At 35.5% G+C, this 144,179-nt stretch overlaps 8 protein-coding genes across 14 annotated transcripts; 3 read left to right on the forward strand and 5 right to left on the reverse strand.

Moving 5' to 3' along the window:
- The first annotated feature begins 3,903 nt into the window (after positions 1–3,903).
- Positions 3,904–7,546, forward strand: LOC133868470 (uncharacterized). Its single transcript, XM_062305370.1, has 2 exons — positions 3,904–5,084; positions 7,091–7,546. Exons 1-2 carry the CDS (start codon positions 4,444–4,446, stop codon positions 7,311–7,313), a joined length of 864 nt encoding a protein of 287 aa, XP_062161354.1. The 5' UTR covers positions 3,904–4,443; the 3' UTR covers positions 7,314–7,546.
- A 2,398-nt stretch (positions 7,547–9,944) lies between these two features.
- Positions 9,945–12,982, forward strand: LOC133868539 (large ribosomal subunit protein uL5z-like). Its single transcript, XM_062305459.1, has 5 exons — positions 9,945–10,091; positions 10,191–10,298; positions 10,455–10,497; positions 10,586–10,781; positions 12,666–12,982. Exons 1-5 carry the CDS (start codon positions 10,089–10,091, stop codon positions 12,859–12,861), a joined length of 546 nt encoding a protein of 181 aa, XP_062161443.1. The 5' UTR covers positions 9,945–10,088; the 3' UTR covers positions 12,862–12,982.
- Positions 12,983–13,463: 481 nt separating this feature from the next.
- LOC133868538 (SAP-like protein BP-73) lies at positions 13,464–16,465 on the reverse strand. Of its 4 annotated transcripts, none has more exons than XR_009900350.1 (3): positions 16,321–16,465; positions 14,218–14,604; positions 13,464–14,116 (listed from the first exon to the last, which is right to left on the reverse strand). XR_009900350.1 is itself a non-coding variant. In XM_062305458.1 (3 exons), exons 1-3 carry the CDS (start codon positions 16,424–16,426, stop codon positions 13,749–13,751), a joined length of 819 nt encoding a protein of 272 aa, XP_062161442.1. In that variant the 5' UTR covers positions 16,427–16,465; the 3' UTR covers positions 13,464–13,748. The 4 variants fall into 4 exon arrangements, 2 of the variants coding, with proteins under 2 accessions (XP_062161442.1, XP_062161441.1); XR_009900351.1 differs by lacking the exon at positions 16,321–16,465 and adding an exon at positions 15,028–15,224 and having other exon boundaries at positions 14,218–14,579; XM_062305458.1 differs by having other exon boundaries at positions 14,218–14,562.
- Positions 16,466–42,320: 25,855 nt separating this feature from the next.
- Positions 42,321–48,092, forward strand: LOC133867914 (pentatricopeptide repeat-containing protein DOT4, chloroplastic). Of its 4 annotated transcripts, none has more exons than XM_062304694.1 (3): positions 42,321–45,287; positions 45,477–45,646; positions 46,093–46,501. In XM_062304694.1, the coding sequence occupies exon 1, from the start codon at positions 42,401–42,403 to the stop codon at positions 45,041–45,043; it is 2,643 nt and encodes an 880-aa protein (XP_062160678.1). In that variant the 5' UTR covers positions 42,321–42,400; the 3' UTR covers positions 45,044–45,287; positions 45,477–45,646; positions 46,093–46,501. The 4 variants fall into 4 exon arrangements, with proteins under 4 accessions (XP_062160678.1, XP_062160680.1, XP_062160679.1 ...); XM_062304696.1 differs by having other exon boundaries at positions 42,321–45,146; XM_062304695.1 differs by lacking the exon at positions 46,093–46,501 and adding an exon at positions 47,347–48,092 and having other exon boundaries at positions 42,321–45,646.
- Positions 48,093–51,095: 3,003 nt separating this feature from the next.
- Positions 51,096–52,867, reverse strand: LOC133867644 (receptor-like protein 51). Its single transcript, XM_062304394.1, has one exon. It carries the CDS (start codon positions 52,747–52,749, stop codon positions 51,415–51,417), a length of 1,335 nt encoding a protein of 444 aa, XP_062160378.1. The 5' UTR covers positions 52,750–52,867; the 3' UTR covers positions 51,096–51,414.
- Positions 52,868–64,041: 11,174 nt separating this feature from the next.
- Positions 64,042–71,921, reverse strand: LOC133867578 (cellulose synthase A catalytic subunit 8 [UDP-forming]). Its single transcript, XM_062304322.1, has 13 exons — positions 71,173–71,921; positions 70,354–70,430; positions 70,115–70,166; positions 69,872–70,025; positions 69,230–69,496; positions 68,397–68,742; positions 68,098–68,235; positions 67,644–67,769; positions 67,344–67,556; positions 66,526–66,775; positions 66,213–66,412; positions 65,368–65,721; positions 64,042–64,862 (listed from the first exon to the last, which is right to left on the reverse strand). Exons 1-13 carry the CDS (start codon positions 71,348–71,350, stop codon positions 64,245–64,247), a joined length of 2,973 nt encoding a protein of 990 aa, XP_062160306.1. The 5' UTR covers positions 71,351–71,921; the 3' UTR covers positions 64,042–64,244.
- A 120-nt stretch (positions 71,922–72,041) lies between these two features.
- On the reverse strand, positions 72,042–91,009 carry LOC133868978 (cellulose synthase A catalytic subunit 8 [UDP-forming]-like). Its single transcript, XM_062305964.1, is given in 25 exon segments — positions 72,042–72,855; positions 73,387–73,740; positions 73,925–74,124; positions 74,214–74,475; positions 75,206–75,418; positions 75,501–75,626; positions 75,733–75,870; positions 76,774–77,119; positions 78,874–79,140; positions 79,222–79,384; positions 79,477–79,528; positions 79,687–79,766; positions 80,156–80,357; positions 82,159–82,247; positions 82,404–82,509; positions 82,633–82,783; positions 82,856–83,186; positions 86,386–86,463; positions 88,056–88,098; positions 88,314–88,370; positions 89,172–89,231; positions 89,980–90,036; positions 90,205–90,266; positions 90,458–90,554; positions 90,852–91,009. Coding segments are annotated over 25 exon segments (4,218 nt in total). The 5' UTR covers positions 90,954–91,009; the 3' UTR covers positions 72,042–72,273.
- A 10,962-nt stretch (positions 91,010–101,971) lies between these two features.
- Positions 101,972–102,661, reverse strand: LOC133868979 (uncharacterized). The gene has a single exon (XM_062305965.1). The coding sequence runs from the start codon at positions 102,659–102,661 to the stop codon at positions 101,972–101,974; it is 690 nt and encodes a 229-aa protein (XP_062161949.1).
- Positions 102,662–144,179: the final 41,518 nt, after the last annotated feature.

Raw genomic sequence — 144,179 nt, forward strand, 5'->3', positions numbered from 1 at the left:
GATTGAGATTCCTGCAGTACCTAAGCTAAGCTAAATCATTCATCTGAAATGAATAAACCTAAATGCATGATATTATATTGCACAGAATTTCAATCCGTAGGTGTTATCTATTAATACCCAAAATTTGGAAAACATTTAAAATTGGAACATGAATATCCCACGTGTAGTTTTTGTGAAAAAAGACGGGTCTTATTGGGTATCAGATAATGAAATTACAAAAAAAAAAAAAAAAAAAAAAAAAAAAAAAAAAAAAAGAATTTGCATATAATTTCAAGACCCAGCCAATTCTTATCCCAAATTTGAGTCAAAATTACCGTTTACTAATTCCAATGTTAGACTAGGAAATTATCAATTTTAGTTTGAATTGTCTTCTTTAGAGATTAGGACATATATTACTTGGTGTTTCCTTTTTAAAAGGATTCATTGTCGTTTTAAATCTTAGTTTTCCAACTTTTAAGAGATTTTCCATAATTGAGAGAATGCTCAGGTTTAGATCGGTTCTAGTATGAGTAGTGTTACACGTACTCGTAAGTACTCAGTTCCTGACGATGTAGTGAAAATTACTATTGAATAAAATAACAAATGAAAAAGTATAGATAACATCTGATGATGATTTTTACTGCATGTTAAGAAGTGAGCACTTGAGAGTAGAGAGTATTTATAGCATATATCTTTTAGTATTTATTTTCTTCTTTTTGCAGTTATGTATTCTCTACTTTTCTGTTTGTTTTGTTTTCTAAGCTACGTGTATAGGGATGTAAATAAACCAGTCCGTTCGACAACCTGCTTCGTTTAGCTTGATCTGAATTCGAGCTCGATACTGTAGCAACTCACTCGTTACTGTAGAAATTCGCTAAATTAGTAAGTGATATATGCCCGACTCGCTCGACAAAACTTGATAGGAGCTTGTGAGCTCAGCTTGACCGGATCGCTCGCCTGGCTCGTTAGTCCGACTTATTAGCTCGTTCATATCTCTTATATATTATTAAAAATGAGTTATATAGATTTAAGTATGTATATTAGTAATTAAGTAATATATGTTATATATGTTATTTAATATTTATATGTGTGTGTATTAGTTAACATACTAACTAGTTAGTTCATAATCTAACATATTATCTAGTTTATTAACATATATACTAAGTGAATGTAATTAACTATGTGTTACTCAATTTTTTTTTTTTTTTTGTATATTACATATATATATATATATACACACGCACACTAAATAAGCATATAGTATACTAGCTAAGTAAATATTGTATTACATATTAATTATAATACTTTGACAATAGTATTTAGTATGTTAAACTGACATATTAAGTTATTAATAGTTAGTGTAGAGGTTGTTTGAGCCAAGCTTGTCGAGTAACCCGGCTCGGCTCGGCTTGGTTCAAATGTCATTCTCAACGAGCTCGAGTTTGGGCTGAAGCTCATCCGAGTTTTAAACGAGCCGAGCTTGAATACAAATTTTATAGCTTGACTCGAATTTGAGTTCGACTCATAAACAAGTCAATCTTGAAATCTTAAAATTTGACTCAGTTCGACTCGATTACATCCCTATATGTACCTTTTCCTTTATTTTACGAGACATGTTACTTCTTCGACTTCTGTCCAACTCTCTTTCAATCTTTTTTTCAAATAAATAAGTAATTGAATCTGTTTTCATAGACCGAGTCCTAAATGTCTATTTGTTGGAGTTGGATAGAAATTGAACACAAGTCATAAAAATAGCATTTCTTATTTGTATAAGTCGCAGTCTTCTTCATTTTATCCACGCTTCCCGTACGTGCTGCGTCTCTTGTGCCATTGGATGAGGTGATGGGGATCATCATCATCCCATCCTTGCAGTCCTTTTATTGGTTCAAAAGAGTGTTTCTAGGGCAAAAGAAAAAAACCCTTCTCCAAGACAGCCATCTAGTTTGAAGATTGACGACAATTTAGCAAACACCTTATTGGATATGGACTCACCATATATATATATATATATATAAGCTTTGCCGTGTCTAAGAAAGCTAATGTGGAGTGGAAAATAAACAATTGTGGGGTCATTTTCATCATACTATTTTTTGGATTCACTCTTCTCAAAGATATTCTTCACTTTCATGAACAAGCAAGGTTAATATCAAAGTAAGTAAAGCCATCATCATATCAAGTTGACTTGGTAATTTTAATTTAAATCAAAATCTATTTTTATTGTTTGGAACAATGACAGCTTATTATGAGGTTGCTTTCTAATCTTAAACAACAACCTAGAGAACCCTCTTATTAGGGGAATTAAGAATAATTCTATACAAAAACAATGAAAAATTACATTTATCACTCTCTAATTACCAAACAATTTGTCATGTCCCCTCCAATTTTTTTTTTTTTTTTTTTTTTTTTTATTTATTTTATAATGGCCCCTTCTAATTTTTAATTTGTGCAACGATTCTCCCAAAATATAATTAGGGTTGCAAGGTTGACCTTTTGCTAAAAATTAAATAACAAAAGTACTCGTAATAAAAAATAATATTGCAACCCCAATAATAATTTGAAAAGGTCGTTGCACAAATTAAAAATTGTTAGAGTATAGAGTACATCAGGAGTTTGAGAATTCAATCTACAGTTGAAGGCTATCACCTAGTCACAGTTAAAGATTGTGACATAACTACAGTTAAAGTATATCATCTAGTCAGAGTTGAAGACTATTATTTATCTTGTTGTAGCTGAAGTCTATTTGTATTACCTAATTCTCGTAGAAATAGGACCTTGATATATTGTAAACATTACTTAAAAGAAATAAGAACAAAATGTAGTTTTTTAAATTTTATCTTATCAACGTAAGTCATAGACCGAACTATATAAATTTTCAATAGGTGAAAAAAAAAGTCCTAAAGTTTTAATTATTATTTGTAATTAAATAATTCACATTTATAACGTTAATATAATTAATAAAGATGTAATAAACCAAAATATTAAAAAATCTTAATATATATATATATATATATATATATATTTTAATTTGTAACGAAAAACTCGAACAATCTTTTATTAGTTATTTTAATTTTTCAAGTAAAAGGTTTACCTTGGAAACACAAACCCATCCACATGACGCAATAAGTCAACGAAATCTCGGACAAAAGAAACACGTCGGCCGAAAATCCAAGAGAAATTAGTAGGCTGTAGCTGTGGGCGAGTTACTCTAGAAATGTCTCGTCTACTATTTTTATGGCTCTCTCATTCATTTATTTATTTATTTTAATAAGTAATTGCATCGATCATCATCGTTGGGGTTGAAGTTGGTTTAAATTATGAACCATTTCACGTGGTATAAAAAATTTATAAAATATTATTGAGATAAATTATAATTACAAATCACTTATTGAATCTATTTTTCGTCCACTTTTTCGTCTACCAAATTAATAGAGTCCGTTAATAAATTACAATACAAATTATATTTAAAGGTTGTCTCACTATTTATATGACGTGACAAACTAACAGATTCTATTAACTCGATGGACGGAAAACAAGTTTAGAAAGTGATTCATAATTATAGTTTATCACAAGGACCTTCCATGAACTTTTTGTACCATAAAAAGTAATTCATAATTTAGACCAATCTCAGAAATCAATGGTACAATTATTTATTTTTTTAAAATTATTATTCAATTAAAATTTATTAATAATTAATTACAAGTCTAGAGACATAGAATGAGTCCCACGTAATATTCATACGGTGGGTTCGACCACTTGAAACCACCCACCTCATGTCTCTAAAACTTTCAACAACAGCTTGCAGTTGTGTCATTTTCTTAATTTTAAAAATCATCTCAATTTAGGAGAATATAATAATGACACAAGACGGATTAGGCCAAATGCGCGTTACAGTAATCCTGTGCTTTCTCCCCCACAGGCTATTTAAGCAACGCATCCAATGAAAGTCGTCCCTCACTCAACCTCGTTTTCCTACTATTTTCCAGTTCCTTTCTTCACCTAACCCACCACTCTTTCCTCTTATTTATGAATCCCCCAATTCCCAGAAATTGAAATCCTTATTCCTTCTCAGATTGCAACAGTTGGGGCTGTTCTCCAACTTTTATTTGTTTATTATTTATTTTTTTTCTTTCAGATTTTGGCAACCGAAAGAAAAACGCATATCTTGGGGGCTGATTGGAGCTCTTTTCCATAAACTAGGATCAAAGGTTTGGTATTTCTTAGATTTCGGTTTGTATACGTTTTGGGTTTGGGAGATTATAATATGTTCAATAGCATGGAGTGGCTTATTACAAGAGTAGGTTTGAACATGTCGTTGGGTTTGGTTGCATTGTTTATTCTCTGTTGTTCGGATAAATAAATGTTGGTTATGTAATTGGGTGCTATCTATACGAAAAATATTGGTGGTGGGTTTTGTAAGAAAGTTGGGAAATTTGATGCAGTGGTTACGAAATTTGTTGTTTGGTGATGGATCGGGAGGAGCCTAAGGTATTACCGGGTCGGTTTTGTGAGAGTTCGAGCAGTTCGGTTAATGGGGTGGTGTCTGAGGATGTGATTTTGGTTAATTCAAAAGAGAGGGATACTGTGTGTGTTAGTGAAGAAAATGGGGGTTCGGAAGTTTTGGGTACAATAGAAGGACAAGAAAATGCGGTCAATCAAGAGGAGATTGATCGAGGAATGAGTGAGAATTCGAGCAATTTGGTTGGTGAGGTTGTGTCTGAGACTCTGGTTGTTATTATTGCGGATGAGGCTCTGTGTATTGGGAGAGAAGATAGGGGCTCGGGAGCAAGAAGTGATGAATTCGGGTCAAGTAAGGTATCTACGAAAGAGGCGAAGAAAAGGGTGTCTGAATTGGAGAGCAATGCGTGTGTGATTGATGTGAAGTGTGGCAGTGGTAAAGGGTTTGGTGAGAATTGGGAGGGGGAAAGGGTTTGTAGGATTTGCCATTTGAGTTCTGAGCAGTCATCGGACGCGGCAACAATAGTTACTAGTAATGCTAATATGACTTCAACAACGGAATTAATTGAGCTTGGTTGTGGGTGTAAAGATGAGCTAGGCATTGCACATAGTTTCTGTGCCGAGACATGGTTCAAGCTAAAAGGGAACAGGTAATTGTATCTTGTTTCTGATTTACCTTATGTTTTGTGGGCAAAAATATATGTGTTAGTGTTGAATTTGGAGTTGAAGCTTTGCACCCTTGACTGTCTTCTTATGTCATTAATCTAATTGATTTTGGTTCTTTTGAGGATTAATGTTTGGCTTCTTCATCTTGATTTAATTTTTTTTTTTTTTTTTTTCCCTCTGGTAAATCTGGACTGCCAGAAAGGTCCAAAAGCAGCCACCTTGAGCAAGATGTTGACCTTAAAGTTCCGATGACATGCCACTAACAATACTTGAATTTTTTCTTTCTTTTCTTTCCCTAATTGATTAAATTTAAGAATTTAGTGTTCGGTTGTTTCATTACCCATGACAAAAATGGCATTAAATGTGAACAAAATGTGATCAACCAGTGAATTAATTTAAGAAGAGCATTTGAGGGTGTTGGGATTGCACTTCATAAGCTTAGACTGGGTTTTTTATTTCAATTCACTTGGCCTTCTGTTCATTCATGATTCAGTTTCTTACTTTCTTTCTTGAGTTTATTATGCTCTTAATGTTAGACATTGATCTTTAATTTCTGTTATTTTTCTATTCTTCTGAGTTGGACTTTTCTCATTTATCACCTGTTCAGTTGGTGATTTGCCTTTCTATCTATCTATCTATATATATATATATATATATATATATATATTTTAAAACAAAAAAGAACCAGAGGTCTATGCTCACCTGTTCTGATGGGGTTGAAGTTCTAAATTGTACGGCATAATACTTTCTTGGAAAAACCATGAACCATTGAGTTATGAAGATGCAAGCGGAATGAAATATATTATGTTGATCGTAGCATTATACTTATTTGTTACTCTATCATTGGTAGAAAGGCACTTGCTTTCTAGCAGAATCATTTATACAAGAGGTCTATGCCCTATTCCTCTAACATTAGAGGCCACTTGGGAAGGCCTTAAAATGTAATTTATGCACTGCTTCTGTTAGTGTTTAATTGTTGCAATTGTTCAATTTTGGCTTTAAATTGCTATTTTCTTTTCTATGCCAGGAGTTCACGTACACTCATAAATATACGTAGTGTTTTTTTTTTTTTTTTTTTGAACTCTTCAATCACTTATTACAAATATGTATATCGGTTGAAACAGCGTTTTGCATAATCAAAGCAGGTTTGTTCTCATACCATTCTTGCAAACCATGCAATGCTCTTTCTGTATGCATTCTCCTCTCTGGTACTTAAATATATTTTAGGAAAAATTGCACTATCGGTCTCTGTGGTTGACCTGAATTACAAATCGCTTCCTCTGATATCAAAATTATTTCAGAGATCCTTATGGTTAGCTTAATTTACAAATAGCTCCCTGAAGTCAATTTCCGTTAAAAATTTTGACAGATTCCATTAGACGCCATGTCAGCGACAATAAGATGGCGACAATAAGTAGCGCGTAACGGAATCTGTCAAAATTTTTAACAGAATTTAACTTTAATCAACAATTTGTAATTTAGGTTAATTACTGGGACCAATGGTGTACTTTTCCCTATATTTTAACAAATAGAAATAAATAATGGTGATTTTTAGCCCCCCCCCCCCCCCCAACAAATGGTCAAATTAAAATGTAGAAGATGAATAGTGTGATACAATAACCTAATAATAATGTAAAACCGTATGTCACAAAAAATAGGCTGCTCTCCCTCTGTGCGGCAAGGGAATTAGTCATCTAGTAAAATAAAGACAAGGGAATTAGTCATCTAGTAAAATAACTATCTGCTTGTTAGATTATGGAATCATGAATAGTAGCACACGCACATGCACCCAAATGTGGATATAGGGAGCAGTTAAAATTATATGTTACGGATTCTAGGGAAAATGGTTTCCTGACGAATGTGAGTCCACAGGTTCCTGAGTTTTCATCTAGTTTCATGGTTAGCTGAAGTATGCTGAAAAAGTTGCACACTTACAGTTGATTCTTATCAAAGTACTTATGCAGATTTCTTTCTTTCTTTATACCTGCAGATTGTGTGAAATTTGCGGTCAAACAGCCAACAATATTACTGGTGTTGGGGGCAACAGATTAATGGAGGAATGGAATGAAAGGAGATTTACAGCTGGCAGAAGTAATAATTCCTCAGACAGGAGTAGAGGGTGTTGGCGGGGACAGCCATTTTGTAACTTCCTGATGGCGTGCCTGGTAATAGCTTTCGTGCTGCCATGGTTTTTTCGTGTAAATATGTTCTAATATTGGTGTGAATAAAAATCCCAATTGTTCTTCCTGGCATACTTTTGGTTTGACAAATAGACACACCACCTAGTTAGTCTTCATACATTAGGCCCTGAAAGATTTGAGGCTTCAGATTATAGAAGTTGCCACCTTGACAATTTAGCCCCAGATGGAGTTCTTTACTGCTTGCTTTTAGCATGGTTGATAAACACTCGAAGGTTGTTTTCTCTTATTTATTGCTCCCTTTCTTTTGATTTTGATTTTGATTTTGATTTCTTTGTTAGGATTTCACTGCCCTACCCACTGGGGCTACATTTGGCATGTTATTTTTCTTGGAGAGCCTCCATTGTAGACATGAAACACTAAATTTATGGATCATATTTACATAAAAAGGGCAATCTGTTCGCATGCGTAGATTCTCCTAGTTGTTATTCCCAGATTGGCAGATGTAATTTCCAGGATTCACAAACAGGGTGATCTTGGTAGTATAGCAGCCTTCTAAGTGCGACGTTCCCTTTGAATCTAGACGGCTTCATCTTCGGTGCATTGTTTGTATTGGTATTAACAATACAAATATTTTCACTTGGACGTGAAAATCACATATTTTAAAGATAAAATAACATTTTAATAAATTGGATTGGAGCAAATTTGCACCTGAAAGGGTATTTTTTATTTATTTATTTATTTTTCGAGATGAATGATAGACCCAGAATAGGTCTAGTATGGACCAGACCTAAGACCCTTCGGACAAGACAACCTCAACTGAGGCCCAAGATAGCCTAAAACAAGGCTAATTCCAGCCGAAGCCCAAGAGGGGCCCAAATTAGCATAATGAAAGGGTCGATTTGTTGCTAAGGCCCAATGAGAGGCCCAGAAAGACCTGGTCTTCTTTCTCTCTTCATTACAGGGGTAAGCCTTTTTTACGTAATTTTTTCTTCTCCCCTCAAGGGAGAGCTATCTTTCTCCCTCTCTTCATCTCTTCTTCCCCTCACAATTAGAACACTGACTTAAGCGTCAAAGTGCCTTTAATCTCATAACCGAAGGCCTACTGACGACCACTTCCTTGTTTTGCAAGGAACGATCGGCCGGTCCGGACACAAGAAGATTTTATGATCTAACAATGAATAACCAGAGTGATGTTGTTATGATGGGTTCATCACATTAGCTAGGGAATTTGAATTTGATAAGAAGAATACCGCAAACGATTTTCCAAATAAGGAGCAAAGTCTCACTAACTTTTAATTTTCGTAAGGAATTTTCTTAAGAAACCAAAAACTGTAAAGATCAGCATCCTCTCTTGATCTTGCTATTTTACTTTGCCTTAAAGCATATTAAATTGACTTTTTATTATTATTATTATTATTATTATTATTATTTTATTTTTTTAGCCATATCTATGAACACTAAATGAATGGCGAGAATGAGCAGATCCAAATGGATGGAATAATCAAACATAGATCCACTTTTAGGACCACCAGCCTCGACCCTAATATACCATAATTTCAAAACTAATGTTTTGTTTGTTTTTGTGTAAAATATTTTTTAGAAACTATCTAAAAACATTTTTGGTGTTTGGTGGGGCGAAAATAATATTCAACTTGAAAATGATTTCCGTTTGACAAAAAATGTTTAGTAAATTTCGGAAAATGATTTAGTCTTTTTCATTTTTCACAGACAGCAGATGCAGTCGACTTTCACGCTGAACATGGGTGGTCCTACATTGGGACTAGCGGGGGCCCTGGCCCCCCCAAGCCCCAAAATTTTCCTCTAAATTTTACCCCCTAATTTTTTTTTTTTTTAGTTTTGCCCTCAAATTATTTTTTTTTTTCGATTTGACCCCTCCATCTTTTAAAGCCTGGGTCCGCCATTGACGCTGAAGCAGTTGACCATTGCCGGAATCCGGCAACAGTCGCCAGATTTTGACAAACCAAATTTCGGCTGGAATATGACGATGTCAGGCCACCATCGACGGATTCCGGCTAAACTGGTCGGAATCTGGCAACGGATTCCGACAATACTGTGCCAGATTTAGGCCATCTAGCCAAAATTTTGCTAGAACGGTCGGAATCCGGCACAAATTGCTAGATTCCGGCCTCCTTCATCGAAATCTGGCACAAATGGCCAGATTCTAGCCACCTTCGCCAGAATCTGGCCAATCCGGATTTTGGCCTTCATCGCCAAAATTCGATCAGCAGTAGTTAGAATCCTACTGGTCAGTGACGAAATCTTGTCACCGGTAATTTTTCACTGTTGATGATTTTTTCGTATGAGTCAAACGCCGAAATGTATTTTCAGAGATTATTTTTTTTTTTTAAAATGATTTCGTTGAAAATATTTTACGACAAAAACTATTTTACGTTGAAATAAACAGAGCATAAACACAAGATATTCAACTTATAATCACCATTAGATTATATAAGAGAAAAACTCGGTGCACAACCTATTGTGTAAGAATCAAATCCCATTATATAATACAAGTTTTCTGTTAATATGATGTGAATCCTATTAAAAAAAAACCCTAGCAGAATTACATGATAATATGATAGGGTTCAACTTTATATTATTATTATTATTTTTTGGATTTGATGGGCTTGAACTTGAAATCCAACAGGGTCAAGAGATTGTAATTTAAAAAAAAAAAAAAAAAAACTTTTGAGGGGGGCATTATCGTCATTTAGGGCAACGGCGACAAACCCTAGCACACATGTCGTTCCGCTCCTATTATACCCTCCAATCTCCCACGGCGTTCCACTCCAGTGACCAGTCTCTCTGCCTCCGCTCCTCCACACCACAATGGTCCCTCTCATTCTCTCTCTGATCCAATATGATTTTTGTTTCATCAATCTGTTTTGTTTCTCACGATGTTGTAGTTGTATTTGATTATGAACAAAGCAGGCTTCGGAGAGGAAACTAAGCAACCCAATGAGGGAGATCAAGGTCCAGAAGCTCGTCCTCAACATCTCCGTCGGCGAGAGCGGTGACCGTCTCACCAGAGCCTCCAAGGTTTCCTCTCTCTCTCTCTCTCTCTCTCTCTCTCTCTCTCTCTCTCTCTCTCTCTCTCTCTCTCTCTCTCTCTCTCTCTCTCTCGTTTGTTTCCCGAGAAAAAAAACACTCTAAATCAAATCACATTTCGGTTTTTTTTTTTCTTTCCCCCCCTAGGTGTTGGAGCAACTGAGTGGCCAGACCCCAGTCTTCTCCAAGGGTACGATCCGAGTAACTGGCTATCGAAATTTTAATTCTTTTGTGATTTGCGATTTGTTTATCGGTCTGACCGAACGAACGGAAAACAGCTAGGTACACGGTGAGATCGTTCGGGATCAGGCGTAACGAGAAGATAGCGTGCTACGTGACTGTGAGAGGGGAGAAGGCGATGCAGCTTCTGGAGAGTGGCTTGAAGGTGAAGGAGTACGAGCTTCTGCGTAGGAACTTCAGCGATACCGGCTGCTTCGGCTTTGGTATTCAGGAGCACATCGATCTCGGAATCAAGTAATTAGCATCTTTCTTTTCCTACAAGTACTTGTTTGCGGCATTGTATGGTAGTAGCTAATGAATTCGTGTTTATTGGGATAAAATCTTTTGCCAGATATGACAATGGTTTGTGAATACCTGCATTCATCTTGCTAATAAAGTTATTTATTTATTTATTTTAATAAGTAAATTGCTAATAAAGTTATGTTTGTGATACATAGTATGTTGTTTATTTGAGCCAGAAAGCTATTGAAATTTGTAGTAGTCATGATAAGAAAGAATCTTTTGATGGGTTGGGTTGGGTGTGTTTAATGAGAGAGTGGCATGTATAAACTAGTTAGGTTACGTTTGGTACGCAGAATGTCTATTCCATTAGGAAAAATGAATCATTTTTATTGAAAATAGAAGAATGTGGAATAAAATACCCTTGGAATAGCCATTCTCATGGCCAGAAGGACTATTCCAAGTGCTAGATCATTATCATATACTATAACACCATAACTATTTTATTCCACCTTCATCCATTCCTAATAACAACTATTCATTTTTTTTCTAATGGAATAGCCATCGGCGTACCAAATGTAACCTTAGTTTTGTGCTTGAGGAACCATGAGGACTGCACAAGGGGAGGGTGGTTATATATTTACTTCTTAGGTGGCTTAGGTAAAATACTTTTCTTTCTTCTTCCATGTGTCCTCTCTCTAAAACATGTACTTGTTTTATAGGCTGTGCTAAAATTCATTCCCTGAAAAGTATGGTCCCAATCCACTGTTCCAGTAATAAAATTGTAATCGTATATTATCTAGTAGATTATGGGCTTTCTTAAAACGTGCATGCTATCATGAGATGGTTTTGATATTCATATAAGGGTTGATAAGAGAGCAGGAAGAAGCAAGATGAAAGAGACTTTTTTCTTGCTTCCCCTCATCATTCAATATGCACAATTTGATTGTCTCTAGACCACCCCATCAACAAAGACCTAAACCCAACCTTCAGATTAATGAACATCTTGACCTGTGGTCACTTAAGCTAATTGCAATGTCTTTGATCATAACAAGCTTAAGCAGGAATGATGTGTTTTCTTTTTCTTTTTTCTTTTTTCTTTTTTCTTTTTTTTTTTAGGTTATGAAACACTGAAGCTACCATTCCACTTCAAGCCACAGTTTTTTTTCCCTTATTTTTTCACTTTTTATTTATGAAAATGCTAGGCCTATAACTCTTTTTACAACTTGTTGACACATGTCAACATGTGATTGGAGGGTGTTAAAAAAAATTAGTGGTTGAAGTGGCTCCAATTATATGATGACACGTGTTGGCAAGTTTTAAAAGTTGGAAAATAGTTGTAGGTGTTGCTCTTTATTTATCGACTTCTCTTTGTTCATATGAGTAACCTTTTTATTGACTTGATAAATGCACGAGTGCAACTTTAGGACGTTGTGCCTTCTTATTGGGTTTGCGTCTTATGTTGATATGAGCACAAGGCTTTATGTCTGGCGTAATATAACTGTAGATATCCGCAAAGAGGTTACTACTTCAATATGGTATTAGATTATTCCAAGGAATTTGATTTCCTTGGAAAAATACTAGTTTGGAAGTGATGGGTACCCAAGCTTGGTTCATGTTAGTTCTGAGAATTCTATAATGCATTCAAGCCAGTTGGGTTTCCTGCTTTTTGTAGTTTGTTTGGTTCTGATGGTTTCCTTTTATATTGTTAATATGGTTTGTGATATATTTATTTACCTATGGTATTTCCTACATATTGCTATAACAGTGTGCTAATAGATAGAAGATATGGTTGAATATGCTGGGGATTTCAAGTTCTGGCCAACCTCATCAATATTATTTATGAAAAAAGAGTTGGAATTGGTATGTTAAGCTAACTGTTGTTTTTTCTTGCTTCAGGTATGACCCTTCGACTGGTATCTATGGTATGGACTTTTTCGTTGTTTTGGAGAGAGCAGGATACCGTGTGGGTCGTCGTCGTAGATGCAAGTCGCGTGTTGGAATTCAGCACAGAGTTACTAAAGAGGATGCAATGAAGTGGTTCCAGATGAAATATGAAGGAGTTATCCTCAACAAGTCCCAAAATACAACTTAGAGAGATCTCCTATATAAAGTTGGAGTTGTTCTAGTTTTGGCGAGCTGTTATCACTCATGTATTTGTTTACCAGTATTAATATTTTGCTTGAATGAGATTTTATGAGTTACTTTGGTTTTAAGTACCTTCTGGTGATTTCATTTTATGAGTTGCCAGGATTATTCTCTCTCCCTTTTACTCTTGATGCCAGAGTATGACATTGACATCATGTACACTACTACCATTTAGATGCAGCAATTTTAAATCCCGACTATTAAATCCATTTCATTCAAAACGTCGAGGAATTTTCAGAAAGCTTCAAGCCTTCAACCTCCAATTGGGGAGTAAAGGCTTCTAGCTTTTACATCCCAACAGCTTTATGATCTCTCTCCCCAATCTCGTACTGTCACAACAAGGACTTGATTATCCATTGCATGATTGCTGACAATCTTGGCATTATTTTCTCATGTTTAATCCCCATTAACGTTTATGGTGGAATTTTCAACTAGTCTATGTGATCGCAGCTACTATAAATATCTGAGCCATTTCTCAACTAGTCTATGTGATCGCTTTTTGAGCGACGCAGAAAGCAATAGCAGAAGTTAGACCATTGCTTGAGGCCATACAAAGAAAAGGAACCATACGATAGATAAAACTAGCAAAATAGACATTTGAAGTTCCGAGAGGGAGAAAAAAGGACCGTTGGCAGCTTGCACATGATGCCATTAAACTACAGGAAATTCGGTACAGTAGAATATGTTCATGTAGCTAAATTTAAAAGTCATGATAATTAGAGCTGTTAACCAACGAGACACTAAAAACCAAAAACAGAGGACCTCCAAGAAAGATCACCTTCTTTTGTCAGTGCTTTATAACTTCAAGCTTTTGGATTCTATGTTTCTCTCATCTCAGGAAAACTTCCCATTGTTTTCGGACCTCAGTAATTCTACGAGCTCGCTCTTCTTCAGTTTTGAGTACCCCTTCATTCCTCTAGACTTTGCCAGTTCTTTAAGCTCTGTTAGTTTCATTTCCTCTATTCTCGGCAAATTCAACTCCTTGCTTCCAGCTCTAGCCGCCAATGCTTCATCATTCAACTCAAGTATGTTTCCTCCTGGGGTTGATGAAGATGGTATTGGGGATCTCTTCACAAATTTAGACGGCGGCCGGGTTGACTTTAACTCTGCCACCTGTGGACTGTTCTGTTCTGCCTGTTCTTTCTTGGGCACACCTCTTCTTCTTGTCAATAACCTATCACCTTCCTTGTTTGAAGTTTTGTCTGTCATAATAAGAAAATCCGAATTATATATATCATAAACAAGTAGATAAAACTCAACAAATTCCACAACAGCACCAGATGGTGACATCCACCTGCATCACCTTTCACTTGCTTCCTTGAATTGCGAAGAACGTCCAGAATTGATTCAGGGGAGGACTTATCCTCAGACAAGTTGGAATTTCTCTTCTTCGTACTTAGAGGCTCTCCCTTTGAGATTGAAGACTGAATTCGTCGGAACAGAGCAATTATCTCTTCCTGGTTAGATGAGTTGGACTTTTTACTATCGGATGATTGAGGTGTCTCATTTTCATCCTCCTTTCTTCTTCTTGAGGCAGAACTTCTCCCGGGAGGTCCATGTCTTCTATGTCCATCAGATCTTATGCTTAAAGCAGTTAAGCGAGGAAAATCCTTTTGGGAGTCAAAGAGTAAAGGCCCATCTGCAATCTCTGCCAAATTTAACAAGCTGCATCAAAAAATGGTCTCTCAGTCTGCAGTTCACAAAACAAACATAAGCTCCAAACAAACATATAAATAACAACGACATCCAATTTTTGGCAGAAGCTAATAAAGAGGGAATGATAGACTCAATATAGCTAAATCAGAAACAAACAGACAAATAGTAAAGACGACTTTCAAGCTCCTTATTTATTTACTTATTCTAGTAAATAAGTGACTGTGTTAAGGAAAAAAAAACCATAGCTATACAATAGCATGGGCAATATCCCAGACTAAACATCGCCGAAAACTCCCAGGTTGGAAAAGAGACTAAAACCCCTTGAAGAGTCCCCCAACCAACTCATAAACCAAAATATAAAGGAAGATACTGACCAGGCCTAAAAGACCATGGAAGGTATTAATTCTTTCCTTTACACAATACATAACCTCATAGGACATATTACAAGTATTTCTACCTCTATCACCAAAGGTTCTTGATTTCCTTTCTCTCCAAGTTCAATAGAATGTTGTAACTAGCATGAGTTTACAATTCATACTCAGAAGGGATTTCCCTTTAAAGCATTGGGCCGTCCAGCAAATTGTATCCTCCCAGCTTCTGTAAACTCATTGCAGGTTGAACTTATCAGATAAGAAATGCCACATTCTCTCTGAAAAAGGACAAGAGAAGAAGAGGTGGTTGAAATCTTCAGCATCTTGCTCACAATAGACATAACAAATTTCCTGAATGATGCCAACTAAGTTTTTCCTTTATCAATCCATTAAAGATGGTCTGCCAGATCTCACACATGAAGATCCCTAAGCCTTGGTATGGTCCGACTCACACTTGTATTACGTGGTTTGTGTTAGAATATTTGATTAAATGATTAAATTTCTCATTTCCTATGAGCTTAAACTTTTGGGACACGTGATGATTTAACATAGTATCAAAGGAATGGTCTTGAATTCGAACCTTATTTCCGTCATTTACCTTCCAATTTAATTCAACATTTCACGTGTTGGCATCACTTTTTAAGTGGAAGTTTGAGCCCGTATGTGAGAGAAAGTATAAAAATACTAATTAAATAATTAAATTCACTATTTCCTATCGGGATGACAAAGTAGCTGACCATAAACATGATTTGCAGGAAGGGGACTCCACTCCAAGCCAAAAGAAATTTAGAAAATCAAAACTATAGATAAATCGTGGGTGAGAACATACAAACACCAAAAATAACAGGTAAAAGTTAGGGACTGCTCATTTGTAAGTCTCAATTTAATTAATATTACCTCATAATATGAAGGTAAAATTTCATATGAACATAAATTACAAGTTCTAACCACAAAGAAGTTCAAGCATCAACTGAGAAGCCATCCATCAATCAAAAGAATTTATCTTTCCGCAAACAGCAGAGTGCAAAAACAAAGTTATTGCCGCACGCACGAGTTGCAGACTCAAAACATCAAAACCCAACAAAGACTCCCTACAATTACTACAATCCAATCGCAAAATTCGACGACCAAGCATGATAACAGCAATACAGTACAGCAAATCTCAACCACAGTACAAAGACAACAATACCCACAGCACATCTGATGCATGTTAAATCAGAGTTATCCAAAGCTATAAAAATAGTGAATTTAATCACTTAATTTATATTTTAACATAGAATAAATTATTTAAATAGATGGCATCCATAACTCTTGACAGAAAGAAAAAGAAAACTATAGGAACATAGGATATGGGTTTTGAAAGTTGAAAGCTTTGGTACCTTTCAGTGTGCTGGGTTTTCCTCCCAGATTGGGCTGCCTGCTGAATGAGAGGAAAGAGGGAAATTGAAGGGCAGAATGGGAACGTAAAACTCCTACTGCATTCATACTTTTTTCTAGGAAATCTGAGATTCCTGAATATGCAAATGGATTAGCACGATTGTATTCACATGTTCTCATATATGTCGGACTATACACCCGGCATTGAGTGGTGAAGTACACGTGGCGTCGTAGTCGCGACAGTGTGCGGTTGATATGGGTCAAAGTCAAAAGGTTTAGAAATGCATCATTTCACAACTTTCGTACAACTCAAACAATTTATTAATTTATTTAATTTTTTTATTGGATGATCTACCCCAACGACATAATATTGTTCGCTTTTGGCTCTGTCGAACTAGACTTCCCAATATGTCACCCATCCTGGTACTACTCTCGCAGAAGTACTATTACCTGCAGAGTTGTGATAGGTTTATAGCCATTACGGTTTTAAAACACGTTGTGTTAAAAATTATGCGTTTTTACATATAAGTATATCCCCATTCTCAGGCTATGTGGGACGTCATATCTATTTTCCTACATGTGAGTGGATTTGCTTTCTTATATATGGGCATTAAATATTTAATGGTTGATCTTAAAAAAAAAGTTGTTAGAGTTGTACAAAAGCTATGCAAGAAATATTACTCAAAGGTTTAAGCCCTAGCAGTTGATAATTGTAGTGACAATTCGTTTTCTGTGCCAAGTTAGAGTCGTGTTAAAATATGAATATAAAATTATATAAATCAACTTTAATTCGATTCATTTAATTAATTTGGTCGGACCTCTCAACTTTAATCCGCTAATTTCATGTTGGATTTATATCAGATTTACGGGTCGTGTAAAAAAAATATATATATATATCCATCCTAAATGTCGCGTGTCGAATTCAAGTCTTGTCGAAACATGGGTATAAGAGCATTTACAACAACTACCTTATAACTGCTTCACTTCCCTAAATATAAGTAAAAAAAATCACTTCCACTAGCTTCTTTATAGGTTTCTTATACACTGAGAATGCTACTCAAATGGTACCCAATGTATACAGAAGCTAAAGGTTTTCCTATTCATTATTTTAACACAAAATATTTTTCTCTTTCTATTTTTTCTCTCCTTGCCTTTTATCGTTGAAAGTTTGTAAAAAATATGAAAGTAAAGAAACTTATATTTTGTGAAAAAAAGAAAACTATTTTATTGATATAAGTAAAGATACGGAGCTAAATGATTCCTACATTCATTTCTCACAACAGCCCCACAACAAGCTGACAAAATAATAAAATATTATCAGCCACATCAGCTTGTTGTGGGGCTATTGTGAGAAATTAGTGTAGGAATCATTTTTCATTGTTTTACCTGCATGATTTTCTTGACATTTTCATTAATCATTAACTGATATTATTATTTTTCATTATTCATCTAAATTATAAAATAATCACATTTTCTTATTCACTTAAATACTTAATCGACCATCTTACGACAACTAATTACCATTTCTTATTCATGTTGTCATTTAACCTCGAGTGGCACCTTCTTTCTTTCCAAAGAATTTTCTATCGAACTTTTACATATTGAGGATTGGTTGAGAGTGACCAAGAGATCGTTTGGGTGTGTAATTTTTTTGTATTATATTATATTATTTTGTATTATATTTAAAATTGTGAACACTGAGACAACTTGTTTTTTAAAATTATGTTTAGATGGTTTGAAAAACCTGAGATAAAATTAGAAAAAATTAGATAAAATCTGAGTAAATTCTAAAAAAACCCAAACATGTTTTTGAAAAATAATGAAAAATAATTGTTACCCAAACATATCCTAAGTTTTCCTTTAACCTCGAGTTTCACCTTTTAGGATGAGTAGAGATAAAATGAGAATATAATTAAATAATAAGAAATGTTTGGTTTTTATCTTTTGTTCATCTCCATGCGGAGATATGGGCAAATCCATCATTGAATATATAGGACAACATGTTGGTTATAATGAGAAATATTTGGTTTTTAACTTTTGCACATCTCATGTCCATCTCCATACGAAAAATAGACAAATTCACTACTGAATATGTAAGACCACACGAAACCAACATATGGTTCCACTAATTCAATGATGAATTTGTAAAAAAGACAGATGAAAAAGAAAGACAATAAATAGATGTAAATAATCTCTCTTATATAATAGGTTGTGAGCTAAAATCCATAAGAGATGATGGTGATGACTTAAGTGAGTTAAAAAAAAAAAATAGAGAAAGAGTGGTTATTGTGTTACTTAATTTTATCTAACAAAAATTTAATTTGGATTAGAATTCTTTTAAAAAAAATTAAATTCTCTACCATGTAGATTTTCTAAGACCTTACCAATTATTTTTTAAAATAAATAATTAGAATTTTTTTCATATAAACATTATACCTTTACTAACACAACATTTTTTATCTCAAAATATTTACTATATTTTTTTGTACTTTTTAAAATAGTAAACATTATTATAACAAAGTTATAATTATTTTAAAATCTATACAGGATACTCTTAACTAGTTAACCATCCAAAAACACCTCCACCCCATTCAACGTCGGAGTAAATTGTGAAGAGTTATTATTTGTAAATTTTATTTTATTATTATTTTTTTGGGTTAAATACCCCATTGGTACTTGAGTTTTAACTGTTTTTAAATTTATTACCTAAGTTTTGTTTTGTATCATAGGTGGTACCTGAATTATGGGTAAAAACCTATTTGGTACCTCTGTTAGATTTTCCGTCCAAATTTTAACATCCGGTCACGTCATTGCCACATGGTGCCTTATTAACACGACACCTGTCCACCTGGCCACATCATATATGTCCAGTGTAAGTCATGCCACATATATGTCCGATTATTTCCTAATTAAAACCTATTTTAATTAAACAACGTTTTGTTTCGAAATTTTTTTACCGTGGATTAAACTTATTGAACGATAGAGAACGAACATAACTTGAACATTGCGAAAATCGACCAAAACTAGAGTTCATCAGCCATTCCCCCAAATTGCAGAACCAATACTAACCAGATCTGGTGCTCTGGTTGACCGTTCTTCCCTAACCCCAAATCTGAATCTTCGCAAGATCCTGCCGAATTTAGCTTCCCATGGACAACATTCCCTAAAAATGCCGAAAGTCGTCGATTCCTAACCAGCTCGGGAACGACTATTTCTTCCCAAACGAAACGCCGAATCTGTAGCAGATCAGACCGATTTTTAGCTCCCCGTGGATGATACCAGCTGTTCCGGACAAGATGGTATCAAGTCGCCTACGGGATTGGTAAGGGAAGGAAGATTCCCGTGGTATAGAGAAGGTTGGTTATTTAAATTTGTTTCGTTTGGATTTAGATAATGTAGATAATTTTTTTATTTTTTTATTTTTTTATTTTTTTTTAAAAAAACACATGTTTTCATTTTGGATTTAGATTAATGTTTGGTTTGTTCTTTGGATTTAGTCATCTTCTGGATCTTCGTTGGTGACCCGCACCATTGAAGACTGAAAAATTTAAATTGACTTCTAAGTGTGTGTGTGCACAAAGTGTTAACAAAATAACAACGCGGAAAATAAATAACACAAGAATTTTTGTTAACGAAGTGGAAAACTCAATATGAGAAAAACCACTCCGGGGTAGCCAAACCCAGGATATCCACTATTCAGAAGACAAGACTAGATACAAAGTAGTAACACTCACATACCCCTGATGCAGTGGTCATACCTTGCTCTCTAACGTGTAACCTAACACGAACGCCTCCCAATTAGGTCTCCTACTTGAAGAGGTCTTCAATGGAATCCTTTACCTTAGGGCCAACCCCTAAGATAGACTTCAGTTTAAGTGCAGCAACAGCACACACATCAACGGCTTTAGAGAGATCGACTCAACTCAATAACCTCACAATATATCTCTCTAAGCACTAGTGGAATTCAATACCGAATTCTTGCTGTTCTCAAGCCTAGGAGCCTCTATTTATAGGCTGACAGTTTAAATGAGCTGGGCGCCGTCCGGAAGGTGGTCATAGGCCGTCCGGACGGACAACTGTGCGACCGAAATTCCAAATATTTCGCTGAAGATCTTTCCTGTTTGAGAGCCATGTCCGGACGGTGATGCCTTGTCGTCTGGACGGTTGCACGTTCGCTGCAAATAATTTCCATATAGAGGCTTCGCGCGTCCTGACCGGGAGGATGGTCGTCCAGACGGCTGATCTGATGCATGCAATTTTCATATCTGATGCACGAGCGTCCGGACCATGCTGATTGGAGTCCGGACGTCTGGATTTGAATTGTGATACTTGCCTTATGGATGAGCGCGTCCGGATGGGAAAATCCACGTTGTCCGGACGGTTGCAGCAATCTTCCCATATCTGTGTTTTGGAAAGAAATCCTAAGGCTTGATCGAATATTGAGGATCGTCCGGACGAGCTACTGAATCGTCCGGACGGAGGCAAGCTGGAGCAGTTCAAAGCTTCTCGACACAGAGGAAGGTCCAAACGGGAATCCACGTCGTTCGGACGGATGATGCTTTAGTCTAATGTGTGTCCGGACGCTATGGCACGTCGTCCGGACGGCTAGTGCTATGGACAGCTGGGTGTCCAGACAGTATGACACATTGTCCGGACAGTTGGTAGGGAACCAAATTTTCTGGCTTGCAAACTGTGCAGAATCTTCTGGAAACACTTCTAAATAGCGGAATCCCTGTTAAAAAGCATAATTATAATGAAGTGATTTTGTCGAATAGAATGCGGCCAATTACAAACCAACAAACTCCCCCTTTGGTCATTCTGGGACAAAAATCACTTGACCGGTTAAAAATACAATCCCGGTTCAAAAACAAAAATTACTCTCCCTTTTTGTCACAAAGGGATAAAGGATAAAATAGAGTAATAAAAATCAAACACAAAAATTACTCCCCCTAAAGGTCTCAAAAGGACCAGGGTAAACAGAGTAATAATATCCACAGACAAAAACATTCTAAAATCCTAATCAATAGGAAACTAGAGAAGAGTCTGCAAGTGGCCCAAAAGAGAGGAACATAAATCCTCCAAGCATAAAATCCTGTTGATCCTCTAAAATCAAGTAACGGAGAGAAATCCGTATAAAAAGCTGGATTTGTACTACTTCGGCTTCTAACTCATGAAGCCGGGAACCATGGACCGAAAACCTTCAATCTCTTGATTTTGCAAAGCTTGAAACTGATTATCCGCAGATTGACATCCTCTAAGCAACTGGTCTGCTAGATAAATGAGGAGATTCACCACTGAATCTCTAATGATACAGATCTGAGGGAATGTTACGGAAGGCTTTGCATGAGCTAGGGAAAAAAGCTCATCTTAATCCTAAGACCTTTGGAATTTGAACATCCGACTTCAACAACTGTCAGTTTTCCAAAGGATCCATCTGTCAGATATTGTGCTGGGAGCCGCTGGATGACATATTCCTGAAAAGATTTAAACAGAAATATTTCCAAAAATAACACCACAAAGAAATATTAGATCCTGTTAGTCCCAAAAAGAAAGTGGTATTATGACAGCTGTCAATTGGATGCCCAAGTATTACAAAAGCAAAGATCGCAATCCAAATAACCGATATATATTAATATCAACCCAACACACAGACATAATAGGATTTTCATGCACACTATCTCAAGAAAATATCCCAACAAATATTTCAATATTCTAAAAGCATAAACACTTGAAAGAATAACGGAAGACACAATGAAGATCATGGGATGAGAAGAGATGTGCAAAGAATGCCAAAATCTCGGGAGAAATCCACAAGAAAAACACACAACATGCCATGATAAATCAATAAAAATATAAAGATGTGCGTATGGCAGAGAAAGAGACGCAAGTCTTAAACCTATAGAGATCCCGTCCGGACATGTCACTTAACCATCCGGATGGTAACTGCTAGGTCAGCATATGACAAGACTGCTTTCGTCTGGCGTAAGAATAGGTCCGTCTGAACACTTCACACTAAAGAATAGGTCCTTCTGAACACTTCACACTAAAAATCTGAAACTTGAGGAAAAATTTGCAGAATTTTTTTTTTTCCCAAAAGTTAGCTTCAAAACACGCATGTATAATCAACTGATAAAACAGTCAAATAGCATTGCAAAAATATGCAAAGATATAAATGAGAGTTAAGTATTCAATAAGCACAAATTTCCCTGTAGATAGAAATTTTGAATAGATTACTCAACTCATGCAATGCGTGTGTGTGTGAAGACTTTCTCAATAAGGTATGAAATTCACTTATATGACAAAAAGCAACCATATTTTCCAAACAAGAGAGAAAATCAATAAAAGATCAGCCAAAAGTCAAACCTTATCTTACTAGGGCCTAGCTACCCTCATCTGATACACTCCCCCTAAGATGCAGCACCTAATTATTTTACTTGTACCGTGAAGGACAAGGTAAAATTTTACTTGCACCATGAAGGACAAGGCTTATTTTAGCACAGAAGCAGTGAATGTAAGCATATAGCACAGAAAACTGAAGAATTACTGCTTGATTCTAGTGATGCTGCAACCTAGAGAGTGCCATAATTTTTAGGCTCTAGGTTCAACTAGCATGTGGTCAATTTGACCATCTTAATCAAAGACACATCTCTCATTAGAATTTCTAGAAGCAAGAAGTCAAAGAGGAATATGATGTACCTTAGGGGAGCCTTGGATAGTGCACATTTTCATCGCATGAGAAAAGTAACTATCTATCATTAAGATGCCACAGGAAAACTTAGCAGATATCATGCATAAACTCTCAATCATATATATAAGCATATTTAATCAATGCACAATGAACTGAAATATCAGGAAAAAACACATGCAATATTTGAAAAGCTATCAAAAGATAAAAAAAAAATAAAGTTCCGCATCTTCTCCCCCAATTTTTTTTTTTTTTTTTTTTTTTTTTAATTGAAAACCAGAAAAATAACAAAAAAGACATTCTTATAGAAAAGGAAATGACATCTAGTCCCAGCATGTAAGGTAAAACCAAACCTGTCCTCAGGGAGAGGTTTAAAAATACCAAGACAGAAAAGTAGTCGCCCGGCGTGCTTTAACTGTCATCCCCAAAAGAATATCTGCAAATGTTTCTCAAGACAACAAGAGAAAATATGGTGGATAAAATAAACGGTTCCTTAAACAGAATGCAACGCATGAATAAGATATGACATGAAAAACAATGCAATGCAAACATACCTGATATGCACTAGGATTTAGGAACCAAAATCCTAGGCATGGTGAGACTTCACCTTTACTAAGTGAGTCCACTCTCCCTCAAGGGGTGAATGGTCTCATCATTCTTGACCAATACCTGCTTGACCCGTGGCGGTGGCTTGCAGGTCTTGTTCATGTTGTCCATTCTCCTTAGCATACCTTGCATCAGACTCAAAAATCCTTCATAGTCATGGTAGCTAATGGGCTTCTGCGGCTTTCTCTTGTAGCGCCTTGATTTGTTCTTCTTTGGTTTGCCACTTTGATTGGCAGGAATAAACTGCTGCTGATGCTGTGGAGCCTGATGTGCTGTTGGAGGTAGAATGCCTGATGTAGCTCTTGCTGGAAGCTCCCTCTGAACCTTCGACTTCTGAGCCTGGAGTTGTGAACATTTGGGTCGGATGTGACCAGTGATGCCGCAATGATGACAGGTGGGCTGGTTTCTTCTGTTAGAATGCTGCTTGACTTTTTCTGCAGAAATATGGTTAGCATTCTTACACCCAATATTGCCCTTACTTTTATATGTCTCCTATGAGGAGGGACATATTTGGATGAGGAAGAATCTTCAACTTTACCTTTCCTCAGAGCATCCTGCTTAATCCAAGGCCTGTGAGATTTCAACAAATAACAATTTGGCCTAATATGACCAATTTTCCCACAATTATGACAAGTAGGAACAAACTTACCTCTTGTTCCTGATTCCTTAGATTTTGGCATCACATGATTAATTAAGCAAGAATTTTCAGAACAAGCTGCATCTACTATCACAGGCTTAATATCAACAGAAACTAATTCAGAATCAGAAGCATGTGAAGTAGAGGTACTTAAATCAGCAGTCAAACCAGGCTTATTCGAAGTATCTGAATGAATACACAACATGCTTTTCAAATTATCACTTGAGAATTTTTTCAAGAAATTTTCAGATTCCTTTAATTTATTCTCAAGTGTATCAATAATGTCAAATAGCATGGTATTCTCAGATTTCAAAAAGTCAATCAAAGCATGTGATTTAGATAACTGAACAATCAAAGACTTTTTTTCTTACTTCACATTTTTTAGCTCTTTTGGAGAAACAATTTTATCTATTTTAGCAAAAACTTTAGAAAGCTCAATATCATAATTTTCTTCAGATAACTGAGAGAAATCCATGATAAAAGGTGTAATCAAAAAATAGAAGTCATAAGAGATGAGGATCACACTCAGTAAATAAATCCTAAACAGAGTGTACCTGCTCTGATACCAATTGAAAAATATGGGACTTCTAATTTTAACAAATGTGTGTGAATAGTGTGCAACAAAATATTAAATGTGGAAATTAAAGGAGACAAATATTTTGTTGACGAAGTGAAAAACTCAATATGAGAAAAACCACTCTGGGGCAGCCAAACCCAGGATATCCACTATTCAGAAGACAAGACTAGATACAAAGTAGTAACACTCACATATCCTTGATGCTGTAGTCGTACCTTGATCTCTAACGTGTAACCCAACACGAACGCCTCCCAACCAGGTCTCTACCTGAAGGGGTCTTTAATGGAATTCTTTACCTTAGGGTCAACCCCTAAGATAGACTTTAGTTTAAGCGCAGCAACAGCACACACAATAACGGCTTTAGAGAGATCAACTTAGCTTAATAACCTCACAATATAGCTCTCTAAGCACTAGTGGAATTCAATGCCGAATTCTTGCTGCTCTTAAGCCTAGGGGCCTCTATTTATAGGCTGACAGTTCAAATGAGCGTCTGGCTTGATAAAACTGGGCACCGTCCGGACGGTGGTCATAAGCCGTTCGGACGGACAACTGTGCGACCAAAATTCCAAAAATTTCCCTGAAGATCTTTCATGTTTGAGAGCCGCGTCCGGACGGTGATGCCCTGTCGTTCGTACGGTCGCACGTTCGCTATAAGTAATTTCCATATAGAGGCTTCGCGCGTCCGGACCGGGAGGATTGTCGTCCAGACTGCTAATCTGATGCACGCGCGTCCGGACCATGCTGACTGGCGTCCGGACATCTGGATTTGAATTGCGATACTTGCCTTATGGATGAGTGCGTCCGGACTGGAATCCACGTTGTCCGGACGGTTGCAGCAATCTTCCCTTATCTGTGTTTTGGAAAGAAATCCTGAGGCTTGATCGAACACTAAGGATCTTCCGAATGAGCTGCTAAATCGTCCGGACAGATACAAGTTGGAGCAGTTCGAAGCTTCTCGACACAGAGGAAGGTCCGGACGGGAATCCACGTCGTCCGGACGAATGATGCTTTAGTCTGATGTGTGTCTAGACGGTATGACACGTTGTCCGGACGCCTGGCAGGGAATTGAATTTTCTGACTTGCAAACTGTGCAGAATCTTCTGGAAACACTTTTGAATATCAGAATTCCTGTTAAAAAGCATCATTACAATGAAGTGATTTTGTCCAACAGAATGCGGCCAATTACAAACCAACAAAGACTTCCTGGACTACGGATAACCATGGAAGAAGATTTTGGGATTGGGCCACCAACAATTCAAGAGTAAGCATTTTTTATGATTGAAGTACTTCCTGTAAGGTTGAGTTATTAATATACTTCAACATACAAACAAAAGCTGCATGCAAATTTTTTAAATGGAAGGACAACCCAACTTGTGCAAGGGGTGATGAGGTCTTAGAAGAGATTATGAAGAATGTTAATGTGCTGGAGGATGAAAATGGTAACTTGGTGGTAATAATGAAAGACTTGGAGAATGAAAGGGACAGTTGTATGGAAAGGGTTAGGCAATTGCAGAAGGGGGATGATAAATGCATGGAAATCATTAATTGTCTATAGAAGGAAAATGTCAACTATAGGGCAAGAGATAAATTTCTGATGTTTGCTTTGTTCTTGTCATAGGTTACCATGCTGCTGATTGGTTGTGTTGCACTTATGAAATGAATTGTAAAAGATATTTGTATATGTATGGGAATTATATAACTTTGGTACCTAAGTTGTGCACTAATTTATTCAATGTGGTTTATCTAAATTGTATCACAAATAATACTTATGATTTATCAAGGTACCACTTTTGGTACCTAAGTTTTAATGTAGTTTCACAAATGGTACCCCATCAATATTTGACGCTGTATGTCCAAACAATGTCCAAAAGTTTAGTTTAGGTCTTGTGCACTACTTTTATTCAATGTGGTTTATCAATGTCCAAAAGTTGCGGTTTTGGTATCGATGTGAATAAAAAAGTATCACTATTGGTACCTAGGTTTTAGACTTGTATCACAAATAGTACTTAAGTTTTATCATTGTATCGTTTTTGGTACCTAAGTTTTATCATTAGGGTTGGTACAAAGAGCATCGGTTGAAGTCACGGTCGGTTGAAGTCACGATCGACCGATAAGTTGTTGTATGAGCTCATTGCTACTTCTACTCTATGAATAGGACTTGCACTTTAGTTTAGGTCTTGTGCACTAATTTTATTCAATGTGGTTTATCAATGTCCAAAAGTTACAGTTTTGGTACCGGTTTGAATAAAATAAGTATCATTATTAGTACCTAGTTTTTAGAATTGTATCACACATAGTACTTAGGTTTTATCATTGTAACGTTTTTGGTATCTAAGTTTTACAATATTTTCACAAATAACCCTGAATGTGTGCACAACAAAAATGGTATCACAACAAAATGTGTTAATGAACACAACAAAAATAAGTAATCCAAATTATCAACACAACAATAAAATGATATCACAATAAGATTGTTAGCACAATAAAATTGGTATCACACAACAAAATGTGTTCATCAACAAAGTGACTTGTTCATCAACAAAAAGTTACCTGTCCATCAACAAAATGGTATCACAATAACTAATCCAGAAATGTTGAAAAGTTAGGGTCTTCTACACCAAACAGTAACTAACCCAGATTGTTTACCCCATCATAAAAACATATTACACCGACGGTGTGTTAATGTATCCAAAAAATTACAAATGGACAGAATTTAGAACTGGATCCCTACTGAGTTGTACTCAGTTGTTGTGGTTGTGACTGTGTATCAACTTCAACTGGTTGTGACCCCCCAGACTGCGACACCTCTTAATTCCTCCGGTATATCGAAGAGACTCACCTTTGTCTCCGTCTTATTGGTTGGCTTTCAGTTTGTGGGATGTCATCCGGTTGTTGACCAACCGTATTTGTAGCTTCGGTTGTCCTAGAGAGTCTCCGTCTTATAGGTTGGCTTTTGGTTTGTGGGATGTCTTCTAGTGTCCTAGTAGGTGACACTATCCCTGATGGTCCTCCCTGCCACAAATTTAACAAACACATCAATATATCAAAAGGTGTCAAGCAGATTTAAATTATGGTTATTCCACAAGTAAGAAACAAACTCACAACATTTGCCTTCGACTTCTTAACCTTTTTCAGATACTTCTTTATATTGGGATTTTCTGGTTCGCGACAACCTCTAGCATTGTGGCCTTTTTTACCATAGTTTCCACAGTGTACATCGTATCCCTTGAGACATATTTTAATGCTTTCATCTGGTTTTTGCTCATCAGGTTCTCTTTTTCTCTGTTTTTTGGGCCTCCTGAGTTGTTTCCTTGGCTCAGGAGGATCTATGGGATCCACATCACGGTCAGCCGGCTAGTCATTTGGTCCAGGCATAGGATTAACCCCACCAGCATAGGCTTGTCTAAATGTGTCCATAATGTACCATTTACTGACATATTGCTCGGGTTTCTGATATTTAGGTATATGGCAGCAATTGCATGTGGGCATGGAATTTCATTTAGTTGCCACCTCCCACAACCACATGTACGTTGCTTAAGATTTACCACCATGCGAGCCTCATAGGTACTGTTGACCTCAAACTACAGTTTGTTGCTCCAATGACATATAGTTCATTGCATCTGACTTGTTTCTTTCTAATTTTTTCGTAATCTTAGAGCAAATAACATTTGTTGCAGTTGCTGCTCCAACCATTTTCTAATTGAAGCGGTTCATAATTTGTCGACTTATAGCCTCAAAACAAGTCAGTATTGGTTGCTCTCTTGCTTCCAGTATCCATGCATTGAAGCTCTCCACAATATTATTTAACAAAATATCACTATAGCTGGTGGTTCGGAATGCATGTCTTGACAACATTTTTGGGTCAATTTTATCAATGTAATCGTTTGCTACACCATGCATACCTCTGATCACGGAGAGGTAGTACTTGAACTGAAATTCATTCGATACTCTAACTGCATCTCACAATGCGTCTTTGAACTCCTTCCCCTTAAATCCCTTGCCCTTGAAATTAGCATGCAAGTGCGTGACACAAAATCGATGCTCGAGACCAAGCATTAGATCCTCCAAAGCATCGAGGAGTCCCTGTATTGACAAAAAAAGACATGCTAAATAAAAGGTTAATATGTAAATGCACATATGACAGAGGTAGTTCATGCAAATATTACCTTCTGTCGATCTGACATAAATGACAGAGGTAGTTCATGCAGATAACCAACATCTTCCAATAGATTTCGCAAGAATCATGTCCATGTATCTTTGGTCTCCGTCACGCATATCGCATATGCGATAGGGTAAATATCATCGTTACCGTCCCTGGCAATGGCTGCATGCAATTGACCATCCCATTTTCCTTTCAACAAACAAGCGTCCACACATATCATAGGCCTACATGCTGCCAAGAAGCCTTGTTTACATGCTTCCAACGAAACATACATTCGTTGGAAGAATCATCTATCCCTCTGAATGAAGGTCGAGCTACTCGAATTCCACTTTATTATTGTACTCGCATACTCCTTGGTGTGCCTATACTGCTCACCATCTTTTCCATCAAGAATACTTAATGCCATCTTCTTGGCACGATGACAACTCAACCTTGATAGCTCCACATTGTAGTCCCTCCGTATCATTTCCTTCAACGCTTTTGCCTTCAAGTCTCTCTGGTCCGGATAAGATCCAGATATCGAGCTGCAACGCACTTACTTGTTGCCCTCTTGTTATGATAATGGCTGCCACAATTATGTTCTGAAAAGAAAGTCTTGATCTGAAAATATTTTTGGCAAGGAGACCAAGACGAATGAATTTTCCCTCCACATTTCTTCTTGCAGTAGGCAGAAACCCGTTTTCTCTCGTTGTGCAGATATTTGTAATCAAATGAATTCTGGACCGCATATAATTGTAAAGCTCCCTTAAACTCAGTCAAGTTGGCAAATCGCAACCCTACAGCTAACTCCACTTTCTCACTAATATCTCGCTTTTTCTTCCATTCCGGGTATCTCCTCCTCCTCCTAGGTTGTCCACGTGACCCTTTGCCCTTTTCTTCCCCGCTATCTAAACTGTCGAAGTTATCACTGTCATATGACTCGTCATCCGAGTCATTTGTATCATCAACTCCATTGTTCACTTGTGAATTTGTATCCAACATGTGAATCCATTTACGCAAATCATCCATCACTTCGCGCACAACATCATTAGGGTTACCAACAAATATATCTTCCTCCTCACTGTCAGTCACTTCAAAATCACTCAACTCGCAGTTTTCCTCCACTTAAAATTGCTATGGTGGCTCCTAATTTTGCTAATGAGGGGGTTGGTGGGGTTGCTGCTGAGGTAGTGGATCAGCTATTGCTTCTTGCCCTTGCTACTGTGACAAATTCTCCTTATAACTTATCTAAACTTCAGAAGGAGACTATAACAGCAACACTGGCTTCACCACCTCAATGGGAATTGGCTCAATCGGCACATCTGGTTCATGATCTACAAAGACATGCAGCTTCTTTTTGCCTTAAAAGCCCTATCAGCATAGTCTTGAAATCATTATCTAATAGAAGACCATGTATCTGCTTATTGCTCTTTTCATCATACTTGTAAAACAAATTAGGATAATTGTTGTATGTATAGTCCAAGTATGTTTCCAATACAATGTTCAAGTGCCAAATGTTGAACTGGTCTGCATCCAAATCGGGTACTGTAAAAATATCTCCACCAACATATGCCATCCGGTGGCCAGACAATGACCCATGGTGGTAGATAATCAGATCAAAAATTGGTTCATTCATCCCTACATCAATTGAATTAAAGAAAGAGTTAGGGTCATACTCACATTCATAATATAATGCACAAAGTGTTGATAATTGTTGAATAGTGTTGATAAGTGTTGAATAGTGTTCATAAGTGTTGAATATTGTTGATAAGTGTTTACAAGTGTTGATGAGTGTTGAAAGTGTTGATAAGTGTTTAAAGTGTTGATAAGTGTTGAATAGTATTCATTAAGTGTTGATAAGTGTTTAAAGTGTTGATAAGTGTTGAATAGTATTCATAAGTGTTGACAAAGTGTTGAATATTGTTGATAAGTGTTGGTAAGTGTTTACAAGTGTTGATAAGTGTTCACAAGTGTAGAATAGTATCGATAAGTGTTATATGTAACTTGCCAACACCAACTCCAATGTACCAAACAGCAATTATATAACTTTCCAACACCAACTCCAATGTACCAAACAACAATTACTTTATTTAAAGCATGGCAAGTAACAAGAGAGAAGTTCCAATGAGCCAGAGAAAGCAACTACGCAGCTACTTCATTTTTTTTTTTTTTTTTTTTTTTTTTTTTTTTTTTATGGATATTGTGTGGTAATTAAAGTAGAAATTGTGCTAAGTGTGTTTATTACTTTATCAAAATTCATAGGCGTTGTTTGGCAACGTCCGGAGAAGTGCGGATTCGTGATCCCCGAGTCCCACACGTCATTGTTGAGTTTAGATTGGCAGGCAAAATTGTAGAAGCCACGTGATGTGCCGAACCTTTTGAGAAATGTTTAATAGTGTTCATCAAATGTTGGCAAAGTGTTCAAAAGTGTTCATAAGTGTTGAATATTGTTGATAAGTGTTGAATAGTGTTCATTAAGTGTTGACAAAGTGTTCATAAGTGTTGAATATTGTTGATAAGTGTTTAATAGTGTTGATAAGTGTTTACAAGTGTTGATGAGTGTTGAAAGTGTTGATAAGTGTTCATTAAGTGTTGACAAAGTGTTGAATATTGTTGATAAGCATTGATAAGTGTTCACAAGTATAGAATAATGTTGATAAGTGTTATATGTAACTTTCCAACACCAACTCCAATGTACCAAACAACAATTATATAACTTTCCAACACCAACTCCAATGTACCAAACGACAATTATATAACTTTCCAACACCAATTTCAATGTATTAAACAACAACTACTTTATTTAAAGCATGGCAAGTGGCAAGAGAGAGGTTTCAATGAGTCAGAGAAAGCAACTACGCAGCAGCTTCATATGTTTCTGTATGGATATTGTGTGGCAATTAAAGTGAAAATTGTGCTAAGTGTGTTTATTACTTTATCAAAAATCATAGGCGTTGTTTGGCAACATCCGGAGTAATGCGGAGTCGTGATCCTCGGGTCCCACACGTCATTGTCAAGTTCGGACTGGCAGGCGAAATTGCAGAAGCCACGTGATGTGTTGAACCTTTTGAGAAGAGCTGCAACGGGCAGAGGTTATTAAATCTCGATTTTGCCATCACATCAAAATCTTTCCTCTTCTCTTCTCAAGCTTTACCCCTAAGCCACGAACAAAAGCTTTCCTCTGCCATTTTTATTTTCCTTCGTCTCAATCTCCTCTATTTTTTCCTCCTTAAGCTCATCTCTGAAACTGAGCTCGTTTCTTCTCACTTTTGGCCGAACTCATCACACTTCTGTTGAGTATTTTTGAACCTCTGCCCGGTGATGGCTTCATCACCATCTCCTAGAAGTTTCCTTTCTAGTCTACTGTGTGATATTTCTGTTGATTAACCCTCTCAGGAATCTCTGCAGGTTTAGACTGAAAAGGGCTTTTTCTCCTCGACTGATGGAAGGTGATTAAACCCAAGGGAGATCTTCTGTATCTGGTAGACGTGATCGATCTGGTGGAAAAACAAGATAGAAGCCTTGATGCCCCAACTACCAAGCCTTGTTTCCTCTATAAAATGCCTTACCCAGGTGGTGAAGAGAGCAGACAAGAGGGAAGGCTGTTGGGGCGGTTTCAAACCTTTTAGGAAATGAGAGGACGAGGCAGCTGCCCGCTCATGCCTCCTACAGGCTCGGCTACTAAAATAGCACCACACATACAGGTGTCGTGATGATTTACAATACATGGGTTTTCTATTTGTTGTATACACTACGAGTGCCACTTGTTTTTAGTTTTCATATTGTTTCCTTTTTCCTTTTTTGTACCAAGCGACATTGTTACTGGGTATCATTTTAGTATAATAAACACTGGTACAAATTGTTTGCTTATGAGAAACCTAAACTTTACAGGGTCAAATTTGTTTGTATATTGTTGGTATGTGATGAAACTTTGCATGGTAGAAGTTTTTTTTTTTTGGAATTGATTTTAAAAGATTTTGGTCATAATTGGGGCTTATTTCATTTTGTTTTCCGAATCTTCAAATCAGTTGTAGCATGTTGCATCGCATTGAAAGAACTTTTAGAATTAAAATTGTAAATTAAGCGATCATAGGCCTTTTATGTATATATATATTGTTGAAGAATCTTGTATTGATTGAAATAATGGATAGAATTGGAAAAAAAAAAAAAAAGATTGAAACTGTTAAATATTTATGTTTGGAAAATTTTGTGCATCAGTAAAAAAAGATCGTATACTTAGCATGCCCATTGTTCTTTGTCTTTAAAGCATTTGATTATGTATGTCCTTCATGAGGCATCAGTGTACTTTAAATCTTGTGCTTCACTTTTACAGGCACTTGAGCTAAAAATTCTTTGCCTTTAAGTCTAGATTTTAGTTGTTGCTCTTCGTGATTGTCATTTTAATCAGTCTAAAACCATATGAGTTGAATGTATTTGAAAGAATTGTAACAAACCTTTTTATGTGGTGACTCATTCACCAAGAGCATGCTTAATTGTCACTAAAAGAGAGTGATTATAGGGGTCTCAATGTTGTGAAGAATGACAACCACATTGCATGATGAGTGAAGTGGATATGCGTTTTATTTAATTCGAAAGATGAACCAAAAGTTGATAACCATTTAGTGATTATTGTTGAGATTGCTCTTATAATTGAAGCCAACTCATTAATGACAGCTTCTATGTACAGTGAGATGGCAAAATGTGAAATCATAATGAAGTTGCTTTTGCCTTTCTTTCCCATTCTTTTTGGAAAACCTATATTTCAAGAAAAGGTCCTGCAAATGTGTATATAAATGTTATACATTACTTCTTTATATCATGCAAATGTGTATATAAATTAAATATTATACATCACATACCAACAATATATGCTAACGAATATACTGTATATCACTTTGCCAACGCTCTCACCCATATAACTTGCGTTCTCGAACTGCAATTCAAAATGTATGTTGTTATGTCAAATAACGTCACATACATACATACACACACACATACATACATATGTGTGTGTGTGTGTGTATCAAATAATTTGTTACCTTTTTTTTTTTTTTTTGACATGAAATAATTTGTTACCTTATGGCTTCTAACACATCCCCCCCCCCCCCCAAAAAAAAAGAAAGAAAAAAGAATCACAACGTTATATAAGTAATTTTAGAAACTGATGAGTGGGTGAAGTTGTCAAGTAATGTGATGAAAAAAGGTCACACCTGTTTCGAGTACAAAGAAAAAAAAAAAAAAACTAAAGTTTCACCCATAACTTCTTAGCCATTCGAAAGAATATATATGCTAGTTCATGATCAAGTTACTGCATAAATGTTTTTCAAATGCATATACCAATCTATATGTATTTTAGTAGTGTTTTTTAAGGACATTGGATGCTATTTGTACAAAATAAAGTGCAAATGTGAATGGATTCATTGCAATAGTTATTACCTTCATAATCTTTTTTTCTACATACCAACAGCATATGCTAATAATAAAAACTAATTGGATGTCACTTTGCAAGCGTCGTAACCCATACAACCTTCGACCCCAAACTGCGAAGTGAGAGGTATATTGCTATCTCAACTAACGCTGAATATATATATATATATATATATATATATATATATATATATATATAGTTATTCATGTTGCTCTTACATAGTATAACTTACCTTCTATGTTGTTTTATAACCTCGGGTTACCTTAAAAAAAATAAATAAATAAATACTATTACAATACATACCTGTTACTAAATACATATTACGTATTTATATATGTAGTTATTCATGTTGCTCTTTCATAGTATAACTTACCTTCTATGTTGTTTTATAACCTCGGGTTACCTTAAAAAAAAAAATAAATAAATAACAATATGTATGCATATGTGGCATAAACTTATAATTGTTCTCATAGATGTCAGCATCTAATCTTCCAAGAAGGTCTCCAAGTAAGAATCCCCAACAACCACCATTGGTTGTGCAACCAGCGACCCAAAATGCTCAGACGCATTGAGAGGCTGCACATGAGAGAGTGTTAATAGATATTCTCATGGACCTGGTCAAGAAAGGTGTACAAGATGCATTTAGGCAACACCTCCATGAAATTACCGAGACTTTCAATGGTCTTATTGACGACAACATAGTTTATCGAAAAGACCAAGTTAGAAGAAAGATCGGTTACCTCAAGACGATGTACAAAGAGTACACTGACCTTATCAGCAGGGCGGTAACTACTGGATCGGGGTGGGATGCTGAGAGAAATACGCACTGACCGCCGAGCAATGGATACAGTTGAGAGATGTAAGAATTTTATCCCCATTTTTTGACACGCATGCAATGTTACAATCTCACATGCTTACGAAATGTACTATTCTTTTATAGGTTCATGGCCCCAACAAGTACTATAGATTCCAAGGTGGGCCGCCCGCACACTACGACGACTTGATCTACATATTCAAGGGAACACAGGCAATGGGGCAACTACTATACACTAGTACACAGTCCCCACCGGACATTGTTGAGGAGTAGTGTGGCGTCGACCTCAATCTCCCACCGGGTATCATTGATTTAACGAAGTAGGAACGCAATCCACCACAGAGGAAGATTGGTAAGTCAAAGAGGGCTGGTACTCCAATACAAAGCCAGCCAGCAAGCAAATGTTTCGTAGAAGATGCCGCTCTTGTGGACAAGATCACCAGCAGATTAGACTGCATGTGTGAGCATTTCGAGTCCTTCTATGTCAATTCAGCAGGCGGTTCAAACCCTAGCAACTCTGGATCCAGTCGCCCTTCGCCTCGGTAGAACCCACCCACCCCCCTTCCAGTTGCACAGGACCCTATAGCTGTGACCATGCCAATTCTTAACAGAATGAGGAATCAACTTGGATTGGACGCGGTCTCATATGTAAGACCGTACAAATTCATTGTAGCCCAACCAGCAATGGCTACCATGTTCCTTCACATGGAGGAAGACGGACAACGGCAATGGCTACTCGAATTTAGGGACTGAGGGGATGCATGAGTTCCATTACTGTGATTTATTATGCAATTATTACGTAGTATTGTTATATTTTCCTCCCGTTATTTAGTTGTGGATCTCTTTCATGGACATCGTATTACTATTAACTGAGCTTCCTAGTATATTTATTATTTGCATGATAAAATACTTGATTGTCCTCATATTAAAAACCTCGTATGTCTAGAATTATGTTTGTAATTTTGTTACGGCCTATTGTGTGTATACCATTTAATGAACTATTTTCTCTAACCAAAAATGTTTGCTACAGCTCTTTGCAACGATGGAATTAGGTGGACCATCAGGTGAAGAGGATCAATGGGTACACTGGGAGGATATCGTAGATGGCCTACCTGATTCAGACTCTGATGAGACAGACTCAGCATGCGGAGAAAATAATGTAAGGACCAATTATGTTCGTAACTATTTAGATTCTGTTCTACAACAAATGTTAGAGATGGTGCAACACTGTGAGCTTGTTATGGACCGATTACCACCAGTGATGCGTATTCCTCAACGGACCTCAATTTTGAGGGCCCAATGTGGATACACTGGGTTTTAACGAATCTAAATCTGATAACGTGCAAGGAGCAATTCCGAATGTCGCCTACGACGTTCTGTCGTCTCTGTAACACTCTGAACAAGTGGCTACATTTTTACTTATCATCTGTCAAGGTCACACGATGAAGGTGGTGGCTAATAGGTTGCAAAGATCACTTCAAATAATTCATAAATACTGTCATCAGACATGCAGAGCAATTTGCAGACTTGGGAAGACAATCATATAGCCCACGACAAAAGATACACCTCACCCATATGTCTCCAGCAATGGCAAATTCTACCCATGGTTTGGGGTAAGCCAAAATGTTGTTCTTGTTCATTAGATATTTTAAAAAATAAGTTTATTCCTTTAATGTTCGGTTGTATTGTGAATTAATTAATTATTTTTTACAGAACTGCATTGGTGCAATTGACGGCACGCAGATTGACGCTGCTGTCAGGGGTATGAGCGACGTGACATACCGAAGTAGGAAGAGAAAAGCCACGCAAAATCTCATGTGCGTGGTCGACATGGACCTCTACTTTACATATGTGTATGCTGGGTGGGAACGAAGCGCACATGACTCGCGTATTTTTTCGGAGTGCGTAAATGATCCTGTTGTTCGCTTCCCTACGCCGGCTGACGGTATTTTCCTATGATTTGTATATTATGTCAAATAATGTGGATTGATGGCATTATAAATTATTTATTCCAACGTGGCATGAATATTGACTGGGTGATCGTTAATTTGGTAGGCTACTTTTACTTGTTGGATTCAAGACACGGCTGCTATATGGGGTTCATGCCACCATATCGCAACGAGAGATATCATTTGGCCAGTTTTCGTGGCAGACGTGGCGGTCCCAGGGGTAAGCTAGAGACATTTATCTATAAACACTCCTCGCTACGATCAATTGTGGAGCGAGCGTTCGGAATTATCAAGAGATGATTGTGTATTTTGGACAAAATGAACCCTTACTCAACTGACTTCCAACGACTTATTATAGTTGCATGTTGTACAATTCATAATTTTATACGCAAGGATTGCAGAGAGTCGAATGAGTTATTTAGAGAAGCTTTACAACAAATCATCTACCATCCGTGCAGACTGTGATATTGGGACATCAACCGTATTGATCTGCTGGGAGTAAATGACATATGGAGCTTTACTGAGATGCCATGTGCAAGAGCATATGGAGCTCGATGCACAAGGATTGAGAAAAAGGAAACTCCCAGACTTTCTTTGTTTAAAGTGAATGGGGCTTTATAAATGCCTATTACAATTTCTTTTTTTCCCATGTGAAACTATCTTCATTTAATGCTCTTTAGTACCTTCAGTAGCCAAACATTTGAGAATGCTACATTCTCGACATGCTTTAAGTAACTATTATGTTGACATATTTGGTTAACCTATTTAATTTTCCCCTTTTGTCGAGTCACGTCACATGTTCTCTATTATGTTCTATTGGGTCGAAATTAAACTTGAGTTATCCAAATTGCATAAAAAAAAATAAAAAATTAGAACTAATGTAAAGTTGATTTCCTTTTAAAGATTGATTCAAAATCAGACTAATTAAACTAGTTTTTATTTGATCAAATATCCTCAGACGGCCCCAAGGCATTGTGCAAATTTTCTTTTATTTGTTTTTGAGTGTGCTTAGTAAAAATAGCATCTTTTTGAGAGAGAGAGAGAGAGAGCAAACAAGTACTCAAAGAGGCAGCCCTTGGGCACAGTAGCTGAGACAGACAATGACTGCAAGGAGCCACCTCCAGCTCCTCTGTTTGAGCCAAGTGAGCTCTCCTCATGGTCCTTCTACAGGGCTGGGATTGCAGAGTTCGTGGCCACCTTCTTGTTCCTCTACATCACCATCTTGACTGTGATGGGTGTTAAGCGCTCTGGCAATGTGTGTGCTTCTGTGGGTATCCAAGGGATTGCTTGGGCTTTTGGTGGTATGATCTTTGCTCTTGTCTATTGCACTGCTGGTATTTCAGGTTAGCTTCCCCCACTTCTCTTCCTTTTATGGTTTTTCTAGTTTTATACGTTAAATCATCATTTATTTCGAGTTTAAATTCAATTTATATTTTTAATACTATTTTTGCCTCAAAGTTTTGCTGATACTTTTTCTTATCAACTAAAATTATTTTAAGTTTTCGGCTCAAGAGATTTAATACAAAAAATATTTAAGATATGCGAAGTTAAATCACTGCTTGTTTAAACTTTTGATGAGACTTTCAATTTTTTATTTTTTTTTCCTCTGGAATTGATTTCTTCTTGTAAAAAGGCTATGATGCTAAAAAGATCAAATATTTGTGCTTTCTTGAAACAAGGGGACACAGCAACCCAACTGTGACCTTTGGACTCCTAGCAAGGAAGCTTTCCCTCATAAGAGTTGTATTCTACATGGTCATGCAGTGCCTTGGAGCCATATGTGGTGCTGGTGTCGTGAAGGGCTTTGAGCTTTTCCTAGCAATATATGTGCTTGCACAAAAATATACATGCAATGGATGCATGCATGTGCATATCGATGTCATGCATGTATAAACATGTAAGGTGTTTATACATGCACGGTAAAATTGATGCTCGTGTAAGTTCTGTAACAAAACAAAAGATCTCTCAGCTAGCTTCTTAGAATTATTTTCATAATAGACCTTGTATTATGGTTAAAAACTTAATTAATCCTTGAATTTTCTCAAAGGAGATCATTAATGAATCTGAAGTGCTGAAGAAATTGAATTCAAAAAAGGCAGTTCAATATTCAACTCTTTTTTTTTTTTTTTTTTAAATTTTTTTAAATTTTTAAATTTTTAAATTTTTTATCTTTGAATAATATTTGTTCGCTTGATACTATGCAGTTTCATGTGAAGAATATAATGGTGCTACCTTTGTCCTTTTATACCATTAATACAGCCAAGAGAGTATCCTACATTTCGCTTATGTCACAAACTTACAATTCTCATGCCCGTAATCACAATCAAAGTGAAACAAAGTCCAATATTTACATCCAAAGTAGACAGACACATAAAAGAAACCGCCACATGCCAAAAAAAGTCCCAAGTATACGATACAAGTAATCTGTTCCTATAAGCTTATTCTAACATCAAGGATGAGGGACCTTTAGATCCACTATAACCAATACAATAGAAGACTAACAACAAAATGAATTGTAGTGTCGTAGCCCGAAAAGGAGTAATGTTTTTTTGACCTAACCCTAACTCCCGCCGTATGAAGTCATAATGGTCCTTGCATTTTCTTTCAACTTGTTCCTCAACTCTGTCATTAAAAGCATTCATTCTCTTCTCCAATTCCTCGAGATGTTCCATTAAGATCTTTTTGGTAGTGAACATATTATCAGCCCACACAAAATAATCACAATCACCGGATTTTTGCATGCAAGAATAATAGGTAAAGGGGTCCTACAACACTAACGACGAATTATATAATACACTGTCATAAGAAATTACCTTGTAATGTATACATCCATATCACTTTCTACCGGGGTTTTTTTGACGTCTTGGAGTTCCTCAGCTGTGCTGGAACTCCACAGTGACACAGCGGCGAACCACTTGACACATCACTAGCTGTAGACATTTACTATGGATACATTGTATATAACATGAACAATTTAGGAATACAAATATGTAACATTTTTATCTTTGGGTAGACTAACAAAAGGAATATCAATCTCTAATGTTGTAATTTACTCTCACAATACACTTTTTACATTTTAGTTTAAAATCACGCTTTATCCCCAACAAAATGACTCTCCCAAACAAACTTTAAATTGTATCGTGCAATCTGGTTTAGCAAATAGCAAATAGGAATCACCAATAGGAATAAACAAAGGCCCCAACTAAACCAACATGCATTTTAATTATGAAATCAACTCACAACAAGTTATGACCATTCTCAAATACAACGATATCAAATAAACAAAAAAGAAAAAAGAAAAAAAAGAAAAGAAAAGGGAATTCATTCCATGACAAAAAAGAAAAAAATAAAAAATAAAAAATGCTTGAAAGTGGAAGCTTTTACCTGATGAGAAATCCCACAAGAAAGCTCCTTCAAAAGTTTAAAATTGCACATTCAAACCCTACGTTCCACCCCAACATAAAAACACCTAGAAAGTACAAGCTAATAAAACATCAAACACAACAAATCAGAATTATTATTATTATTATTTTATTTTTATTTTTTTAAAAAAATCATAAAACAGAGATAAGGGAATGAAACAGATCAACTATGCTTCGATATAGCATATTGGAACGTTCCAAAAATGTAGCCCTAAAATTATTGTAAAATACACACGATTTTCCACAAAAAAAAAAAAAAATGACGTGCCTTTTTATTCATAAATGATAGCCTGTTTGGATGCTAAGAAAAGTAGACAAATAGAAAGAATTTCAAAGAAAGTGGAGAAACAAACTCAGTTTTAGAGATGAGTTTACGGAGGAAACAAGAGAGGAGATTGAGATGAAGGAAAATGAAAATGGAAGAGGAAAGCTTTTGTTCGTGGCTTAGGGATAAAGCTTGATAAGAGAAGAGGAAAGATTTTGAAGTGAGGGCAAAATCGAGATTTAACAACCTCTGCCCGTTGCAGCTCTTCTCAAAAGGTTCAACACATCACGTGGCTTCTGCAATATCGCATGCCAGTCCGAACTCGACAATGACGTGTGGGACCCGGGGATCATGACTCCGCACTGCTCCGGATGTTGCCAAACAACTCCAAAGGCTTTTGTGGACGGGAACACATTTTTCCTGTCTGGACCTAGAACACAAATGCAATAAATAAACAAAGATAAAGACATACACATGTGCAATAAACAAATACAGAGACAATGACATGTGCTGGACAACAACCAAACCGAACTGGTTTTGAAACACACAAAAAAAGACAAGAACACGTGCTAGGAGGCCCTACCCACACTTTGCCCAACAACCGATAATCAAACAAAACCTATATTTACCACAAACAAACTTCAACCAAGTACTTTTTCAAAAGATGGTGCAACTGAAACTACCTCTGATTTAGAGTTCGATGTAGTGTCGCGGGTTCCACTGAAACTACCTCTGTTCCGGAAAATCACCTTCCAAACCACAATATAGACCTTGCGGAACTAATATCCGGCCGATTTGGTGTGGGAAATCGGCAAGTATGCAGATTTCGAACCCGAGAGTGTAGATTTGGGAGACTAGCCAATGAACCCTATAGTGGAGACTTCGGAGACTGTTTGAGAGATTTGGGAGAGTGGCCGATGAAAATAGTGGAGATTTCGAAGAGTATTTGAGGCATTTGGGAGAGTGGCCGATGGTTCTGCAATTTGGGGGGAAATGGCCGATGAACCCTAGTTTTGGCCGATTTTTGCAATGTTCAAACTATGTTCGTTTTCTATCGTTCAATAAGTTTAATCCACGAAAATTTTTTTTTGAAACAAAACGTTGTTTAATTAAAACAGGTTTTAATTAGGAAATAATCGGGCATATATGTGGCATGACTTACACTGAGATGATAGTCATGTAGCATCTGATGTGGCTAGGAGGACAGGTGTCGGGTTAATAAGGCACCATGTGGCAATGATGTGGCCGGAGGTTAAAATTTGGATAGAAAATCCAATAGAGGTACTAAATGTATTTTTATCCCTAATTTAAGTACTACCTATACTACAAAATAAAACTGAGGTACTAAATTTAAAAACAGTTAAAACTCAGATACCAATGGGGTGTTTAACCCTTTTTTTTTTTTTTTTTTTTTTTTTTTTTTTAACTATAATGGCTGGTCCACAACCTATAGCATTTGATTATACCATAAGCCCGTGCTTCGTTCGCTCAAAATTGCTAGTTTTTCTTTCTCGTTGATTACAAATTTCCCGCGCTCTTCAAATTGCAGGGAAGAACCATGTTGATCACGCCCCAAACCGCACCAATCTTCTGGGTCTCTCTCCCTTTTCACCACAATAATCCTAATCCTAACTGTGTCAAATCCCAAAATGCTTTCATTTCCTACAGACCATCTTCAACGGCCTCTCTGTTACCCACCAATTCGTACTGTTCTTCCACCACAACCCGTGCCTCGACCTCGGCCTCGCCCGCCCAAACATCCATTCACGAAACTACGGATGTTAACACCGAGATTTGCAGTTTCTGCGAAGTGGGTAATCTTAGAAACGCCGTGCAATTGCTTTGCACGGCTCAGAAATCCGAGCTTGAGACGAAGACTTACTGTTCGGTGTTGCAGCTATGTGCTGAACGTAAATCGCTTGAAGATGGTAAAAAGGTTCACTCCATTATATGTTCTAATGGCTTAGTGATTGATGGAATTTTGGGTGCAAAGCTTGTTTTCATGTATGTCAATTGTGGGGATTTGAGAGAAGGGAAGCGGGTTTTCGATAAGGTTGCGAATGAAAAGGTCTTTCTTTGGAATCTTATGATAAATGAGTACGCAAAGATGGGTGATTTTGGGGAAAGTATATGTTTATTTATGAAGATGCAGGGGTTGGGGATTGAAGCAAATTCTCATACGTTTTCTGGTGTTTTGAAGTGTCTCGCCGCCTTAGGAAATGTAGAAGGCGGCAATCAGGTTCATGGGTATTTGTTGAGATTGGGTTTTGGTTGTTACAACTCAGTTGTGAATTCTCTCATTTCTTTCTACTTCAAATGTGGAAGAGTTGAAAGTGCGGAGAAGTTGTTCGATGAATTGGGTGATCGAGATGTTATATCGTGGAATTCAATGATAAGTGGGTATGCTTCGAATGGTCTTGCAGAGAAGGGACTTCAGATTTTTAAAGAGATGCTAGTTTTGGGGGTTGACGTAGATTTGGCGACAATAGTGAATGTTCTTGTATCTTGTGCAAGTGTTGGGCCTTTATTGTTGGGTAGAGCACTTCATGGTTATGCAATAAAAGCTTCTTTGGACAGAGAAATCATGTTCAACAATACTTTGCTGGACATGTATTCAAAATGTGGCAATTTGGACGCTGCAATTCGAGTTTTCGAGAAGATGGGCAAAAGAAGTGTCGTGTCATGGACTTCAATGATAGCAGGTTATGTCCGAGAAGGTCTATCTGATGGGGCAATTGGATTATTCCGTGAAATGGAGAGGAGTGGTGTTAGGCCTGATCTTTTTACTATCACAAGCGTCCTTCATGCTTGTGCTTGTAATGGCTCTTTGGATAGTGGCAGGGATATACACACTTATATAAAGGAAAAGAAAATGGACTCGAGTTTGTTTGTCTCTAACGCTCTCATGGATATGTATGCAAAATGTGGGAGCATGGAAGATGCTCACTCAGTTTTTTCTCAGATGCCTGTAAAGGATAGTATCTCATGGAACACAATGATAGGGGGTTACTCAAAGAACTGTCTTCCCAATGAAGCTCTTACTTTGTTTCTTGAGATGCAAGGAGTGATAAAACCCAACAGCATAACAATATCTTGTATCCTTCCAGCTTGTGCCAGCCTAGCAGCTCTAGAAAGAGGCCAAGAGATTCATGGTCACATATTGAGAAATGGATATTTTTCAGATCAATATGTTGCCAATGCACTTGTTGACATGTATGTAAAGTGTGGGGTACTAGTGCTTGCACGGTTACTTTTTGACAAGATTCCTTCAAAGGACCTGATCTCATGGACAGTTATGATTGCTGGATATGGAATGCATGGGTTTGGAAGAGAAGCAGTTGCTACCTTTAATCAGATGAGAAATGCCGGCATTGAGCCTGATGAAGTTTCCTTTATTTCAGTACTTTATGCGTGCAGTCATTCTGGATTATCTGATGAAGGATGGAGATTTTTTGATATTATGAGAAATGAATGCAATATTGAACCCAAGTTGGGACATTATGCTTGTATGGTGGATCTTCTTGCCCGCACGGGGAATTTATCCAAGGCATATAGATTTATTGAAACGATGCCAATTGAACCAGATGCCACAATTTGGGGTGCCTTGCTCTGTGGGTGCAGGATCCACCATGATGTAAAACTAGCAGAGAAAGTTGCAGAACGTGTTTTTGAACTGGAGCCAGAGAACACAGGGTATTATGTGCTTCTAGCGAATATCTATGCAGAGGCAGAAAAGTGGGAAGAAGTGAAAAAATTGCGGGAGAGAATTGGTCGGCGAGGATTGAGAAAGAACCCAGGTGCTAGTTGGATAGAGATCAAAGGCAAAGTTAATATCTTTGTGGCTGGAGATAGTTCACACCCACAAGCCAAAAGGATAGGGTCACTGTTAAAGAGGTTAAGAACGAAGATGAAGGAAGAAGGTTACTTTCCGAAAACAAGGTATGCTTTAATTAATGCAGATGAGATGGAGAAGGAAGTGGCTCTCTGTGGGCACAGTGAAAAGTTAGCAATGGCTTTTGGAATATTGAGCCTATCTCCTGGCAAAACCATACGAGTGACGAAGAATCTAAGAGTATGCGGTGACTGTCATGAGATGGCCAAGTTCATGTCAAAGTCAGCTAGCAGGGAGATTGTTTTGAGAGATTCCAATCGCTTTCACCATTTTAAGGATGGTTATTGTTCTTGTAGAGGTTTCTGGTGAATCTAGGGGAGCAGGAATTTGAATCATTGATTCTCAAGTAATGTCTAAGTTCTAAATTATGGTTTGATGACTGACACAAACATACCTGGGATGAGGACTTAAGGTTAGGATCTCTTGTATATGTTGGGTTAAATGAAATCATACTTAATCCACAGGTCAAACTTTGTGATTGCACTTCTATTGAGGAGCTCCCTCTATGTCTCATTTACAACTTGCAGGAGTTCACGGATCATTTATTTCTCATGTAAATGGCATTTTCTTGAAGAATCCTTCCATTTCATGGCTTTTTATATGGTTTACATTCAGGTTTTGTTTGCTTTGGAAGTAGCAGTATTTTCCTGTCGAAGTAGAGCTTCCGAGACTGAATATTTTGCTCATATGAAAAGAAACTGTTCCTGATGGAATGGTGATCTCTTTTGTTTTGTATTCACAGATATTTTCCACAGGGGTAGCAAAGCTAGGATGTCTCCCTAGAAGACAGTAAATTTGTGTCCCTGGGAATGCTGTTTCGCTTCTGGGACTTGAAAAAATCGACTTCCACACCGTTGTAGATGGAAGAATGGGAATTATAAAATGTGGAACAGCATAAAAGATGGCAAGCAGGTACTATTAAATTATTACTTATTTTTAAAAGTTTAAGCGGATAGGAAAGACTAAATTTAATTATTTAATTAATATTCTAACACTGCTCCTTTACATGTAGACTTAAATTTTTCTCCAACATGTGAAATATTAAATTAAAAGGATATGAATGATAGAGATAAGATTCGAACTCAAAACTTTTGTTATGATATTATGTTAACGGATAGAAATCAAATGTTGTTAAGTTCTGAAAAATCCTGTAAGTTGTGTCAATTATGTTTTAACACTGATAAACGTTAAAACTAGTATTTTCTGATTTTATTATATTAGGATGGCCCATAAGACAGTTACATTGGGAATCATTGTGCTCACCATTAGAGCTATTCTGCTTCAAAAGGCATGTTTTAATAATTTTTTGTCTTCCTTTTCTTTTTTTCACGTTTCTTGCTGCCCTTTTCCATGAGAAGCCTTGTGGAACTGTTCGCACTGCAGGCCCACCAACGCAGACACCAGCCCTTGCGTGTGGTGCCAGAAGGTTCAACCTTGCAAGATTCAGACAATTTGTTGTGTACGGCTATTTTTGTTGTTTAGGGACAGTATTGGGTTTGGGGACCACTATGACATGTTTGATTGTTGCCCAGCTGGCCATGGTCTTGTATTCTTCCTAGTGTTAAAAGAATGACTCATTTATAGGTTTATGGGTTAGACTTCCCCTTCACGTCAACAAGGGAAACCTTCAAGTGTGATAGAAAAACACACTTGAAGTCTAAGCAATTTGAGAATGTTTTTCCATAAACTTTATAGTAATGCTACTCTAATACTCTTCACATTTATTTATTATACTAATTTTATATTGATTGATGTGGTATATTTTAAGTGGCTTTTCATATCGATCACTTAAAAAGAAAGAAAAAAATGTACTCAAAATACGTTACATTAGTCGGTATGAAATATGTGTGATAAATGAGTGTAAAGAGTAGCGTTACTTTAAACTTTTTTTTATGCTGGATTTGGCTTAGGTGTAGAGTAAAAGAACTACTAGTTTTTTCAAAAGTTGAGATTTAATTTCTCTTTTTCTCATGGGTAACTTGGAATTAAGTCTGGATGATAAAAAAAAATTACAGCACATTTGCTGTAGTTTTTTAACAGCATCTAAGTCAAATCCTATGCTCTTGTCATGGTAGTCTAGACTCCAGAAATCCACTTTACTACGGAGGTAATGACAGTGCATGAACTATTTCTCTTCCAAGTTTTCCCATTCCCAGCATCCACTCCTATTATTCTATTTTCCTCCGTGCTCTACACCCATATCTTCCTCTTGGTTATTTTTTCTTTGCTACAATTACTCCCTCATCTTGATAAAGTTACCATCAATCCTTCTCCATGATCTCCACACACACACACAGAATTTGTTGAGTATTATTTTACCTGCAATATTAATGCCATAAGCTCTGTTTATATGTTTTGGGAAGTGTTTTTTATTTTTTGTTTGAAAAAGTGTTTTGAGGGGACGAGTTAAAAACTGTTTCTATATTTCTAGAATCGTTTTGTATTCAAATTGTTTGTTAATATTTTTGTTTTAAGAAAGAGAAAACAAGTATTTTAACAAACGGCATCAACAGCACTCATCTTTCCTTGGTATAGTTTAATAATATGTGGATAGACTATTTGTCAATCAGCTTCAGCCTCTTTACTTCTTGCCCTTACATTTTGCACATGAGAGGCACATCCATGAAAATGCACTGCATCAATGCTGGGTCCAAGTAGCAAAAGGCAGAGTACAAAAGCAGGTGCCTGCAATTATGGGCGACGAGTTTGCCAGGTTGGTAGACTCCAATCAAAAGGGTGCTGACTGCTGAGAAGCCATTCATGTCTTACCTTTTAAGTTTGCTGAAGATTATGTACATTTCGGCATCATTTCATTTCCAGATCTCAGCAGCTTTAAGAAGCTCAGATCCAAAAACAAACAGGTTTAAAGACTTCTGGGGACTAATTTTCTTAGCTTCTGTCCCAAGAATTTGTACGACCGTGTCATTCATACGACACATTTTCTTTTATTTTTTGTTTATCTGCACCAAATAAATTGTTTCGAGGCTTATTGTTTGGTTGCACTTTTAGTCACCTCCCCCGTTTCATGTTGTATCTCAGGAAAATAAGAAAAGGTGGGAAGATTTGTTTGGTTTTATGCCAAATCGTGAGATTAGAATCTTCTCAGATTGTACATATTATGTTGATGGTGGCCACAGAGAAAAAGTGAATCCTCATAACAATCGATTGTACAAACACTGAGCTGGTTAGGACATCTTTCTTTTCTTACAAACAGAAAGCAGGGGCTATAAAGGTTGCACAGATATGTAAGTCCTTTCAGATTTCAGTGATGGCACTGAGATTCACCACCCAGCTGGATGACAACACCCAGGAGAGTATAAGGAAAAAGAAAGCCCCTACCTTCCCTTTGTTGCCACTTCTCTTAACCAAACAATGAAAACTATTTCAAAACATGTATAGTTAGTTACCAAATAGCTCTGTTTCGTTTGATTCAACGTAAAATGTTTTTTTGTCGAAAAGTATTTTTAACAAAATTATTTTTCAACATTTGGCTCATACGTAAAATGAGCAATGGAGGAAAACAGCTGGCAACTTCCGACAACTTCCAATGGTGGTCTAGCAATTTGAGAATGATAAGTTCAAACTCGAAAATGATTTACGAAATTTAAAAACAGAAACCATTTTTCGAAACTAAATAAGATTTTTTGGTCAAATTGAAAATATTTTTAGTTTGACTATCATTTTTTGTCACACTAAACACAAAAAAATATATAAAATATTTTTCAAAAAATATTGGGTTAAATATTTTTTAGCTCCTTCAACTAACAACTATCTTTTAAAAAGCACCACGAACTGACAAGTGTCATGATTTGACCCTTCAAGCTATCAATATGTTATTATTTAGCCACATCTATCAATTTTGACCGTTATGCTGGATAAAAAATAAAATTTGACTAAAGTGTTCCAAAAACACCCCTGTTTTGGCCATTGAAAATCAAAATTACCCCTGTATTTATTAATTAGCAAAAATTGACTTTTAAAAAAAGAAAAGAAAAGAAAAATAGGGATGAATGTAAAATTTGTCTATGCGGTTTGTCTAAGACTCTAAATTACAAATAATGTTTTCTACTAATTAATAAATATAATGGTTTTTTGGAAGTTTTTTTTAATGGTCAAAATAAAGACATTTTCAAAACACTTTGGTCAACTTTGATTTTTCATCCAACATAACAGTCAAAGTTGACATATGTGATTATATAGTAACAGATTGACAGTTTAAAGGGCCAAACCATAACACTAATCAGTCCGTAGTGCTTCATAAAAAATTGCTGCTATTATTTAGCCACATACCCAATGCTATGGAAAATTAACCAACAATGACCTAGGTTTTTAAATTTTGAGGTTGTGAGAATAGAGGCAGATACCCAATGCTATGGAAAATTAACTAACAATGTAAAGCCAAAAAGAAAATCAGTAAAAAATACAGAATAAACAGCTAAAACAAGCTGGCAGGTCTTTAGAAGTAATTCTAAATGTACATTAACCGTCCATCAAGTGCCTATCAAAAAATGAGGCGACTTTTAAAATCACAATTTGATCAATCATAAGCCTAATAGTAATTTTAAAAGTCATAACATTTTTTGATGGACAGTTAATGTACATTTAGAATTATTCAATTGATTCAGATGGTCCAGTCCAATATGTAGGCTAATTACTACAAAACCTCATTCCTCACTTGAGAGTTTCAACAAGCAAGGAGACAGCTCTCGAATCAACTATCTACATTTGCATTGACCACATTGTTGGATTGAACATCCCTTGCCATTCTCCATAATTATCCAGGCTACCTCATTGTCTCTTCCCTATTCATGGCCGTTGATACAAGGAGTAGTTGTTTTAGTGGTGTGGCACACAAAAATCATCACATCCTATCGAATCACTACTTTTGGGGATATAAATTATAGGTAGACCCACTCATTCAACCTTTACATGGAAGTCATCAAAGGAAAACAATCTCAACATCTTCTCCGCATGAAAACTATACACCCATATGGTCATTAACTCTATCCACAAGAAAAATCACACCTTAAAGGGCATTCTTGGTAACCTCACCAAAATAACTTTTCGACTATTTTGGTAAGCCAATTTGATGAAATTATCTAAAATAACTCCCCAGCACCAGCCGCCTCAAGGCTATCATATTGGATAAGGAGCCTTTTATGGGTACAGTCCTAGACTCCCAAGTACGGAAGACACATTCTCTCTTTTTTCACGTTCTTTATTTTTTATTGACTTGAGTATCAGAGTGTTTCTGGTCCTCTAGAGAACCGACGGACTTTTGATGACTATTTTCTCTATTTCAGAGATGGGTGGCCCGTCACTGGTCTGACGGTCAAAAAATATGCTTCAACTACTTATTAAAAAAAATTTGTGATTGGCTTAATTTACAAATCGCTTCCTGAAGTCAAATTCTATTAAAAAGTTTGATAGATTCTGTTAAGTGCTATGTCAATATCAATAAGATGGCGACACATGTCGATCATAATTAAAAAAATATAAATATATTAAAAATATAAATGAGTAAAACTTCAAAAATAATTTTTTTTAAAAAAAAAATTAAAAATTAAAAATAGAAAAGAGGTGATCATGCACCACTCCTAGAGGTGGCTGAGCAGGCAATCCCCAAAGGCATCTAGGGTGGCGTGCCGCTTTTCTCTTTTCAATTTTTTTTTTAAATAATTTTTTAAGTATTATTTATTTCTATTTTTTAAATTATGATCGACACGTGTTGCTATTTTATTGGCGCTGACATGATGTCTAATAGAATTTATCAAAATTTTTAACGAAATTTGACTTCAGGGAGCAATTTGTAAACTAAATCAACCACAAGGATTTCTGAATTAATTTTGATACCAGAATGAACGATTTTTAATTTAGCCAAATCACATGTATCAATGTACAATTTCTCAAAAAAAAAAAAAAAAATTATCATCATCTCCGTCACTATCACCTAAAATAATTGGGATTGTGTTAACATTTTTTGCTCTCCAAAAAGACACAAAGGTGATGAGTCAAAAGGAGTATGCAGCCAGCCATGAATACTCAAAAGATATAAAAGCTGCATACGGAAAACAGGGGAAATTCATTCATAGCATAATAGCCACACAGCAGGGACAATTCTTCATGGACTTTTCTTTGATTATTACAGATCGAGCAAAGATCAAAATTACTTGAATACCCTCATTCAAATCATAGTAAACGAACAGGGAATAGAATCCTATGGTAAGTTTTTTTCAAAAAAGATACAATTAAATACACAAACTTTAAATCTCCATAGAAAAAAAAAATAATCCTATTCCAACGGCGAGATAGACAAGGAACGGAGTGGCTGGGTAAACCAAAAGTGTAGAAAGGCAAAGGCTTGTTGATCAAGAAAAAGTAGTATTCATGAACAATAGATGAACCACTTTTCCCCCATTGCAGCCAATTTTAATACACACCAAAACAGAATAAAATGATAACCCACTGCTCTTTTCTCCATAGAATGATCAAAGCAGCAAAAAAAATAACACACCAATTCAATGATTCCTCTCTCTTTTTCTCTCCTTTTTCTTTTTTTTTCGTGGCACCTACTCTTCTTCATCATTAACTGTATAATAAATGAACAAAAAGCTCATCTCTAATGATCAATTCCTCCTAATCTAAAAAGTTACACAAAGAAAGCAATGGATTGTTTTCCCTTAACCACACCATTTTGAGAGAAGAACTAGGAAAACAATAAGAAAAACTATAGAAGAAAGGCCAATTGACACACCAAGAACAACCTTACTTGGCCCATGATGATGCTCACTCTTGCCACTGGAATCATCCCCATTATTCTCGTCATAATCCGAATCATTGCTATTGTCATCCGCTGAAGAATCCGCCTTAGACGCCGGCGGCGACACCGGCAATCCATGCTTATCACAGGGTGCAATCCCAAGCTTCAACTTTGATGACAAAACTGAATGGTTATAGCACAGATTGCTATTCCCACCCACCTTAAACACAGCCAGCCTCTTAATGAAACTCCCATTGAATGGCATAACCCCGTGAAAGTCATTGCTTGCCAGATTCAAGTACTTCAAGCTCTTCATCTCCGAGATGAAACTCGGAATCGTACCATTCAACTGGTTCGAGCTCAGATCAATGTGAACCAAACCCGGTATCGCCGACATCGACGCCGGTATGGACCCGGACAACGAATTCGACGCCAAAGACAGGTTCCTTAGCGAAATCAAGTCTCCAAACGAAGTGGGTATTTCACCAACGAGCGCATTCGACGAAAGATTCAAGAAATCGAGATCTTCAAGAAGCGTAATGGAGTTGGGTATCTTTCCCCTGAGCTTATTACCGGAAAGATCGATGTGGGTAAGGTTGAGATTCAAGTGTTTAGTAATATAACCGGTAAGATTGGCGTGGGAGATGGTTATGGAATTAAGCTTCTTCATGTTGCCGAGAATGACATAAAGGCCAGAGGCATTGACGGGAGTGGCAGAGACAGTGAGGTCGGTGAGGTTATGGAAGTGAGAGAGCCAGAAGCCGGTGAGTGTTTTGAGGGAGTGGATGCAGGTGAACGATCGGAGAGAGGAGGAGAGTTCGGGAGGGAAGCGAATGGGGGAGATGGGGCAGTTGAGGAAGGAGAGGGAGTGGAGGGAGGAGAGGGACTTGAGGGCAGTGAAGGAGAGAGCGACGTCGTTTGGGGAGCAGTTGGTGAGGGAAAGGGAGAGGAGGTGGCGGAAGGGCTTGGAGGAGTCGCAGAGGGTGGCGTTGTTCTTGCTCTGGCAGGGGTCCTTGGCGGTTGGGATGTTGAGGGACTGAAGGGCTCTCAGCTGCTTTGGGTCAAGCGTGGAGGGCGAAGAAGAAGACGGCGTCGTTGGAGTTGGAGTTGGAGTTGGTGTTGTTGGAGTTGGAGAGGAAGTGGGAGAGGGGGTGGGGGAGAGGGAGATTGTTTTGTTGCTGCTGGTGGCGGCGGTGGAGAGGAGGAGGAGGAGGAGGAGGAGAGTGAAGCAGAATGGTGATGCTGCTGCTGCCATTTTTTTGATAGGTGTGTAGGCAGTGGAGTTGTGGAGTGAGCTTTACAGCTCATGAGAGTTTGAGGGATTTGAATATGTAATTTATGAATGTGTTGGACACTCAATTGGGAAGTGAGAAGTAAGAAGTGAGAAGTGAGAGCTTTTAGGATGTCAGAGGATTAGATTTAGGGGGGTGTGTGTGGCAATTGTGAGTCTACTTCTCTGCCCTAAGAATTGGATATATTTACAATGATGCAATATTATTATTATTATTATTATTATTATTATTTCTTAAGTAAAAGAACTGCAACTAAACAATACAAACAAACATAATTCCCTTCAAAAAAAAAAAAAAACAAACATAATTACATAAACTAAATCAAAGAGCAACAAAATAATATTATCTATGCATCTATCTATTTCACAGCCTTGGAGAGGATATAAAGTATGGAAGGAAGATGCGGGAATGCTGCCTCTACTGCTGGTTGTAATGACTTATAGTGAAAATTTATGAGAGTTATAGATGACACTTGAAAAGTTTTTAGTTTCAGACCAATTGCAGAATGAGCTGTGAAGACTAAGAGATATATCTACAAATAGATAATGAGTTCTTACCTTCGATTGTGAAACAAATGACAACGAAACCAGTGTATCTTGAGGTTTAGATCTGGATCTAAAGTCTTCTCTGCAGCAAAAGGCTCCACTAGAAAAGAGCTGGAGGAATGGATAAAGATCTGTCAATTCTACTCGAAGATACAAATTAAAGGAGGGTGGTAGCGTGTGTAGCCCTCACGATGTAATGAAGGACATCGAATGAAGGAGAGGTAGCTGGAGATGGATACAAAACTGGGCATTTTGGACATTTTAACAAAAAATTGGTGAAATTTAAAGGAAAAAACTCGTGGGATACCGACATTGAAAATTTTTAAACTTTGAAGGCATGATTGCAAAAGCCTTGAAACATCAAGAGGGTAAGTGAAGTTTCCCCCTTTCTCTTTTTTTTTTTTTTTTTTTTTTTTTTTTTTTCAATGAATTAGTAAGACATTTAGATTTAGGGGTGTGTATGCAATATAACTTGATTTCCCTTTCATATTTTGATCTTAGTCAAACAGCCTAAGAGTTTGTTTGAGATTATGTTGAGAAATAGAGTTTTTGTTTATAGGGCTTTTGTTTGTAAGCTTTTGTCAAAAAGTGCTTACTGAAAATCTGTTTACTTGTTTGTTAACTACATGTCATAGAGCCTTCACATCGGTCTCAACAAAAAAGCTATTTTGGCTAGCCTTGTAGCAAAAAATGCTCAACATCCTGCTTAACAAATCCTTAGCTATATTAATAATAATAAAAAAAAAATATTGTTCTCGCACTTCCTTAAGAATAAGGAAAGTTGATAAAGAAACAATAATTTTAATGTAAAAATGAAAGTGTATAACTAAAATGTTTAGCTAAATGTAGGTGTTAAAAAAATGAGTAGCTAAAATAGAACAAATGTATGTTTTAGCTAAATATTTGTTGAGCCGGATGTGAGTGCTCTTTAACTTCTTTTTGGATGTTCCTGTAATACCCCTCGTAATTAACTAGTTAGTTATCTTGAAATAACTACCAAAACTTTTGGGCTCTTTTAAAACAATGAAGTACTGTAGAAACTTCCTTTCAAAATAAATGCATGTGCACCCATTCCCCAAATGTGTTAAACAGGGGGCCCTTTAAATATTAGGGACCATCAACAATTGATCGTTCGAAGTTGGAACCGATCGTTTGATTGCGTCATACCTGTTTTGTTTTGTGTTTTTTTCTTTTCTTTTCTTTTTTTTTTTTCTTTTTTTTTTTTTTTTTGTTGTCATTTTAGAACCTTGTTCATAGGGGGGGACCTTATATAAAGGGCTTAGGACAAACCCATTACCTATTTTTGCCCATTTTTCAGAAATCCTAGATCTAGAGAGAGAGAAAGGAGGAGAGAGAGAGATGGCTACTCGATCTTTTGGGTTTTGCCTCTCAATTAAGTTTAGAGGGCTTCTACATTGGGGTAATTCAATCTCTAACCCTTCCTTTTTCATACACATTTTACTGTTTAAATTCGTATTTGGACATGCTTAATTATTTTCCCAAAAGTCAAGAACGTAATTGATGGGTTGTTTTAATAAAGTTAATCCTTTAAGGGGACATGTGATTTATACTATAGATTACGTTTGAAAGTTAAAACAGTAGGTAGATAACTATATTACAGTATTTTAAAAAGTACTCTTGCATGATGGGTTTTGATAATGGCCAACAAAAGCCACTACCTTTGACATTTTTAAAACTAGTATAGACTCGATTGATATGTGTATGAATGTTTTAAGGTTTCTGTAATGATAGGGAGATGGGTTATTACATGATTAGGGTTTTTTGGATTAATTTTTAGGTTTATAGTTGTTGTCACAAAGGGTCAAACGTTTGAAGATGACAATACATCATTATTAGGGTTTTTTAGAGTTCTATGTATAAGATTAGGTTTCTAGTATAAGTGGTACTTAATATTAGTATGTGATTTGTAGTGAAGAGAAGGTTGAGATGTCCGATAATGAGGATAAACGACCAAGTTAAGTAGATGCTTATGGATTGGCTTATATTTTACTATGCGATCTGTTTGTTGAATTGAGCATACTTTAATTCATGTTTCAATTAAGAAATTATGTTATGAGCCAGAGCCTAATGATTTTATCAAATGTTTCAAAAAGAATATTAGTTTTTAAATGATTTATAATAACTAAACACATGGTGTTGATCGTCATGTACGGATTATAGGCACATATATATATATATATATATATATATATATATATATATATATGGGCATGACCTATGATCCAAAGATGATATTTATGTTTATGTAAGGAATTGAATCCATGGCATAATGATGGAGGCAACACGTATCATTTTGCAAAGCACATGACTTTTTTTGTTACCAAAGTTTGAGAAATGCAAATTTTTACCTAAGGCTCATTGCATAACAAGTTTCATGATAATTTATTTAATAAGTTGTGGACTTAGGCAATTATTACTTTTCCACATGTAAAATACCTTAGTGTTTTGCAATTTAGCAAGTTTGACGAACTATTGGCTGAGCATTTCGCTAGGGTAAAGATGCTGAGCGAATGACCCATTACACAGGTTTGCATAATATAGATAGTTAGATGATGTTTGATACTGTAATTGTATCTCTTAGAGGCTCTATGTTTGCATTGATGATAATTAATGACACTGATGGTACTTTAGTTTGTCTTTGATAACTTTTTTCTGCTCTTAACTATATTGTACTCTGATAGTTAGAATTTAAGATAGTAGATCCAGTTAATTACTAGTTAGTTAGTTAGTGTAGAAATATTATGAGTAACGCTCCAAATTAAATATTTTAATTATTTAATTTTAAGGGCATTACAATTTACTTATGTTTGGTAACAAAATTAGGAAGAAAAAAAAATGCTTTTAGTTGCAAAAATATATAATAAAAAAATAATAATAAAAAAAAAAGAAAAGAAAAAGAAAAGAAAAGAAAAAAGGGACATATATGCGGAAACAACATATTTTACCGCCGCCCTCACTTTAGGAACATAGAAGCATGTTCAAACAGAATCTGCAAAGACTAAAGAGCAGTACTATTTCTTATTTTAAGACCAAATCTTAAAAATTAAATAATATAATATTACAACTAATATAAAAGATGATTAAATACAATTTGCCTGATATTGTTTTATAAATACTATAAAAATTTTGTTTTCATTATAAATTGAAAAACGTCATAAATTCTTTTATTTTTATTTTTTTTTGTTCACCTTTTTCTTTGATTGGCAATATTCAATCTTGAGAAGGGAAAAAACGTAAATAAGAAGTAAGCCAAGGGTATTAATGCAACTAATAATCAGAACATGTCAAACAATCAAGATATAAATGGCGAATTTGAAAATGAGAATATAATAGGAGATGGATTGTATAATTTTCCTATGCATAAAAACAATTTCTAATTCTAATTTTTGTATATTGTTAAAACAAACAATATCCATATATAAAAGGGGTTAACGAAATGTAATGATTTTATATGTTTGAGCTGGATTTGCGTTGTGTCCAGCTCGATCTTCTTCTTTACTTAATTCCCCCTCCTTCCATTATTTCTTTTGGGACCGACCTTCGATGTCTGTCGTCTCCCTGCCTTTTGTTCTCTTTTTGGGACGTCGGAGAATGACTTTTAAACTTGCATAACCTTTTGGGAATCCTGGAAATGGTCAAAATTGCTAGATTTACATTAAATGCTAGGAGTTTTATTTATTTATTTTTATTATTATTTTTTTAAAGGTAAATATATAATAAATCTCTGAGTCGATGCTCGATTTGAAAATGGTCTCTCACTTTTTAATTTTAAATATTTACTCATTAATTTTTTTCGCGTTTTTGAATTTGGTCATTCCGTTCATTTTTCATCCAATTTTGTTAATTCCGTTTGTTAAAGTTGTGCAAGAAACATTATTCTAGAAATTTATCAAAGGCACTGTTCCAACTTCACTTTATGATAAAATTATCTAATACTCTTAACCTGTACAAGAAAAAACAAATTTCTATAATAATTAGTTATCACTCATCATATATGAAAATATAACCATTCATAATAATTAAATAAATAAAAAAATTAATACAAGTAGAGTAGTTTTTGGTAATTAGGGAGTATTGACTGTTTGTTTTTATTCAGTACTATTTAGATATGGAATGGTTGTTCACTAATTCAAGGATCCGACTGTCAATTATTAGAAAATCATGAAAGTTGAAACTCTAGAAAATGAGAAGAATTCAATTTTTGAATGAGACTTAAAGGGAGAAATATAGAAATTTATGAAAAGAGTGATATGATTGAAGAAGATGGAGTATTGAATTCTTTTTATTTTTTCTATTTTGAATAATGCAACTTGCAAATGTAGAGAGTAATTCATGGATGTTGAAGACTTTATGTGAACAGTGCGACTTGAATGCTATTGATTATTTCTTTTTTGTTTATTGGTTAATGCTATCGAATTGAACACCTATGTTGAATTTTGTGTTAATGTTAAGAGTCGTGATAAATGCGCCGCTACGGTTTGAGAGAGCCTAGAAAAAGAGAGAGGAGGGCGAGATCGATGTTCGGGAGGAAGGAGGTGCCATGCTTCCCTCCTCCCATAGTGGTTTAGGTTTCTTGTTTTGGTTATCTCTTAGCCTGTTTTGGGCTATAGAGTTTTTGTTCCCCCCCTTGGATAGATTTAGTGGAGTTGGATCTTCTCCTAGTCCTTCAAGGGTTATGGTGTTATTGTTTGTTTTTTCTATTCGGTTTTTCAGGTAGGAAGGCATCGGAAGGGGCACCGGCGTGTCACCGGCGATAGCTGGCGGGGATTTCTTCTTTCTCCATTTATTGTTGAAGGCAAATTTGTGTCTATCCACCGAAGCCAGCACGACACACGCCCCTCTATGGTGTTTGCCGACCTCCTCTAGTTCTGCTGCCTCAAGCCATGGCCTCGTCGGACTTCAGTGCCTGGCGCGTGGCCAGCACGCGCCAGTGATATTCTCCTTGGGCAGCCGCGCGTGTGGGCCACGCTTCGTCTTCTAGGTCATGACCGGTGGTGTCCGGTGTTTCCTAGCGGCCGCCTGCTGCAGTGGAGTTCCTAGGGACGACGCGTGGTTTACACGCGCCATCTCCAGCGACGTCAGTCTCCCCCAACTCCGGATCTGTGATTTGGTGTTTTCTGTTTTGGTTTTTCGGTGTTTTAATGTGGTTTTTGCAAGTCTATCTGTTAAATTTTCAGATATTATTGGACTTTTAATGACTTGATAGCTAGATCAACCCTCTTTCCTTTGTTGTGGAGCTTTATTATTAAATATGGGCTCATATGTCTATTCCTGTAATATTTTGTATTTGTAGGCAGCACCCAAATCAAAATTTTTTATGGCTTGGTTGTACATGCCACTGATATTGGGCCTTGTATAATTTAATGGTTTAATTTATGACACATGACATATAGGGCAATGAGATTAAAATCTTATGATTTCAACCTAACATATTTTTTTGATTTACATACCCTTTACATACCATTAACCATAGTTTATGAAGTTAATTTTAACATGATAGCAATCATGGGATCATGAAAATTTTCATGTAAATGACTACCTAGATTTTGAGAAAAACAACTTTACATGGAAATACCCAGGCATTTGGAGAGAGCGCCGTTATTGGGTTTCAAAACCCAACTTTTTGATGCCTTGCATGCCTTAGGCTACACGACCACCACTTGTTTTCGCCCTATTTTCCCTCATTCTCACGTCTTCTCTTCACTTCTCTCAACCTCTTTAAGCACTTCAACTGCTAAGAGCTCAAATCACTTATACACTTCACTAACTTATAAAACACAACATTATTTGCATTGGTAAGGAAGAAGTTCATCAAGTCCTCCCTATAATACCCAGGATATATATATATATGTTTGTTTTTTTTTTTGTTTTTTTGTTAATCTTTTAATATATATAAAACTTAAGACAAATCCAAATAGAATGCGAAGTTAGGATACACCATCAATAGTAAATAGTTAAGCATGGTAAGTCTTGTAGGTATCAGGTCGAAATGATAGAAAAACGACAAAAAAAATGCAAAATTAGTGTTTATGCACAAGTCTTGGTCGATCGATCATTGTTAGGGCTATGTGTGATTAGGGTTTTGCGTGGAAAAAATCAACAAATGATCTCGATCAATCAAGAAGTTCTCTCTCTCTACTGATAAGCTCTCTCTATTGACCAAGAGAGCATCTCCACATGTCAGAAGTTTTGTTGGATTAGGTAGGACAAGATGAAGCCTTTAATGCGCTGACAGGGCATTCCTTGATTGACCGAGCTTGCATGAGATCGGCTTAGAACTTCTATTTAAAGGCCGAACCACTTGAAAAATCACTCATTTTCTCTCATGATCATCAATTACACTTGAAAACTGAGATATTTGAGTTAGAGAAAGGGAAATGGGAAGGAAGAAGGAGGATTGAAGCTTTTCCAAGCTCAAAGAAGTTCTACCTGAAGGTACACTCCGTTTTCCTTAAGTTCCATTTCGTAGTTTGAATTTCCTTCTATTTAAGCCTATATTTGAGTTGTGTTTTGTTAGGACAATTAGTGTTTGGTTGTGTTGTGGTGTTTGGAAGTGATCAATGTTTGAGAAAACTTGTGAAGGTTTTAGGGTTAGGGTATATGAAGTTTAGGTTTGATTTTGTTGCAAGGAGTGGTTTTGTTGTTGTAAAGGAGTATCTTTGGTTGTATTTGAGTAGTGGAGGCTTTGGGTGGACGAGCTAGTGTGAGAAAATGATGAACATGGGATTTTTGGGGTGTTTTTGAAGTTGGAAAACGCTATTAGGGCTCTTCAGTTGACCAAGAAAAGGTCTCGATCCACTGAATGCATCATAGGGGCAACCTAAAAGCCTCAGTAGATCCATCGGTTGATGCTTGATCGACTGAGAGTCACACATAGGAGTTTAGTAGATCCATCAATCGATGCATGATCGACCGAGGTAACTTAGTTTTGAAAATCTAGGGTTTTCCAAGGAAAAACACCGTTAGGGTTCTGAGAAGATTTTAGGGTTCCTAAGGGGAATAAATTCAAATGAATAATTGTAATGTAATCTAGATGAACGCGAAGTATGGATCAAAAAATGCGTAGGTAAGGAATTTTAGCAAGAGAGCAATTAAAAATTCTTATCAACAATACGAAAGTGTATTTTGCATTCATAGTGTTTAACACGTTTTGGATGTAAAGCTTTTTACCAATGATGCAAATGTTTTAGCATGAAATATGCTTTACCTTGAATATGTAAACTATATGAATTGTATGCATGATTTTACTAGTGAAATGAACCCTACCAATTTTATGTATTACCCGATGTAGAATTGTGAATTTACAAGTTATTGAGAAAAGCATATTGAAGGAAAAATGAATTTTAAAAAGAATGATCTCAAAGAAAACTAATGTAAGATTAGTTTTAAGATGAAAAGTTTTAAGTGAAAATCAAGATATAGAACTTAAATAGTATAACAGGAAAGAGTCAAGAAAGAGTTATAGAAATAAAGACAGGAGTTAGTAGGGAAACAATACCCACATAACAACAGTCTGATCAACAGTTGTGTGCATGGGGATCATTTGTGACGATGGTTCAGGGAACGGTAACGGTCTAAAGTATAGGGATCACACCATGGAGAAGATTGAATGAATGATCATGTTGTGGTCTAATATTCCCTATGGTGGCAATCAAATGAGCGGTCATCTTGGGACGGTAATGAGAAAAATCACCCTAATCAAGAATAGATGCGTATTAAATATGAATAAGACACCCTAAGGCTAACAGGAAGGAATAACGTACATAATGCAAGTAATATGGGTATATAAAGTATACATATATTAGAATTGCAAAGCATACTTTATTTCAAGTATGTTAATATTTACCTGCAATCGAATTTGGTTGAATTGTAACGACCCACCCCCAATATCACAATATTGTCCGCTTTTGGCTCCCCAAACCAAACTTCTCAAGATGTCACCCATCCTGGGATTGCTCTCGCAGAAGTACGCTTAACTGCGGAGTTCTGATAAGTTCATGATCATCACGGCTTTAAAACTCGTTGCGTCATAAATGGTGCATTTATACATATAAACACATCCCCATTCCTAGGCGATGTGGGACGTCACATGAATGCTATTAGTTTTTACATGTATGTATATGAGATTTGATGTTTAATATTAATGATGGAAAAGTCTCTCCCTCTAAAGTTTTGACTCAAGTAATTTACATTGGTGTTTACTGTTAGGTTTTTAATGTTGGCGTATTCGATGACTAAAACAATGTTTGTAAGTCCTTTTAAGCCTTAGGATTTTTGTTGTCTTCAACTGAAGTTGGTTGAATGAATAAAAACAATGGCTCAACAACCTCATCAGCAAAGACATCCTAATGCAGTCAGTTTAAAAGGTTACCTGAGAGTCTCGTCAGTAAATATGTCAGACATGCGTCCTAATATGACCTTCCAAGTAGCACTCCAGAGAGCCTCATCAACAATGGCTTCAGCTAGCCGTACTGATGATAAGGCTTGTTTGACGTACAATTTAGGATTTTGGTTATTGTTCTTTATAAGGATCACTAAGCACGATTATTGCTTGGCTGAAGCTACTAGAGCCATTAAAAAAATACAATGCTTAGCCTTGTTAAGTTTGTGTACCAAGAGAGATATTTGTAGTGAGAGCTTTCATTGTGTAATCTCTTGGAGTTTTGTTTAAACCACTACTTCACAAAACCACAACCTTCAATGTAATTGGAATTCTGGAAAAAAAAAAAAAAAAAAAATATCACTTGCTTTGGAAGCTGGAAAATGCGTTAGGAATGGTACCTTAAAGTGTTATGAATAGTGCCATAAACTCCAATTAGTTGTTTTGATTTAAATTGAATAAAGTTGTTTATTTATTGATACATTTAATAAGCATTGGAAAAATAACATATTTACATGCTTTTATCTTACGATTATTATTCATCTTGTGCATGTAATGGTCCTAAGATTGCATTGAATATGGTCCATGGTAGGAGTAATGAGATTATCACACAAAAAATTTTAGATTATAGACCTTGTAGTCTACAACTTAATGTTCACAATCATTAATGGAATTGGGCATTCCATTTGATAAGATTGTTACACATTAGTCATGATGATCTATCTAGATCATGTAAAGTGATGATTTCGGATTAATGTGTTAGTACGGATCTAATGCACTGAATGGACCACCAGATTTGTCCTTCCTTTAAAACATTGTAAAAAAGAAGGATATAAAATTTCAAGACTTCTTATGAGATTGATTCTAAATCATGAGAATGATCACATACTCAAATGTGAAATGAATGACTTTTGTGCATTTAGGAGTGAGACCATATTTTGATCAAATTCTCGGTGTGTTGAGTGATCGCATATTCACATGTAGCATTGTGCGAACTTCATTTTCAAGAAGGAATCCTAATCCTTTGATTATATCAAATAGATAAGAAATTTTTCCTTAAGATAGATTTAATAAATTAATTATTTTCAGTCTATGGCCAAGCGTTTTAGTAAGCGTTACTAAAATATTTATTTACTTGATGAAATAATATTTCACAAGTGAGAATAATTATGTGATTAAATTGGATACTCAAGGTAAGAGGTTGTGAATTAAAGTGGCAGTCTAATTGACTTTAATTTAACTGTGAAATATTTCATAAAAGAATCAAATATCAAAATAAGAATTGTCTAAAGGGATTAATTGATTAAAATATTAACTAAATTTCAATTACAATTATTTAATAGAATTAATTGTAATTAATAGTGATATGTGACAATTCAAGAGTTGACAAGTGTCACACGCCTATTGGAGTTATTAATGATTTTTTTTTTTAAATTAATTTATTTATTTTGGGGAACGGTTGAACTATCGACGTTGCTCACAAAGGGGTTTACCTTCACCCGAAGAAGAGAGAAGATGGAGGCCAACAGCACTGACCACAGAAAGGTTTGCGACAGTCTTGAAGTAGCATCTCACATAGAGACCCCAGCTTAAGGTGACACCCCATGAAGACCTTTCGAAATATAAAGCTCAAGAATAGAGCATTTGAAAAGATGTCATGTTCTTGAGCCTTAGCATATGGCGCTGGAAGAAAAGCTAGGTGGTCAGCAATGGAGGGCGTCAATGGCTTCGGGTTTGTTTCCTAGTAAGTTTTTCAGCTTTAAATCTTGCAACGTTTAGCGTATTATTTGCTTGTTTTCTCTTAAATTTTTAGTGTTTTGATTTTCGTAAGTGAAAACTCAGAGATACAAATTGATGCCACATTCACAGCAAAACAAATAATTACAAAGACATAATCAGATAAACATAAAAACCCACAAAAGAATCTAAAAGAAATCTAAAACAAAAGAAAACCTACTCAGGGAGTGTGGGAGACAACGTAGAGGAGTAAACAGAGAGACGTACGGCAGGGAGTTTAAATCTAACTTAAGGGGCAGCTAGACAGACAACGTAAGGGAAGAAACAGAGTGAAGGGGGGAGTTTTAGAGCCTAAAAATCAAAACCTTCATAGAAACACACGTTTAAACACTCCCGGTTCAGTGATTGAAACTCATAATTCATGCCATGTGTCCAAAGTTTAGGCTCTCTCTAAGGAAGAACTCGACTTTTATATATGTATGTATATAGTACGACATTGACATGTTTGCAAACCAACGGTTGTAGGATGAAGAATGCCGATGGGACATGAAACAACAGAAATGGACAAGTGCTTTCCTGCCATAATCATTCTGTCTATAATTTCAATTTATCGAAGAAAATAGCAACCCTCGTTTACAAACGGATTATCGACAAAGAGATAAATACATATTGTTCAAAACTTAATCCAATATGCATGGTTGAACGAACAGTCGTGAAAGAGCTCAAGCATGGCTCCCACTTAAATAACTGGCAATCAAATCGATCACCACCAACCTTAAATTGTATGGTTGGAAAATTCTGGATAACAATCTATAGGAATGCAGCTGGTTTGGGGAACGGTTGAACTATCAACGTTGCTCACAAAGGGGTTTACCTTCACCCAAAGAAGTGAGAAGACGGAGGCCAACAGCACTGACCACAGAACAACAATTGTTGGAGTCCGGTTTTGGCGACCCATGAGACCCTTAAGGAAGGGGTAGAGATGAACAATCACCCAGAAGGCATAGAAAACCTTGCCAAACAGTGCTCCCCACGCTCCATATCCTTTATTAAGTGCATCAGAAAATCCAGCAACAACACCCACAATATTTATGACGATAAGTGTTGTTGGAGGGATCAAAAGGGTTGTCCACTTGACAACATAAAGCCCACCAAACTTTGCATCATTGGCAGCCTTTGCAGTGACAGTGAAGTTGGTATCAACACCGGCCATCATCTTCAGGAATCCTTGGAAGACAGCGAATAGATGTGCTGAAACGCCTGAAATTACCCAGAACTGCTCATTACGCCACCAGTCTACAATGTGAACACCACTCCACCACAGCTCAAGCAGATCGGTCACAATGATGGAGATGAAAAGCACAAGAAACAGGGCGCTAGCGAGGTTGGAAAGCTGAATCAAATAACAAAGTACAATGTGAAGTAGGTTCTTTGAGTGAATTGTTTCAAAACATGAAAATGACGGAGAAGAATGTAGCAAGACAAGATTTGTTCTCATATTTTGAAGTTTACCAACCTTACTTCATTGGTGACTGATTTTGAATATTGACCAAGATATTCTTCACGAAGTTCAGAAAAACACCATATAGCATACAAAAAAGCCTACTCAAAATGACATTAATTTAATGCATTTTCATACTTTTTGCAAAGTTGGAAAATAGCGTCCAACTTTCTCAGTACATTGCCTAATGTTGCCTTATAAAGACCTATCTAAACCACCCCGGCCTTCTAGAACCCCATTATTACGTAGGCCAGCACTGGGTTTTGATCCCAGTCCAATAGTTTCGAATGTTTAATGTATATTCTAAACATTGCAAATGACTCTCTAACTATTTAATAATCACTAAAGATACAAACCACATGATTCCGAAGTTTTCAAGGTAAGGACAAGAATTTACCGTTGGTATGATAAATTTTCCTGTGAGAAGGCACATCGCTGGGATTGAGCAATAAGCAATGAGAGGGAGGGAAGTAAATGGATAGACAATGATGTTTATATAAGCTAGTCTTTGAAGCCATTTGAGGCGGCCTCCTGCATATCCATACCATAGGGGACAGTGTCTACTAAGGAAAATCTCCACAGATCCAAGTGCCCACCGGAGAACTTGGTGCAGTCGGTCGGATAGGTTGATGGGTGCTGACCCTTTGAATGCAGGCCTTAAAGGCATGCAGTAAATTGATCTCCATCCTCGGCAATGCAATTTGAAACCCGTTAAAATATCCTCAGTGACTGAACCATATATCCAACCAATCTGGGAAGTCAGAATAAGAAATTATGAATTAATCCAATGGGTTATATGGGTATCAAGGTAAACTTTAGTAATGGTCAATGCTCAAGTGAAAGATTAGAGGTAAATGCAGTACAACTTATTGCCGTTAAGATCATAACAAATGGGCAACCAAGGAAAGAACAATATGCTAGTAGAAGGCCATACGAAGCCTGCTGAAATTAAAAGTGAAGTTGGAACCGTTTGCTTAACATGTTATATATTTGGATAGCGTCTCATCATAGCTTAAGTGTTTTTACTTATGCAAATTTTTTAAATTTATTTTCTATTCGCTCCTAGTAGGGGCACTCTTATATACTTCCTGTATATTAGGGTTGCACCCCTTTATTAATGAATTGACATTACTTATCAAAAAAAAAAAAAAAAAAAGAATCTTCTCAGGCCATAACCACAGCTGTGGTCATTGTAATAATGGCGTGAAATTGTGATGTGAGAAGAAGAATAAAAAAGCCCACCTCTTTGCCCCATGCAGTTTTCTCTTCATAACCACAGCTAATGACATGAATTGCTTCCTTGATCAATATCGATGGCTTGACCGATTCAGGCACTCCTCCATTTTCCATTAGTGTAGACTCGATAAATACGGGAGACAAGCCAAAAGTTCTCTCAAAGCTCATCTGGGACATCAGCATTGACCTTTCATTCACATCATAATCTGCAAAAGGAAAAAAAAAATCCTAGTTATTTAAAACTCTTTTACTTATTTCCCTGAATACATTAGCCTTTGTTAGAATTGTTTACACGTCAACTGCCTTGATAAATACTTACTATCAAGCTCCCTGAGGTTAAAGATGGCAGCATCGAGCTCGTCACGTTTTGCATCTCGGTGTACTTCTGAGGGATCTTTGGAGGGCTTCTTGGAGGGGCAGCATCCACACCATGACCAAGATGAGGAGGAATCCTTAGGTAAGCTGGGCAAAGAAGGAGGCCCATAGCCGTAAAGTGCTTGCCTATTGAAAACACAGCCTGTTCCCACATAAACTGGTCCTTGAATGCCATCTAATCCTTTCATGTTAACCTGAAATTGAGATGAAGAGATTCTCAAAACTCAAAAGGTTAAAGGAGTAATTATGCAGGGATCAATCTTGGCCATTACAGCATTAGCTATTTTTCCTCCAACTCTTCTATTTAGTTTTAAAAAGTGATGTGTTAATATGAAAATGGGAAAACACATCACTTTCTACTAAAAAATTGAAGAGAGAAATTTTTTATTCTTCAACACAACTCAAAAACACAGCTTGAAACCAAATGCATCTGAATCCTGAATAATTGCCAAATACTAAGTCATAAATTGGATAATGTATCCTGATACTCGCCAGATGGCAAGACAGATTTTCTTTTTCTTTTTCTTTTCCTTTTTCATATAATTTGACAGAACTACTAAACTATCAACCAGATTGATCAGATAAACTTTATAAAAACTTTCTGTGAAGCTTGAGCTTCTGATATGGTTTAAAACAGCTATGATATTCTTATTTCTTTCTAAAATCACTAAATTCCAATTTAAAATAACACTCAAAATAGACAAGTGTGCAATACGGAAACTATTTAGGCATATGAAGCATCTATGATAGCTTTAAACATACATCAAAGAAAACTGTGTTGCGATTAGCATATCGGTCACTGTGATCAATGCCATCAAACCTCTGAGGAAACTGCACATAGCATACATCTCGACCAACTTGTGGGTCCATCAAGAAACACATGGCCTCACGAACTGCCTTGCTATTATTAACGTAGTGATCACAGTCAAGGTTTAGGATGTAGGGAGCATTTGTGAGAACTGCAGACACTCTAACCTGGATAAAACCAATCATTCAAGTATTATTGAAACACTGATGTTCCCATGTGAATCACAAATATTGTTAGTGTCAACGTAAACATACCAGAGCATTTTTAGCACCTGCTTTCTTGTGGTGTCGGTAGTCTGGTCTCTTCCCTCTGGAGACATATACCAGTGGAGGAAGTTCATTTCCCTCTGCGTCATGAGCACCACTATGTCCAAGGAAAACCTGAAGGGAGTGAAACAAGTACATATGTGAAAATTCACAATCTTACAAACTGTGAAGCACCACATGAGAAATTTCGTACAAATAGATGTACGGAGTAATTTGTGAAAGAACAGAAGAACCAATATTGATCACAATTATGAAAACTATTTCTAGAAAATGGCAAAGAAACCATAAGGTAACGGCCATAAGCTTCAAAATCTACAGATCAAGAATTACCTAAAAAAAAAAGTTTCTTTCTAGATGCTAGATTGTTCCCAAAATAAAACACTAAATATTCAACAATTAACTGAAAACTTAACCCAGAAAATCAGCTTCAAGCTAGATTGACCTGAATCATGCCTGGGTGGTCAGAGGTGTCATTTCCCGGCCAAGGTGTTCCATCTTTCATAGTCCAGCCTTCTTCAGGTGTTTTCTGAGCCTTTGCCACTAAAGCATTAATTCGCACTTTAAACTCTTCATAATCTCTCTGTAACAAAACAGAGGCCAACCTTGAGAGATGGTTGTTTTCAGATACACAATAATAATAAGTGCAGCCATAAATTCTATATGCTATTGGCACTGTATTATTTAGATATCCAAGTGGCATGAGTAATTTAGTTGTATCCGGAAGGAGTCTTAGTTGCTCACCTTCATTGCTCTACGTTCTTTCACAAAAGAAGGTTGCACTTTATCCTTCAAGTAGTCAAACTTCTGTGCGAAGTAAAACTCAGGTGCACGTGGTTCAATAGCAAATTTTTTGCAAAATGGTACCCACTTCCTTGCAAAGTCAGCCGTTTCAAAAAGACATTCAAATGTGAGCATGGCAGCTCCATCGTCAGACACATAGCATGAGACTTTATCGACAGGGTAGTCCACGGCAAGGATGGAAAGCACGGTATTCGCAGTGATCAGTGGTGGCTCTTTCATTGGGTCAACTGTACTCACAAAGAAATCCACAGCAGCAAGCTCAGACAGTTCACCCTCTCTTTCATACCTGACATGGCAGTGAGTTAACCATTTGTACCTATTCAATGATAGTTATCACATTTATGTTTAAGTTTTTAGTTCATTAAATTATGCTCCTTCTGATTCAATATATCCGATGTTTCTTTGTTCTCTTCACATGCAACCTTGTATAAATTTACCTGCAGATTCAGCTTAAGCCTACTAGATTTGACATGTATGAAGAAACAAAGGTAAAACGACAACTATGAATCAGTGATTGGTGGCTAGGATATGACAGCACTGTTGAGGCATATAGGAGATCAAGGTCAAGCATCAGTTGACAATGTTTGTAACCAGGCTTAATGCTATAATGTCAAGCTAGTGAGAAAATTATGAGTTTCACAGAGGATACTGACATTAATAAAACCAACTAGGTATTTACATACAAACTTGTTGCACTAGTAAACACTTTCAAAACATTATAGCTTGGATCTTTGACATCGACAGCTATATGTATATGAGTCAAGGATGTGTACCTTGCAGACAGCGCGTCAATGTATGTGTTCCTATTGATTGGAGACCATTTAGGGAACTGATCCAATACCCAAGAAACAGCAAACCAGATCTCACATATCACAGAAGTGAGCCACAGTCCAAAAGCATTATCAACAGGATTTGTTATCCGGTAATGGAAAAAGAGAGCCAAAATTATGAGTCGCATAATTATAACACATCTGTATGGTGTGAGTATGTTGGATGGAATTGGAATAACACTTGAAAATGGCTGTGCAGCCTCAGGGGACCTGCAAAAGCAATCAGCACATCTCACAATGTATACAATTTTTCTAAGACAAAACAAAGATAGATTGATGGAAAATGGTCAAAACAAATGTTCCCAAATTCAGGGAATTTGTTCACATCTCCCTTCAAAATAGATTGGTACTTGCTTTTAATCACGATTAGTTCATTTTATCCACAGCTTAACCTGGTAAGCTGTTCAACCCATAACAACAAAGAAAATGTCCAACCTTCAATCATAAGAAAAGGCTTTAATCAAGATAATAGTACTTTAGAAAAGAAAAAAACATGTTTCCTCAAGTAATCCTTTAATTAGGAACTTATATTAGGATTAATTTAGACCAACTGTTTGGAGTTAATATAAGTTAATTTGCTCTTACTGGTTCTCATCCATCTGCTGCTCAGGTGGAACTTGGTCCTCCTTTTGAGCCTCAAACTCAGTCTTAGTTGTAACCTTTTTCTTCTTGTTCTTCTTATCCTTCCAACTCTCCAATCTGTTCTTCCAGATTGGATTCCCGGATTCACCATTTAATTCTTCAAGAAGACACCAGTAAACATAATTACCAAAACTATCCAAATTGAGCAAAAGGATCAATATGACACAAGATATCAATATTACTTACCACCATCAACCGTAGACACACTACTCTCATGTCTAGCGTGAATTCCAACATCCTGTATCAACCAAGATGAATGATACTAAGCTTTCGACATCCTAACATTCTCAGAGTGTATTTAAAGTTTGAATTTTCAAGCAAAACCACAAGGACAAGGGTTTTCATTTACTCAAAATTAAAACTCATACCATTTCCTTCCACCAAAGGTTTAATGTAAAACATAAAACGTACAGTGACATCCTTACCTGAGAATTACTAAGGTGAGCTGACATTGTGGATTGGTTGCCTGATACCTTGAGTCCAGCATCATCGACCGAGTAGTCTATAAAATAGGTAGCCACATAAATCAAGAGGCCCACAAGATTAGCAATCAAAAGACTGTATATTGGAAAAGTCACAGCAATCAAGATTAGAGCAGCCCATGTCTCTTTCTAGAAATCGTATATAGCTTCAAATATGTCCCTCTACATAAACTCTATATAATTTTCTGAACCGAAATAGAAAATAGGAAAATAAAAATAAAAAAGGTTAAAAAATAAAGAAAACAAGCCATGATCATTAAAGTTCTTTTTCTTTTCTTATTTTTTTTTTCCTCGCATTTCCCTAGAACCAAAAGATTAGCTAGAGTGTAAATAATTCCTAACGATATGAAACTCCAAGAAATATTAGCACAAGAAAAAGGGCACTTGATCTAATCCCCCTGTCCCTAATCTCAATAAAGCGCGCCAGAAAAAATTAAGTAATACATGAACTTATAATTTTTTATTCGAAATTGTGTTCGACCACAAAAAAGTTTGACATTATTCAAATGATCATTTAGTAATGCTGTTAATTTAGCCTATATATGGCTAATATGTATGGTTAATTTAGCCTATATATGGCTAATCTCCAAGGTTATAAGTTTCATTGTCACAACAAATAGAAGAAACAGTAAACCTAGCAAGAAACGCAAAGATAAGCGAATCATTTCTGCATTGTGAAATTCAAGAGTTTAACCCTTCAAACCCTCACATTTATTAAGCGAATACGAACTAGACTAAGAAAATTCAGAGTTGAAGAGATACCATCATATGGAGCACCACACCGCAAGCAAGCTTTCCGGCCTTCCTTGATCTCATAATCAACACAAGCCTTGCAAATGGAGAAATTGCACTTTTGGCAAGCCACAAGCAACTCCCCATTGGCACTGACCCCCACCTGCTCACCACAAGAGTTGCAAAGAGGAACACCAGATTCCATCATATTGGTTTCAGTTATCCTTTTCCTTAGAGACCCAACACCTTGATCCTAGTAGGTGTCTCCCTCTGCTTCTAAATCTTGGTTTTCTTTGTTCGCTTTTATATGAATAACCCAAACCCCATGTAGGGTATGCTGATCTTAATGAGAGGGATGTGAAAGCATTTTTGTACCATTGAGAAGTGATGCAGGGTGGTGGGTTGGAAGGGTCTGCAGGATGGGGTGTTGGTGTCATTGTTCTGCAGAGAGAGAGGTGAGAAGCAATGTCTATTTGTGATCGAAAGAAAAGAACTTAAAATTTTGCGGAAAATCTAAGGAAGGTTTGGGATGGGCGGGGTATATCTTTAACTAATCAACCTTGCAGACATGTCCAAGGAAGTTTTAGCCAGGCACAAGTTCCAAACACCGCCCCCCACCCAAAAAAAAAAAAAAAAAAGGAGAGGAAGAAATTCCCTTAAAGTTGAAGCCAGGGTTATTTTCCTTAGCTGATTATTATACATTTTAGCTCTATTGATGAGGAGGCCCCATGTTATAATGCCTTACCTGAAGCTGAAACCGAAACATTGCTAGCATGAAGAATTTTGAATGACAGTTCACCAACCAACAGTTCTAGGATGAAGATTGCTATTTGATGGGACATGAAACAATAGAAATGAACAAGTGCTTTCCTGTCATTTCATTCTCTTTAGAATTTCAATTTATGGAAGAAAATAGCAACCCTCATTTTACATTGATATTTTTCAAGGCAATGTTTTTACAAACGGATTATCAACGCAGAGATCAATACATATTGTCCAAAACTTACTTCAATATGCCTCAAGATTCATGAAAGAGCTAAGCATGGCTCCCACTTCAATAACTGGCAATCAAATTGTCATCAACTTTTAACAAAATGGTTGGAAAATTCTGGAAGGCTTCCTTTTAGTGACCTAACAATCTATAGAGATGCAGCTTTGGGCAACAGTTGTAACGTTGCTCACAAAGGGATTTATCTTCACCCAAATAAGAGAGAAGACTGAGGCCAGCAGCACTGACCACAGAATAACAATTGTTGGAGTTCGGTTTTGGCGACCCATGAGACCCTTAAGGAAGGGGTAGAGATGAAGAATCACCCAGAAGGCAAAGAACACCTTGCCAAAGAGTGGTCCCCAAGCTTCATATCCTTTATTAAGTGCATCAGAAAATCCCGCAACAACACCCACCATATTGACGATGATAAGTGTTGTTGGAGGGATCAAAAGTGTTGTCCACTTGATAATATAGAGCTCACCAAAATCTGCATCATCGGCAGCCTTTGCAGTCACAGTGAAGTTGGTATCAACACCAGCCAACATCTTCAGAAATCCTTGGAAGACAGCAAATAGATGGGCTGAAACACCTCCAATAACCCAGAACTGCTCATTACGCCACCAGTCTTCAATGCTGACGCCACTCCACCGCAGCTCAAGCACACTTGTTACAATGATGGAGATGAAAAGGCCAAGAAACAGGACACTTGCGATGTTGGAAAGCTGAATCAAATAGCAAAGTATAATGTGAGGTAAGTTATTTAACTGAATTATTTCACAACATGAACATGACGGACAAGAATATAGCAATACAATTTTTTTTTTTTTTTTAATCTTATTTTGAAGTTTATCAACCTTACTGCATTTGTGACTGATTTTGAATATTGACCAAGATATTCTTAACAAAGTTCAGAAAAACACCTTATATAGCATACAAAAAGCTACTTAAAATCAAATTGACTTAATGCATTTTCATACTTGTTGCAAAGTTAAAAAATAGCGTCCAACCTTTTCAGTACATAGCCTAATGTTAACTTTTAAAGACCTATCTAACCCAACCCCTTCTAGGACCCCATTATTCAGTCGGCCAGAACTGGGTTTTGATCCCAGTCCAATAGTTTCGAACTTTTAATGTATATTGTAAACATTGCAAATGACTCCTTAACCATTTCGAGTTCTAGAATGACTCTCCATAATCACTAAAGATCCAAACCACATGATTCTTCATTTTTCAAGGGAAGGGCAAGAAATTACCGTTGGTATGATAAATTTTCCTGTGAGAAGGCAGATCGCTGGGATTGTGCAATAAGCAACGAGAGGGAGGGATGTAAATGGATAAACAATGGTGTTTGTATAAGCTAGTCTTTGAAGCCATTTGAGTCGGCCCCCTGCAAATCCGTACCATAGAGGACAGTGTCTACTAAGGAAAATCTCCACAGATCCAAGTGCCCACCGGAGAACTTGGTGCAGTCGATCAGATAAATTGATGGGGGCTGACCCTTTGAATGCAGGCCTTAAGGGCATGCAGTAAACTGATCTCCATCCTCGGCAATGCATCTTGAAACCCGTTAAAATATCCTCAGTGACTGAACCATATATCCAACCAATCTGGGAAATCAGAATAAGAAATTTTGAATTAATCCAATGGGTTATATGGGTATCAAGGTAAACTTTGAATTGATGTTGGAATCCAATTATCTATCGAAACCCTACGTTTATAACAATCTGCTCATGCCATGAAATTGTGATTTGAGAAGAATAATAATAATAAAAAAAAAAAAAAAAAGCCCACCTCTTTGCCCCATGCAGTTTTCTCTTCATAACCACAGCTAATGACATGAATTGCTTCGTTGATCAATGCCGCTGGGTTGACCGATTCAGGCACTCCACCATTTTCCATTAGTGTAGACTCGATAAACACGGAAGACAAGCCAAAAGTTTTCTCAAAGCTCTTCTGGGAGATGAGCATGGACCTCTCATACTCATCATAATCTGCAAAATGAAAACAAAATATATACCCAGTAATTCAAAACTCTTTTACTCATTTCCCTGAATACATTTGGCTTGATCAGTAGACTTACTATCAATCTCCCTGAGGTTGAAGATGGCGGCATCGAGGTCGTCGCGTTTTGCTTCTCGGTTTAGTTCTGAGGGGTCTTTGGAGGGCTTCTTGGAGGGGCAGCAACAGGAGCAGCATCCACACCATGAGCAGGACGAGGAGGAAGCCTTTGGCAAGCTAGGCAAAGAAGGAGGCCCATAGCCGTACAGTGCTTGCCTATTGAAGACACACCCTGTTCCCACGTAAACTGGTCCTTGAATGCCATCTAGTCCTTTCATGTTAACCTGAAATTGAAATCAAGACATTCTTAAACTGCATTTTAAAAATTATAATAAAATCAAATTATAATTTTACCAAACGCTTAATTAAAATCGCTAATCTAAAAGAGCTGTAGTATAATTATGCAATGACCAATCTTCGCTACTATAGCATTTGGATTTTGCTTAACTGTTGTATTTGTTGTAGTTTTTTTAATGGTTTAGCTTAAGCCTACATATTTGAACATGACTATACTATATTAACTATGCATACTTGTGACATCTTCTTAATATGGGACTCAATCTTTCTTACTCAAATATGTATACTCAACAATCTCTTCCTCACGTGTGACTGTGTGAATCAATCACCACATTGCTGCTATATTTTCCTTTACCAATCTATATAGGCCGTATTTGGGATCACTTATGTATTATTTGGGTTTGCCTTCGTTATACACCTTTACCTTTATTTCAAGAACTTGTTTGCTTCTACTCTATGGACTTTTATCCGTGCCTGCACTACTCTACCATCGACTTTGATACCACTTGTTAAGGAGATTGACATCTTAGATAGTCTTTCAATAGCACCATAATATGTACGACATGTTGGGACATTATTCAACTAAAAAACTTAAGCCTAGGAGCTAGCTTTGGCCTAACCATAGGACCATACTATTAAGTGTGACTCTTTTCCAACACAAACTATTTAAGCTATTTAAGCATATGAAGCATCTATATATGCAAACTTTAAACTTACATCAAAGAAAACAGTGTTGCGATTGGCATATCTGTCGCTGCGATCAATGCCATCAAACCTCTGAGGAAACTGCACGTAGCATAGATCTCGACCGACTTGTGGGTCCATCATGAAACACATGGCCTCACGAACTGCCTTGCTATTATTGACGTAGTGATCACAGTCAAGGTTGAGGATGTAGGGAGCATTTGTGAGAACTGCAGACACTCTAACCTGAATGAAGCCAAAACGTACTTTCAAGTATTGTTATTGAAATATTGATGTTAATTCCCATGCAAATCACAAATATATATACCAGAGCATTTTCAGCACCAGCTTTCTTGTGGTGTTGGTAGCCTGGTCTCTTCTCTCTGGAGACATATACCAGCCGAGGAAGTTCATTTCCCTCTATGTCATGAGCACCACTATGTCCAAGGAAAACCTGAAAGCAGCGAAACGATCGAGGCCATCAAAAATTATGAAAACTACAGATCAAGAATTACTTTCAGTGAGAAACAAAAAATCAGCTAGCTAGAAGGTAGATTGACCTGAATCATGCCTGGGTGGTCACGGCTGTTGTTTCCCGGCCAAGGTGTTCCATCTTCCATAGTCCAGCCTTCTTCAGGTGTTTTCTGAGCCTTTGCTACTAAAGCATTAACTCGTACTTTAAACTCTTCATAATCTCTCTGTAACAAAACAGAGGCCAACCTTGAGAGATGTTTACTTTCAGAAACACATTAATATATACATGAGTAAGTGCAGCCATAAATTATCCCTTAGTAATTACTGCAAAGAGAATGTGATGAATTATTTTGAAAAATTTGTCACCAACTCATGGGATTTTGACGCATCATTTAGAGACAAAATTTTGAAAACTCTAGCATTTCTCTATCGCAAATGTTGCTTCCTCAGGCAGTAGACTGCCACATCAAAACGCCTAGTAAGGTGGCCTTTCTCTTGGCTAGTGAGCCAAGGTTTAATGGGACTGAGTCATCTTTTTGGCTCATTCTTATTAGTTTGAGAATCTTTATGCAATGTATTAGTTGGTTCTTTGGGTGCTTGTTGTGTTGCCCACCTTATTTTGTGTTGGATGTTCGATGTATGCACTTCATCTTTCCCTTCCCCTTCTCCCTTTGTAATTTCTTAGAAAAAAAGAAAAAGTGCAGCCATAAATTCTATACGCTATTATTACCAAGACCCCAATCCCATATTAAAAAGATGTAACCCACATAAAGTAGGTAAATTATAAACACTTATAGGTACTAACTACTAAGTCTTACATTGCTTATTTAGTAGGTGAAATTAGACTTTGTAAGTAATTTTAGAGAAACTTCAAATTGATTAATTTTTTTGGAGTGATAACGCTTGACTAGTCTTTTTAGAATGATAGCACAGATGTGACTAACGCTTTTTCTGAATTGTTACAAATGATTTCAGAGCTAATTGTAACCTCATGTGATACTATGTTTAAGGTGGAGGGATTGTAACACCCCAACTCTATATTGACTAGTCATTTTAGAGTGATAGCTACAATGTTATTTAGATACCGAGGAATTGAGTTGTATCTGGAAGGATTTTGAGTTGCTCACCTTCATGGCTCTACGTTCTTTGACAAAAGAAGGCTGCACTTTATCCCTCAAGTAGTCAATCTTCTGTGCGAAGTAAAACTCAGGCGCACGTGGTTCAATGGCAAATTTTTTGCAAAATGGCACCCACTTCCTTGCAAAGTCAGCCGTTTCAACAAGAGATTCAAATGTGAGCATGGCAGCTCCATCATCAGACACATAGCATGAGACTTTCTCAACAGGGTAGTCCACGGCAAGGATGGAAAGCACAGTATTCCCAGTGATCAGTGGTGGTTCTTTCAATGGGTCGACTGTACTCACAAAGAAATCCACAGCAGCAAGCTCAGACAGTTCACCCTCTCTTTCATACCTGCAGACATGCATGCCAGTGAGTGAGTTAACCATTTCTACTTATATATTCAATAATAGTTCTCAGTTCTCACATTTATGTTTAAATTTTTTAGTTCATTAAATTAATAACCCTCCTGAGCCGCCTAAAAACATCGAGAAAATAAGTAGGATTTGGTGAAGGGAACTGGATTCCAGAGATAATGCAGAAGGATGATAAGTAAGCTGAAAGATATGTTCCCAAATGACCCATTGTAAAATAGATCAGATGTTATATTCATTTTTTGGAAAAGTACGGATATCCTCCTCAAACTATTATTCAATTGTCAATGTTCCTCTCAAACTATCAATTGTGTCAATGTTCCCCCTCAAACTACCAAAACATGTCAATGTCCCCTGTAAGACTAACAAAAAAAAAATGACTCTGAATTTTTTTCAATAAGATAAAAATGTCCTTATAAATTCGAAAAAAAAAAAAAAAAAAAAAAAAAACTAGCTAAAATTAAAACAATTTTAAAAAAAAGTTAAAAAAAAAAAAAAAGAAAAAAAAAAGAAAAAAAAAAAGGAAAAAACGAAAAATAAATTTAAAAATTAAAAACGAAAAACAACGATTTTTTTTTTTTTTAAAAAAAAAAAACGATAAAATATCTGAAGAATATATAAAAAATAAAAAATAAAACCGTTTTTATTTTTTATTTTTTTGTTTTTAGTTTTTTTTTTGTATTATTTTTTTGAAATATTTTTCTTTAGTTTTTTTTTTAAAAAAAAAAAAATTAATAATTTTATGAAGGATATTTTTGTCATTACGGGAGACATCGACATTTTTTGTAGTTTAGGGGAAGAGATTGACACAATTGATAATTTTGGAGGGGGGGCATTATGTGTACTTTTCCTTTCATTTTTCCTATTGATTGCATGGTTAAGTAAATGTCAATTATAAAAAATGTTGGAAAAAATAGACAGCCCCATCAATCTGCAACTTTATTGTCAATGTCTCCCACTAATGACAATAATATCATTCATTTAAAAATAAAAAAAATTATTAAAAAACAAATCTAGAATAACAAAAAGTTATACAAAACTAAAAAAATAAAAAATAAATAAAAACGGGTTTTTCTTCTTCTTCTTCTTTTCCGTTTGTTTTTAACTTTTATTTTTTAAAAAAAATTCAATTATTTTTTCGTCTTTTTATTTTATTTTTTAGGTCTTTTTCGCTTTTTTAATTTTAATTTTTTTTTCGTTTTTCTTTAATTTTTTTTTAATTTGTTTTTTAAAAAGTTTTTTTTTTTTTCGAATTGATAAAGACATTTTTGTCTTATTGAAAAAAAAAAAAAAAAAATTACGGTCGTTTTTGCCTTTTTGTTAGTTTAGGGAGGACATCGACATGTTTTGGTAGTTTGAGGAGAGACATTGACACAATTGGTAGTTTGGAAGGGACATTGACAATTGAGTAGTAGTTTGAGATTGATACGTGTACTTTTTTCAAAAATGTTTTATAATATAAATTTGTTTTTTAGTTTTTCGAACCAAAATTCTGACTCTGCTGCTGGGATATGAACACATTAATGTTGAGGCATATAGGAGATCAAGGTCAGAAGCATCAGTTGATGTCATGTTAATGAGAAAAATGTGTGTTTCACAGATGATGCTGACATTAATAAAAGCAACTAGGTATGTTTACATACAAACTTGTTGCACAAGTTAACACTTTTCAAAACATTATAGTTCGGATCTTTGACATCGACAGCTTTACGTATATGAATCATGGATGTGTACCTTGCAGACAGCTCGTCGATGTATGCGATCCTGTCGATGGGAGACCATTTAGGGAACTGGTCCAGCACCCAAGAAACAGCAAACCAGATCTCACATATCACAGAGGTGAGCCACAGACCAAAAGCACTATCGACAGGATGTGTTATTCGGTAATGGAAAAACAGACACAAAATTACGAGTCGCATGATTATAACGCATCTGTATGGTGTGAGTTTGCTGGATGGAATTGGAAAAACACTTGAAAGTGGCTGCATAGCATCTGCAAGCCTGCAAAAGCAAAGCAGAGATAGATTGAAGGAAGATGGGTCAAAAAATATATGTTCCCAAATGCTGGGAATTTGCACTTACTGCTTCCCTTCCATCTGCTGCTCTGGTGGAATTTGGTCCACCGTTTGAGCCTTAATCTTAGCCTTAGTTGGAGCCTTTTTCTTCTTGTTCTTCTTATCCTTCTTATCCTTCCAACTCTCCACTCTGTTCTTCCAGATTGGATTCCCGTATTCATCATTTAGTTCTTCAAGAAAACACCAGTAAACATAGTTACCAAAGCTATCAAAATTGAAGAAAAGGATGGTCAATATGACACAAGATATCTATATCACTTACCACTATCAACCGTAGACACACTGCTCACATTTCTAGCATGAATTCCAACATCCTGTATCAACCAAGATGAATGTATTTAGAGTTTGGATTTTCAATCAACATCACAAGGACAAGGGTTTTTGTTTCCTCAAAATTAAAACTCATTCCATTTCCCTCCGCCACCCAAAGTTCTATGTGAAACATAGAACATATATACAGTGATATCCTTACCTGAGAATTATTAAGCTGAGCTGCCATTGATGATCGGTTGCCTGCGGATACCTTCACTTCAGCATCGTCGACCGAGTTGTCTATAAATCAAGAGGCCGACAAGATTAGAAATTAGGAGACTGTGTATTGGAAGGTTCACATAGCAATCAAGATTAGAGCAGCCCATGTCTCTTTCTAGAAACAATAAACATAGCAAGAAACACAAAGATAAACAAATCATTTTCCGCCAGTGAAATAATGCAAGAGTTTAACCAGTTATACATTTTCCCCTTCTAGTTTAAGTTTTTGGGACGAGTAGTGATTTAAGTTAGTATCAGAACAAAAGTTTTGAGTTCGAATCTTGTCTTTATCATTCATCTCTACGTTCAATTAAATATTAACGTGTCGGAGAGTTTCATTTAGTAAACTTTTGTACAATTGTCATACGACTGAACAAACCGACAGTAAAAATTAAGAGTTAGAGAGATACCATCGTATGGAGCAGCGCACCGCAAGCATGCTTTCCGGCCTTCCTTGATCTCAAAATCAACGCAAGCCCTGCAAATGGAGAAATTGCACTCATGGCAAGCAACAAACACATCCCCATTGGCACCGACACCCACTTGCTCGCCGCAAGAGTTGCAAAGAGGAACGCCAGACTCCATCATATTGGCTAGCTGTGTACGTCTTGGTCAAGTTGCTTCTAAATCTTCGTTTTCTGTGTTGGGTTTTATATGAATAGCCTCAACCCCACGCAGGGTATGCTGGTGGTGCTCATGAGAGGGTGGTGCAAGCATTTTTGTACCGTTGGAAGGGAAATGTACCGTTGGGTACGTGGTGGTTGGACGGGTCCGGAGGTTGGCGTGTTGGTGTCAAGAGAGACCGAGAGAGGTGAGAAGCAACGTCGATTTTGTTGGTCTAAAGAAAAAAAGATTTTGGAAATTTTTGCGGGCAGTCTAAGGAAGGTTTTTCAGTTGGGCTGTGTACGTCTATAACTAACAAAACCTTGAAGTCAAGTCTAAGGAAGTTGAGCCTGCAGGCTGGCACAGTTGGTCACGATGCTGAAACCGAAACATTGCTTGCTTTTGTTGTTGAACTTACAAATCTAGTTAAAGATGCACACATCACATTTTTCACAGCTATGGTTTGAATGGTCACAGCTTATCCCTGTTAGGTTACGAGGGCAAGTAAGGTTGGCAATTTTTTACACGACTCACAAAATTAACAGGTTTGGGTTTTGTATGATAGGATTCAAGTCAATTTGGGTCAACCCGAAGTAACCCGTTTAATAAACAAGTCATTCTTGGGTAAGCTCGCTTAACCTCATGAGTTACTCGCATAATCCAATTATATTAAATTAGTTTTATGTATATATATATATATTGGCATAGGGGTTGTGTGTGTGTCAGCCCAACATGACCTCTTTATTAAATGGATTATACGGGTCGAGTTAGCTCTGACACAACCTATTTATTAAATGAGTTATGCGGATAATATTGTATTACTTGCTTATTTAAATGAGAGGTGTCGAGTTGAATAGTTTAACATCTTTAGCTAAATGAGTCCTGTTCGAATTAACCTGAGTCGACCCAACATAAACCCAACATGCTCATACAAATTGCCCGAAGCATCTGTATTGTTTGAAAACAATTCATCTCAAAATCATGCACTAAAAGCATTCCTTTTCTTTTTTCTTTTCATTTAAGCAATATAGACACTTCAAATCGTAAATCGTGTTATATTCAAGTTTGAAAATTTCATTGACAAAGCTCCCACTAATTATTTTATTGGTCTCTTTTGTACCTATGTTTTCTTTTTCTCTCTCTTTTTCCCCCCCTATTTTCCTTTTGGCTTTGAAAGAGCCATGAGCAATGTGAAATTCGTTCTAGAGTTCAGAGTCTCTCACCCTGCCGGCCAACTTCTGATGCGCTTTTTCTTCATGTTGTACACGGCAAAAAGAATGCACATTGGCACATAGTCCTAAAAATCCAAACTCAATCTGATTACACTAGAATTCAGTTAATCATCGCAAGTAAATCTTGTTCTTCATTTCTCTGGGACTCACCTATCACGATATTTGCATATAGATAACACTAGAATTATATTACATTTTATGGCACTAAATTGAGGGATGTCTGGTAGAATTCAGAAGAATCTGACTGAGTTAAGCATACAAGGACCAATAAAAAAAAATAAAAATAAAAAATAAAAAAATAAAAAAACATTACATCATCATGGTAAGAAAAATGACAACCCAAAAGTCCTAAATAAACCTCAATGGCATGATGGGCTTCACAAAAAACAACAAAATAACTAGTATGCCATAACCCAGAGACATGTCACCTACACTCATAAAGGTCAAGGTGTTCACTGACCACTGATGAAACAAGATCATCCCCATTTTACGGTCAAGATTTAAAGTTTGTATATCTAATGGTATAATGCTCACATTATTTTAACTTTTTAAAAGACGTATTAACATTAAATCCTGACCATGAAATAGAAAGATCCTATTCCCCACCGCTGTGTCCTCAAACAGGCAGTTGCAATAGGCTCTTTAATCAACTTGATTGGTAAGATCCCTGTAAAGTTATCTTTGAATCCCAAACAAAATGGGAATCACAAAATGAAGTGTGGCCTATAGAGTAAATAGACTAAGCAAACGTTAGACAATCTTCCACTATGCCAGAAAATGGGTTTGAGCTCGAAAGTTGGGAATAGCTGTCCACAAAGTCAACAATGTGTAGCTTTTGCCTATGATACGGAGTAGACCTTTACCACTTTTGTTGTATCACAAACAACGAGGTTTTCTGATTCAGTTGGAGTGGTACACAGCCAATTGACCTGCCAAGGAGTAAGCATACAAGATTAGAAACTCCATACAAACAGACAAGAAACTGAATCCAAGGGTTTTTTTTTTGGTAAGTGAATCCAAGAAGTTGAGAAGAAAATGTAATAAGAACTTACTTTTTTGCTGAGATTGATGTTCAAAGGTGGCTCGCTGTTGCCATTAGCTTCCCTTGCATCAAGATAGGTGGACCAATCCCAGACCTTCACAGATTTATCGTTCCCTCCTGATATTATGAATTTCCCTCTTTCCCCAAACAATGAAAATGCCCTGCACAGTTTATACTAATTAGAATAAATATAATTTTAGTTTTATTTCACTGCATACAAGTAAATTACTTACACACAAGAGACTGCAGCAGTATGCCCACCCAATGAGTAATCCAAATGCAACCTCTGTTTTCTATTTTGATCTAGGTTTCCTACATCAGCACTTGGACTACCATCTTTTAATCGTGATTGAGATCCTTTCCGGAGTTTTGTGGAGCTTTTTGACTTCATTGCGGCAAGTTCCAAGTCAATATTAATCACATCAACAGCACCATCACCCCTTGCGACAACACACAGCTTGTCTAATTTGTCTAACATATCTGCTTCTGGAACTGCTAGCGCATGAACAAAGGCAGGATTAAAACATTGTCCCGTACTACCACTACTCTTCATGTCAGGCAAACCTGCAGTAAATACAAAGGTGGCAAGATTGAATTAGATCAAGTGTTTGATACTACCTCGGGACTCCATTTGTTTTCATGATGAATAAAATCATCAGAGGATCATGTGACAGGCATTAAGGTCTATCCTTCTTTTGCAAGTAACTTTTAATATATATACTATAAATTTTATTTCGTGAGGCTGTAATGCTTTCGATTTTCTTTTTTTGGATGAATTAATTTTTAATGACACAAACAAAGAATACAACTCTCTCTAGCTAAAAGCTAGAAAACAAGAGGCCATCAGCCAACAATTACAATCAGTAAACCCCCTATACAACCCTCAATCTCAATCTTCTGAGATGAAAGTCTACAACAATCCACTATACAAGACCAGTACTACAATGCACACAAAAAAAGATACAGCAAATCTATACAACAGCAAACCAACTCAGCAACTAAAGCCCTGAACACTTGAACAGAGGAAACATCCACCAAAACAACTGATGCAGAAAGAGAACCAACACCAGCGTAAAGATTGCATAAAATCATCTGCAATACCACAACTAATCAACCCAATTCCAATAAGCACCACAAGCCACAAAACAGAATGCAAGATATAGATGCAGATATCAGCAACTCTGCTCCCCAAACAAACGGCACCAGCAGCAAAGCAGAAATAACCTCCTGCAGGACTATAGCTCAACCCAATCAAATGTCACAAACCAGAATGTTAGGAGAAATGCCCCAATCATTGCAAATAGCCACATTTTCTTCATTCACCTTAAATTTCCCATTGCCCATAATGTGGGTCCTAACTTCCCAACAGATCCTCTGCAAAATTCTATCCTAAAAAGAGCTTGGTTTCCAAATTTTAAGTCATTTGTATACCTTCGAAGGTAACACAGAAGAGCCCCACGCAAATATGCAAACAACAGCCTTCAAGCTCTTGCCCTTCCACTCCTTCAACCCTTAACTAAGGATTTCATCCCAGACAATAGGAACTGAATTCTGAAAACATCTCAGCATCACTCACAACCTTCTACTAAAACTACAATAAAAAAACAAGTGATCTCTACTTTCAATGCAAGTCCTACAAAACGAACATTTTGTTTCACCTTTAGCCCCCCACTTTAACAATCTATCTCCAGTTGAAAGGCAGCCTTTAACTGCCAACCATAAGAAAAAAGAATGCTTTGAGATGGCCATGGGAAACCAACTCAACTTATCCATTCCAACTCTAGGCTGTTTCACCGCTAATAGATTCCCAAGTATCTTTCTTGAATACCTATTAGATTTAGATGGCAACCAAATTCACAGACCTTGCCGGCAACCAATGCCAATCACCTCCCTGAATGACACTAGACAACATGACATCAATTTTACTCCTAGCATCATATATTATACGTTAGCCATAGAGATAAAAAAAAAGGACACCATCCGGGTGCCAAGAGTCCAACCAAAGGAAAAAATTTCTGCCATCCCCAACCATGAATTTCATTAAGTGCTTTGCAGTCTCCCTAAGCTTAAGGATCTTCCTCCAACTCCAAGTGGAGTTTTGAGGAATTTTTAGCAGCCAAAAACACCTCCCCCTAATCAGATACATATTAATCCAAGCCACGCAATTTAGTGAAAAGAGTCCAAATGTGTTTTAGAATAGCTGCCCTATTCCAATCCTCGAACCTCATCAACCCCAACCCACCTTCCCTCTTAGGAACACAAATAGATTCCCAGAAACCTTTGCCTTAGGAAAACACTCCTCATTCCCATTTCACAAAAATCTGTTAAATTTTTTATCTATAGCTTTAATCACCTTCCTCGGTAAGATGGAGATGTTTAGCCAATAAATTTGAATAATATGAAGAACCGATGATAAAAGCTGTAACCTACCAGCAAAGGAGAGATGCTTAGCCATCCAAGAATTGCTTCGGCTTGAAATATTCTCCAGCAAAGCTTCACAATCCCAAGATGACAACTTGTTGGAAATCAAGGGGACACCCAGGTATCTCACTGGGAGTTTACCCTCCATTCCTGAACAGTCCAGCAACATCTCCTTACCTCCTTAAAGAAATGCCAGAATAGAGAACTGTGCTTTTAGAAGGATTAGCTCGCAAACCTGATAACTCCGCAAACTCCATCAAGAATGAAAAGCTTACGATTTTCATTCTTTACCAATTATTTTCGTAATATTCTCAACTTCAACAATTGGAGCCTTTTGGGTCAAGCACTTCCCACTTCCACCACTGCCCACTTATAGTCAAGGTCACCCCTCTCTTTGACAAACTTCACTAACTGGTAACTGTTGCCTAAAAAACTTGTAGTTGCATCGAATTTTTAAGAGGCTAGAGATCAGTGGTCTGTCCATTCAATAGATATTGAAGTTACATCTGACAAGCATTATGTATATATTTCATCAATCAAAAAATTACCAGATTGCAAGAACCGTATATTCTCTCATCACAAGAATTGCCTAGCCTTTGGCATAGTATGAAAAGATGAAAAAGTAGGCCACCTTAGTGCAAACAACATAGGTTGGGGGTAGGTCGAGAAATCATGTTTTCAGACTACTAGACTTGACTTAGTGATTTTTTGAAGCCCATTGAAAGTGTGGGAACAAGTCTGGGCCTGTTTGGCAAAAATTTTAAAAACTCTTTTCACTTCTCGAATGATGAAAACTCTTCTTAGATACCAGTGAACCAAACAAATTTTCAGATGTGGCCCCACCACTAACACATTTTTCAAAACAGATTACAAAAATCTTCTCAAAACTCAAAACACTTCTAAAAAAATAACAAATTATTTTTCAAAAACCAACTTAATATTGTTAAAATAATACTAAAAAAAATATTGGGTGATGCTGCCGCCACCATTGTCTGGCGGTCCTGCGGTGGAAGCCAGACCGATCTGGTAACCACCACTAGGGCCACTAGATCACCACCACCATGGTAGTAGCACTATTTTATTTTATTTTTCTTTTATTTTATGAAAGTATTTCTCAATTTTTAATTTTTACAATACACTCCAAAATTTTATCAAACCAATTTTTAACATTTCTCAAATGTGGCCCCCACCAAATCAATTCTCAACTTTTACCTTTTTCAAAACCCAAAACACTTATCAAAATTTTACCAAACAGGCCTAGTTTTGGTTAAACCACATAAGAGGCATAAAAAGAGCAAAATCAGATATTATAGAGGAGAGACCGGAGAAGAAAGATACATACTAAAATCCAAAATTTTGTACGGGCGCCCTTTGGAGAAGTCCCACATAACAAGTTTCGCATCAAGACCTCCAGTAATAACTGCCAACATACACAGCATAAATTAGTACTCAAAATTGATTATTAACGGTTTAGATGCTAGTTTTTAGTTAGATTTTGGGACAAGTAGCAAAAACACATGTATGTTGCATGTGAATTGTTCTTCTACCATGACTCACCCTGGCTGAAGATGACTCACAACAGTAGTGAAAATTCTATTGATATTAGCATGACACTGAAATTATAGGCATTCAAAATTTTTGAACAAGGTAATGTGGTTAACATATTTTTCTCAATGCCATAGCAAATTGCTCAATCCATAGTAGTACCAAGTTACATAGTCATAAACAAGTGACTTCTTACCAGATGCAGAATTGACAGTATAATCTTTTTTCTAGATTTTATGCAATGACACACTTCCAAATCTTTTAGCACCAATTTGAGATGGCTGCCATCATAAATATTTCTTTCCCGTCTTTCCAAGACACATGAGGGGACATAATAAGCTGAACAGGATATTTACTAGCCTTTTCATGCACACCTTAACATCCATTTCTTTTTTCATAAAAAGGAAAGAGTATCATGGATCCCAATTCCAACCCTTGACCTAAACTTCACATCTTCACCAGAAAAGTCCTCTCCTAGACAGCAAACTATGAACTCTTCAAGTCTTTATGTTTTTTCTAGATCCCCATAAATTTCCCAACAAAGAAGCAAAAACCTCCATCTCTTATTTCATCTTAATGCAATCTCTTAGAGTTTCACAACGATTGGCAACCGAGACCGCCACCTTAGACTTGAAGATGCAGTAGAGATGTAAACATGCAGGACTAAATTGGTCAGACTAATTACTTCAAGTCAAAGATAGCTCTTCAAAATCTCTGTGCTAATTCTGAGTAACCAAAGAAAAATTTTCGGTTGTTAAATGGTGTTCAAGGGAGATAATTTCAACAGCCAGAATGGTTCACATTGACTTAGCAAAAAAGATGGTTCAAGGAAAATAGTAGACCAAACATACTCTCCAATTTCAACCATTTTTCCCTTTTCAAATTGATCTGGGTGTCCTTAAACCATCTGAAAATATCAATAACGGTTCACAGATCCAACTCTCTTGAACCAGAAGTACTGAGACATAGTATTTTTGTGTGGCAAGCCAATATTGTTGTATAAATGGACCTTATATCCGGACTTATGACAGTCATTAGACCACTCTCTACACTGCAGCTAAAATTTTAACCAAAAAAAAGGGGAAAAAAAAAAATCCCAAGAGCTTCACAGTGAAAAATTGGAGTGTCGATAGTGGACAGTCTTCTAGAAGGTCACTATAATCATAAAGAAAGTCTGCTTAGAAGGTCACTATAATAAGAAAGAAAGTCTTCCTCCCTCAAAGCCATCAGTGCCCCTCACTGACTGAACTTTACACTCAATCATCTCAAAAACCAATTAGACAGGTTATGGGGCTCCCTTGAATTCCACTACTATGTTACCATTATGTGAGCAGATGAATGTACAATACACGATCCCTAAATACTTTAGTTGCATCTGCAGTAACCACAGCTCATATATTATCATTGAGACTCCACAACACACACACACAGATTACAAAAATAAAAAAATAAAAATACAAGAAATACCTTCCCAAGGTCTCCAAGGAAGGAACTGCACACTGCTACAGATCTATAATATAGAGTTAAGGTGATAGAATGACAAGTCTCATAGCATACGAGACAAGCAATACAAAAGAACAGAAGACAAATGGGAAGTATGAATCAATTTTTTTTAATAAAATAAAAAGATGCAGAGCAAGAAATATGTTTAAAAACAACTCTGACATAACATGGCACCTAGTGAAGGTCAACCAAAATGGGAAGTCTTTAAATTTCCAAGGATACACTTGTATGGCCAGATCTTAATGTTTTATAAAGGCAATGCTGGTGAACGTCAATGATCTGCCATAGAGATCATAATCAGCAGTTGACCACAAGAAAGTAGCATTACCAATATGCTATTCTTTTCTCTTGTACTTGAAAATAACTTGAGATGAAAAATAATCTTATGGGAGAGAGAGAAGACATCAAGAGGGGATATGAAATGCTTGAAATAGCAAATATAAACTTTTCAAGTAGCTGAGAATAGTTGCAAGAAAAATATATAGTGATCTATGCAAGCAAACAAGAGCAGAAGGAATCACATAGTGAAATCATAAATAATCACAATAGTAAAATCACGGCTTCTGCCATATCAAATTCTATATTTTTGTCATATTATCTTTCATTAACATGTCATATGGCACCCTAAACTTTTGTGGATAAACTATTAAAAAAAAATATATTCAATTCCTGAAGTAAAACTCATAATGTAGGAATTTTATTGAACTATTTCCAATTGATAAAACCAAATTCATCTTTCACAACTAGATCCATGTCCTTGGCCTCCACAGAAAACTCATGGGGTACTGAAAAACCTCATCATTTGATGCATTTTAAATACCCATAAAAAACTTAATTATGACAATACAGATCACTAAAGATGCCAGCATGATAAGACACAATAAGAAGTAAAAATTTTCTCAACTGAAAAATAACAATCTATGCAAAGCAGACTATAGAAAAAAAATGTACAAACTGGTAATGAAATGCTATATCTTGAGCATAAAACATTATGAGTAGAAAAGCAGTTATACAACTCAACACAGATATACATTAGTATCTAGAGAAAAAAAATCCACCAAATATATTTTTAGCAAGTACCTTAATTTCTCCGCTGTCGTCTGCAGCAGCAAGAAAAGAAGACTTAGAGTTGCATATTAGCTGCATAGACAGAAACAAGCCTATATTGGAAGAACTGAGTATGACAATTGAAGAATATTGTCTAACACAGAGAGGCACGTCTCGTGGCCTACAGATACAGAGGGAGTCTAACAAACCAATAAGCTCCCATAAGGATATGATAAGTCAATGATTCTTTAAGAACAGAAGAGAATGACAACATAGGCCAACAAATAGGAAAGATGCTCCACACAAAGAATAGTACCAAAGACAATACAACTATTATTTTTCATTTGAACAGCAAGAGGGACATATTAATGTGTTTAAATAGGCCCAAAAATAATTTTTTTTTTTTTTTTTTTTTTTTATAAGTAATTAATAGGCCCAAAAATAATTATAAAGCTAAATACTTAAATAGACCGGAGAGGGACTAAATATAAAGAGAAGAAAAAGGCATAAGGTATATGTTTTAGCTGCAGATACTGAAAATGACAGGTCAGATCTATTCATATAAATTATGGGGAGATATGATGCCAAGTCACAATATTTTGATGCTGGAAACTCATATCCCAATTTTTTAAATAAAAATGGTTAAAACTTATAATGGGTAACAAGTCATGTAACCACTTCTTAAACACAAAAAACAGTAATGGCGAACAGGTATCCAATATGGGTAATAGAACTTCAATGCATTCCTTTAACTTTAGGAAACAGCAGCAGCATATAGATACATCAGCCAAAGCTACAGCAGTCAAAATTAAACCATAAGAAGCATGACTAATATTTCTACCTGATTTATCTCCTCTTTATTATAAGTATAACTCTCCAGTGGCTTCCATGAGGCGACCTCCAAAGAGAAAAAAGAAAACAAGTATATGTAAGTAACCATTATAAGATATACTGTTAAACAGTAACAAAAAATGTAACCCTAATCTAATTGTAGTAATAGCTCCTCAAAAAATAAGAAACGAATAAAAATTGCAAAAGCCCAACATGGACTCCGAGAAAGGATTACCATATGTACATCAAAACACTTGACTTCTTTTCCTGAAGAAATGTAAATGACATCTTCATTCCCTGAATCCAGCAACAATCATTTTGCAAATCATACATAAATAAACTTTTGATCATAAACTAGATTGCAAACTAAATGGCACACTAAACACATCACCAATCCATCTGGTTTTTAAAGAATTAACTATAAACGGGATATAAGAAGTTAACACCCAAAAAAGGAAAATAACAAAAATTAACACAATCATACACACCTGACTTGAAACATAATGATGAAATGGGTTCCTCCCCAACATCCATGATAAGTTGCACATCTTTGCATCGCATATCAAACCAGCAAATGCAACCATCCTACTTCATTAAACGCGCCGAATAAGAACAATGCGAAAATATTATTTTATTCATCAAACATCATTCAGCAACAACTATGTAATTAACAAAATAGTAAGTCTCTTTCTTTTCTTATTCACAATTAATTTAACTTCCCCACATAGTTTTAATTCCCCTAAAAGATTAAAAGCTCAGCTCAAGTAAAGTCAGATAGTTATATAAGTTTCTCCCGAGTAGGATTTCATATTTGAATTTCTATGCATTTTCCAAATCCTAAGCAACCCAAAATAGGAAAAAAAAAATCGAGAGAGAGTTTACCTCGCCGGAAGTGACGACGAGGCCAGGCCGGTCACGCGAGGAGATGCAGCACGTGGCTGTGGCCTTGTGACCCCTTAGCCGTCTCGGGCTTCTCTCTGTCATGTCGTCTTCGCTCCCTCTCTCTCTCTCTCTCGGTCTCCGAGAGGTTTACACTTTTTTGTCTTTTTCTTTTCTTTTTTTTTTTTAAAAAACATTATTATTTATTATTTTTAAATACAAAATTGGTCCCTCAACTTTTTTCGTGTATCAATCAGTCTATGATATTTCATTTTAAAAATACAAATAAAAAATAAAACAAAAGAAGGGAAAAAAAAAAAATTAAAAAAAAGGCTAAAAAGTTTTTTTTTAAAAATAAAATTCAAAACAAAAAAAGGGGTAAAATTCAAATAATTAAATATATATATATAAAAGAAAAACAGATAAAACAATTTTAAAAAAAAAGTTAAATAAAGGGACCCACAACGATGTCTTGGGTCACTCTAGACCCTCGACAACCGCGGTGTGGCCCGAGCCACCCCCAAACAATGATTGGGGGTGGTGAAGGGGTTTTTTTTTACAACCACCCCTGATTTTTTCTTTTTTTATAAAATGTTGGAGTTTTAATATTTTTTAACTTTTTCAGTTTAAAATTTCTAATTTTCTTTTTATTTGAGGATTTTTTGTCCGATTACATCTAAAAATCATATTTTCCATTTGATTTAATGATTTTGACTGACGACAAGAGTTTGTTGTAAGTAAATAGAAAAGCATTACACTTATTAATTTTTTTTTTTCAAAAACTCATTCTCAAAATAATGTGTCAATCATGGATGAAATCAATTATTTTAAAAGATGTGTCACAATCTCATAGGATAATGACACATCATTTGGGAATCACTTTTGAAAAAAAAAAAAAATTAAGAAGTAAGCACTTCAAAATAATTAGTGACGTGTTAAAAAATAACACTCAGATTGACGTGTCGCTAATTAGTGACGTGTCAATTTGACACACCACAATTAGACTAACACGTCACTTAATTCTGACGTGTCAATGTGACACGTCACAATTAAGTGGCGTGTTGAATTCACAAATCACTGAATTGTGACGTGTCAATATTACACGCCACTAAATTGTGACGTTTCATACTGACACATTACAAATGTAGTGACGTGTCATATTAACACGCCACTGAATATGACACGTCACTAATTAATTAATTAATAATATTATGTTTCATTTTTATAAAAATATTAAGTAATAAAATTTAATTGGTATACCCTGAATATATTGTGCATAATTATATTAGTGTAGGCTAGGGTTTTTGTTCTCTCAATATATAATGAATATTTTAATTAGTAATAAATAACTTAATGAAGAGAAATTAAATTAAATTTTTTATTTTGGGTTTAGGGGTTAGGGGTTAGGCTGGTAGGGTTTAGGATGGATTGATCCTAAACTGAAGAAAAAAAAAATTAAAAAATATATTCGGGATTGCAACAATTTTTTTTTTTAAAGAAAAAAAAAATTGAACTAATTAGTGACGTGTCAGAATGACACATCACTGTATTTAGTGACCTGTCAAACAGTGACACGCCGCTAAATCACAATGATTGACCCGTTCATTAGTGACCTTGGAGACATGTCACTAATGACACGTCACTAGTGTCACTCTGACACGTCACTAAAAGTCAGTCACAAAAAACAATTATTTTTGTAGTGAGAGCATATTCCAAGAAGATATATGGTAGTTCAAGGAGGTTGAGCGTAACATGTGGTAGTTTATGGGAAATACATGAAAATGAGTAATAGTTGAAGGGGGAAGGTAACTAACCCAAATATCAATTTGGATGAAGGAATTTCAACATTGACAGTTCTCAAGTTCTCATCCATCATGAAGATTGGTATATTGAAGATATTGAATGGAGAATCATCAAGCAAGTCTTTTTTCAAGCCCTATAGATCAATGGTGTCAATTTCCTTCGATGATTAAGATATTACATTCTTATCTAGCAAGGAATTTGAAATGGCCAAAGTATTTCACCTCCTGGATAACAAGCTCAGCAAGGATCCTATGCCCGCTTTGCTCAGCCACGGTAGAAACAATATGGCATGTTGTTTGGGCCTACCCGGTGGCTGTGGATGTATGGTTAGAGTGTGAGAGGCATATTCAAAAACTTGCTTTGGAGGAAAGGGATAGGTTCGGGTTGGTGCAACAGTTGATGGACAAGCTGGACACCCAAGTCTTACGGGAAGCCTTCTCGATGGCAAGGTACGTATGGCTTACACTACAAAAAAAAAAAAAAAAAAAAAAAAAGGACTAATTATTAACGATTTTTTTCAGACGGTTTTAAAAAACCGTCTAGAATTAAATTTTTAATGACGCTTTCCCGAAAAACGTCAGAAATTAAAAAATTTACATGTGGTTTTCTAAAAACCGTCAGTAAAAAAATAAATCACGACAGTTTCTTTTAAAACCATCGTAAAATTTGTTGACGGTTTGAAACAAACCGTCTAGAAATGTAAATTTAAAGACGGTTTGGACCAAATCGTTTGTAAATGTAAATTTACAGACGGTTTGAAATCGTTTGGAAATTCCATACGATTTGTCCCAATCCATCAACAAATGTCAGGAATTCTGATCGAAATTCGCGTAAGTGGGTCATTATTGTACCTGCAGAAAAACGTGAAGTACTTCATGTTTTTACGCCCCCCCCCCCCCCCCCCCCCCTTTTTCTTCTTTTCCTCTTCTTTCTGTCCTTTTCTCCCCTACTTTTTTTTTTCTTCTTTCTTGTTCCTTTTCTTTCCTTTTCGTCCGAGCAAATGAGACAGGGAGACCAGAGAGATCGAGAGAGAGACCCATCCATGTAGGATCTTCACGCGGAAACCAAAGGGAGAAGGATCGCGAGGCCGTTATGTCTCACACCGGCAAGGGCTCCAAAAACAAAGACGATGGCTTGACCCCCGAATAGTGCCGTGAGAGGTCCAAAGCTTTTGTTGATTCTCAATTCATTTGTTCAAATTCTAAGTTTGGTTTTGGTTTGTGTGGACAGGGATGCAAAGACTCTGCAAGAGAAGACGACGAAGAAGGCTGCGCAGGTGTTGGAAGGAGGAGGGAATACCACCGGTGGAGGTAAAAGCGAAAATAAGAAATAGAATTTAGTGTTTCGGTGGTGTTAATTTGTGGGTTTGTGTTTATGTGGATGACTCTTCTGCGGTTTCATGCTTTTGAGTTGTTATTGATGCTCTGAGAGACATGATTGTTGAGTGTTGTTTAAGGAATTTATTGTTGTTATGTACTTCAAGAGACAGGGAGATCAGAGATCAAAGAAGCCCGATTCTCCGATGGATTTTTGGTAGAACCGGAGTTGATTTTCGGCGGATCTAAGAACGGTTATTGTTGATTTATTTTAAGTGCTTTGATGTGATGATTTCCAGTTGCTGAATCGAAGCCAAAGCATACAAGGAAAAAGATTGGGCGTGAACAAGGACGAAAAGAAGAACCTAGAAGCTATGATCGCAGGACAAAATAATAATAATAATAATAATAATAATTAATGATTCTGGACGGTTTGGGCAAAATCGTCTAAAATTCCTGACGGTTTTGCCCAAACTGTGAAGAATTAATTTTTCCGACGCTATATTTCGGACGGTTTCAAACCGTCCAGAATAAATCGTCGAGAATTGATTCTTAACGGTTTTTCACCTGTTCTAAACGTTTTAAAACTATTTAGAAATATAGGAATTTTTGTAGTGTTAGGCTTTGTTTTTTGTAGTGGTTTTACTTCTCCAAAATAGTTGGTGACTCAGGCTAGAGAAGCAATAATTTCCTTTGGTGAGGCAAATACTATAATTGATGGTGCAAACTCAGGTAGCATGCCCAGTGCATCGAAATGGTTGAAGCCTTCCTCAGGTTGGGTAAAATTGAATTGGGATGCGGAGTTGAGTCCCTCTACCAAGACTTTGAGAATAGGGGTTGTAGTGCGGAACAATAGGGGTGATGTTTTGGCTACATTGGTTGCTCCAGTCCCATGTTTTTCGGACCCCACGTCAGCTGAAGTTTTGGCAGCTTGGAGAGCAGTGGAGTTGGGGAGAGAGCGGGGAAACCAAAGGCTTATTTTGGAGGGCGACTCACTGACTACTGTTAATGCTTTAAATCAAGAAGCTCATTGCCTCAGCATCTATGGTCAATTGGTGGAGGACATCTGGGCTAGGCTGAAGTTTTTCTCTTGCTGCAATGTTCAATATGTAAGCAGAACTGCTAATACTGCCGCACATGCTTTAGCAAAATTTGCTCTATCTTTGTTATCTGATGTGGTGTGGATGGAGGAGTGTCCACCTCCTATCCATCGTATTATAATCACTGATAAACTTTCTTCGGATTAATGCAATGCCGCATTCTCATTCAAAAAAAAGAAAAGAAAAAGAAGATAACAAGCTCAGCAGGATGAAGAAGAGTCGGGGAAAAATTCTTCTAACCTTATCGGACTTGGTAGTTAAAAGCAACAAATGAAGAATAATTATGTGAAAAAAAATATTGATATGCTATAATAAAAGAGGGAACAACTATTTTGTGAGGACCATAGAATGTAAAATACGCTACAACTGTGCCCAATGTAAGGACGAAATTTGAGCCACTAGTTTTGTAGGAACACATTTTATGATTTGAAAAGGAGAAGAGTAATGTTTCTTACAAACATCTTACACAACTCTAACTATTTTTTTTTTTTAGATCAACCACTGTATTTGTTTTCTTACATGTAGGCCTTAAATATTCAACGGTTGATCATAAAAAAAAATTAAAAAAATAGTTAAAGTTGTGTAAAAGTTGTGTAAGAGTTGTACAATGAATATTATTCAAAGAAGAATACTTTCAGTTGTCATGGTTTGTTTCCATGGATTGGCAATATTTTATTTTTATTTTTTTAAATTGCATTATTGGTTTATGTGATTAGCCTAAATTACAAATCGCTCACTTTGGTGTTAAAATTAATTCAGAAATCTCTGTGATTGAATTAATTTATAAATTGCTCATTGGAGTCAAATTCCGTTAAAATTTTTAACAGATTCCGTTAGTCGCCACTTCCACTGCAATAAGATGACGACACGTGTCGATCATAATAAAAAAATATAAATAAATAAAACTTTTTTTTTTTTTTTTACAAAAATGAAAATAGAAAAGGGGTGGCTGAGGGTGGCCTCTGAGGCATCCTGAAATGCATCTAGGGGTGCCGCAGGGACTTCGGGTGGCCTTCGGGCCACTGCTAGATGCCTTTGGCGGTGGCCGCGTGCCAACCCTATTGGCTGGCCACCCCAAAGGACCGGCAGCCACCCTTTTTTTTTCAATTTTTTTTAAGCTTTATTTATTTATATTTTTAATAGATTTATATATTTTTTATTATGATCGACACGTGTCATCATCTTATTGGTGCTGAAGCCTAACGGAATCTATTAAAATTTTTAATGGAATTTGACTCCATAGAGTAATTTGTAAATTAAGTCAATTACAAAAATTAATGTTGCAATTTTCCTCCCCCTTTCTTTCTTTCTTTTTTATTTTTATTTTTATTCACGAGATTAACGAAACTATTTCCATATACCAGTGTTTTCCTCTGTACATCAGCACCAATTGTTTTTAAATTTGTAATAGTGTGTTTGGGTATTGAATTTTTGAAATCAGAATTGAATTCTAATTCTCTTTACAAATTTTGAGGTAAAAAAATTATGTTTGGGTGTTGAATTTTTAGATTGAAAAATATTATTTTTTAATTGTAAGAAATGATTTAAAGTTTGAAAAGTTGTGTGGAATAATAATTTATTATATATTGATTGTTTAATTAAAAAATAAATAAATAATTTTTTTTTTTAAAAAAACATAATTAAAATTAAAAATTTTTTTAAAAAAAGGATGCAATTGGGTGTCTGCCAACATTTGGGGGTGGCCCCCCAGGCAATGGTGGCAGCGTTGCCACCCCCAAGAGTCGGGAGTGACTGCGTGGCCACCCCCAGTGGTCGGGGGAGGCCGCCAACCGGCAGCCACCCCTCTGCTTTTCTTTTCTTTTTTTTTGTTAATTTAAATTTTTATTATTTTATTAATTAAATGTGGGTGGGACTCAAGTGTTTTTAAAGACAACTTGTTCTGCACGTGGGTCCCGGTCATTAAATCAGGTTCATCATGATGTCAGCCTTGAATTGAAATAAAACTCAGGTGAAATTCGAGTTTTTATGTGGGTGGGTGGGTTTTAGAAAAAAACCCGAATAGAATAAGGATTCTTGTCCCCATCAATTAAATAGGCAAATAGCAATCTTTATTTTGAAATTAATTAAATAGCAAAGTTAATACAATACACACATCCTGCCATTCCTAGCATAACTGGAGTATGCTTATGACACCCTTCTGAAAAATATAAATCTTATAATTAAAGAAATCAAAAAGGTCGAGCAAACAATTGAAGAAAAGAAAGAGCAGGACTTTTTAACTTTGACGGAAAAGCGGCGACAACAAACAATGGCCGGTGAATTCCAGCAAACATTGGTAGAGGATTCCGGCAGACGGTGGTTTATCTGACAGTACCGGCAACCGCATAAGCCCAGGACTTGAGATGCAGTTTCATGGCCACATTGTCGTTGAATGAAGGCATTATGCTTTGATGTTGACACGTTTCCACAAACATCCAAGACCCAGAAAAATCCTTCACATCAAGCTCTCCAAGAATATTCTTTCTCCTTTGATTCAAGCTTCTCTTGCTTCTTCTCCTTGTCCTTCTTCTCTCTTGCATCTGTGCTGACCTTTGGAACTCCACCAATTCCATTTCAGCCGGTTCAACTGTCTGGGCTTCAATCTCATCACATTTGGGACACATTATTGGGACCAAATTCTCAGCAGTCGGCAACTCATTTAGCTGATTTTGAAGGATCGGAGAATTGGGTTGAGCCAGTTCCTCTTTGGGAGAATCTTTGACATGGTTATCTGTGGCGATTTCATCGCTAGCAGAACCCAAAAGAGGCTGTTTTCTTGGTGAAAAAACGTTGGTGAAGAACCAGAGAGAGTCTAAGCTCTCCATGACCCGTGAACCATCCATGAGAAACAGCAAAATTAGCCCTTCTTCTATGACATTTGGGGAGAATCTTGGAGGATAGTTTGGTCCCTTGGAAAATCAGTGGCAGTAGAAAGTGGGTGTTGTGGCCGGGAGCGGAAGTACGCTTGACTTTTACGTATATATATTGAATGCATTTGTCAGGAACAGCAAGTGGTGAGTGGTTTCCACTTTCCAGGCGGCTCGGACGAAAGTGCGCGTAGAATCCTTTCCAATTTGAACTTCGTTATGATGACTATTCGTAATTTCCTTCAATTGGGATCAAGTGACGGCAAGTCGCCAACGGTCGAAAATAATTTCCTTCAATTCACATCTTTCATTTTCTTTGCTTTTCTCTTTCAACCTTCTACTTTTCAAAATTATCATTTAAATTAGTAGCATTTAGATTAGTTGAGTTAATGTAAATCCCAACTTGGGTCCCACGGATCTAAAATTATTTCTTGCTCAATAAAAAATGATATAAGTATATTTCATACATATTTCATTTTTAAAATTATGATTAAATTTATGAGACCCCACTAGTGTGGGTCTCATAAATTTAAGAGTTAAATACTTCTATGGTCCATGAGTTTTCATAACTTTATTTTTTAATTCCTGAATTTTAATTTGCATCACAGATGATACCTAAATTTTGGAAAAAGACCGAATTGGTACTTCGGTTAAGTTTTTCGTCCAAAAACTAACGGTTCGCCACTTGTTAACCTCTGAGGTTGACACGTGACACTATATGAATCTTTAAAAATTAATTAAAAAATAATAAAATTAAAAATAAATAAATAAATAAAAATTTGAAAAAAAAAAGGGGATAGCTGGCCGGTCTGGGGTGGCCGAACCACCCCCATGAGGTAGTTCGGCCACCCCCTGGACAGAAAAAATAAAAAATAAAAAAAAAATGGCAAGATCGGTTTTGCCCTTGGGGGTGGTTCGGCCACCCCTAAGGGCCAAACCCTCCAAATTTTGTTTTTTCCGTTTTGCCCTTAGGGGTGGTTCGGCCACCCCCAAGGGCAAAACCTATCATGCCATTTTATTTTATTTTTTGTCTAGGGGGTGGCCGGCCACCCCCATTTTTAATTTTTTATATAGTGTCACGTGTCAACCTCAGAGGTTAACAAGTGGCGAACCGTTAGTTTTTGGACGAAAAACTTAACCGAAGTACCAATTCGGTCTTTTTCCAAAATTTAGGTATTATCTGTGATGCAAATTGAAACTCAGGAACTAAAAAATAAAGTTATAAAAACTCAAGGACTAAAAATGTATTTAACCCTAAATTTAATGTTAAATTTGAAACTTAATTATATGAAAATCTGTAAAACAAAAAGATATATGTATCATTTTTCTCCTTGCTCGATACATGTAAATCACTCGTGGGGTTGACTGAAACACTAAAAAAGAGCTCATTTTGGGTATTTTGGGATTAGGCTCCCTCTATACGAAAACTATGCTATATGTGCATTGTTCGATAGGTTTTTTAACGGTTTAAATTTAATTTTACTTCCCTTTTTTTTTTATTGTTTTTATTAAATATATATAAAAAATTTAGAATTAAATCTGAACCATTAAAAAAATTAAATCAATATACTGTAATTTTTTTTTTTTAGAACTTCACTTATAACTCCTGAACTTTCACAATTTTTGAAAAAATTTACATAAACTTAAAAACGTCTTAATTTAGGATATCAAATTTTCAGAAAGTTTTAATTTCAGTCATCTGTTAGATTTTTTCATTAAATCCTATCTAAATTCTCAAAATACCCCTATGTTTATTTATTTTTTTTAAAAAAATTATACAAATTTTTAAAGATTCAGGTGTGAGTATTTTTGCAAATTACGTTAAGCTTTAACCAACACCTACATCCTAATAATTTTTTTTTTCCTAAAAAAAAGAGAAGGGCATTTTGAGAATTTTGAAAGGATTTAAATGAAAATTTTAACAAATGATTGAGATTGAAACTTTCTAAAAAATGAATATCTTACATTGAGACGTTTTAAAATTTAGGTACCTTCTTTTAAAAGAAGTGAAAGTTTAAAAATTATAAGTGAAGTTCTTCTTTTTTTTTTTTTCTTCTTTTTTTTTTTTTCTTTTTTTTACAACACCTAGTCTAAATCCCTCAAAGTTTCTCTCATTTCCTCTCAAATGAAGAAGGTCCACTATAATGCTCTGGTATACAAAATGATCTACCAAATCAAGAGTTTTTTTTTTTTTTTTTATTATTATTATTATTATTATTATTATTATGCAGGTAGGGGCCAACTCGTCAAAACCATTTTGTTTGTTTGTTATACATATCTATTGGTCTTCCCTCTTTATTCTTCCTAAGGGAGTCAACAAAAGGATTAAACAAGTCTTGATATCATTCTTTTGGAACAGTGATGGTGTGAGTGACACGAGAAAGTCTTTGCTTCCTAAAAAATGAGAAATTATTCTTTTCCTCTCAATTTTTATTTTTGAAAATTATCATTGAATCTGTATGGTTTATGTTGGCCATACAAATTTAATAGTAATTTTTAAAAGTGAAATGACGCAAGAAGAACATAATGAAATGATGTATACATAGTACTTCTCCAAAAAAATAGAGGTTACTGAGGGAGAATGGGGCTGCTTTGGCATCTTTGCATTTGCTGTATTGAGAGATATTCTCATATCATATCACCATGAATCAAGGAATGATCACACGTACATAGATCCCTACAAGGAAACTCTCCAACAACAAATCTGATGATACCACTGAGAGAAATCTGGATTGAGGATAGTTCAGAAGCACCATCAATTGAAGTATGTGTTAAAAGTATAAATTAAATAATTAAATTTAAGAAAAATTTTACTTAACCCATTAAACTTTTATTACATTTTAAATTACTTCTTAAATTTTAAAAACTCTCAATTTAGTAGATCTATATTTTAATTTCATTACTCCGTTATGATTTTTCATTAAATCCTAACGGAAAAGATGTGAAAAATTTCAAAATATCCCTCCATTATTTTTGAAAAAAAAAAATTACAAAGATTTAAGTGTTGGTTAAGATTTAATGGAATATGCAAAAATACCCACGCCTAAATCTTTGAAAATTCATTATATATATATAGGTTTGTTTGTTTTTTTTTTTAAAGAGGTATTTTTGAAATTTTGACTGGATTTAAGGTGGTGAAATTGAAAAAAATTGAAAGATAAATACACTAAATTTTGAGTTTTTTTAAGTTTAGGGGAATAATTGCAAAAGTAACTAATAATTCAAGGGGGTTAAGTGAATTTTCCCCTTAAATTTATAGGAAAATTAAATTATTGGTCCATGTGGTTAGCCTAAATTATAAATCGCTCCATTTGGTATCAAAATTAATTTAGAGATCCCTGTGGTTGGCTTAATTTACAAATCGCTCCCTAGAGTCAAATTCCATTAAAATTTTTTTATAATAAAAAAATCTAAATCTATTAAAAATATAAATAAATATTTTTTTTTCTTTTCAATTTTTTTTAAATATAATTTTTTAAATATAATTTATTTAAATTAAATATTTCACTGAACTCTACAATTCATACACCCATTTAAATTAAATATTTCACCTTTCTATAGTGAATTTAGGAGGACTGGAATTGCTTCTATCTGGAATTGCTTCTACGTACAAAACCAAAAAGTTGTCACAATTTTTTTATTGTACTTAATGCAATCTCAAACAATCAACTTGATAGAAACAAGATTGGTTAATGATGTGAGAGTGGGAAGAAAGGATGCTGCAGTGACTTTGATGGCAGCAGAAGAGGAGGAAGAAGATGTTGCCATGGATAGGATCAGACACCAGAGCCTCTTTGGGCTCTGATACCATGAACAGTGTTGCAATTTACAGTTGAAACTTTGATGCAAAAAATTCTATACATTGTAATTGTACAGTGGAATAGATACTCATACTGTTCATCCAAAAAATTCTCTCTAGCTTTATTTATCAAAAGAAAAAGGGAAGAAGCAAAAACAACAATATCTACCCACAGTTTATACAAAAAAAGAAATGGCAAAAAGAAAAAGGCGAAAAGAAGCTTGAGCTGGATTCATCCTCATCTAACAGTAGAAGCAACAGTATGAGCCCACGATCTTAGACTATCTTTCATTTTAATCTCATTGCTAAAAGCAGGAATTCTCCAATTCATCAATGGGTTCTCTCCCCTTCTCCTATCCAAAACCTCCCAAGCTTCAGAAAGATAAGGCCTTGGAATTGCAGACTCATCAATAGCCTCTTCTTCCCCCTCTTTCTTGCCGAATCTATTCAACCCGGGAAGGATTGAAGCCAAGCTTGGATTATTCAGATCTTCATCGGAGAAAACAAACCCCAGATCCATAAACCCTTTTAGCTCCTGAAACTGAAGGTCAGACAAGCTCTTGCTTTCGCCTTTTCCCCTTCTGATCTTCTTCCTGGACGATACTTGGAAATCTGCCGGTTTTGGTTTCTCTGATAATTCTGTCATTTCTTTACCTGAATGGATGGTGTGGAGTTTGCCGGTGAGAAGGACCGAGTCCGGAGACAGAGCACCGGAGTTGAAGCTTGTTTTGGAGCTCAACTGGTCACTCATGGACCTTGTATGGAGGGTCGGGATGCGTGAAATCTTTGTTTTTGATGGTTTATCTTCAATTTGGTGATCTGGGTTTGCTTTACAACTCGATGAATTCGACCGATTCGGCAGTTTCTTGAGGATTTCGGACTCGAACCAGCAAGAATCAAAGAGCTTCATAACTTCCTCTGCGTCCATTAGTGGTGGATGTTAGGTGTGAAGGAGATAGAGAAGGGATATCTATCTTAATTGTGTACGGTAAAAAGCATTTAGGCTTAATTTATATACTGGTCCTCTAAAACTTGAATGGATTCCGTCACGTTTTGCGTTTGGGTCAAATCTTCATAAATATTATTGTTTTAACAGTCAAATCTTAATTATTTTTATTTTTGTCAAATGAAGGAACGCGTTGAATGAAGGGCATGCATTTAAGGAGTGGTCCACCGGAGGCTACTAGATGAATCGAGACAACATCTTACATCGCTGATGGAAACAATGGTTGAGAGGTTGTAAAATTTGTCCCATCTCCACCCACGTTGATACCTATCCTTTTACGTACACGACTGCAACAAATTATATAGACATTAGCTCGGTTCGGTTAGACCATATAGATTTTATTTTCTCTGTTAACTAAACCGAACCGAAGAATGGGGCATGGTGTCGTTTTACTTTGAACAAAAACGACGTCGTTTCATTTAAAATAAAGAAGTAGTTTCGTAATTTTACTTGAAATTAAAACGACATTGTTTCATTTGAAATAAAACGCGGTCTCGTTTTGAGCCTTTTATATATTCATCTCGAAGCCGAGTTTGATGCCGTCACCCCACTTGAAGCCGCCAAACGTACACCTCATCACCACAAGATCAAGGCCCGTCCTCTTCGTCATCCTTACAAGTATGCTTTATAGTTTACACTTTATTTTATACGTGTTAATTTGAGGACTTCGGTATACTCAGGAATGATTTAGTGGTTTACTTTCTTGTATAAGTTGTTAAGATTTTATTATGATAGTAAAAGGGATTTGAGAAAAGTGTGTTAGAAACTTAACCGACTTTAACTGAGTTTACCAAATTATCCGATTTAATTGAAACTTTTGAAATATATTACTACCGAAATGAAGTCGGTGAATTAACTAATTTTAACAGACTTTGGCGGTTCACTAGGCGGAAATACCCTTACTGACACCAATCGAACTGATACTCACTCCTAAATGCTATATACTTCACTCTCTTCTCATATTTTTACGTCATTCTACTCGACTGATAAGATAGTGTTTATAAGTATACTAGCAGCAGTTTCTCTTAATTTTTTTTTCAATTTAGGCAACTAAACCACTTTTTGCTTTCCTATTTAAATGCACTCCATAATAACTTTCCTTATCATTTTCCTATATCATTTAAATATTCTTTTAGATTAAATGTTAAGGGAAAGAGAGATGAAAGATAAATTATTTAAATATTGTTTCAAATAAATGGTAGGTGAATGAAAAAGGAAATTAAAGTGAAAGTTTTTAATATTAAAATAATATTAAGGGAACCATTTTTGCTTTCCTAGATCTTGAGTACAACTTTTGATTCCATTCTGGTGTTTCTTTAGTTTAGGAAACAATAAGAGAATTTGATTCAAGCGGTTTTTTAAGAGTTTTTCTTACATATAGGGAAGAAAATGAGAATTAGGGAAGCTGCTGGTAGTGCTATTAGATCGACTCTCGTAAAAGGAAAAAAAATAAAAATGTAAGAGTTGTTCGATACTATCATATCAGCCTAGTGTAATTAAATTAAGATGAGATGCAGTACATAACATTTTTCTATTTTGAGATGTCCGAATTAACCCGAAATGTCACTTATATTTGTGAATGTGTTTTTGAGATATTTTTTGTTTTTAATTTGGAGAAGCGTTTGGAGGTGAGATAAAGGTAAAACCCATTTTTGTATTTTTTAGGAATATTCTGTGTTTGAGTAGTTTATTATTATTATTATTTTAACAAGATAGTAACTCATATCATTACTCAAAGGAAAAAAGGATCCTGCTAGAGGATTTAGGGACCAGATTGTTCCCTAGTTACAAGACTACTAAAACGTTAAGTTAAATCTTCCATCCAAATTAAATGGTATCAACCAATAGGGGTGGGCGCGGGCCGGATTGGGCCGGATTTGCATGTTTTTCACAACCCGCCCCACAGTGAACAGATTTGAAAATCAAGATCCACAACCCGTATAGTGAATGGTCAACCCGCTGGGCCTTGGGTAGTGCAGATCGGGACGGGTTCATGCGGGTTTGGGTATTTTTTTATTATTTTTTTTATTGGCCCAAAACCAAAAAAATAATTCACAATCTTGTTAACCCAATTCAAAATTTGAAAATCCCTATTGAATCAACTTCACCAGCAAACAATAACAAGAAGAAAGAACTAGAATTACCAACAAACCTAATTGTAAATAATTTTTTTATTCTTTTATGTGATTGTAGATTGAATGAGTCTGTGTATGTGAGAATGTAGAGATAAAAGTGTATATAAAAATGGAATAAGAATAGAGATGAAATGGAAAGTGTAGAATTGAATGAAATCAAAGGTACACAATCTGGGCAATTCGTGAGTCTTATAATTTTTTTGGAGAAAATTTGATGAAATCAAAGGCACACTCCTAATCATGATTCTTATAATTTTTTTGGGAAAAATTTGATGATACGAGTATAAAGGGATTGCGGGGCGGGTGTGCGGGTGAGAAAAAATTTAATACCGCAACCCGCCCCATAAATCACGGGTTGGCATATTTAGGATCCGCACTTTTTTAGAAATGTCTTATATCCGTTATTGACAGAGCGGGTTGGTGAGGGGCGGGGCGGGGCGGGTTCGCAGGTACGGGTGGGTTTTGCACACCCTTATCAACCAGCTGCTTCGTTGCCTCCGTTGCAAGTGTGTGCTACAGAATTACCCTCTCGAGGAATAAATTAAAAGAGAACCTCACTGACTTGAAGCACCTCATCTCGTGATGTATAGTCTCGACGAAGTGGACAATCTTTGATAGAAATGGAGGACCCGAGTTGATGGCCTTAATAACTTGTGCAGCATCCCTTCAAAAAATTGACTATTAAGTTTAGAATACTTATTGAACACGAGAGAAGCTCCGGACATTTTCTAGAGAGAGAGTTCCTCTTTTTGTAGTTGGTTTTGCTGGGAGAGGGAGGTTTTCAAGCCTCCTTCTCCCGGTGGTGGTACCTCCTAGCCCTCTCAGGGTTATAGAGTTTTTTGTTCCTCCATGTTATGTACCAATGGAGGTTAGGTTTTCTCCCAACCATTAGGGTTGTGGAGCTGTTGTTCCCCCCGGTAGATCCGATGGGGCTGCTCTTCCCTTGGTCCTCTGTGGGCTTTGGTGTTTTGTGTTTGTTTTTTTTTTCTTGGTCTTCTTTTCGTTTTTGACAGGAAGTTTCTCTTCGAGATGTTCGGTGGAGTGACGTTGCTCTGGTTCGTGTCGCCGACGAAGGGCTGGCTGGATTTTCATCTTTTCCCTATTTTATTGACGCTAGATCTGCGCTTTTTCGTTGGTTTCGGTGAGACACGCACCCCTCAGACGTGTTCATCGTCGTCCTCCGGTCTTTCCGTCCCCTGCATCGGCCGTTCGGGTCAACGGTGATCGGTGTGTGACCGTCACGCACCTGGGTTCTTTTCTGTTTGGACCGGCATGATGGCCACATTCTGTCTTTTCTTGCCATGAAGGGGTGGCGACGGGGGCTGTGGTGGATGATCTGCAGCAGGGTGATTCCGGGGATGGCGCGTGTCCTACACGCGCCGGTTTTCCGACGAAGACAAGGTTCTCTATTGCCGGCTCGATTGAACTTTGCTGTTAGATGTGTTTGTGCATTCATTTGTTGCTATGTACAGTCTGTCTATGTATGACACAAGTTTTATTGAAATTTTTTTGTAAGAAGAGCTTAAATGTAATTCTAGTGAGATTTGTGTCTCTGTTTAGGCAGCTGTTTTTAAGTCAGATTTTTCTTGGCTTTGAGTGTGGGGGGTATATCCCTCATTTCTCAAATTGTATGCCTTCGGGACGTTTCCAATATCAATGATAGCACGTGCTTTCGTTCAAAAAGAAAAAAAAGAAAAAAGAAAATCAAAAAATCCCGCATCCTTACAAAACAAAAGTTAGGTGAATGATTTAATTTAGTTTTATTATTTTTTTTTTTGTATTGAGAAGAAAAAACAAAAGTTTTATCAATCAAAACCCATTTTTCTTGAAAGTTAGGTGAATGATTTAATTTGAGTCGAGAAATAAGCATGCAATTTATTAATAAAAAATTATATTCACGTGCAACAAGTAATAGAGATGTTTTATGATTAAATTATTATATCTAGTGACTTTATTAATAAAGAATAATATGCACGTGTAACATGCTATAGAATTCTTTAATCAGATTAAATTATATTCACACTCTTACATGGATGAAAGTATTAGACAGTAAAAAAAAAAAAAAAAGAAAAAAAAAATGGAAGAAGAAGCTAATGCCCACATTTATTATTATTATTATTTATTTTTAAATAAAACTTCATGCTTGTGGGGCGCTCACATGTGAGAAATAGTGACACGTTTTACATATTTGAAATATAAAAAGTATTGCCTCTACATTAAAGTATTAAACGTACATGTCTTTTTCCTCAACTAATTCAATACTTTGGATGCCATCTTTCTGGACCACCAAATTATGGTTTTCACACCAGAGTTTTAGAAACCAATAAGTAATCGACAAAGACAACATCTTCTTCAGACAAATATTATGTCCCTCAAAACAGACAACCTGATGCTGCTGAACATCCTCTGCACAACAACTCAGTAGCTCTACAGACTACACTATTAACTGCGCGCAAACAACTTTACAAGCCCACTCTTTCATTCCCCAATTCATCACATCATCCCAACTAATAAGAGAATCATCCATGAGACAAGTATTAAGGATAACCCGCCAGATTCCAGCACCAATCACCATTCTGCACGACTGTTGAGAGAGTACAATCTATTCTACTATCAGCTTCATATACAACTCTCTACCTGCTTCTGCAATCTTGAACTTGGTCTTCTACCTGCTTTAGATCTGATGCCTTATCTTGAGGAACAGAAGGATTTGAAATAGGTAGTCCAATAGTAAGCTCCCAACAAAAGAATTTTTTTTGCCAACCAAGAATTAATTCTAACAGAAATCTTTTCAAGCAAACCGGCCTCCACAATCTACAGCAGTTAACTCCAGAGATATCAAAGGGACACCAAGGTATTTAACAGGAAGAGCACTCTCCTTCATCTGAAGACAATCAAAATTCCTTTGTTTTTCCCTTCCATTAATCCCAGCACAAAACATGTTGCTTTCACTAGGATTAGCTTGAAGACCAGAGAGCGTAGAAAACTCCTGAAGGACTTCCTCAACCACCTGAACCGAGAAGGAAGTCATCAGCAAAGCAAAGATGTGTGATTTTCAGCTTAGACCATAAATGATGATACTCAAAACCCCTCATTTGTAACACTACCTCTGCCATCAATCTAGTAAGGATTTCCATTGCAATGACAAAGAGGTAAGGGGATAAAGGATCCCCTTGCCTTAACCCTCTTCTACCATCAAAGTAACCTACCAAAGTCCCATTGACAGAGATTGAAAATTTCGGATTAGTTCTACATACCCTTATCCAAGCCACAAACGGACCAGGAATACCAAAGCATAGCAAGCTCCTAAGGATGAACTCCCATTAAAGGGAATCATAGGCTTTCATCAAATCAATTTTTAGAGTACATATAGGTTTCTCTTGATCGTAATGACAGTTCCTAAGAAAATCCTTAGTAGACTCACCAAAATAATTTATTTATTTATTTATTTTTTAACTATTGTGGTGAACAAAATCACCAAAAAGTAAGAAAAATCCTCCCTAATAGTCTCGGTGAGATAACAGTACTCACCAACTTTGATGAATACCATTCACATACAAAAGAATAAAAAATAATAAAATCACTCTATTTTTTATTTCTTTTCCACACCAAGAATGTAAACATTCATATAATTCATTTCTATGCTTGGATGCATATGACATTTTTTGAAAAATATGATTGTAAGGAAAAAAAGAATTCAAAAATATAACCGTTAGAAAAAGCAAATTTTAAAAAAATATGACTCGTAGGATATGACAAATATTCAGAAATATGAGCGTTAAGAAAAGATAGACATTTAAAAATATTAATGTTATTAGAGAGAATAAATAAATATTTGAAAAATAATATTTAAATGAAATAGTGAAAGTGAATAGATAAAATGGTGAGGCTGGTGAGGGTGCTTTAAAAATGTGGATAACTAAACTATTTTTGCTAGTAAAATTTGGTGAGTCTACTAGAAATACTCTAAGAGCATTTTTAGTAGCCTCACCAAATTAGTTTTTTAGCTATTTTGGTAAGCCAATTTGATGAAAACTCTTAAAAACCACTCCCAGCAGCCTCACCATTTTAACCAAAAAAATTTGATGACTGAAATTACTAGTCAAATTAGACCAGGCATTTTCACTCAACAACTCACTCACCAAATTTTGTTTCACATTTCTCTCTCACATGATTAGCACACTTTTTTTCTTTTTTCTCTCACTTTCTTCTCTCATCTCCCATCTCTCACACGATAATGTCCTTATTTCATGGATATGAATGATTTTTTATAAAAATATTATATAAAGAAAAAATAAAGAAATATGAAAAAATTATTATTTAAATGGAATAGTGAATATTGACTAGTTAAAATGGTGAGGCTGCTGGGAGAATTTTAATAAAGTGGCTCATCAGAATAGAAAAAAGTAATTTTTAGTTATTTTGGTGAGTAAAATTTGGTGAGGCTACTAGGAATGCTCTAACAAGGTCTTAAGCTAAGAGGACATTTTCTGCAATATATATCACGACCAACCACAAAAGCAATTTGGTTGGGATTCACCATAGAATCAAAGGGAAGGAGGCGATTAGCCAATATCTTGGTAATGCATTTATAAATGATATTACAACCAGATATATGGCAATAATCACCCATTGAGGAAGGATTAACTTCTTCGGAACAAAGAGATGATCTTAGCATTGAAAAATAACATAATCATAAAAGAAATTAAAGATAAAATGCGGAATAACAAAATACAGACAAGAGATTTTACAGGATAAAACTCAAAGGGTTACATTATACTCTTATTTCTCTTGATAAATTTACAATACAAAAGACTCTATTTATAGAGCGAGATATAATTTTTTACTACTCCAAGACACAACTTTTGACCACTTTGCCTTTGTGGCAATGTGGTCCCCTAGCTAGCTTTAGTTTTAATTTTTATTTTTATTTATTTTTTAATTTTTTTAATTTTTAATTTTTAGTAAAAGTAAAAGTTATCACGTGGGCAAAGGTAGTCAGGAATTATATCTTGGGGGGTAGCAACATATCATATCTCGTATAGAGCTTACAAATGAAATATAATCCTAATCAAATCTCTTAATTTAGGGTGATTCAATATCATTAAATTCCGAAATTCAAGGTAATCTAATTTTTATTAAAGGCAATACAATTCTCATCAAATACCTAAGTTCAGGGTAATCCAAATATACTCTAATATCCCTCATCAAACTCAAGGTGCAAGGATTCTAGAACTTTGAGTTTGCAATAAATTTTTCTTTTTCTTTTGGTAATTTTTATTTTTTTGTCGGATATGACAATGATAGACGACGCTTAACGTCGATGACTTGAGGTGATTGGCGACGGTGATTGGAGATGCGACTTTAATTTCAATAGGCCAACTATGGGCCAAAATCAAAGCCAACTATGGCAAGGGCGAAGCTAGCATTTGGGATTTGGGGGGGCGTTTGGGGGGGCAAAAATTTGAAAAAAAAAAAAAAAAAAAATTTAAAGGCAAAATTTTAAAATATTTTTAAGGATTTATTATTATTATTATTATTATTATTATTATTATTATTATTATTTAGGGAAAACCTTGGGGCTTGGAGGGCCCAAGCCCCAAGGAAGCTCTGCCCTTGAAATATGGGCTAAAATGGACATAAATTTTAAACAATGACACAAATGTCAAAAAGGGATAGGCCAACTATGGGTTGAAATGACCCTAGGTTTTTAAAAATACCACAAAGGCTAGACCTGAGTCTTTAAACAATAGCTCAAAAGCCAAAAGAATAGGTCTTGGTCAACAATGAGACCAACAAGACCAAACAATTGGTAGTCGGAATCTGGCTATTATGGGAAGTTGAAGCTAGTGGTTGACAGAAACAACTAGCAAAACATGCACTCAAAGGGTGGCACAAAGAAAGCTAAGGAGCATTTTTTTTTTTTCCAATTACATCCCGCACATCACAAACCCAAAGGAAAAGAATTATCCTCGGAAGACCAATTTATTTATTTTTTGGTCAGGTACTATGCAAGATCTATGGTGATAAGATCTACAAAAGTATTAACTATCAAGAACAACGACTGAAATAAAAGAAAACAAAAAATTCAAAGGACTGTTGAATCGAATATTGATGTTTACTTATAGCTCGGATACCATGAAAGATAACATAATCATAAAAGAAATTAAAGATAAAATACGGAATAATAAAATAGAGACAAGAGATTTTACATAGTTCAGTTTATGACCTACGTTTACAGGATAAAGCTTAAATGCGTACATTATACTCTTATTTTTCTTGATGAGTTTACAATGCAAAAGATAGAGCTTACAAATGAAATATAATCCTAATCAAATTCCTTAATTTATAGTGATTCAATATCATCAAATCCCTAAATTCAAGGTAATCTAATAATTACTAAAGGCAATACAATCTCATCAAATCTCTAACTTCAATGTAATCCAAATATACTCTAACAAGCATTAGTATTTTAAAGCAATTTTCCATTATGAAAGAAACCAAAGGCCGAGCCTTCTAAAAAAACCCCGCCAATCAAATGACCATCAGGACCCGGCGCTTTACTACAAATCATCGGAAAAATAGTTCTCGATCTCAATCTGATCGTTAGCAGAAACAGGTTCCATTAACCCTCTATTTGGTCTTCCGAAAGAATATGATCAAGGAACTAACTGTTCCATACGAGATGCAAGAGTATCATTGAAGGGGCTAGCTGTAGGATGCACCAATTAAGGAGCTTCTGATAATAAGCTTCAGCCACATGTTTGATTTGATCAATCTCTCCTCAACCTTCACTCCATTTTCATCCCACAAATATTTGATGGAATTTTAGATCTACGTAACTTGACAATGCGATGAAAATGAGTTCAAACTAGCTTGATTTTTGGGGTTTTAAACTTGAATTTGAGCAAATGACCAGCTAGCTTTTAGGTAGTTTAAACTCAAACTTTGGTGTATATATATTTTCGATTCAATTCAGGGGAAGGGAAAATGGGAGATTACAACATATATATATATATATATATATATATATATATATACTAAAAACAAATAAAGGGTGAGCAACCCAAACAAAAGCTCAAAACAACCAGAAAACAGTGCAAAAAAACCTAAAACTATTGAGAATTGGTCAAACAGTGTCTTAGATGTAGATCTTTAAACCTAAAAATCATTTGAAAGAAGGGCTGGACGTTCCACTTTAAAAAATTTCGAATTTTGCTCCGATATTTCATGCATGCAACAATCCAGTTTTTCAAAACTTTGAATTTGAACTTTAATTTAAAATTTTCCTACAACAACTACATGAATAATGACTATGGACTTCTTGCATGTCTAAGTTCATGAAAATATTTAACTTCATGCTACGTACCCATCTTCCCTTAAAAAGATTGTTTCAAAGCTTTAAATCTAATGGAATATGCATGCATGGATGGATAGGCTAGGGCTTTGCTGTGAAAATTTCTTTTAAAAAGAATGCTAAGTTGGAATCATGGAGTAAGGCCACGGGTCAAACCATTTGAACCATGCATGTCAGTCGAGAGTAAAATGATTTTGAATTTTTTTATTTTTTATTTTTTGAATTTCTATTTCTTGGTTCAAGGGTCTTTCATCCATTTTACTAATTAAGCTAGGATTTGAAGCCACGATAATGGAGATAATTCGAGCTTTCACATCAATAAACAAACCGCGCGAAGGTAACTTCGGTCTTTTGATCTATCAAATTAAATGGAGATAATTTCGGTAAGGTTCACGGTGGGTAGTCATGTGAAAAAGCACTTAATTTCCATCTAAAGTTATTGCCCAATTCTAACTCTGGGACAAATTAACTCGTATGTAATAAAGTAGAAGTCCAAGGAAGCGAGTTGCAGTGAGTAATATATATGTGTGTAAGTGCAAATAGGGTTGTATATAGTTTGAGAGGGGAAGTGCAATTAACCCTCTTAAATATTAAAAAAAGAAAAGAAAAAATCATTTAGACTTTTTAAGTTAGGCCTCAATTTATATGTTCAGCTGCATATATGCCATTATTTCAACTTTTCGTAAATGAACTTGTGATATATGTTAATTGCTAGTGAATCATGGAAATAGAAGAAAGTTAAATTATAATTTATATATATATATATATAGCAAGAGATATTGTTGATGCATGTTACCTTTAATTGTGATGTGAGTGTGAATGATCAAGGTGGCATGGCTGGATGACTGCATGCACTGATGAATTGCCGGACAAATCTCCTTTGACAGTGGGCTTGCATAGCATCCTAAAATGAATCAGGTAATTCAGTGGATCGCCACCTGCCAAAGGAGCATTTGCCCAGTAATGCATCCGTACACTCGACTCGAGTACTCGAGCTTTTTCGATCCATAAACGAGTAATGTGAGGTATTATTTATATTTAGAAACCTTAATGAATTTCCAGATATTTTAATTCTGTATTAGGTGTACGTGCATGCATGCCAATTTGAATATAAATTACTGAGTTAATCCTGTCCATTTTATATATAAATACATGTATAGTCTTCCGGCCTGACTTTCTGTATACATCTTCACCACTCTCCACCACACTAGGTGAAATCCTCGTCTTACTATAAACTAGTCTGTAATATTGTCCTCACCCATTTTTTTTATGAATAGTCTTCCTGTTTTTCGTATATTATCCTCACCACCACCCTCCATTTCTTTCGCTTTCACATCGAGCTATTGGTTGTTCCTACAGCATGCCAGCTTGCCCATTAATTATATCATGCGTAAAATAGGTCGATTTTTGGCCTGAACGTACTACAACTTAAATTACGTTTTATAATTAGCATTAGCTGATGCCTTGAGATCTAACGATGTTCTATTGGGGCTGGGTTCAGAGCACTAGCAGCAGATTCCCAACCATTTTCCCTATGTTTATGGAACAAAACTACTTTTTGCTTCCTTATAAAAAAATATCCCACAATAGATTCCCTTACCTTTCCCTATATCAATTAAATATTATTTTTTTACTCTTATTTTATTCTTTTTCTTTTTTTCCTACTTTTTCTCTCTTCCCTATATCAATTAATTATACTTCTTTTATATTAAAATAATACATAGGGAATGAATAGTAGACATGTATACATTGGGAATCACTATTCATTCCCAACCCCCTCATCTAAATATAGGGCATCTGCTGTGGGAGGTTTTTTGATGTTTTTCATGAAATTTTCCCTAAATATAGAGAAGGGAACCAATATAGGGTAACTGCTACTAGTGCTCTCACTGTCTAGGTTCTTTTTGTGCAGCTCGCAACGGATAGATTTTATTATAGTCGCGATCAGATAAAATAGGCATAGTTAATAACAGAAATTGAAGAGACAGTTTAGGAAGAACAAACTCAGAGAAATTGACAAAAGATAATTCTGTAACTTGTATTAAGAATAATCAATTATCTCGTTTGTAAACAACTTGTAAGACAAACGACTCTGTATCTAACTTGGAAGGTTAAGTCTACTACATTAATTAACTCTAACTAATTGTTAACTATCTAGAGTTAATATAACATGGCCGACATGAGCTGTCATACAATAGAACACATGCTGTTATTCAATGACAGCATGGACAATGTCTTGCGTGTTGCTGCATTCTAGCTTGGGCTGCTTGACATGTGGTTTGCTGCATGTGTCTTTCTGCTACTTGACAGTAGATTGATAGTTAATCTCCTCCGCCTGCCTTTTTTATTAGGAATAAAAAAAAAAAATTACGTTTTTTTGAAGAGTGTCATCACCTTATGAGAGAAGAAAAAAAAAAAAAAAAAAACTAAATCGAATAAAATAGTCAAGGGTATTTTTCTACATTTGGGCGCGTGCATGGGCTTGTACCCTTAATTTCTCTATTAGGTAGGTCTTATTTTGGATTTTATTATGATTTTCGGAATCTATTAGTTGTTTAGTTTGGGGAGTGAGTAGTCAAGCCAACGGTGTCCGAGTTTTTAAGTTTTATTTACAGTCCAAGTCTCTTATTAAAGTTAGGTTTCTACTCCTCGTTAGGAGTCCAATTATTGTTAGGTCTACGCCTTATTGGTGTTATACTTTGAAGATATGATTCCTTGTCAATTTTTTAAACAACTAAAAATACAACTATCTATGTGGTAGGAAATCATAAGATAGTTGTGATTTTTTTTTTTTTTTTTTTCAAAGAGTCTATGATTTCCTACCACATAGGATAGTTATGTAAAAAGTTGGGAATGAATCGTATATCTATACTTTGACGTTTTGTGTTCGAGTTCAAACTTAAGCGATATCAACATGTGATCCTACAGATTCAATGATGAATTCACAAAAGAGATTGATAAAACTTAGGCAACCTAGAGATTGATGTGGTATGAGGTCTACCCAAATAAAAAACGGAAATAATTTTATGTCTATTAAAACTACGTTTTTTCGGTTACCTGAAAATATTTTTGGTTTGATCATACCAAATACCGAAAAATGGAAAAAAATATTTTTAAGAAAAGCTTTTACGCCGAAACAAACGAAGCCAAATAATTTTATGTCTATTAAGGGTCCATTTGGGTTTGGGTTTGCGATTTTAAAAAGTGCGATTTAAAAATAACGACTTTAAAATGTGTGATTTAAAAAAATCATTTTTTAAAACGCAATTAAGTGTTTGGCAAAATCGCATTTTGGCTTTTAAAATAGCAGATTAGCCTTTAAAATTCTACTTTTTTAAAAAAGCACCCCATTACCTACGATTTAAAAAAACAGTTTTCTGCGTTTTCAAATTGCAATTCCCAAACGATTTATTTTCTGTGATTTGGTTTAAAATCACACTTTTTGTTTACGAAATCGCAATCCCAAACGCACCTTAAAATGTTGTTTTCCGGTCAACTGAAAATATTTTCGGTTTGATCATACCAAATACCGAAAAAAAAAAAATTAAAAAAAAAAAAAGGTTTTACTCCAAAAGAAATGAAGCCTAAAATTTCAAATCTTAAAACCTCAAACCACATATCTATCAAATAACTTCTAAACTATCCAAGATGAGTTTTACTGTCGTTCTTCGGTATTGCTCGATCACAGCATGCAGAACCAAAGTTGAAATCTTGAATTTTTCTCATATTTTCCTAAATTCGTACCTACCGGCCGCTAAAACCCCTAACACAACTCTTCTAAATCCTAAAATAAGTTGTTGTCTAGAAACTCCTATATTTGATTAAGATCACAATACTCTTCAATTTGGCCACATTTTGGTCCTTATTTTTTTCTTTCTTTCTTTCTTTTTTTTTTTTTTTTTTTCAGAAATTCGTTTGGTAATTGACTTTTTGCGTTGACTGAACGTTTGCCTGAAATGAAAACATCTGAAGTTCCCACCGAGAACGTTCGAAGTTCCCACTGAAAACATTTTATGATGTGTTGTACTGTGAATTAGAAGATACATCCCACGCTTTTGGCATGGGTGTTAGATCGTACACCAAACGATTAAGATCGTATGACTAATGTTTGTCTAACCTTAGATCGTACACGAACGTTCGAGCCTCGCTTAGCGAACGTTTGTCAGCTGTGATATCAGATGATCCTTATCCACCTACAACTTTTTCCTTATAAATACCGACACCCTTCTGTTTATTTTGTGTATTTCTAACCCTTGAAGCTGGTGTTACTCTGTTGAGAGCGTGTCAGTTCGTATTGATATGAGGGAAGCCCTTTCACATACCTATACCGCAAAACCCCAAGGCCGCAAATAATCCAAATTTGGTTTTGCACCATTCCATAATTCCAATGAGATTGCGGTAACTGACTTAGAAGGCATGCCCACAATTGAAGATGTAGGCAGCAGGTAAAAGAGCATCCCTCAATAATGATATTGGGAGGTTAGCCTACGTCATTATAGATCTAACCATATTGTTGCAGATCGAGTATCAAGTATCGTTACTTACCTGTGTATCCCTTTTTCCTCACAAAGTTCATGAAACTAATTAGACAAATACTCGTGAGCTCAATTAGTTTGAAGGGTTTTAAAATTGTTTTCTTTCTGATTCAAAACCGCTGCTATAAATTGTTGGAAGAAATCCAATTTTTCATAGTGATGGGAGATCAGATAAATGTAATTGAAATGCGAGTAATCATCTGTAAAAGTGAGAAAATAAGAGGCGACATGGTGTGTGTTTACATTCAAAGGTTCGTAAATGTCAGAATGGACTAGCTATAAAGGATAAGATGCCTTAGAGCATTCCCAACAAGCTCTCCAAACTTTAACAAAATTTAAGCTAAAAAAATCTACTTTTGTTATTTTAACTAGTACTTTTAAGAAACTTGCTACACCGAATTCTCTAAATATTTTTCTATTTTAACTAAATATTAATTTTTTTATTGTTTTTAAACAACCCCACAACAATTTTAACTGTCATGAAATAAACAATCAAATGGCTTTGCCTTAATTAAAACGCTGCAGATAAATCATTGTTTTTGACAAGTGAGCACTCAAAAAATATTATTGTGGGATTGAGATATGGAAGTGAAGCAGGTCGAGGAAAATGAAAAGTGCGAGAAAAAGAAAAGGAGAGGAAAGAGCTTACTGTATGGAGCAAATTTGGAGACGGTTTCTGGCATAACCTATTTTGAGGAAAGAGTAAAGAGCTTACTGTATGTAGCAAATTTTAGTTTTTCTCTAAGAAACTTTCAAAATAAAGAAGTTGATGGGGATGCTCTAGTTAATTAGGTGCCTTTGCAAAAGGTTTCTTACATGCTTTTCCAGCTAAACAAGACACACACTAACAGAGACCCCAATAGGCAGTAGGCCTTTTCTAGCAAGCGTAGCCATTAATCTATCTTTTTCCTAGGTGTCCCAATCTAGCATGCCATTTAAAAGAATTAGAAACAACATTATCATCATAAGCCATAAAATTAAGAAAATGAGGAATTATCCAAATCAAACATAAAGAAACCATTTGAAAGATATAACTATGTCCGTACAAAGCATTATTCAGATAAAAAATCTAATTTAGAGCCATTGAAATGAAAACTAAAACCAAGTTCCAGGATAAAAATCAATGAAAATAGATTACATTTTACACCAGGTGTACAAAGAAAATCATGAAGAAGTAACGACTTTGAACTGATAATTAAGTTTCAACTCCAAGCACTTCCTCTCGATCGAGTACCATTACCCAATATAACATTTTGTCTTTTTGTTTGTATCCGTATGTAATCTTCTATTAACTCAACTCGATCTCGAGCTACATATAGAATTTAAGTGTAGTTGGGGGCGGGGACGAAAAAGAAAATTTTTGGGGAAAAGGGATAAAAGTTTAATTTTGAAAGGGTTATAGAGATATTTAAAACAAAAACAAATTGGGGAACACGTTGAGCCCCAAGTCCGAATGTAGTTCTGCCCTTAAAGCTAGCTTTAATTAGCTTTATCCTTACCTTTTATCTTTAGCCATAGTTCTCTAGTTTATACGTCATCAACTTAATTGTTAGGAAGATGAGTTAAGTTTTAATTCAATTGTATTGTGATTCTATTGAAGTAGCGTAATCTATTAATAAAGCATGCAGAAAATTAATAATTTGTGAGATACCTCTAATAACCTTTCATACACCATTACCATAAAATAGGCAATCAAAGGAAATCTTTTTTCAGTCGACAAACCCAGTTACGAGATCCATCAACAGATCGAGCTCGTTGCAGAATTTTTTGTAAACAGATTTTTCAATCGAATTTTTCATATCACTAGCTAGCTTGGATATTGCACTAGTCGATCATACAAAACTGTGCATGTCTAGTTATTGATCCATAAACGCGCGCAATTAAGGACAGCAAAGGGTTTGCATGCTTTTTACGTGCACTCTATTCAATATAATGTACAAAGAGGGGTCTTCGATTCGATCTTTTGCACTTCGATCACCCAATAAGATTTTGTGGAAGAACTGCTATTCAAAAATAAAACCGCAAAAAATGGTGAATCTTTATTAGCTGATAAATCAATTAGATCGATAAACCTCATATTTATACATCGCCCATATATTTCATGATCGATGTTTATAGAAACTGTCAAACAAATGCTATAAATTGGTATGTAATTGTGTGTCAGGAAGATTAATCAGACCCAATTAATTTTTGGTATAAATTCTCTCTGTCGATATGATGTAGCCATATATATATATATATATATATATATATATATGATGGAAAACATAATTGAATGGAAAATTAAAGATAAAATGCAGAAATAATAAAATAATAACACAAGGAATTTTATGTGGTTTGATCTATGATCTACGTCTACAGGATAAAACTTAAAGAGTTACATTATGCATTTATTTCTTGATTGTTTTACAATACATAATACTTCTATTTATAGGAAATTGAGATAGGTAAGGATTGATTATCAGATTTGATTACCATCAAACCTAAGTACAATTAACCTTATAAATTGAAAGTAACGTACAATATTAATATAATATATTTCCTTTCAATATATAAAATATATTCTCTAACAATATATTAGTTTTAGAAACCTTCTTTTTTATTTTTTATTTTTTTTTTCATATAAAGAATCCATTGAGCTAGTTTAGAAGAAAAAAAAAAAAATCAACTAGAGGGTCACTCTTGATAATATCTGGAACTCATATTTCCTTAATTAGCCGTCTAGAAGGACTGATGCTACCAATTAAAAACAAAAATTAAAAAAAAAAAAAAATGGAAAAAAGAAGGAGAAGCTGATGCTAGTCCGGAAATAGTACTCACTTGAGCTATCGATCATATATATCAATCAGATTTTTTGTAATCCATGTGGAGATCTACTGAAGCTTGACACGCTAATGATGGAATCCGTGGAATCACCTGATCAAACTACAATTCATATGAAGAAAATCACTGATGAATATGATCTGCATTTACCTGCGAAAAATAAAGGAATCCAATATTTTTTATCGTTAGCGACGATATTAATATGTGTAGGTGAATGGCAGGGCAATTCTCCTTTGGCAGAACAGAAGTATGCATGGTTGTACGCATGTTTCTCTCTGCCAAAGGAGGACTGCACTGTTATTCTTAAACCCCACATCTGCTTCCTTTATCCAATATCTCATGCTCGAGTTGCCACAGTAACTCGACAGCGCGCCCTTTTTATACTGCATGATTCGCACCAGAATCTGGATATGCCAGGGAGAAGAAAAAGGATATGCCAGCACAATTCCTGTAGATGTTCCATTCTCATCAGCTCATGGCCTCGTGGTCCGTGGCCCGTGGTCCCTGTTCCCTCTCACCATCAGCCTTCCACTGAGGACGAAGGGCTTGACAGTGTCTTCGATCGTTACATGTTCAAGCTAAGTTGGAGTTTTTAGATACTTTCTACGCATTGAAAAAGCTGATCACAGACAAAAACTTTGTGCTAGGATTTAATTTGTAGCTTTCGGCTGGAGAAGGAAATTAGTTCATGAAGGAATAAGATTGAGTAATTCGATCTATACCCTTGTAGACATCTCACATATACCTCTCCCATCTTGATAAAGGAGAGGCCTCTGGTACATGGAGGAAGGATTTGAGAGAGGGAATTAATGCTAATAGTAACAATAGTATATAATGTTCATAATCATAGTGTATAAAGCATTCTTACAATTTTACTCAAGTTAAAGCATGTACAGAGATATACGTACGTAGACATAAATTGTTATCGTTAAATCATTATTTATTTCAAAAGTTTAACTTTTTATGAATGTGTTAATTTAACATAGTATGAGTTTAAATTTTGTCTCCGTTAATTCACCCTTTATTTTAATTAAATATTTCACGTGTTGGACCTCCGTTATTAAGAAAGGGTTTGGACCCAAAACGTTAAGAGGAGTGTTAGAATATAAATTAAATTATTAAATTTATCTATTTATATTCAATTAACTTTTTGAGTTGAGTAATGATTTATAAGCGATAACATACATAAATAGGTAATATTTTCATGGCTTAGCTTGATGATTAGAAAAGTAAATCACTTTTTAACTTATTCTTTGCTTGTTTTGGGGCCCATAAAATAATACTGATTTCATATCCTTTTAATTGCATATGTTAGTTTTACTTATTTTCATCCTAGCTATATATTGATTCATATTATATATGGGTCAAATTAAAGAATCTAGAATGGCTATTAGGATGGCACCTCGATCATATGCTTAGACTGAACCTGCCTTTGGAAACTTGACTGTTCTGTTTTAACATATAGACCGTACCAAGAAAAAAAAAAAAAAAGGAAGAAAGAAAGAAAAAGATCATAAAATTAATTGGTTGAACGTTTAAAGTAAAAATGAGACATCAACCACTTTCATATTAATCACAAAGTATAATATATTAATTAATAAATAAAGGTATCTACGCTATTGAAAACCAACTACTTGTAAAGAAGTCTACGGGCATACTTAGCCCAATTTTCAACCATGTGAATTCCCTTTCCAGGAACTTTTTGACTGACCAAATATAAAGTTGGAAAAGAAAGCTAAAGGTCAAAAACGAAGATAAGAATGACGAGCGGGTGACAAAGAGATATAGCATATTGTTTGATCTCCCCGAATATGCTCTTTCAGTTTCCTTTTCCTTTTCCTTTTTTTTTTTTTTTTGGCCTCTATATGGGTATCTTATATATGATCAATTAGAACTAATAATTGTGATGCTAAAAAGCTTGATGGTTTGTGTTGATACAGTATATATCACAGTCGACCACATTTCAGCCCCGTTTAGTAATCCCCTTCCCCTCCCCTTATAGGGAAATATTTTTGTTGAGTGAAAGTAAAAAGTGATTGATGTGACATAAAGTAGAAATAATTTATATGAAAAAATAAAAAAAATTTATATTGTAGTGAATTTTTTTATTTAAATAATAATTAAAAATTGTTAATGTGATATAAAAAGTAAAAAAGATTAAAAATGTTTTGAGTTGATTTTTTTTGGGAGAGGTGAAAATAAGGAGATGACACTCTGATGTTTAAGTCAATATAGGATGACCGAGAAGTTAAGAAGCAAAGATAATGGGAGGGGAAGATAACTTATACCTCAAAATAGAGTTTGTCAAATTTTATATAGGACAATTGAAGGTAAGGCAAGTAGCTAGGTTTGATATGGCAAGATATCAGAAGTCAAGGGTCCGATATAGACTGTGGTAGATTCTCATAAATGACTCTTCTTCTAAATATGCCCAAGAAGGTCAAGCGGATCCTTTCCTTCCAAAATCAACCCTTCATTTATATGGCTAAGTCCAAATAGGCAGGGCCGTTAATGAGGGGATACTATAGCCTCCTTAATATATATTTGTTGGGCAGGTATCCGACAGTCAAGGAACCGTCGGTTTATGATCCTGGGGGATCGAAAGTGAGTTGGGTGTCCGTCAGCCAGTCCACCTCTTGAGGAGTTGGTAGTCGGTCGGGGTTCCATTGATCAACGATCCACCCAAGGAGGTTCATACTAGCAGGATGCCTAGTCCATCCTGAAAGTGTATGGGCCTTTAAGGACCCGAAAGGTAATAGGCTTTATTAGGCTTTAGTGGGCCCCCAATGAACTTACGATATTTTATATCACCACTTTGGTTTCATATACATGTGTACCTCCCGTATACTTATTGCGAGTCTTGAAGAGTAAGTTTTAGAACAACACTATTGTTAAATCATTTGTTATCTTACAAGTTTAAGACTTTAAGTTGATGAGAAGTAATTATTTAATTATTTAAAATAATATTTTAAAAGTTATGTATGGTGGCTCCACTCAAAGTAACAATTGATCCATCTATATATATATATTTTACGACATTATAAATTCTAACATGTAAAATGAAGGTAATAGAAAAATAACTATTACGACCCTATGTGTCGCATGTGGGTTAAGTAAAATTTTAATCATGTGCATATAAGCTTTTTTGCCCTCTCACATTGTAAACCGGTTTTCAAGAGTGAGTTTTATCTAATTAAGGTTTGTATCATTGGGTATCAGAGTCAACTACCACATTGAGTATGAAATAAAACGCAAATAAACGAGTATGGGATCGAAGAGGTTGTGACTTGGTGGTTGATTTACGAAGGAGGCGAACAATAGGCTAGATTAAAATATCGTGATTGACAAAATTAGTGGCAAAGGTAAAATTTTGGTCTACGAGGGACAAAATAAAAAATTCAAAAAAGAGTTGAAAAAAATTTATTGTCGAAACTATTAAATAATATAAGCAATAGCATAAATAAATAATTAAACATTATTTAATTATCATTTAAAACATAGAAATGTAACTTGTAATTTTTTTACGCTAAATTATTTAGTTGTTTTGAAAATTTTTTATATTTTGAAATTTCTATATAATCATCAACAAATTAACTACAAGAATATAGTATAATTATAAAACTAAAATATATAAAGAATATGTATCTATATATATTCTTCAACACATTAACTTAAAAGAACAATCCAAATATAAAAGGTTAGAAAGATATTTTGATAAATTAAGAAAATAAATCCATGGTGAAATTTTGATAACATTAAATTTTTCAAGAGTTATATTATAATATCTAATTTTTTGTTTTTTTTTTTTTTTGGTTTTTTTTTTTAAAAAAATTTTTTTATCATATTTTTTGTTCTCAATTATTAAATTTGTGTATAGAAGAATTTGTACAAAAATATTGTGATATTGCATGTTGGGACTAGTGATCACTGGAGCCGCGAAAAGAGACAGGCGAGTGGAGTTACTAAAAGAGAAAGAGCTATCATCGGGTCATTGTCGATAAAGTGAGCAGTTGTGGACGTCGATTGTAGAGCATAGATGTATATATGTTATAACCCTAAGTGCCTTATGTACATATAACTTAAGTACAATCTTAACCATGCATATATAAGCCTTTGAGTACCATTCCCTCACAAGCCTATTTTCAAAAGTGAGTTCTATTTAAAGTTTGTATCAATAACAGTAAATTAAATGACATAGGTTGATTTTAAAAGATGGCTTGCATGCATTCTTCACAAATATTGTACAGTCAAGCATTTCAACGTACGTACTTGAGGATCATCATTGAGCATTTTTTAGAAGCTATCATATAAAGAGTAATGCTTGTGACCATTGAATTTGAAATAGATCATTATTAAATTTTGATTCAACAGTAATTTTAAAAGTCATATTAATTTTGAGAGGAGAAAAAGATGGTACATGCATGGCATTACTCATCATATAAAATATATATTGTCTTAATTAGTTTTTTGAAAAATTAATGTCCCTCGAGTTTTTTCCAATTTAAATATATTGAACAATCCGTTATAAAAATGTTAACCTCTTCGATCGTCCTTCTTCTAATTATATATGTCCAACAAATATCTAATTTTTCTCATGTTACATCTACATAATCCCATTATCACTGGCTCAAAGTTTCTTGCTTCCTGCCTACTAAGCATGCCGAAATTATACTTGACTAACAAGCTATGTAATTATATATATATATATATATATATATATATATATATATATATATATATATATATATATATATATATATTCATTATAGTTCTCAAGCAGTTGAAATATCCAGAAAAAATGGTGAACATCGTAGAGATAAAAAGGGGGTGGCCACTCGATGTGTTAATTCTAATGATTATAAGAAAATAGCCATCGTCAAATTAAATTCGTTATTAGAAACTGGATCTTATTTATTTATTTCTTAAGTAAGCTTTATTAAAGAAACTGGTAAATCTATGAGTAAATACGCATTTTGTGATCTATCCCTCATATTTATTTATTTATTTTGACTCACTTTTAGGTTTGACGCGAATTTAAAATGAGTCATATATTTTGTATGTTTTCCGTCCAATAAAGTGATGTCCGTTTGTGCCGAGTCATAATTTTTTTCACATCAAATTAAATTAAAAGATATTATTAATAATAAAAAATAAAACAATTAAAACTTTTAAAATCAAAATTAAAAAAAAAAACATAACCCCAAGGCCACACTACCGCTGGCCACTCCCAACGGTTATAGTGCTCCCTTTGGAGGTAACTTTCAGACCACCCCCATTGACTAGGGTGGTTCACAGGCTACCCCTAAAGGTAGGGGGTGGCCTAATAGGATGGCTGGGTGTATGTGGCTCATGGCCAGCGCCATGGGGTGGTTCAGTTTAACTTGCAGGCGAGTCCCTCAGTTGGAAGGTCGCCCGCGAGCCACCCTATCGGATGGCAGGGGTGGCTCACGGCCACCCACACATTGGTTGGGGGTGGCCAGCAAGCCCTCCCCAAGGGGGGCACCCCACGTCTGGGGGGTGGCTAGCCAATGGTTGTGGCCTGCAAACTAGCCACGCGCAAGGGGGGTACCTTTGGGGTTTTTTATTTTTTAATTTTTAATTTTGATTTTTAAGATTTTAATTATGTTTTTTTTCAAGAAAATTAAAAAAATTCGTTTCAATTTGACATGGTACTAGTAAAAATGATAACGTGTCCCTAACAGATGTTATGATAACGTGTCCCTAAAAATTCCTTGGATGAAAAACATGAGGAATATATGATGCATTTTAAATTTGAGAAAAACATAAGAAGTGAAAGTTAAAAAGAAAAAAAGAAAAGCTTTGAGAAAGATCACTAAAGCTCCATTTAGTCATAGATTGATCATGCATGGATTTACAATATGGAAAAACCACCGAATAAAAGAGACCACAGGAAGGGCAGAAAACAAGCGACCGGGGAAGAAAGTGTTAGATAAAAGTAAAGAAAGTGCATTTTAAATAAAAGTTAAGAAAGCCGAAAAAACGAAATGCTCTTACCAGAAATTGTTATAGAATATATTGATACCGTATATTACGGTACCTTCCATATATTGTAGGATTTGATTTAATCCTCATTAATTGTAATTGATTATAATCAAATCAGATTTGAATACATTCAATTCTGATTTGATTATATTCTCTTTACATATTATTTTGTATTCTCTCTATATCCCTATAAATAGGGATAATTTATATTGTAAATCATTCAAGCAATAAGAGCATAATGTAACCTTAGGGCTTTACCCTGTGGATGTAGGTCATAGACCGAACCACGTAAAATTCCTTTGTCTATTTTATTATTCCACAATCTTTATTTATCATTTGTTTATGTTTTCTATCATGGTATTAGAGCTATAGGCTAACGCCAGTGTTTTATCCAATGGTCCTGTGATTTATTTCTTTATTTATTTTTTTCCAATTTCTTGTATTTCAGTTTTCTCATCATTCTTCTGTTCGATCAATGTCCTCTGTTTCTTTTCTTTTCATTCTCTGTTTCTCTTTCTTTTCTTTCTTTTGTTTTGTCAAACAGTGGTGTGCATGAGTTGGAGATAAACTTTCCTCCAACCCATGTCACTTGTGTCTTCTATGTTGCTGTTCAATTAAAAAAAAAAAAAATTCTCCTTTCCCGCAGATGTCTTTTCTTTTTGTATTGTTGTTCTTTTTTATTCAAAAATAAAAAAATAAAAAAAATCCAGTGCTTGCCTGTGTCTCCTTTGGAAACAAAAAAAACCATTTTTCATATGGTTTTCTCTTGCGTTTTCACGCACGGATCTGGATTCGATCAACGATCCAAATGAGTTCTTACTACCAATTGTTTCTGCCGCCGCCGCCGTCCTCTTCTACAGATCCGGTTCTGGTCTTCGTCATTGTCGATCTACAGCAGCAACACCAACCTTGGCCCAGTCATGCCGGCGCCCCCACCAACTGTGCATGATCTGATCATCATCTCATCTGTGCTTTACATCTCACGGCGGATCTACGCCACCAAGCCCCCCTCCAGCGATCTGCGCCGCTAGCAGCCCATAAAGATCCACCAGCTTCATTAGCTTCTCAGCCACTCACTGCAGATCTGTCCAGATTCGCTCCTGCAAGTCCTTTTTTTTTTTTTTTTGGTGTGCGTTTTGTTATCTTGTTTTGGGTTTATCTTCTATCCAGAAGGTTCAACTTTGTTTTTCTGTATTGTGTACTCTCTCTCTAAAAGAGGAAAGAAGGTGTATTGCGTACTCTCTCTCTCTAAAAGCAAAAAAAAAAAAAAAAATGATGATGAGAGAGAGATAAAGGTGTAGTTTTGGTAGTGAACGGGTAGTCGTGGAAGATGAAAAGGTTCAAAAAAAAAAGAAAAAAAAAAAGAAAAAAAATCATTAAAAGAGGCCAAAGTTGCCCAAATTATTTTTGATCCTTTGTTGGCCTATTATTTGTATTTGGCCTTTGCGGTATTGTTTCAAACCAAGGCCTATTTCAGCCCATAGTTGGCTCTGGCCCATAGTTGGCCCATATTATTTGACATGTTGTATTGTTTCAACCCATGTTCATTTCAGCCCATAGTTGGCCCTACATATTTTTGGCTCCTGTGGTATTGTTTCAAACCCAGGCCCATTTCAGCCCATCGTTGGCTTTCACATTTGGCCCATAATTGGTCCATTATTTGTATTTTGGCATTTGTGGTCTTATTTTAAGCCCATGCCCATTTAGCCCCCAGTTGGCTCGAAGAAGAAGAAGGAGGAAGACGAAGAAGAAGCAGAAGAAGGAAGGTGAAGAAGAAGAAGAAGAAGAAAGATGTTCTCCAAACTGGGTTATATCTGACCCAACATTAAAAAAAAAAAAAAAAAAAAAAAAAAATGAAACTTAAGATTTCAGAATCTTCCACCTTGAATTTGTAGGGGGATGTTAAAGAATATATTGATACCGTATATTAAGGTACTTTCCATATATTGTAGGATTTGATTTAATCCTCATTAATTGTAATTGATTATAATCAAATCAGATTTGAATACATTCAATTCTGATTTGATTATATTCTCTTTACATATTATTTTGTATTCTCTTTATATCCCTATAAATAGGGATAATTTATATTGTAAATCATTCAAGCAATAAGAGCATAATGTAGCCTTAGGGCTTTACCCTGTGGATGTAGGTCATAGACTGAACCACGTAAAATTCCTTTGTCTATTTTATTATTCCGCAATCTTTATTTATCATTTGTTTATGTTTTCTATCAGAAATGATATGCAAAGAGTTACAAAAATATTTTTATAGGATACAATGAAGCTCAGAATCCTCTGTTTGTTTAATTGTGTTTTGCACAAATGAAAAATAAACCAAATACCCTCACATTTTTTATTATAGCAAGTGACAGACTCGAAAATTAAGTACATAAGGTATTAGAAAAAAGAACAGATCGAAGATCAAATAAAAAATGTTATCCTTATTATAAAATGATATCAGTTACTTCTGTTTTATGTTGAATAGTATTAATTGCTAATCCAACCGTCTATAAGTACTGTTAAAGTAACAGTCATAAACTGGTATTTAACAGACACTTAATTCTTACCAGCTATTTTAACATACACTTAATTATTTCCAAAATCAAATAACTATCAATCAAATAACCATCGAGGTCTCGTTTTGAGCCTTTTATATATTAATCTTGAACCCGACCTCGACGCCATCACCCCACTCGAAGTCGACAAACCCATCACCACAAGATCAAGGCCCGTCCTCTTCGTCATCCTTACAAGTATGCTTTATAGTTTATGCTTTATTTTATACGTGTTAATTTAAGGATTTTGGTATACTCAGTAATGATTTAGTGGTTTAGAAAGGTATAAGTTGTTAAGATTTTATGATAGTAAAAGGGATTTGAGAAAAGTATGTTAGAAACTTAACTGACTTTAACCGAGTATACCAAATTATCCGATTTAACTGAAATTTTTTAAATACCGAAATGAAGTCGGTGAATTAACTAATGTTAACATACTTTGGTGGTTCACTAGGCGAAAATACCTCTATCGACACCAATCGAGCTGACACCCACTCCTAAATGCTATTTACTACACTCTTCTCACATTTTTACCTCATTCTACTCGACTGATAAGATAGTGTTCATAAGTCTACTAACACAACTTCCCTTAAACTTTTTTCAATTTAGGCAACTAAAACAGTTTTTGCTTTCCTATATGCATTTCATAATAACTTCCCTTATCCTTTCCCTATATTATTTAAATATTCTTTTAAATTAAATACTAAGGGAAAGAGAGAGGAAAGATAAATTATTTAAATATTGTTTTAAATAAATGGTAGGTGAATGAAAGAGGAAAGCGAAAGTTTTTAATGTTGAAATAATGTTAGGGGAACCATTTTTGCTTTCCTAGATCTAGAGTACAACTTTCGGCTCAATTTTGGTGTTTCTTTAGTTTAGGAAACAACAAGAGAATCAACTGATTCAAGCAGTTTTTTAAGAGTTTTTCTTACATATAGGGAAGAAAATGAGATTTAGGGAAGCTGCTGCTAGTAATATTAGATAGACTCTCGTAAAAGGAAAAAAAAAAAATTAAAATTAAGAGTGTACTATCATATCAGCTCATTGTAATTAAATTAAGATGAGATGCTGTACATAACATCCTTCTATTTGAGATGTCCGAATTAACCCAAACGTCATTTATATTTGTCATGAATGTGTTTTTGAGATATATTTTTAATTTGGAAAAGCGTTTGGAGGTGAGATAAAGGTAAAACCCATTTTTGTATTTTTAGGAATATTTCTTGTTTGAGTAATTTATTATTATTATTATTATTTTAACAAGATAGTAACTCATATCATTACTCAGTGGAAAAAACGATCCTGCAAGAGGATCTAGGAGGGACCAGATTAATTGTTCCCTAGTTACAAGACTACTAAAACGTTAAGGTAAATCTTCCATCCAAATGGTATCAACCAGCTGCTTCGTTGCCTCCGTTGCAAGTGTGTGCGCTACAGAATTACCCTCTCGAGGAATAAAAGAGAATCTCACCGACCTGAACCACCTCCTGATCTCGAGATGTATAGTCTCGACGAAGTGGCCAATCTTTGATAGAAATGGAGGACCCGAGTTGATGGCCTTAACAACTTGTGCAGCATCCCCTCAAATATAACATAAAAAAATCCCGCATCCTTACAAAACAAAGGTTAGGTGAATGATTTAATTTAGTTTTATTATTGTTTTTGTATTGAGAAGAAAAAACAAAAGTTTTATCGATCAAAACCCATTTTTCTTAAAAGTTAGGTGAATGATTTAATTTGAGTCGAGAAATAAGCATGCAATTTATTAATAAAAAATTATATTCACGTGTAACAAGAAATAGAAATGTTTTATGATTAAATTATTATATCTAGTGACTTTATTAATAAAGAATAATATGCACGTGTAACATGCTATAGAATTCTTTAATCAGATTAAATTATATTCACACTCTTACATGGATGAAAGTATTAGACAGTAAAAAAAGAAAAAAAAAAAAAGGAAAAAAAGAAAAAAAAAATTGGAAGAAGAAGCTAATGCCCACATTTTATTATTATTATTATTATTATTATTATTATTATTATTTATTTTTAAATAAAACTTCATGCTTGTGGGGTGCTCACATGTGAGAAATAGTGACACGTTTTACATATTTGAAATATAAAAAGTATTGCCTCTACGTTAAAGTATTAGACATGTCTTTTTCCTCAACTAATTCAATACTTTGGATGCCATCTTTCTGGACCACCAAATTATGGTTTTCACACCAGAGTTTTAGAAACCAATAAGTAATCGACAAAGACAACATCTTCTTCAGACAAATATTATGTCCCTCAAAGCAGACAACCTGATGCTGCTGAACATCCTCTGCACAACAACTCAGTAGCTCTACACTATTAACTGCAAACAACTCCCCAATTCATCACATCATCCCAACTAATAAGAGAATCATATCCATGAGACAAGTATTAAGGATAACTCGCCAGATTCTCCTACTAAAACTACAACGAAAAAAGAGACATGATCTCTACTTTCTATAGAGTGTCAACAGAATCCACAAAGAGCATCTCCACTATACCAAGACAATTCCTCACTGCCAGCCATGCGATAAAGGAATGTCGAGGGATTGCAGTTGAGAACCAAACAATCTTCCACCACCCCACATCTAATTTTTTCTCCTTCACAGCTTCCCAAGTTTCAGCACATGTATAAACACCTTTTTTTTGAAACACTCCAGAATGACTCATTTTTAACTCCAATTTGCACCAAAGGCAAAGCACTCTGGATAGAAATCAGGGCATCGGACCTTACTAGATTCCAGCACCAATCACCATTCTGCATGACTGTTGAGAGAGTACAATCTATTCTTCTATCAGCTTCATATACAACTCTCTACCTGCTTCTGCAATCTTGAACTTGGTCTTCTACCTTGTTGGAGAAATAATCAGCTCCAAAGACATGTGGGCCGAGCCCATCGGGTCGGCCCAGCAAGATCAGACCCAATTTACAAGACCATTCGTTATCTCCAAAAAGACGTGTGTCCCGAGTATATCAAGATAGACTTTTATACCATCAAATATGGGATAAGGTACCTAATAGTATGGCATCAGCTGAAGAGGTAGTGTCCTATCCAGTTTAAACTCTACTACCCAATTCAAATTCTACGAAGATAAGATTAAAGACTATGTGATCTAGGACTCAGACTCCTAATCAAATTATGCTCCAAGTATTCTAGCAGTTTTATAATTGTGAACTGTGAGCCTATAAATAAGACTACTACGCGAGGTATTTTAGAACACAGGCAGATTCTCTAAGCTCTGAGATTATTGATACTCTCCAGAAAATAAATAGTTTGAACTGACTTAGGCATCGGAGTGGGAGTATGGTCGGCACCCCCACGAGCCGACGAGCCGTTTATTATTTTGCAGATCACGAGGAAAGCGAATATCAAGGAATGCAACGAATCACAAGGCAACACGTCACCGTACCGAAAACTGTACCAACAGTTTGGCGCCGTCCTTTTATTATTTTGCAGATCACGATGAGAGCGAATATCAAGGAAGGCAACGAATCACAAGGCAACACGTCACCGTACCAGAAACTGTACCAACAGATTGGCGCCGTCCGTTTATTATTTTGCAGATCACGAGGAGAGCGAATATCAAGGAAGGCAACGAATCACAAGGAAACACGCCACCGTACCGGAAACTGTACCAACATACCTGCTTTAGATCTGATGCCTTATCTTCAGGAACAGAAGGATTTGAAATAGGTAATCCAATAGTAACCTCCCAACAAAAGAATTTTTTTTACCAACCAAGAATTAATTCTAATATAAATCTTTTCAAGCAAACCGGCCTCCACAATCTACAGCAGTTAACTTCAGAGATATTAAAGGGACACCAAGGTATTTAACAGGAAGAACACTCTCCTTCATCTGCAGACAATCAAAATTGAAATACCTTTGTTTTTCCCCTCCGTTAATCCCAGTACAAAACATGTTGCTTTTACTAGGATTAGCTTTAAGACCAGAGAGGGTAGCAAACTCCTGAAGGACTTCCTTAACCGGCCACCTGAACCGAATGAAGTTTACCAGTAGTGAAGATAAGCAAGTCATCAGCAAAGCAAAGATGTGTGATTTTCAGCTTTGACCATAAATGATGATACTCAAAACCCCTCATTTGTAACACAACCTCTGCCATCAATCTAGTAACAGTAAGGATTTCCATTGCAATGATAAAGAGGTAAGGGGATAAAGGATCCCCTTGCCTTAACCTTCTTCTACCATCAAAGTAACCTACCAAAGTCCCATTGACAGAGATTGAAAATTTCGGATTAGTTCTACATACCCTTATCCAAGCCACAAACGGACCAGGAATACCAATGCATAGCAAGCTCTTAAGGATGAACTCCCATTCAAGGGAATCACAGGCTTTCATCAAATCAATTTTAGAGTACATATAGGCTTCTCTTGATCCTAATGATAGTTCCTAAGAGAATCCTAGTAGACTCACCAAAATCACCAAAAAGTACGAAAAATCCTCCGTAATAGTCTCGGTGAGGGAACAATACTCACCAACTTTGATGAATACTATTCACATACAAAAGAATAAAAAATAATAAAATACTCTTTTAATTTCTTTTTCACACCAAGAAGGTAAACATTCATATAATTCATTTCTATGCTTGGACACATATGACATTTTTTGAAAAATATAATTGTAAGGAAAAAGAAAATTTTAAAAAAATATGATTGGTAGGATATGACAAATATTCAGAAATATGACCGTTAGGAAAAGACAGACATTTAAAAATATAAATGTTATTAGAGAGAGAATAAATAAATATTTGAAAAAGAATATTTAAATGGAATAGTGAAAGTGAATAGATAAAATGGTGAGGCGTGGGGGTGCTTTAAAAATGTAGATAATTAAAATAGAGAAAAGTAATTTTTAGTTATTTTTACTAGTAAAATTTGGTGAGTTTATTAGGAATACTCTAACAAACTCTTAAGCCAAGAGGACATTTTCTGCAATATATATCATGACCAACCACAAAAGCAGTTTGGTTGGGATTCACCATAGAATCAAAGGGAAGGAGGCGATTAGCCAATATCTTGATAATGCATTTATAAATAATATTACAGCCAGATATAGGGCAATAATCACCCATTGAGGAAGGATTAATTAACTTCTTCGGAACAAAGAGATGATCTTAGCATTGAAAAATAACATAATCATAAAAGAAATTAAAGATAAAATGCGGAATAATAAAATACAGACAAGAGATTTTACGGGATAAAGCCTAAATAGCTACATTATACTCTTATTTCTCTTGATAAATTTACAATACAAAATTATCTATTTATAGAGCGAGATATAATTTTTTACCACTCCAAGACACAACTTTTGATCACCTTGCCTATGTGGCAATGTGGTTCCCTAGCTAGCTTTAGTTTTCCCTTTTTTTTTTTTTTTTTTTTAGTAAAAGTAAAAGTTGCCACGTTGGCAAAGGTGGTCAGGAGTTGTGTCCTGAGGGGTAGCAACGTATCATATCTCTTATAGAGCTTACAAATGAAATATAATCCTAATCAAATCTCTTAATTTAGGGTGATTCAATATCATCAAATCCATAAATTCAAGGTAATCTAATCTTTATTAAAGGTAATACAATTCTCATCAAATTCCTAAGTTCAGGGTAATCCAAATATACTCTAACATCCCTCATCAAACTCAAGGTGCAAGGATTTTGGAACTTTGAGTTTGCATTAAATTTTTCTTCTTCTTTTGTTTTTTTGTTTTTTTAATTTTTTTTTTAATTTTTTATGACAACGATCGACGACCCTCAACGTCGATGACTTGCGGTGATTGGCGACGGTGATTAGAGATGTGACTTTAATTTCAATAGGCCAACTATGAGCCAAAATCAAAGCCAACTATGGTAAGGGCGGAGCCAACATTTGGGATTTGGGGGGGCGTTTGGGGGGGGCAAAACTAAAAAAATAAAAAATTTAAAGGTAAAATTTTAAAATATTTTTAAGAATTTATTATTATTATTTTTTAGGGAAAACCCCCAGGTAGCTTCGCTCTTGAAATATGAGCTAAAATGGGCATGGGTTTTAAACAATGACATAAATGTCATAAAAAGATAGGTTAAATATGGGTTGAAATGGCCCCTGGGTTTTAAAAAATACCACAAAGGCCAGGCCTGAGTCTTTAAACAATACCACAAAAGTCAAAAGAATGGGTCTTGGTCAACAATGAGACCAACAAGACCAAACAACTGGTAGTCAGGATCTGGCTATTATGGGAAGTTGAGGCCAGCGGTTGACAAAAACAACTGGCAGAACGCGCACTCACAGGTTGACACAAAGAAAGCTAAGGAGCAATTTTTTTTTATTATTATTTTTTTTAATTACATCACGCACATCACAAACCCAAAGGAAAAGAATTATCCTCGGAAGACCAATTTATTTTTTTTTTGGTCAGGTACTATACAAGATCTATGGTGATAAGATCTACAAAAGTATTGACTATCAAGAACAAGACTGAAATAAAAGGAAACGAAAAATTCATAGGACCGCTGAATCGAACACTGGCGTTTGCTTATAGCTCTGATACCATGAAAGATAACATAATCATAAAAGAAATTAAAGATAAAATACGGAATAATAAAATAGAGACAAAAATTTTACATAGTTCGGTTTATGACCTATGTTTACAGGATAAAGCTCAGATGTGTACATTATACTCTTATTTTTCTTGATGAGTTTACAATACGAAAGATAGAGCTTACAAATGAAATATAATCCTAATCGAATCCCTTAATTTAGAGTGATTCAATATCATCAAATCTCTAAATTAAAGGTAATCTAATCTTTATTAAAGGCAATACAATTTCATCAAATCCCTAACTTCAGTAAAATCCAAATATACTCTAACAAGCATTAGTATTTTAAAGCACTTTTCCATTATGAAAGAAAGCAGAGATGGCAGTAGTAACATAATCTCCAACCAAAGGCCAAGCCTTCTAACAAAACCCTGCCAAATGACCATCAGGACCCGGCGCTTTACTACAAATCATTGGAAAAATAGTTCTTGATCTTAATCTGATCGTCAGCAGAAACAGGTTTCATTAACCCTCTATTTGATCTTCCAAAAGAATATGATCGAGGAACTCACTACAAGAAATTTGATCATTAGCGGCCACATTATTAGCGGCCAACGCATAGTGGCCGCTAATGATCATATTATTAGCGGCCACATTTAAAGGTGGCCGCTAATAAAACACAATTGGCCGCTAATAGTCGTCGTTATTTGTAAATTATTAGCGGCCACTTAATTGTGGCCGCTAAAAATGGCCGCTAATAACTTGGCGGGGAGTTGAGGGAAATTCCGGGAAACTATTAGCGGCCAATAAAACTATTAGCGGCCAAAAAAGTGGCCGCAAATAATATTTAGATTTTTTTTTTTTTTTTTTTTTTTTTTTTTTTTTTTTATGTTTTCAAAATAATATGTGGCCACTTTTTTCCTTTTTTTATTTTTTATGTTTTCAAAATTTTCATTCTTTGTTTTTGTTTTTATTTTAAATATATATTTTTCATTCTTAATTTTTTTTTTCTTTAATTTTTTTAATTTGTTTGTAAAAAATATTTTTTTTAAAAAAAATTGGTTTTTTAAAAATAATAAAAAGAAAAGTTAATTTTTGGTTTTTCTATCAACAAAAAAAAAACGTTCTTTTTCTTTTCTTTTTTTTTTTTTTTTTTAAAAAAAGATTAATAGAAAACTATTTTTTATTTATTTATTTATTTTTATTTTATTATGTTTTCAAAATTTTCAGTTTTTCTTTAATTTTTTTAATTTTTTTGTAAAAAATAATTTTTTTCTTCTAAAAATTGGTTTTATTTTATTTTTTATTTTTAAAAAAAAGAAGTTAATTTTTGGTTTTTCTTTCAACAAAACAAAAAAAAATCGTTCTTTTTCCTTTTTTTTTTTTTTTTTTTTTTTTTTTTTTTTTTTTAAATAATATAGAAAACTAGGTTTTTTTTTTAAAAAAAAAGAAAAATTGTTTTCATAATTAATGCACTATGGTCAATCAGATAGTTTATCAATCATATTAATCGATCAAACCTTCATTGTGTGAAGTTTGATCAGTCGAACTCTATCACGATCGATCAAATGATCTATCGATCCTATTGGTCTATTAAAATTGATCGAATGATCTATTGATCATATTGATCGATTGGATGATCTATTGGTCCTATTGATTGATCAGGATCGATCGGATGATCTATCGGTCCTATCTATCGATCCTATTAGTCTATCAAGATCGATCGAATGATCTATCGGTCCTATTGATCGATCACGATCGATCGGATGATCTATCAGTCCTATTGATCGATCACGATCGATCAGTCCTATTGATCGATCATGATCGATTGGATGATCTATCGGTCCTATTGATCGATCACGATCGATCGAATGATCTATCGGTCCTATTGATCGATCACGATCGATCGAATGATCTATCGGTCCTATTGATCAATCAAGATCGAATTGGTCTATCAAGATCGATAGGATGATCTATCGATCCTATGAATCGATCACAATCGATTTGATGATCTGTCGGTCTTATTGATCGATCACGATCGATCGGATGATCTATCGATCCTATTGATCGATTTTGATAGACCAATATGATCCATAGGACCGATAGATCATCCGATCGATCAATAGGACCGATTGATCATCCGATCGATCAATAGGATCGATAGATCATTCGATCGATCTTTATAGACCAATAGGATCAATAGATCATTTGATCGATCGTGATCGATCAATAGGACCGAGAGATCATCCGATCGATCAATAGGACCGATAGATCATCCGATCGATCGTGATCGATCAATAGGACCGATAGATCATTCGATCGATCTTTATAGACCAATAGGATCAATAGATCATTTGATCGATCGTGATGGAGTTCGACTGATCAGACTTCACACAATGAAGGTTTGATCGATTAATTTGATTGATAAACCATTTGATCGACCATAGTGTATTAGTTATGAAAATAATTTTTTTTTAAAAAAAAAGACGAAAAATAAAAAAGAGAAAATAGTTTTCTATTAAATTTAAAAAAAAAAACGAAAAAAAGAACGATTTTTTTTTTTGGTTGAAATAAAAACCAAAAATTAACTTTTTTTTTAAAAAAAAAAACCAATTTTTTGAATATATATATATTTTTGATACAAACAAATTAAAAAAAAAATTAAAGAAAAACAAAAAAAAAAAAAGAAAAAGGTTTTTTTTTAGAAAAAAACTGAAGATTTTGAAAACATAAAAAAAAAAAATAAAAAAGTAAAAATATTATTAGCGGCCATATAAAAAAGTGGCCGCTAATATGTAAAACACAGCGTTTTGATGCCAAAATTTAGGCAGGTGGTCTTGGCGCTATGGGATTTTTTGGGACGAAATTTTTCCAGGCCAGTTTCTTCACTTCCATCTTCTCCCCTTTCTTCAACATTTTTAGAAGCCTCTCTCAAGCTCTATCTCTCGTCCACTCTCACCTCTCTCTCTCTCTCTCTCTCTCTCTCTCTCTCTCTCTCTCTCTCTCTCTTTCTCACGTCCCTGTTGAGTCTCTCTCTCACGCTCTCTCTTTTCCCCTCAACTGCCATACAATCCCTCACCTCCGATCTCTGGCGCCGTTTCCAGCTAGCTCTATCGACCGCTTCTCCGGCAGCCTCCAGCCAACGCATTTGTCTAAGATTTGCACTTCAGCTGCACTGGTATCATCAATTTAAGTTTTTGGGTAAAGATTTTATTTTTCTTACTTTAATTTCTTACCATTTAGGGATTAGAGAAATTTCTCTCCATTGGGTGATTTGGGTTTGTGCTGAAATTGAATTGGATCATTGTGGGTTTCCATTTGTGTCCAGCTTGGAGTTTTGGCCCGTGAGTTTATTTGAATTAGAATTAGCCTTTTCTTACTGTACGAGGCTTCTTTTATTTTTCTAATTTTGATCAAGATAGACTAGGTTGTTATGCATTCTTCTGTCCTGTTCTAGGATGATATTAAAGAAACAAATAATTTCACAACCATGATATTTATGGAAACACGTTGAAAAAGGTATGCCTATAGTGCATTGTTTAGCCATCTTCCCTTCGACATCCTTTGATCCATTTCTCAAGCAAACTTGACTTATTGCAGGCAGTGAAAAAAAAAACATCTGGGCACTTTGGGTATGCCCTTTTGACTATCTTACAATGTGCTCACCATCCAGGAAAGTATTTTGCAAAGGTATTAATTCTGCATTTTTCCACACATTTTTGTCCAACAATTCCTGATGTTTTCTCATGATGTAATGTAATAAATTAATTCTGAAATTTGATGGATGCTTTTCCGTTCTTTCTATTTTCTACATATCCTTGCTCTAAGGTTTATAGGATGGATATAAAAATTGTATACTTATAATATACTTAGAAGAGACGTAATGTATGGCAGATTTGGGGAATTTGTCTCTGTGATTGTGGTAGCTTAGAGTTAAAAGAATCATTAGGGGTCTAGGGTTTAGAATTTAGGATATTTTTTTAAGTTTCATATCTGCAGGAGCTTATAAAAATATTCATAACCAAAGCAACGACTACAGTAAAGACTATTTTAACCCAAGACTTAATGAGTTTACCTTCAAAATCATGTAAGATGCATCTCAAGATGATGTTGTACATGAGCTCCACACATAGACAGATTTTCCCTAATCTGTCCTATATTATTTTGGTATTAGGACAGAATATCCTATTATAGAATCTTAGATTTTCTTCCTATTGGCATAATTACTCAAAAGAACTGGTTTCCAAATTCAAGGCTCTCAGTGAAGATTAAAATGGTACAAAGAAAGATATGGGGCTGCCAAAAGACTTGAGAGAGGCTTCAAGTGGGATTTTGCTTATGTGGGATAGGAGGGTGGTGTAAAAATTAGAAGAGTGTGGGGGAGTTTATTGTTGCTTGTTATTTTATAAATGGCGAAGATCAATTTACTTGGGCTTTTGCTGGTATATATGGTCCTAACTTTGATAGTGATAGGAGGTTTTTATGGGATGAATTTGCTGGTTTGCTCATTTGGTGAAACTTGGCATGGTGCATTGGGGAGACTTCAACGTCACTCATTTTCCTAGTGAGAGATCCAATGAAGTCCGTTATAGATATTTCTTTTATAGGTGGAACTTTTACATGGTCGAACAACTAGGATCCTCCCTCTAGGTCTAGAATAGGCAAGGTTCTAGTTTCTCCTTATTGGGAACTCCAGTTTCCTGAAGTGTACCAGAAGAAGTTGCAAAGTCTTTGCTTGGATCATTTACCCATTTTTCTTGATTACCTACTCTGAAATTTAAAAGGAATTGAGGAGATGGTTAAGTTAAAAAAATTAAATAACTAATTAAGAGTCAAAGGGCAATAATAATTCCAAGACATGCAGCCAAAAGAGAAGGTACATGATTGAAGCCAGACATTGATCATGCATAATAAGAAGGCAATAATAATCCTATTTTCTTTTTCTTTTTCTTTTTCTTTTTTCTCCTTAAAAGAAAAAAAGGGGAATCATTTGTCTATATATATATATATGGTATATATTTTGAATTTTGAATTTTGTTGGAAAGGGACTAGTTTAGTCAGACGGTCTTAGAATTATTTAGTGCCAATTCCCAACCAATATTCGTTGATTATGTTATCTGCATATATATTGAGAGAGAGAGAATGTTGATCTGCCTTTTGATATATATGCTAGACAAATCATTTATTTATTTATTGATTTATTTCTAATTGAATAAAGAAAGAGTTTTTTTTTTGTTTTTTGTTTTTAAAGGGAATAGAGAAAGAGTTATTGGGGAGGAGACACATGCATCATTATTTTGTTTATATTAGATGTGGCTGAAATGTCTTTATTGGCTTCATTTGTTAATTTTTTTTTGCCTTATTTTTTTTTAAAAGCAAAAACAGTTTTAATTGTTATGTAAGTGTTTTATATTTTATGTTTTTTTGCTAATTTTTTTAAAAATAAAATAAAATAAACAAACAAAACAAAAGAGAGCAAAAGAAGAAGAAGAAAAAGAAATTCCAAACAAAATCAATTTGTTTTTGTACTCTTTTTGGAAGATTATTTGTCAGTGCCTATATATTAATGATGTATACATTTATTGGTTACATATTCATGCATAAAGCTGAAATTTTCACTTTTTTAGTTTCAGACCATAAAGAGTAGCCTGCGGGAAAGTTCAGGCCGTGTGAAATCTTTCATAGCAAGTTTGGTATGGTATCTGCTTCCCCCTCTTTTGGCTTCTTGAGAGTAAAGAATTGTTAAATTATGTTGATTGGAGTTCTGGAACTTTGCAGAATCTTGTGGACCTTGCTGGAAGTGAACGTGCCTCCCAAACAAATGCGGACGGTACAAGATTGAAGGAAGGCAGTCACATCAACCGTAGCTTGTTGACACTCACAACAGTGATCAGAAAATTAAGGTAAGCAAGTGCAAATGTCAAAGCACCACGGTTCAATACATTTGGAACTTCAGGTTCATGAGTTTGTTTTAGCGCTATATTATGGCATTCACGAAACAAACTGAAATATTGAGACCTCGATATAGTTTTGTTAGAAACAAAAAAAAAAAAAAAAAGCCTTAGTTTTCGTTAATGCTAGCTGTATCAAGTTGCTTGCTATCGAGTGAAATCTGCTAACTTTATTAGAAACATAAAAGGCCTCCAGAAAAAAAAAAAAAAAAGAAAAAAAAAGAAAAGAAAAAGTCTCTCAATTCTTGTTAACAGCTGTATCAAGGTGCTTGCTTTCAAGTGCAAACTATTAAAACACCAGTACCATAAACCTATAAAAAACAATTTTTAATTGAACTGGGCCTTATCAAAAAAAGCCATTAGATAAGCATAATGAGGATTTTATGGCTAATTGTGTGGGATACATGCATTGTTTAATTGTTTGGGGGAAACTGACATACTAAACAATGCATGTGTCCCACACAATTAGCCATAAAATCCCCATTATGTTTATCTAATGGCTTTTTTTGATAAGTCCCTCTTCTCTAATAATTGCTTCCCCCCCCCCCCCCCCCCCCCCCCTCTCTCTCTCCACTAGTTTGGTCACTGAATGCTGAACTACATTGAAAAATAAAATAAAATAAGATAGATTTATGCCATTTATATACATATTTATAATAAGAACAATACCTTTTGGATACCTCTCCAAGAGGGGCTGTCCTTCCTATGAGGTTTTGGGTAAACTACCTTAGAATGGTTAGACCATAAATCTTCTGGTTTCTGCAGATAATAAGAATTTAAAAGGAAAAAAAATTGTCATAATTGTAAGCCCAAAAGCTTTTCAGCAAATGTGTATCAAGGTGAGACTTTACCATATTGGCATCGGGAAGTTCTCTCATTGTGTAATCAGTTAATGATTCGGCACTGTGGTATACTGCATACCCTTTTTAGCAAAATAAACTTTCCTCTCTCGTGAACTATCACATTAGCTTATAAGTGTAATAAGTACCACGTGGATTGTCATGTGGCACTTTGCATTTTAATAGCTAAAATGATAGTGTCACATATATAACCACAACCAATAGAGATGATTATACATATATAGGAACTTTAAGGACTAGAGGACCAAAAGTTTCAATATTTGGACAACAACTACAAAATAACTATATAACTTTAAGAGAACATATAACACGTGATTTGGTATATCAAATCATTAAGGACCATCTTTTTAGGTTCAACGTTTGCCTCTCTGTTATTTATAGGATCTTTTTAACAAGTAATTAAATAAAAATAAGATGGATAAATATGTGGTGAGTAATGCTTAAAAATGATACTGAGTGCTTGTTTAAAAAAAAATCTAAGTGTTGATTTGAATATAACTGCTATATATTATATAATCACTATTCTATATGGAATTAATTGGCTGATTTAAATGGCAAAAAGTTGGTTGGTCTGGATCCAAGTCCATTTTTTTATTTCTTTTTTTATTATTATTCTTATTATTGTTTTTTTTTTTTAATTTATTTACAATATTGAGTAGTAATTCTTAATTTCTTTTTCTATTGAGTGCGCGTGGTAGCTATTCTATTATGCTTGTAGTTATCTAGTATATAACATCATAGACTATGATTTATGCTTTGTTGTCTACTTCCCTTTTTTTTTTTTTTTTTTTTTTAATGAAATCATCGATTGTTTCTAAGTTATTTGGGAATGTATAATAGTATTTATGGAAACAACTTTCTCGTGGTATATTAGCTTGTGATGTGTTGGGGTATATTTGTAGTCTAGGGGCTATGAACGTTGTCGAGATGACCAAATAGTAATGTTGTCACTCATTTTCATTATCTCTTTAATGATATTGACATAAGTTGTCATTCTCTCTCTCTTTTTCATTCTCCTAAACCATTTCTTGTTGGTATTCTTGTGACTTGGGTGTTAATGTAGGCAAAGAGTAAATAGTTATAGAGACATCAAGATGGATCGGAGTTGGATGCAAGAACCTACTAGATGTTCGGATAGATATCAGGTTGGTGTTGAAGAATTCATAAGAATGGCGGGTAATTGTGTGGGAGTAGATGGTGAGACAAAGTGTCCATGTCGTAAATGTGGAAACAAAAATTTTCATCATATTGACTTGGTAGAGCATCACTTGTATGTACATGGAATTGACACTAACTACACTCGATGGATATTTCACGGGGAAGAAGATCCGTGTAGGGTAAATGTTATTGGCAACTCGCAATCTATGGGTGTGAATGAAACGATAGATAAGATTGATGAGGTTGAAGAATTGTTAGGTGATGTGCGTATGGGGACATTCTACGATGCTAACATAGGCGAGTCCTCTGCTGCTCAAGGTTCCACAACCGACGATCAATTGCCGAGAACATCTTTTGACCGACTATGTGTAGATGGCCTGAGAGAACTTTATCTAGGCTGTAAGAAAATTTCAAAAATCTCTTTCATTTTGAAGATGCTTCATATAAAGGCGATTTGCAACATGACTAACAAGGCATTCGATATGATGATTGATTTGATAAAGGGGGCCCTTCCAGATGGAGAGACCTTGCCACAATCATACAGAGAAGCAACAAGGTGGACCCGAGACTTGGGTATTGGTTATGAGTTGATACATGCATGCAAGAATGACTGTGTACTATTTTGGAAGGAGCATGCTGATAAAGATAAATGCCCAAAATGCAACACTTCAAGATGGAGTATTGTCAAAGGTAGTGGTAAAAAAATTCCTTAAAAAGTCTTGCGGTATTTTCCAATAAAACCGAGGTTGCAACGGTTGTTCACATCAAAAGATATAGCCAAACAAATGAGGTGGCACAAAGATGGACGAGAAGATGATGGCAACACTCTCAGACACCCGTCCGATTCCATTGCATGAAAAGAATTTGATAAGGAACATGACTGGTTTGCTAGTGATTCCCGCAACGTGCGACTTGGTTTGGCAAGTGATGGTTTCAACCCATTTGGTAATATGAGTACATCATACAGTATGTGGCCAGTAGTATTAGCACCGTACAATTTACCTCCGTGGATGTGTATGAAGGCTCCAAATTTGATATTGGCATTATTTATCCCTGGACCCATGGCCCCCGGAAACAAGATTGATGTTTATTTGCGGCCGTTGATTGATGATTTGCATGAATTGTGGGATGAAGGCATAAGCACTTACGATGCATCGACGAAAGAGACATTTAAATTACATGCAGCATTATTGTGGACAATAAATGACTTTCCTGCGTATGGAAACTTGTCTGGGTGGTCTACCAAGGGAAGGCTTGCATGTCCGGTGTGTAACAAGAATACAACATTCAAGAGATTGAAGTATGGGAATAAGACGTGTTACATGGGTCATCGTAGGTGGCTTCCTAGGGGTTATATATGGCGCCGAAAAGGAGAATTGTTCGATGGTACTAAGGAGCATAGATTAGCACCTAAAGAATTGTCAAAAGATGAGCTGTTGCGGCAACTCGATCGCGTTACAGGTGTGAAGCTTGGAAAAGGAAGTGGGACAAAG

Source organism: Alnus glutinosa, chromosome 5 (genome assembly GCF_958979055.1).
Source record: "Alnus glutinosa chromosome 5, dhAlnGlut1.1, whole genome shotgun sequence".
NCBI classification, from domain to species: domain Eukaryota; kingdom Viridiplantae; phylum Streptophyta; class Magnoliopsida; order Fagales; family Betulaceae; genus Alnus; species Alnus glutinosa.

Coding starts and splice junctions, on each gene's coding strand:
- LOC133868470 (XM_062305370.1), top strand. CDS start 4,444: ATGGATCGGGAGGAGCCTAAGGTATTACCGGGTCGGTTTTGTGAGAGT. Junction 5,085..7,090: donor TTCAAGCTAAAAGGGAACAG/GTAATTGTATCT, acceptor TTATACCTGCAG/ATTGTGTGAAATTTGCGGTC.
- LOC133868539 (XM_062305459.1), top strand. Junction 10,299..10,454: donor GTCTCACCAGAGCCTCCAAG/GTTTCCTCTCTC, acceptor TTCCCCCCCTAG/GTGTTGGAGCAACTGAGTGG. Junction 10,498..10,585: donor GACCCCAGTCTTCTCCAAGG/GTACGATCCGAG, acceptor AACGGAAAACAG/CTAGGTACACGGTGAGATCG.
- LOC133868538 (XM_062305457.1), bottom strand. CDS start 16,426: ATGAATGCAGTAGGAGTTTTACGTTCCCATTCTGCCCTTCAATTTCCC. Junction 14,563..16,320: donor AAAACCCAGCACACTGAAAG/GTACCAAAGCTT, acceptor TAAATTTGGCAG/AGATTGCAGATGGGCCTTTA. Junction 14,117..14,208: donor GCAAGTGAAAGGTGATGCAG/GTGGATGTCACC, acceptor TTATTATGACAG/ACAAAACTTCAAACAAGGAA.
- LOC133867914 (XM_062304695.1), top strand. CDS start 42,401: ATGTTGATCACGCCCCAAACCGCACCAATCTTCTGGGTCTCTCTCCCT.
- LOC133867644 (XM_062304394.1), bottom strand. CDS start 52,749: ATGGCAGCAGCAGCATCACCATTCTGCTTCACTCTCCTCCTCCTCCTC.
- LOC133867578 (XM_062304322.1), bottom strand. CDS start 71,350: ATGATGGAATCTGGTGTTCCTCTTTGCAACTCTTGTGGTGAGCAGGTG. Junction 70,431..71,172: donor GTGTGGTGCTCCATATGATG/GTATCTCTTCAA, acceptor CCTATTTTATAG/ACTACTCGGTCGATGATGCT. Junction 68,743..69,229: donor ATTGACGCGCTGTCTGCAAG/GTACACATCCTT, acceptor CTGCCATGTCAG/GTATGAAAGAGAGGGTGAAC.
- LOC133868979 (XM_062305965.1), bottom strand. CDS start 102,661: ATGGACGCAGAGGAAGTTATGAAGCTCTTTGATTCTTGCTGGTTCGAG.